Below are 107,690 nucleotides of genomic sequence, written 5' to 3'. Positions count from 1 at the left end.
CTGCCATATTCTTCTATCCTCGTATCTAACCGACCATACAAACCATTATTATAAGTCACCCCCCCCCACTCCCTTCCCTCTGTAACCCCTTGGCACCCAACCCCTCTGGTCGCTTCTGGGCCGTTAATTTACATTATACACGTGCAGTAAGTTTACCCACATAGTGTATCTACAAATGTTCCTCTGCTAACTCTGCTTACAGAACACATTTTATTGTTCTCCATATTTACATAAACATGGATTTTTCAATGCAAAGTAGTCAATTTTCAGGTTATGTTCCTTAGAGATGCGACCCCCCTCTTCGCTTGTCGTAATTTCTAATGACTCGCCATGCACAATGGTACCTTTAAAGGCTTTGTCTGACCATGAGGATGGTTTCCATGTTTATCATCAAAAATCAATTTTTTTCAATTTGGGTTTTCCTATAATAGTGACTTGCGCATTTCATCCTAGCTTCAGACGTTATCAGGATTAAACATTTTTCAAGCTAGAAAAACGAGAATAATCAAAATATTTCATTAAATAATGACTTAAATGATCAAATGGAGGGCCACTTGAAATTACGAATACAGTGCCTTTCAACTTAAATTATTGTCAAATCAACGTTTCTGACCTGTGTTCACTCTATATCTTTGAAATATGTTTGGACGAATTGTTTGGGCAAAAAATTGCCGTACTGTAAACAAGAACTTGTAAAGAAAATAACTTATGTAGTTTGTTTACATTTACCTAATAACAAATATATAAAAGAAAAGAATATTTTTTTGGAACAGGATCGTGTTAAAAAAAACTGTATATTTGGTGGAAACCCAGAAAAAAATGTTAAATATGCAGGCAGTTGATCTCCAATACTTTTATCTACAGGGTTTATTTGTAAATCTAGAGTGAACAACTTGTAATGGAAATCTACTTTAAATACAAACCCTGAAATTTAACTCTAATATCTAATTATAGAATTAACCTTCCNACTCCCCTCCGTCACCCAACTGTCTCCCCACCCCCTTCTTTATTATGGTAGCAGGTGCTGTATTGAAGATAAGTCCGTCTCCTAATTTTGGTTGAAACCTTTTGAATTTACAGGATCCTAAACCACCTCAACTAATTCTAATTCAAGAAGCTTGAGTTTTTGAACTTTTTGCCTATCTTTATAGGGTCCAATAAAATAAACATATTTATGGGTAGGAGGTCTTGGATCGTTAATCTTGAATCTTGAATTTTAGATCTGCAATCCTGGATTCTTGGGTTGGGATCCAGGATATGTTGATTTTGCAATGGATTCTGTTTCTGGATTATTAATCTTATATCCGGCCTCGCCTTAATCTTCATTCCTTGACTTTGTTTCTTAGAATCACGATGTTTTTACTTATATTAAGGGAATACATTTCAATATTTAGTTCAGCGCCCATGCAGAACGTATACTGGATAACTCAATCCTAAGTTACGATCTAACTTAACTCTTTAAAACTGAACTAGCTGTTGTGAATTATTTATGACCTGTTTTGATCAAAATCAATTTATGATTATTGCAAGATAAGTTAAGTAAGTCTAAACCTTCAGCAAATAATTTTTAATAAAGAAAAATGTCAAAAATAAGTTCGGTTTCACTTTTGTGCAACCAGTGCTTTGTTATATCTATAGATTGAATACGTATACGTGAACAAGAAATGTTTAAAAGGCAGATTGATAGATAGTTGAACAGATAGATAGATAGATCTTGTTTGATACAGGGTTGAAAGATATTACTGCAAACAAAGATGTGTGCACGCTCTCACACAAAAAACAAATAATATTTTGCCAATTACTCCCTTTTAAGCTTAAGCCGAAACAAGCCTGCTGGATTTTATAGATGTATAAAATTAGGCCTACAAAAAAGTCTAAGTGCAGGTTTGTAATGTAAAACCAAAGTCCAAGTCATTGTGACACTTTAAAGTGGATCGGCTGTCTAAAAATTTGATGACTAACTTTCAGAGTTGTCTAAATATCAGTAGGATAGATAGATAGATAGATAGATAGATAGATAGATAGATAGATAGATAGATAGATAGATAGATAGATAGATAGATAGATAGATAGATAGNTCATTTTACTCCCTTCCGGTTTTCTTTACTCTCATCCATCCTTTCCATCCCACACTCCTCGGGTCCTCCTCTGCTTATCCTATCATTTTAATCTTTATTCTTCTAGCTTTCTCTTCTCTTCACAGTCCCTTCCCTTCCCTTTCTCTTCAAACCCCATTAACCTTCTCTTACACCTTATTTCGCCTTTTCTCCTCTATTTCCAACATTCTCCCCCTTACCATTACCAACTTCTTCTTCACACATTTTCCTTATTTTCTTCCCTTTTCCAATAATCTATTTCTTCTTTTTATCTTCATTTCGCAATATCATTCTCGATCTCACTCTTTTCTCCCTTGTTCTCATCCTTCTCATCCTCTTTTCCTTCTTCTTACCCGCTTTTCCTCCTTCAAAGTCCACTTTCTCCTTCCCAGCCTCTTCTCGTACTTCAAAATCGCATATCATCCTTCCCATCCTCTTTTCCTCAATACAAATACCTTCTTCTCTTTACCGACCCGTTTTCCTCCTTTTCCGCCTACACAATCATTTTTCCTTCATTATGCCCCGTGTCACCCCTTTCCAACCTCTTCCCCCCTTCCCAATCCCTTTCCCTCCTTCCAACCCTCTTTCTCACTCTGATCCTTCCATTTCTTCCTGATGAAGTAATGATTTAGCCTTTGCTTTACATGTATCTCAATAGGAATCAATTCATATTAATAAAATTAACCCTGTCTAGTTTTTGTATAAAATATAGAGTTATGCCACCTCAGTGTCCATCTACTGTCAGTGTCCAATGTCCGACCAGACTACAGCGTCACGTCTGGTGTCTGTTCAGAACTACAAATATTACATTAAACAATGGCGGATGTTATAGAATAACTTAAGATTCATAAATAGTGTAGCTCCCAGGATCTTGGAGTAGCTCCCAGGGTGTTGGAGTAGCTCCCAGGATATTGGAGAAGCTCCCAAGATGTTGGAGTAGCTCCCCGGATGTTAGGGTAGCTCCCAGGATGTTGAAGTAGCTCCCAGGATGTTGAAATAGCTCCCAGGGTGTTGGAATAGCTCCCAGGATATTAGAGAAGCTCCCATGATGTTAGGGTAGCTCTCAGGATGTTGGAGTAGCGCCCTGGGTGTTGGAGTAGCTCCCAAGCACTCATCGAGAAAGGGGTGGATTGAAATAAGTTCCAGGGTGTTGGAGTAGCTCCTAGGATGTTAGGGTAGCTTCCAGGATGTTGGAGTAGCTCCCTGGATGTTGAAATAGGTCCCAGGGTGTTGGATTAGCTCCCAGGATGTTGGATTAGCTCCCCGGGTGTTGGATTAGCTCCCAGGATGTTGAATTAGCTCCAGGGTGTTGGAGTAGCTCCCAGGGTGTTGGAGTATCTCCAAGGATATTGGAGGAGCTCCCAGGATGTTGGAGTAGCTCTCAAGATGTTAGGGTAGCTCCCAGGGTGTTGAAGTAGCTCGCAGGATGTTGGAGAGCTCCCAGGTTGTATTGGTGTATATGATGTCACAAGTAAAATTACGCTTAAGTTCTCTGCCTATTTGAGCAACCTGAGCTGAGAACTTTTTGCTCCTAGAAGCTCTCTCTATATTTTTAAGTGACTATTTATAATCATTAGATGGTGTGTGCAGTGCAACTTTCAAGAAAATATTGCAAATAGAGCCCGCGCCATTTTTTACTTTCTTCTCACTTCCGGTCTGATAATGAATTATTTGCACAATTTAAAATTTGCAACTGAATCTGCAAAACATTAAATAAAAGTTATACAGTATATCCGTTCATCGCGCGGAGTTAGCTTAAAAAGAGCAAGAGAAAATATCCATTGTTAATCTGAAAATATAATTTTTAATCAGAAATTGTAATATTCATATTCATTCATTCATATATTTATTCAACTACAAAGCATGAGATATTACAAATAAGCAATCACAATTTACTATGCAGTTTGGACCCGCCTAACCAGGGTTGGTTGTTTTGAGTTGTTGGCCCGAAGTTAATTAACGATACTGAATATGATTGGTTACACATATCAAGATATGTTTTTAGATAGGTGAGGAGTTGATTGGAACTAAACAGGGTAACCCACATCACAAAGGACGATATTTCAATCACGACTTGAAGCTCTTCCGATAATGCGATCTAAAAGCCAAATTCTGATTTGGAAGTAGATTTGTTGTTTACTTGAGAGCTTCTTCTCAAATTGTTATGCAAAAATCTTTAATATTACAGTAAATATCGACAAAAATGTAAAGTTTTTTTTTTTTTAAAATGTAATACGAGAGATATATGATTAGAAATATGGTCAGTCCGCCAGNAGTAGTAAAGGAAAAAAGGCTATAAAATTATGTATGAGGGGTCAAATTGTGATCGAAAGTCACAGCTTTCTAAAAAATATTGACAGAGCCGCTAAATCCACGTGCCATCTGTCCATTAATAAAGGAATGTTCCTTTAAGTATTACTATTTTGTCTTCTACTTTAAATGAAGTTTATAATATAATGGTATTCAGCAAATATTTATCAAATGTTTAAATACTTTTGGTGATAATAAAACACAATTTATAAACAAGAAAATATGTTTTATGTATCTACATTGAATTAATTTTTCAAAGTTTAATACATTGTACAATGTACATACAATTGCAATGAAAATGTACGCAAACTACAAAAAAAGTCACACACTTACGATCATCAGGAATGATAAAAAGTTATTGAATATTGATAGCCCCCCGTCCCTCCTTTTCCTCGATATTTGTACCTTTAATGATGATACAGGGTCTCCCAGAAAAATATTAATTTTCTGATCACGACTCTTGAATTTTAATATTTTACATTTTTAAAAACAATTTTATCATGTAGAAATATTTAGAAAGTCTTTTTAAGATTTTATTTTGGACACCCTGTAGGTTAAAGGTTAGAGTTTCCTGTAGTTAGGGTAATGTATTGACGAAGATATATCCAGTGAAAACATATAAGAAAACCAGAGTGGGAAACCACAGTGGGAAGCCACAGTGGGAAACCACAGTGGGAAACCACAATGGAAAACCACATGGGAAACCACAGTGGGAAACCACAGTGTGAAACCACAGTGGGAAACCACAGTGGGAAACCACAGTGAGAAACCACAGTGGGAAACCACAGTGGGAAACCACAGTGGGAAACCACTGTGGAAAACCACAGTGGGAAACCACTGTGGAAAACCAGAGTGGGAAACTCTTAAAAAAACCTTAAAACCTGGTTTTGTTACCTTCTGAAGGTTAGTTTGATATATATATATATACATAAATTGTTAGTTGTCAAACCTATGTATTTGTCCAAAAAAATTTAACTATTGAATTTGTTAAAAGTGCTACGTCTTCTCAAATGAAACCCCGATGAAACACCATGGACTATCTTGGAAACTATGAACCATCTTAGAACATTATGATTTGCCTTAGCATATTATGGATTGTCAAGGATGTATATAACTATGACTTGGAAAATTGTGGACTGTCAAAAAACATCATAAACGATCTTGAAACATGATAAACTGTCTTGGAACATTATGGACTGTTATGGCACATTATGGACTGTTATATCACATTATGGACTATCTGGGAACATTTTGGACTGTCCTCTGGAACATTATCGCCAGCCTTTAAACATCATGGACTTCGACTGCCTTGGAACAGCATGGACTGTATGATGGGAACACAATAAATTACCTTGGAACATTATGGACTTTCAACATTATTATTATTATTATTATTATTATGGAACATTCCATGTCCAACATGATGGAACATAATAAAATAATCATGGAACATTATGGAACATCATGAAACGACAAAACTTAAAATTGGAAAATTGACAAAATAACGAGTTATTTTTCACTGTCAAGGAACATTATTAAATGCATGAATGTGCATTTTGCAATGTGCATGCATGAATGTGTATTTCAGCTGTATAGTTGTACATATTACGGTTTAGCATAAATCATCTTCAACACCATAAAGTGTATTGGAACATCACGACTCACACACAAGACATTTTTAAACGTTGTAGAACATGATGAAATTTCATGGAACACAAAAAGATATAAAAGAGCCTTCTAAAACATTATGACATTTTCTTGAGCATGAAATAACATAGAATAAGATATATAAGAAACATCATAATACATTGGATGATACTATGCATACAATTATAAACCCTCATGAAATATCATAAAATATTGTTGAAAATGAAAACAAAAAATAAATAGATAAAGTCAATAGTATTTAAATGGTCAAAGTAAAATCACGATGAATCCCTAACATCATGGGGTTGGATGTAAATACTTATTTCACAACAATTATAAACCTAAACACGAAACAGAAATGGTTTAAAATGTTTAAGAGTTGTTGAAATACCACATATTTAGGACTTTATCATGTTTAGTATTCAAATTTTAAGGCAGGGCGAACCAACATGTGCAGAATTCGTTGCTATACATTGGCTTAAATGTGGGGGGGGGAGGGGTCATAGGAACAGGGTTAAAGTGAAAAGCCCCACCTGTATCAGTCTGAGTAGATCTCGATGTGACAGGACAGGTTGGATTGTATCCAGGTTCAGGGATTTACTGATTCTAAAGGTAGACGGAGTAAAACCGTCCTAAACTATCAACCTTGGGTTTAAATCTGTATTTTAACTTAGAAGAAACATCGATCCTACTTATAGAATTATAAATTCTAAATTCTGAATTCTAAATTCTGAATTCTAAATTCTGAATTCTAAATTCTGAATTCTAAATTCTGAATTCTAAATTCTGAATTCTAAATTCTGAATTCGAATACTAATTACAATTATATGTTTAAAATTATCCTGTTTTAACAAAGAGATACAAGTGAACATGACTAAAGTCGTATATATGTACAATTATTTTAACATACAAGAAAAATAAAGAAATATGATAATAATTCCTAAACCTCTGTATAAAATGAAACCAGTGCAAAAAAAATAAAATCTATCGATTCTATCAAAATTATAGTATGTTCAATTTAACACAGAGCAGTCCTTTCAATTTGGAATCTGGCCATTCAGAGATAAAAAATATTTCATATCAATTCAATTATTTAAAATCTGTAAACAAAAAGTTTTTTCAATAAATCGGCAAAAATAGTTATTTAAATCTTCAATTTAAAAATGAGCATTATTTTCTTTCAAGCTATACATATATTATTTCATATGTACATAAGTATGTCATATATGTATATATCTGCATACATATTTCAAGCTATACATATATTACTTCATATGTACATAAGTATGTCATATATGTATATATCTACATACATATTTGTTTTATGGTCTATACAGGGTGTCCCAGGAAACATGACAGTTAGTGATTAATTTTAGATGTCTTCTTCCATGATTTGTTAAGCTCTTTGATGCCAAAGAAAATTATAATAAATATCACATTGTCGTCATATTGCAGTGAAATTGATAAGAAAATGAAATATATTTGAGCAAAAGTTTTGTTTAACGAAATAAACTGCAAGAAGTCTTTAATATCTTATACTGTATATGGAAGAAGACATTTAAAACTATTCACCAATTGTCATGTTTCGTGGGACACCCTGTATCTAAATCTATCTAACTATGTATCTAACTATCTAGCTTCCTATCTTGTTATACATAGCACCATGTTAAATAATAATTATTGATTATGTGGGGGGGGGGGATATCGATTTTTCCTATGAAACCTATATCTAGGGATTCATGAATCACGAATCCTGACTTGTGTTAATATAGGGAGTAGGGACGTCCTTTCTATCAAATATCCTTTGGCACAAGCTTTTATTTTCTAATCTTATTTCTTTGCAACCCGATGTCACAGACCTTATATATTTCACACTATGAATTCTTTCAGATCAAACATTCTTAGTTTGAAATATCAAAGGTTTACACCATCAGGGTGCAAGGAAAGTTTGAGCTTAAATTTCTTTGTTGATTCTAAATTTGCAGAATTTTCATCTATTTTGTCATAACTTTCATCCTAATTTTATTATGCTTTATTTTATACATTCATCTTTCATCCATCCTTCATTTATCATCAATTTTAATCCAACTTTTCACTTTTCATCCTTTCTTTATGTTCCTTTCTCCCTTTTCTTTGTTTATGTTCTCCTTTCTACCACCACCTCTCCCTCTCCATCCTTCCTTCATCTCTGATTAAACCCTTCTTTGGGTCCGAGTACTTTTAAGGGTCCAGGACACTGTGTGTTGAGTTCTTTCTCCACCTGCTTTCAATCTCGTCTCCAATTGGTGGAAAATATATTTTCCTCGTCTCTTATTGGTCGAACAGAACAGATGGAGGCAGCTGTTGCTTATTTTAAGAAATGATTACCCCTCGACGGCAGATGGTATTGTGAGGGTGAGTGGGAGGGGGGGGGGTCAACCAAATGACACCTAAAAACAACTCACCTGACCCCAGTTGACCACTGACTGTAGCAGAGAGCAGACGTGTCTAGAATATTTTCTAAGTTTTTGATTATTAAAATCAGAATATTGATTACTCTTTTCTACCAAGGGAATGTTCTAGTGTGACGTAAGCGTGTATAGAAGCCCCGTGATGCCGCCCCGCCGTGTATGCTCCGCATCTGCCGGTTTACGCGTCTCACTCTCCGACTCCAACAACAGTTTTGGCAAACGTGTGGACTGGAATACAGTGGAACCTCCTACCCGGAGTAATATTCGTTCTAACCTCGTGAAATCAGTTCGGTTCGTAGAACCTACAGATAATGATAACAGTGTAAATGAAAGGCTAGAATCTGATGTGGATAACATGGAAGCGTTGTACGCAACTGTTTGTAAACGGAATAGTCCGTCAAAAGAGCGCGGAGTAATTCCACAAGTTCCGTTAAATATTCAACCCGGAAAATACGGAAACATGGAAGGAGACAAAGGTTTCCGTCCATACAGACATCTCAGACAAAATACAGAATTGTCTCTAAGTTCATATAAGGTAATTCAAAATATATTTTCTATGTTTATCTTTCTGACATGGATACACATGAACATATGTCTGCCCTGTCAAAATTTGATAAATAATTATGAATTATTAGTTTTACACATGCTCCATATCAATCCTTAGGACGCAGTGTTATACATCCTTCCATTTATAAATATAAATTTTTTTTCTTCTTGATATATCGTATACATTGGTTCATAGAATAATTTAAAAATACATTAGAGCATTGGTATATCCATACTTCAATTTGTTGTAATTAAAAATGGATTTAAAACTTCTAATTCAAGGACTTACTTTTACTTGATATTAGTATTATATAAATTAGAATTTAGTAATCATGATATTATCAGAATTTTTTTTTTTTTAATAAAATTTTGGATTTTTTTCTGATAATTATGAACAGTCCCTTTGAAGCCGTGGGGGTTTAATCTTGACAGAACGTTTTTATTTTTTTAAATCATCGTGGGATAGTTAATTTCCGACCAATCAATCAATCAATCAGTTGATTAGCCTGCTCCGTCAGAGTGTAGGTGGGTGGGCCCTAGTTTAGTAGTTTACTCATTTATTGTGAAATCTACGAACAAAGTTTTGACACGCGGCCATATTAGATTTTGAACCGCCATGAATCTAATGTCCTAAATTGTCTGAACTTTATCGATAGGGTGGAAACTATTTAAACGATAGTCTTGGCTGAGGGCTCCAGGGGCTCTGAAAAGGACACCTATAATATTTCAAGGCCAAATACTGACATTTTCTATCAGAAAGTTTTCCTTCTGAAAAGGATCTGGTTCAATCTTTTTAACTTTTGAAACTATTTTGCTTTACATCTTAATGAGTATTGAGGAATTTATCTCAAAATTAGATTTAATTTCTCTGACAAATAAATGAATTGTCCTGAAGCTCCATGACTATGATATTTTAAGCTCTAAGGCTTCCTGATAAAGAAATGATTTGCTCTTGATCTGTTTTAAAAGGAATGCAGACTTGACATGTACTATTCTGAAAAGTCAAAGGAACCCTTAAAAGCTTTGTAGTTTCAAGTATGAAAGATGTATTCAGAATTTCTCTTTCAAAATTGATTATATTTAATTGTGGCTTAGAGGAAAGGAACTGGGTTTTGCCAAAAACTCAATTCTTCTAATCCCTTTATCTTGTCAACCTAATGGTTTACACCTTAGATATTTCAAGCTCAGGAATTTAATCTAGCAGAATAAATATTTTGAAATATCAAAGGTCTACGACATTGGATTGCAAAGATAAAGGGAAGAAAACATCAGAGTTTGTTGCTAAAACTGGAAAATTTAAGCTTATTTACCTTAATATTTATTAGATAAAGGTATGTAAAAAAGGTATTATTGTGAATTGAACATGTTCCCCTTTAAATTTAAATTACGTGGACAGTCCCTTTAAGTCAATCAAAGTTCTAATTGACGTTTAATCTATACATTGATCTTTAAATGGTCTCTAAATAAATTGGACAGGACTGGATTGACAGGTTTTAATGGAAAATCATTGATCTCATTCTAAGATATCTCAAGTTTCTAAAATAGAAATGTTTAATTTGAACCGCTTTGAAACCGCAGTATTTGAATAGAGTCCATTTTAAGGGTCAAATATCCTAAACGTTTAAATATAAAGCCCCAAAGATGGCGCTTTAAGGGAAACTGAAGATTAGTTCTGCTTGTCTAATAATTTCAATTTTTCAGGGTGAATACTGTCCCGAGATCCTTCAACGGCAGATGCAAGTGTTGGAGAACAGATACGGCGGAAGATATACGGCGCATAGAGCCGCCACGGTTATACAGTCCTACTGGAGAGATTATATCCTTAGGAGTAAATTTTCACGGGTTCTTAATCTTGCGAAGACGATCGAAAATCCTTCTTTCAGACGGAGAAGTATATTTGCTGAGACGGATGATCTTCATATCTCCGAGGTTGAGATTAATGTAGATTCTGGAGATGTCGTTCAGGTTCAGAATGATTTAGGACTAAGCCCTGCAGCTCGGCATATTAACAATAGAAGAAGAGGAACTGTAAACAGATCCTCTTCTCTCCGGGACCATAGAAGATCTGGCTCCTGGAGCGGATTTGAGCCTATTGAGAGACCCGGAGAAAAACCATGTTACTGTGGGAGAGAGGAGCAAGATGGCAAGGTTGAGCATGCTAGATCTAGCTCAGGGCAAGATCTTGGTTCCAGTTCCAGGCCCAGGACTGCTGCAGATCTTCAGAACAAGATGAATCAGAATAGAGATGAGACCAGGCAGTTTTATCGTCCTCCAGCCTCACCTACAGGTTCTCCTGTACCCCCCTGTCCTCCCCTGAGAGGAGAGGATTTCTATCCTGATCCTGAACCTGTCTATCTCGCTAGAGACTCTCTTTATTGTTCAGTTAGACGTCCTCGACGCCTCCCTCCCCGTCCACCACAGAGGACGGTTTCATTCCTGGGTTCGGAGCAGCAAACCTCTCCGGAGTCTCGTCTAATCTCCTTGTCAGATTCCATCCTACCCAGAGCAAACCCAGTCAATCCGTCTTGTGAAAACCGGGTTAAAGAGCAAAATTTACATCTCCGATCTATCTCTAGTCCCAACCAGGGGGTGTGTAAAGCTCCAATGAGAAATGAAAGCAGTGCCAAGTGTTCTCCGCTCCCCCCTCCGCCTTATATACCTCCACCTCATATCAAAAACAGTTCTGAGCCTCTTCCGCCTCCGCCAACAGATATGCTTCTACCCCGTCTTCCTTGTGACAGTGTTTCTTCCATAGACAGCGGATTCAGATCATCTTGCTCCGAGAGTACCTCAAGTACAGAGACGGAATCCGTCCCATCTACTCCTCATCAGGTTTTTACTGAGATTCCTGAGGATCCCTATAGCTATTGGGTGAGCTCTCCAACCTTCCTGACTAGTCCGGAGTCAGCCCATTTCTACAGGTCTACAGTTATACCCAGAGACGTCTCAGATTTATCCCCCTGCAATGCTCCAAACTGTTGTTGTGATAAATCTAAATCTAAAATTTACGAAACCTATCAGGATATTTATGGTTCGATCAATAATTCATCACATGAACATTTAACCAGAGGATCCAGGTTCCCCTCGGACCAATTTTATGGTTCCAGGGCCCCTGTGGAGCAGAACAAATTAAAGAAAACTGTTCGTATCCAGCTGCCAGCTTCAGACCAGGAGAATGAGACAGAGGATGATGAAACTGTAAGAAGAAGATATTACAGGGTAGGTCTCAACCTGTTCAACACCAACCCGGACCGAGGAATCAATTATCTCTCTAAGAGGGATTTTATAGAGTTAACCCCTCCTGCAGTTGCCAAGTTTCTGATAGGACGGAAAGGATTGTCCAAGAAAATGGTCGGAGAGTATATTTGCAATTTGCAGAAACCATTCAACTTGGCAGTATTGCATTGTATGATTTACGACATGGATTTCTCCGGTCTGCATCTAGATATTGCACTTCGACAGCTTCTCTCAGAGGTTCATATACCCGGAGAAGCACAGAAGATTGAAAAACTGGTCGAGGTGTTCTCCAGGAGGTATATTGAGTGCAACCAGATGTTTGTATCTGGGTTTAACTCTCCTGATACTATCTTCATCCTGAGCTACGCTATGGTGCTCCTCAACACCGACCTACACAACAACTCCATCAAACCGGAGCGGAAAATGCGCCAGGATGGATTTCTCCGAAATCTGCGAGGGATCGACAACGGAGCAGATGTGGATCCGGATATGCTCAGAGGGATCTACGACCGGATCAAGACTACAGAGTTTAAGGAAGGCCCGGATCATGTATCCCAGGTGAGCCGGGTTCAAGAGACTATAACTGGATCAAAGAGACCTAAACTGAACACAACCTGGAGAAGGTTGGTTTGCTTCTGCAGGGTTGCTGAGGTCGGAGATATGCACAGGAAGGAGAAGAAGGATGCTCACCAGCGTGGTATATTTCTCTTCAACGATCTTCTTGTAGTTACCAAGACGGAGAAGAGTCGGAAAAAGCAGATTCATCAGTTTAGGAGCAGTGTAAACCTGGCAGGACTCAGAGTAAACATGTTCAGAACTACTCATCATCAGTTCGGAGTTCAGCTGCAGGAGAAGTTAAACGGCAGGATGGCTGCAACCTTCTCTTGCCGGTCATACAACGATCAGCAGAGGTTTGTTGGAGATCTACAGGAGAGTATTGCAGAGGTGGAGGAGATGGAGAGAGCAAGATTGTTTCTTTAATAACTCCGGGTACCCTTGATACCACTTTAAACCCTGTATCTCCAGGTTCCCTTGATACCAATACAACCCCTTTTATCTCCAGGCTCCCAGGAAACTACTTTAAACCCTGTATCTCCAGGTTCCCTTTACACCACTAAAAAGTCTGTATATCCAGGTTCCCATGATACCACTATAAACCCTGTATCTCCAGGTTCCTTTGAAACCACTATAAACCCTGTGATAGCCAGAAAAAAGAACAAATTGAAATTATTAGTGACGCAAAGATGAAAGTTATTGCCCCAGATTTTTATGTATTTTTCAAAGTTAATAAATTTGTATATCATTATATTTTAATTTTTCTATATAGCTGCAATCAATTAGTTTCTATTTTAAAGTGAGGTTTAAAATGAAACATGAACGGAAACATTTAAAAGATGCTTCATTAGTTCAAATTAATTAAGTATGAGACATGGTTACCATAAAGAAATAATACTGTTAAGACGAAATAAAACACTTAAAAATATGACGTTTTTAAGGGTAAATTTGGTTGCTTTGGTCCTTCATTAACTATTATAATCATTTGGCAAAGAAAGAAACATCTTAATAGTTGTGGGAAATCAAAAATATAAGGAAACAAATAGAGTATTAATTCCGTACAGTCCTCTCTGAAGTCTTATCTTTTGTGGGTAACCCTGAACGAAAAAGTTTGATCTATGAAAATACTTTTAAGATGAAACCAAAAGTCAAGAAGTAAACGTAGAAAGTCATAATTCAAATTTTTTGTCTTGTTTTTTAATTTTCTAAATGGCATGAAAACATAATTTCAATTGTGACGCTCCAATTATTGAGTGGAATTTCCGATTCACAACGGTACCCTTAAAAGCTTTGTCTTATCAAGTATGAATTAGATCTCCATGATAGCAATTTTGAAAACTGATTATTTTCAATTGGGGCATCTCTATAGCAAAAGTGACTTGTACATTTCTACTTCAGAAAATCACAATAGGAAATATCAGAATTAACACTCTTCAAGGTAGAAAGACGACGTTATTTTACCCTTTTTCTGTTTCATAATTATTTTGATTTATTTTCGTCCATTTCTTTTTAAAAAATTTAATTTTAAAATTGTCAGTTTTCTATTCTGTGTGCATATTCAAAAATCAAAAAGTAATACGATTTTTTATTTCAGGGAAAAAATATTGGCAAAAAACTTTTGAATTATGCATTTAAAAAAGTGTCTTGCGCATTTTAACTGCAGGAAAGCGATATAGAAATTATCATAATTAAACTACTTTTTTGATCAGATAAAAGTTTTGCTCCATAATTTTACTCAGATAAAAGGTTTGTTGTTAATTTACATGAAATTACGCTAACAGTCCCTTTATTTCAGAGCCGGGGAGTGGTAAGTTTGTTGACATATTGCTATTTTCTTCTTCATAAATGATGTATTTATTTTTAATGAAAATTAACTTTTTAAATTTTCTTTGAACACTTTTTTATTTTATTTTGTCTGGTCTTTTTTTGTGTCCACACTCACCCCGGATTAACCAGAGTGCGCAGCATTCGGTTTCTTCTATTTGAAATCAAACGTATTTTGGTCTATAATTCAACAATCTTTTTCAGATTTGTTTATTCTAAACTTTTTCATTCAAAATGCATAGGCTGACAAAAAGTATCCAAGACAGAAGGCTAAACAATTATGTTTAATGGGTCAAATTGTGATCGAAAGTCACAGCTTTCTGGAATAACAGAACCGTTAAATCCACGTGCATTGTATAAAAGGTTCAGGCGCCCAACTAGACATTTTGTTAGGAGGGGGTTGTTAAATGTACAATTGCAGTTATACCGCCCCTGTGTCCCCTATATGTAGGTATAGACTGATATAAAGTGCATCTAGAGGTTTAATAAATAATGTAGAATTGTTGAGATCTACTAATACGGGTTTACTGGGGGTTTAACAGGATTTAGATTTAATCATTTAAAAAAATTACAGTAATATCTCCCCCCCCCATAAATGTAATATATTCATTATTCCAGTATATTATACAAATATATTTGGCCGGAATTGAAATGTTGATCGGCCTATGTTGGCCGGAATTGAAATGTTAATCGGCCTATGTTGGCCGGAATTGAAATGTTGATCTGCCTATGTTGGCCGGAATTGAAATGTTGATCGGCCTATGTTTGCCGGAATTGAAATGTTGATCGGCCTATATTGGCCGGAATTTAAATGTTGATAGGCCTATGTTGGCCGGATTTGAAATGTTGATCGGCCTATGTTGGCCGGAATTGAAATGTTGATCGGCCTATGTTGGCCGGAATTGAAATGTTGATCGGCCTATGTTGGCCGGAATTGAAATGTTGATGTGGCGTTACGTGCATGCTCTCTCTCTGCCTTGTAATTCAACGCTGCCTACGCGGAACTTCATTGGGCTACTGCCTCATGGTTATTGTGAACGAAAAACCCTTAAATCTTGCAAAGACGACATCTAGTCTTCTATCTGTATTGTTATTAATCTATGGCCAACCCAAACATTCTCTATCGTGACCATAGAGAATTATTATTATTATTAGAGTATTAATGTACTCTACTGCATATAATTTGTGAACATTTACATGATTTGTACACTTTGAACTCCCTTTCAGGCTGAAAGGGACTGACAAAATTCATACCGAGAGATTCTTTTAATTCCTCTCTATATATTCTATTCTCTATGATTAAATGTTGTTACGCGACGTTTTTGTCTTATGACACCCCTGAAGATCCTTGTGTATAGATGAGCCTCTTGCGAGATTGCAGTACGATCTTTACACTGCAGTACGGACAGTAAATGAAGAGACCAGTTATATAGAATATAAGTTTTGTAAACAAAGAGAATAGAATATATATTAGAGTGGAATTTACTAGAAAAAAGTGTAAAAAGACCTGCTGTTTCCATACTGCAGGTGTACTTCACATATTTGTGCTATATAACCTTTTGGGCCCTGGAACATCATTTTATAGTGAATCTAAAATTGATATTAAAAGAAAACCAAATCATGAAATAGGCCGGTTTCATAATTGACCAATGATCATTTCACATAGACTTTATGCTTTTCACTTTACAAACGATGATTTTCCGTTATAACTATAAATCAAATGGTGTTTTTTATTCACCTAATTCATTTTATTAAGTTTATTTAACAGCTTTTAAAAAATTCGAAATTGAAATGGATAGTCTAGGAAACATACTGTATTAATGTACTCTACTGCATATAATTTGTGAACATTTACATGATTTGTTCACATTGAACTCCCTTTCATGCTGAAAGGGACTGACAAAATTCATACCGAGAGATTATCTAAATTCCACTCTAATATATATTCTATTCTCTTTGTTTGTAAACCATGCCTCACTGATTTACAACGTATTGCTTAATTTTATCGGGAAGGAGCTTATTGCAAGGACTTTGTGAGGTTTTTTAGTCCTTTAAAATGACGGGATTTAATTGATTGTTGTATTTACCCCTTTTAAAAGTTTGTGCACATTTTCCTTGCTTATTTATTGTTATTAATGTACTCGTTTATTGATATTTATTCAATTTTGCGACATATATTCGTTTAATCATATTTATTCAATTAATAACTGGTCAATCAATTGAACCGTGCACCTCTAGCTTAAGCCTTTTATTCAAGAAAAGAAGTCCTGAATTTATGAAGCCAAAGAGACGTTCCGATCAACTCACGTAGACTATGACTAGGAAGAATGCTAGGATTTATTATTCTGATATTTTGATATTAGCGGCCAAATTTGGTCGCGAAACAAATGTTAAGAAAAATGAAATGAAAATCCAATAAGCCCTGGAATTCTTCTGTGTGTATGATATATTTTGCTTGTCTGATTGTTTGATTGTATCCTAATAAACATCAACTAGGCTGAGCCTATACGGGCACAAATTTCTTGTGGAAAAGCAGTAAATATTTGTTTTTAGTCGAAATTTTGCCCAGAAAAAAGTGAACTTTTACGATTCTTGAAAATCCATAAATTAAAAAAATCCACGAAAGATTTTGTTTTCAGAGGATGATGAAAATCTATATCATCTGTATCTTCTCTTCTTCTTGTCTTTCGTGCAGTTTACTTTAGATTGACATGAATCGCTTTCTTTTTCGTTTTTTCTTTCTTTTTTCTTTCTTTTTTTCTTTCTTTCTTTCTTTCTTTCTTTCTTTCTTTTTTCCTTCCTTTTTTTCTTTATTTCTTTATCTCTTCTCATTGCAACGCCTATACCTCAACACTGCACTAATTAGACAAGCAAATGTTTTTGTTGATAACCAAGGTGTAGCTCTAGTATACCTTGAATACCTTGGATACTATGGATACCACCACACCTGTGAAATGTGCAGGGTTTCCAAAAAAAAGTTTGAAACAAAAAAACAGTTTTTAGACATTTTGAAGTCATTTTGTGTCTGGTCTTCACAAAGATACGTTAAATAGATTAATCTCTTTAAATTGTAGGGGTTTTTTTTACTTCGTAAGATCGACACCCTGTAACATTCAACCATTTCTTCTCCTAATCATATTCAAACCATTATGCCAAACATCCCTGTACAGTCTACATTTTTACTTTACGATTCTACTTTCTACATTTTCCTTTACGATTTTACTTTCTACATTTTTTCTTTACTTATATACTTTCTACATTTTTTCTTTTCTATTATACTTTCCACATTTTTACTTTACGATTCTACTTTCTACATTTTACTTAACGATTCTACTTTCTAAATTTTTACTTTACGATTGATTCTACTTTCTATGATTTTCCTTAACGATTTTACTTTCTATTTTGTTTTCTTTACGATTCTACTTTCTACATTTTTCCGTTACTATTATACTTCCTACACTTTTACTTTACGATTTTGCTTTCTACATTTTTCTTTACGATTCTACTTTCTACATTTTTACTTTACTATTGTACTTTCTACATTTTTTCTTTACTATTATACTTTCCACATTTTTTCTTTACTACTATACTTTCCACATTTTTACTTTACGATTATACTTTCCACATTTTTACTTTACGATTCTACTTTCTACATTTTACTTAACGATTCTACTTCTAAATTTTTACTTTACGATTGATTACTTTCTATGATTTTCCTTCACGATTTTACTTTCTATTTTGTTTTCTTTACGATTCTACTTTCTACATTTTTCCGTTACTATTATACTTCCTACATTTTTACTTTACGATTCTACTTTCTACACTTTTACTTTACGATTCTACTTTCTACATTTTTACTTTACGATTCTACTTTCTACATTTTTACTTTACGATTCTACTTTCTACATTTTTATTTTTCGATTCTACTTTCTACATTTTTAGGTCATAACATGTTCATGTAGTTCACATACTTGATTATCAAACCAGTTCATCCATTGTCATTCATTCTCATCCATTCTCATCCATTCTCGTTGATTCTCATCCTTTCTCATCCATTCTCATTCATTCTCATCCCTTCTCATCCATCCTCATCCATTTTCATTCATTCTCATCCATCCTGATCCATCCTAAACCATTCTCATCCATTGTCATCTTTCTTCATCCATAATACCCAACCATGACTACATGAATTCTATGACCTGCTTTTGTCAGCTGTTGACAACTCAGTATGTCATGACTATCTTTTTTGCAATTGCAATGATATGACTTTTTGCACCCCTTTCTTACCATATCTAAAATATGTTTAAGTTTACAGGGATTGTTTGAACGGTACCTATAAACATGTATCAATTATGTGGAAGATATCGTCGTTTTAAAAGTGCCTACTTGCAATAAGTGCCCAGTTGTAAATCAGACATGCCTGTACAGTGTACTCTATGGAGGGTTACTTGAAAATACGTCTACAGTTTCTTTAAAGAAGGTTGTATTTGATTGATATTCTCTCGTGCATGGGCTACCATGAATTCTTGTAAAAGTAGAACTAATCCAGGGCCGAATACGGGGGCGGGTTAAGTGGGCAAAGCCTCCACCCCTGAAAAAGAGTTTACTGTGATTTCCAAGGGTGATCAAGCGTTCTTTGGGGCTAAATCCCTCTGGAAAGCTTTGGTTGAACCACCCCCCCCTGGACAAATTCCTGTATACGCCATTGAACTCATACATGGGTGGGTTTGTTTAAAAAGACAGAGGTTCAGTGTTCCAAGTAGATTACAGAACACTGATTCAGCATTTTTTTTACAGGGTGGACAGAAACATTTTTATAAGAAATCTTGAATATATTAAATTATTGAATTTCTAGATGTTAATATTTCTTTCAGGAGGTTTTTGTTTGGGTTTCTTTCAAAAAAATAACATTTTCTATTTTGAGCACTTTTACTTTCCTTCGTTATTTTACTGGAATACCCTAGACATGAGAGTCAAATAGGATTTCACATCACTGAACACCCAAGCAGAAGAACAGACAGACAAACAGACAAACAGACAAGTAGACGAGTAGACAAACAGGCTAATAGACAATCAAAAACAGATAAGTAATTAAAAAGATAAACAAATAAGCAGAAAAACGCCAAAACAGACGAACAGACAATAAAAGAAACAGACATAAAAGCAATCAGACATGAAGACAAACAGAATTAAAGACAAACAGACATAAAGACGAAGAAACGAACAAACAGGCATAAAACAAACAGACATAAAGACAAACGGACATAAAGACAAATAGACATAAAGACAGACAGACATAAATACAAAAAGACATAAAGACAAACAGAACATAAATACAAGAGACATAAAGGCAAACAGACATAAAGACAAACAGACATAAAGACAAACAGACATAAAGACAAACAGACATAAAGACAAGTATACAAACGGACAAACAGACGAACACCCAAACAGACCAGCAGACCAGCAGACACGAAAACAAATAGACAATTAGACAAAAAGACATGTAGACAAAGAGACAAATAATTTATAGATTTTAATGCTTTCCGTTAATTTCTTCACATTTCATTTATTCAAGTTGGCCGCACCAATATTTGCAGACACACCAAACCAAACATATTTGCAGACACACCAAACCAAACATATTTGTAGACACACCAAACCAAACATATTTGCAGAAACGCCAGTTAGACATCCAATTAGGTGGCCAAATAAGAAAAAAAGATTATCTGGACTCGGAAGTAGAGAAACAAGCAGGAACATTAACAGACAAACAGATTCGACGAAACCAAATCGGAAAGAACAACTAAGAACAAGAGAAATATAATTATATATGTTACAAAAACAATAAGAAATATAAATAAATCTTACTATCATATATCTCAAATATCCAATATACAAAAACTCCATCCCTCTAGCCTTCTTCCCACTTTTCTCCCCCACTCCTCCATAGAGCTACTTCCATATATGTGCGTTTGGAAATGCGCAGGGGACGCAAGTTCAAAACCTTGATTATATTTAAATTCTGACACTCAGTGTCAGGTTTTGACACAAATGTTTTAGAAACTCGATCTTCCGGTGTCCAGCGCAAATAAAAATTGTTTCCAACATATCAATAAGAAAAAAGACCTACAATAATGTTTTTTTACATCCCTTTAAAATTGTTAAAATTGCGAGAAGTAGCTTTCTTTAAAATTTCAAACCATTTTCAGAGAAAGGCAAATTTTTAAATTTTCGAACATATCACAGAATAAAATCTTGAACGCTTTTTTGGACTCTTGCCAGGTCTTGGTCAAACCACGGTTTGGAACATTCTTCCCCTGAAGTGTCGGGGTACGGGCTTGGGTTGGGACCAAATATCAGTTTTATTTAAATATTTAAGGCGGGAAATATTCATCTAGCCATGTTGAATCTACTAGCACTCCTTAACATACAGAAAATAATTGGCTGGGGAGGGGAGGGAGGGAACCCCCAGACACAATGAGCCTCAGCCATGCAGACACGAGCCTCCCAGATTTGCTAGGCAGACCGAGCCTCCTCCATGCAGTAAGGGCCTCCGCTATGCAGTATTTGAGCCTCTGCTATACAGCAAAGCTTACTTATAACTCTTGATTTTTAAATGTAATATAGAATTTTTTCATTTTTTATCAAGAAAGTGGCACAAGAATTTTACTTAAGATTAGTGTTGTTTATTGATTGTCACTTTTTGTAAAACCTATATTGACTCATAAAGTGGTTTATAAGATTTATGTTTTTCAAAAAAACATTTCTTACGCAGTAAGGAGGCTATTTGGAAATTCATTTCTGAATTAAACTTAACTTATTTTGTTTTAATCTTTGATTTAAGCATTATTACATTTTATGGGAAATTTTTTTAAATTAAGATTATTTGTCAATGTCAAATTTTTGATTATCTTAATTTGATAAAAATTTCAAAAAAGGTATTGTTTAAATCAAAGATTATTAAATATCAAATAAAATTACTTTAAGAATTTTTTCTCTAAATGTTGTCCTTTTTGCGTAAAAAATGTTTTAAGTTTTATAAACAACTTTACTATTCATAATTAGTCCCTATTTATAACAATTTATTAATACTTCTGATCTTTGATAAACATTTTTTTGTCACTATGTCGAAAAAATACAACAAAATTCTTTACTACATGTTAAAACTTCTGTACAGCGGAGGCTCGATTACTGTATAGTGGAGGCTCTTACTGCACGGTGGAGGCTTGGTATGCCTAGCAAATCTGGCAGGCTTGTGTCTACATAGCGGAGACTCATGGTGTCCGGGAGTTCCCTCCTTCGGGAGAGGAGGAAGCCGTGCAACAACCTTTCCTGTGTTTAACCGAGTCCCATTTTCTTCATTTTCTCATCTGAGATACCTTCTAAAGTTCAAATGTTCAGCGTTACGATGTTCCTTGGCTAGCACTGAATTCTCCAGTTTTAATCCTATCGCGGCTGGGCTATTTTTGCCTAATATTAGGGGGGGGGGGTTTCCGCCCCCCCCCCCTATTATGTCCTTAGTCAAACTTTTCAAGGCCTGTTTATTAAAAAAAAATTAGAGCTCTAACTTTAACAGTAAGGGTGCAAGGGAGGATGTGACAAGTTGTAAGTGTGACAAAAAAACTTCAAAAATAAATACTTCTATTTTTGACCAACAACATTAACATGTAACACATATTGATACATCCATTTTTTAAGGGCTTTTTAAATGTATAAATTTTAGCCCTATAGCTTAATTAATAAAAAAAAATGATTCAGCATTTCTATTTTTTTAAACTGCACCGACCAGCCGTTTGACTGTCCTCCACCCTACCCTTTGCATCAAACAAAAACAAGAACGTAGCAAAATTTCATAGAAAAATAAATAAAATATAGCTCAATTTTTCATTTTTCCGCGGTATTCCGCCTATCATGAAATAATTGGCAAAGAGAAGTGGTTCTGAAAATGTCGCGTGCTCGTATGAGAGAAGTGAGAACTTATCCCCGTGCCCTCCACCCCAAAGACTTTGCTAATTAGCAAAGTCTTTGCTCCACCCCATACTTGAATATGGAGGGGGGGGGGTTGATAAAATATGTCTGGGTGCAATGGGCTTACAGCAAAAGTAAAAAATACAAGGTTTATGAAAAATGTTACTTGACAAAATCTATTTTTTCCATTTACAAATGTAAAATTGTCTATTGCCAATTGGTTTCTGAACTTTTAAAAAAAAATTTCAAGAATTTTGCATAATTGCTAGAAAGATATCGAAATCTTTACAATCTTTTGCAGTGTGTCCTACAATGATTAGATCCAAGAATTCTGACCTTTTTAATACTTTGCAGTTACATGGGGGAAAAAAATCTGTCTGACGGTTAAATATAAAACATTTTTCTTTTTCCATCCTGTGAAGGAGTGAAAAATCATATTTAATATCAGTTAAAATCAGAAATTTATTTCCTAAAGATCAAATACGCAATTATTTGATTGAAGCAGATTAATTATCCCAACTGACCAGACACCATTGTGCAAGAATATATTTAAGAAAAGCACACCAAAATGATTAATGATTATTGTTGCTATTTTTTTCGCCAATCAGCCAATTTGGTCCCGCCGTTTTGGCCAGCTAAAGCTAATGTATATATAAATATATGAGCGAAGAGCTTTATTTTACAGATTAGATACATGTTTATTGTTTGTATTATGTTTGTGATTAATGTTTGATGTACAATGTATATATATATACAGTGTATACAGTATACATGAAGCTCTACTGCAAATATTAACATAGGATCAAGGATTACCAATTTAATCATTAAACTAGTACATAAACACATGTTACAGGGTGTCCCTTATACTTGTAAATAAACACACTTTACAAGGTGTCCCTTATACTTGTACATAATCACATGTTACAGGGTGTCCCTTAAACTTGTACATAAACACACGTTACAGGGTATCGCATATACTAGTATATAAACACAATTTACAGAGTGTCCTTAAAAAGTCGTTCTTGCCAATCTTACCATTTTAATAGAACTTTTCACGATACAACATTTTTTCCAGATATAAAAACCTTATAATCAAAACACGTTTTTTCAAAGACACTCTGATTCTGAAGAAACCCCAGAGGGTTTAAGGGTCGTGAGGGGGTAAATGCCTGGGGTTTATATTTGAGTTTAACCTTGAACCAATAATAAGATTAATGGGACCATGTAAGCATAATTTTAAGTGACCCTAAATGTAAAGATGGCAATGCTTGAAAAGTCTTTAATTCCGAAAACACCTATAAATATATATATGTTTTCTTGCAGTCAATTTTGTAGGAAAACCACAATTGAAAATATTCAGTTTTCAAAATTTCAAACATTGATATCTAATTCATATATGTCCAGACAAAGCTTTTAAGGGTACCGTTGTTAATCGGACATTGCCATCATTACATGGAGGTTAAAATAAATCAAAAGATAAAAGCGTTATTTCACATCAAAGTCGATCCGAGGTCTAAAAAATTGATTCATAGTTTAAATAGCTGTCTGAATCTCCTGTCACCTGTCACCTGCTGATACCGGTTTCCCTATTATTAAACTCTTATTTAAACTGACCCCCCCCCATACCAACAGTTCCACACTTCCTTAATACATTACATACAACCCAAGTTTGAAGTGTAGCGAAATAATTAGCGGAGCAAAAAAGACAAAACGTTGTCTGATCTTTTTACACAACTTTTAAATATATTGTGAAGGTATTAGAAGTAAGTTATAGTTAAGACAGATCTGACATTTAATAGCAATATATTTGAAGGTAATAAACTACTATGCAGGATCGAGAACATGTTGATCCGATGCAGGTTGGAGAACTCCTGGATTTCCACCAGAATTTATCTTTTCCCGTATTTTCTCCTTTTCCTTCCAGGATTCCTAGTTCGGATTTCAGGAGAAAATTGATCCGCTACAGGAGTTCCCCCTGAGTCTCGAGATTCATTGGAGGTTGAGACTGATGTGAATTCTGTTTATTTGACATAGGATATACAGATGTCCCCAGGACAAGGTTGATTTGAGTTGCTTATGAGTTATTGATCTTCCCCCACCTCACGTCACGTCATGATCAACCTTAAGTAAGGCTGGCCAGTGGCCATTTGAAGAGATCATTTGTAGTGATGGCTAGGCGAGATTAGTTTAACCTGATGAGAACTATAAGTCCATAATATCTTCGAGTAGGTTAAAGTTTTTGAAGTGCTGAGTTTTAGCTTAATAGTTTCAGGAGTAGCTAAGTAGCTTATTAGCTCCAGAGTAGCTAATTACAGCTTGTTAGCTCCTGGAGTAGCTAAAGTTTAGCTTACTAGCCTTAGAGGGTGCTTCGCGCCCATCTTCTAAATTAATTGTGAACATGTTCTCTTTGTGTACATCGTAAAACAAAACAAAAATAATTCGCGGATTTTCACAAAAAATTTCGTGGATTTTCAAAATTTTAAAAAATTTAATGAAGATCGAATTTTGATGGAGACAAATATTTAAAATTTCGATCATTCATAAACCTTCCCTGGGGTCCCTAGATGTCCCACAAGAAATTTGGGCCCGATCGGTTCAGCCGTTTTGACGTTTATTGGATACAAACAGACAGACAGACAGACAAACAGACAGACAAGCCAAATTTATATATAGATTAGATCCAGGAGTAGCTGAGCTTTACCTTAAGGAAAGACCAAACAAGGTCGGCTTGATTAGCAAGAGCAGGGGGGTCCTCAGTGAAGAAATTCATTAATGAACAAGGGAGACATTTGTTGACCTGGAGGGCAAACAGCTAGTAAGGCATCCATGAGGTCAGATGGTTTTCTGTCACCAAGACTAGGCATTGAACGAACTATTTCTGCCTTTTCTAAATCTGTATAACTAAACTTCTAACGGAGGCGGTTTTTCAGAACTGTATACTGATTCTCCTCGGGTACATTTTCAAAGAAATCTTGTAGGTTGACTGCTATCTCATTAGGAAGAGCTGCTACGACATGATGATATTTGTCTTGTTCTGCAGTGATATTACGGATGGCAAATTGAGATTCTGCTTGCTGAAACCATATTTAGCACCATCAGCCCAGAACTGGGACAGTTTCAGAGAAACTGATTGAATATCGGTCATTGTGCTTCTTTCTCGGGGTCACCACTTTAGAAGTAAGTTAGTTAAGACAGATCTAACATTTATTCGCATTATATTTGTAGGCAATAAACTACAGTTGGGGAACTCTAACACTTTCTCGCCCTTAAAAACGAGCAAAGGCCTTTTGTTCATTTTCTGCCTTATAAAAAGCGAGAAAAAGGCCTTTTGCTCGTTTTCTGCCTTATAAAAAGCGAGCAAAAGGCATTTTTGTCTTTTTCTGCCTTATAAAAAGCGAGAAAAAGGCCTTCTGCTCGTTTTCTGCCTTATAGAAAACGATCGTTTTATGCCTTTTAAAACCTGATCTAGTCCTTGAAACCATCAACTTGAGATTCCTTGTTATATAAATCGCTCAATAATGCTTGTTTTAAGACTTTTCACATTTTTTCTTTTTTTTCTTAGTTATTTCATATTTTTTTATAACTTTTTCATAACAAATAGAGGGGGGGGGGGATTTTAACAGTTTGCAAATATAACTTAGTATCGTCGTAGGTAGGGATTGGGCAATAACCAGATTTTTTAACACAAAATTTTAATATTTTTAGACTTTTAAAAGGTTTTACTACAATATGAGAAGGTTCCAACCTTTTAAAACTTTATTCTATAGAAATTTTCTTTTATCAAATAATCAAATTTGTTACCCTATATAAGAAATTATACGGCAAAAACGATAATGGGGTTTTTAAACGAAAGATTTTTTTGTTTTTACCTTTTATTTTTACCTAGGATTACGAATTTGCATGTTTGATAAAGCAAACATCTACATCTTTATGAAAACGGCGACAAAAAACGAATAACGAAAAGATCGTTTTCAAAAACGATCGTTTTTTTTTTTTTAAACATTCGTTTTCAAAAAGTTAGTCGTTTCTTTAACAAAGAGACGATGAGAGAGGAACCGACCTGAAGGGCATCGGTACTTATCATTGAGTAATTTTAAAGAAAATATCAAGAAGTTTTAGCTCCTCCACAACTTTTTCCTGCATGAAAGACAACGACAACCCTTCTTTAACGATCGTTAGCGACGAATCTTCTTTAACGATAGTTAAAGACGACCCTTCGTTAACAATCGTTTTGTAAAAATCAATCGTGTAAAAAACAGTCGCTTATCGTCTATAAAAAAAACGATCGTTTCTAGATTAGTTTAACAAAATCTTTTAATAATTTTAAACTTACGATAATCAAAGATTATGATTTAAAATTGTATTCTGTAGATGTTTGCTTTTTTNTTTGATGTCCAAATATGACAAATGATACATCATTGGAAAGCTCTTGTGCTCTACTTTTAGAATCTGCAAAAAAAATTGCAAATTTGCAAAACTTGATTATTTTGTCCAAATTTAAGTTATATAGTAAAAATGTTTGCAAAAATAAATTATCAAAAAAATAATAAACTAATAAACTATACATTTTTAAAAAGCCCTTCACCATGCTATTTCAAATATGCAAATATTTTTGCAAAATTTTAAATTACCTGATGTATAATTAAGAAAAACGAAAAATGTGCAAATTTCCTTTGACGGGTGGTTTGCAAATAAATTGCGAACATTTCTTCGCAAAACTTGTGCAATCCGTTTCCTTATGTCATTGGCTTTCCAAAAAGCTAAAGGCCTAAAGGGAGGGCTTCGGGTATTTAGGAAAAGTCAGAAAATTCCAACAGCCTCAGACCAGTTTTTGGGTCATGTAAAAACTATAGGGGAGGGGGTGTCAAATTGAGGTGGAAACGAGCAAAGGCCTTTTGCTCGCTTTTTATAAGGCAGAAAACGAGCAAAAGGCTTTTTGCTCGTTTTTAAGGGCGAGAACGTATTTCAGGAGAAAATTGATCCTCTACAAGGTGCGATTAAAGTTACGTTGACTTTTGTATTGAAGGAAACTATAAACTATATAATTTCAAGTGTCTTTCACTGCAAACTAAACAGAAAGAGAAGGTCAAAATTAAACCGACTTTGTTGCACAGTAGTAGCTCCTACAGCTTTGATTTTAAGCACAATTATAAGAAAGGAAAATTCATTCGGTAACATTGTAAAAATTCAAAACATTTATGTTTTTCTCAATGACAATAGTTATGCTTGAAAACAAGTTTCCAATCTTATGTTCATTTTACTTTTGTTCGATCCTTGTCAGAGTGGTAATCACAACGTTAACCTTTAAACCTTTGTCGCATCAGGAGTGAATTAGATATCCATGTTTTTGTGTTTGAAAACTGTTTATGTTTAATTGTGGTTTCTTTGCAAAATTGATTTGCTCATTTATTGCTTCAGAGACAATGTAGAAATTAACAGAATAAAATACTTTTCAAGCAAGAAACATGCCATTATCTTTCACATTATTAATGCAGATTAAATGTCAAGGGTACCGTTGTAAATAGGGCATTTTAATGGAGGGCCATCTAAAATCACGACAGTCATTAAAGGGTATTTTGTCATTGGTGAACGTGATTCCAAATCTCCCTTTTTATATGTTTAAACAAAAGACATTGTTTTGTGACATTGAAACAAAATCTTTATTTATATCAAATGCTTAAATGATAACATTACTAATAAATCTGAAGGATCAAGGTTAGATATCAAATAGCTGCTGGCTCTTTATCATAGATAGATGATAGACATATATAGATAGATTGATAGATAGATTTATGCAATGTATGTTTCAGAAGGTTAATATTCATATCTCCTACTAAGACTACATCCTGCGCATTTCTTAAAGTAGGACCAGACCTAATTTTTGAAAAAATTTCTCTTATTGTTTGATTAAAATATTTCACGTCTGCATACGGAGCAGTGTTAGGCCTGTAAATGTTACCTACAACTGTTTATTTATTCTTCCCATTTTAAATCTTGATAAAGAAAAAATGCTCTTTTAGAATGAAACTGATCAATTTTTTAAAAAATTATTGACACTTTCACTTTTTTTAATGTTAATATGACAAAATTTTGATTTTCTTAAATGAGAATTTAATTAAAAAAATTTCTTTTGGATTTTTCAAAATTAAAGTTTAATTACGCTAAAAAGATTTTTATAATTTGTAAGAATGATTATAGAAAGGAAGTCCTTCTTAAATATAATTAATCCACTTTTTTAGAAATTTACCTATAAAATGCAAAAATGACAATTCACGAAAATTTTAGTTTTCTTCAAAGTAATGATTTTTGTGTTATTAATTTATATTAGTGGAAAATATTTTTAAAAGAAATTGAGTCTTTGATTTTATAATCGCTATATCTTTAGAACCAAATGTTGCAGACCTTAGATATTTTAAACTATAAATTCTGTTAGATCAAATAATCTGAGTTTGAAATATCAAAGGTTTACAACATCCAGTTCTAAAGATATTGAGGTTTAAATATTGGATTTTGTCTACAAAAAAGTGATCATTTAAAAATCTAAATAAAATATTGATATTAAGGAAGAATGTTCTCTTTATAGATTTTTTTATTGATTTTTATTGATTTTTTTATTGATTTTTATTGATTTTTTTATTGATTTTTATTGATTTTTTTATTGATTGCTATTCAATGTTAAAATAACAATTATCAGCAACTTTTTTCTTTATCGAAATTATGATTTTTTTTGGTGAATGCAATGTTATTTCAATTATTTTTACTTTTAAGTTTTTATCTTTTTATCTTTTTATCTTCATAATTATGATTTTCTTGACATTAAGTTAAGAAAATTAAATTCTTATAAAATGTTGATATTTAAAAAAAATGTAATCAGTTTCAGAATCCGACATTCCACGTTAAGTTGATTAGTTTTATTCTAAGAGGTTTCATTCTTACTAAAGATGAATTCCCAAAAATTTACTTCTTCAAAATTATGATTTTCTTGTTATTAATTTAGTAAAAAATCGAATTTGATTAACTTTATTTTTCCTACAAAAAAGTGATAATTTTAAAATCAATACAAAATATTGATATCAAAAAAGAATGTCCTCTTTGAAAAAAAATCATCAATTTTTTTTAATAATCAACTTTTCTAATTGACGACATTTTTACACACATAATGTTAAAATAACGATTCCAACTAACTTCTTTTCTTTTTCAAATTAATGATTTTTTAGTTGTGAATGCAATTAATGAAGTTAAGATTGATTTACCGTCCAGAAAGTCGTATTTTTTTACAAGAAGCTTGCGCGCGCATTATTATCCAACTAGCCTTTTTTCCTTTTTAAATTAATGATTTTTTAGTTGTGAATGTAATTTAGAAGCTAATTTTTTGCTTTTAAGTTCAGTCATAAAAACTTTTTATTTAGAAACTAAAGTTAGTTTTAAGCTTAAAAAATAAGTAAATTTCCAACAAAAATCTAAATAAAAAGGTGATATCAAGAAAGAATGTAAATGGTTAGTTTAATATTACTAGGCAGAGTATTTTTTACACTTGACAAAGCAAAAACTGCACTGTTAGATAATTGATTAAAAAAATTCTATAAAAATGCATTCACATTAAAGAAAATCACAATTCTAAAGTAGAAAAAAATTAGCAGGAATTGCCATTTTAACATTAGATGTGTGAAGATGTCATCAATTCAAAAAAATTTGATCAGTTTTATTTTTAAAAGACATAGTTTCTTTATATCAATATTTCATGTAAAATTTTAAAATGATCACTTTCTTGTTGGAAATTTACGTATTTCTTAGAAATATCGTATCTAATTTTTATATATGATTTCCTGCAAGACAAATTTTTTCCAACAGAATTATATTTTTTTTTTTGTAAAAGCGGTGCTAATTATTTATGAAATCAAAAGGACACTTTTTGTGCTACCACGAATTTTTAACTTTTTTTTAAAAGCGTGCATGCATTAAAACTACTTTGTAAACATTAGAGTACTTATTATTTATGATATCGAAGATAGAACATCTTTAAGACTGTTGCTAACAACTTGCATTCATTGAAAATGCTGTAAAACGGTATTAACTTTTTAAATGTCTAAAGTCCAGAGGGCTTCCGTTTTTCATTGAATAAACTATAGCAAGTTTTTACGATATCAAGATAAAATTTTGGTACCTTGTAACACTATGGTAACTTGTAAAAATACAAATTCAGTGGAGCATAACTGTTAGGCTAAATAAGAAAGGAATTATGCAAAAGATAGTCCAGGGTCCATTGTCTGCTAGAACTCCAATGTAATGCATAACACCCCACCCAGCAAATTACATCGAAACGCGTCTATGAACCTTCCATTTTAATATATATCCATGATCTTTACCCATAGATAAAGATTGATTGCGCATAAGACGACATTTTTCATATTGAAAGATATAAATGTACGGAGATGTTTTAAAGATATTCCTATTATATAGATTAACCAGGTCGGTTGTGAACATTGGCTGTTCTTATGTCATTGATACTTGTGGTGTACATGAGTTCTGTAGAGAGAAATTAAGGTTAGTTTAGTCCTTCTCATGTTCTTCTTCAGTTGCAGTTCTCGTCAATATGATATATTGCTCAGTGAAATATTGTTGTTCAAATAGTTCCATTCCCGGAGTCATTTTACACTCTATTAAAATACCAAACCACCCCGCTTATCATTGAAGTACACTTTGACCCCTAGAAGTATGTGTTCGCGGACTGTACCATTCTTGGTGATTTTGCGTACATAAGCTATCTATGTTTATTTATTTATCTTTGTCTTTACCTATAACACAGATTCCTTTTTGTTCCTGATCTCTGTCCTTATTGCAAAGACGACGGATTACATCCCTGGGTTTTAAGTGGTCTTTACAGTCTCATCTTTTGTGGGTATATAAAATAGACCAGTTGTTCACAATCAATTAAACATACAATTTACAAAATTCTAAAACTGTATTGCATAGAAAAAATTAGGTGCATAATTATTAAAAAAAAATTATACAGTGGTAGGTGATTATATCAATACAATAAAAACGACTGTATTATTTAAGTTTTCATTGTTTACAAGCTTTTTTCGAATTTCAAGTTTACTAGTAATCAAAGTGAAGCTTTCTTAGTCGACAGCTTCTCTTTGTTTCCGTGTTTATGTGTATCCATGCTTGGTATAAATCGAAATTTAAATCAAAAGTCGTCTACCACTGTATATTCACAAGTTGGAAACTTGGTCTCGATTGTGAAAAGAATAAGTAACAATTTGCTCTCTAGCCAATTGATAACTCTATTGCACTCCAGAAAAGGTTTATAAGAGAGATCCTTGAATAAAAAATTCATAGTTTAAAAAGTTTTAAAACAAAAATTTTAATACAAAAATGTGTAGGTTTTAAAAGGGATTTAAAATGGTAATGGTAATTGGTGTATGGAAACATCTGATTAAATTTAATAATAATCCCCTCTTTCTTGACTCCTGATCACTTTTTTCTAGTAAATTCCCCTCTAATATTATATTCTATTCTCTTTGGTTCTATGTGTGTAAGGGAGTCTGATTGTCATCATTATCACTCACATGTCGGTAGCTAGCAGAAACTAATCCTTTTAAATCGACTTTCAACTAATCTGTCTGCAAATATTTGCAAACAAACCCCCAAATATTTGTACAGAGTACAAAGCTACTTGCCGCAACTTTTTAAATCCAATGTACTGTATGTCAGTAGCTAGTGCAGGGTGTCCCAATATTAGATCGTCAAAGGGTCTGAATTACGTTTTTCGGGACTAATCAGAAAATTTAAGAACAATGAATCATTTTGCAAAATTGAATAGGGCTAATACAAAAATTGTCTTGCGAAATAGGTTTTTCGAGTATTATGTGTTTAATTTGGAGCTAAAGCTTTAAGAGATAATTTAATATGATATGGGACGCTCTGTACTATAGCTAAATTGCCATTTTCAAATTGAGCTAAACCCTTCGGTATGGTGAAGACTACATGAGCTATCTTTTCTATATTATATAACGTGAAATCCTTAATAAAGAATGCATCGGAAGAATTTATCAAATGTCGTCTTGACAATTATTCAATGAGTTTTATACTATACTAGAAATTCAAGGCGCTTCGCGCCCTTCTTTCTAACCTTAGAGGGCGCTTCGCACCCATCTTCTAAATTAATTGTGAACAATGTTCTCTTTGTGTACATCGTAAAACAAAACAAAAATAATTCGCGGATTTTCACAAAAAATTTCGTGGTATTTAATTAAAAAACTAAATATCTGCAACATTCCATTATGGATATTATTAAGTGCGAACATTCCCATCCAATCCAGAACCTATAGCTAAGAAATTATTCTACAATTTAAACATTGAGAATTTCGAGACAACATTAATATCATTTTTGAATTTGTACCGTTAATAAATGTCAAAACATTTTACTTGTTCTACAGAGCTTTCCAAAATTGGCTTTTTTACATATTGTTGCAATTTACATAGCATCAGCATGGTATGTACCATTATTGTACTGTGTAGGTCATGTTATGTATCACTATTGTGCTGTGCATGCCATGTTATGCATCAGTATTGTGCTGGAGCCTGTGTGTGCCATGTTAGGTATAAGTATTGTGCTGTGTATACCATGTTATTTATTATTATTGTGCTGTGTATACCATGTTATTTATCAGTATTGTGCTGTGTATACCATGTTATGTATCAGTATTGTGCTGTGTATACCATGTTATGTATNATTAGCATTTTTCCTACCATGTTATGCATAATTATTGTGCTGTGTATGCCATATTATGTATCAGTATTGTGCTGTGCAGTTTGCAATGGCATGTATCAGTATTTTGCTGTGTATGCCATATTATGTATCAGTATTGTGCTGTGTATACCATGTTATGTATCATTATTGTGCTGTGTATACCATGTTGTGTATCAGTATTGTGCTGTTGATACCATGTTATATATCAGTATTGTGCTGTGTATACCATGTTATGTATCAGTATTGTGCTGTGTATACCATGTTATGTATGAGTATTGTGCTGTGTATACCATGTTATTGTGCTGTGTATACCATGTTATGTATCAGTATTGTGCTGTGTATACCATGTTATGTATGAGTATTGTGCTGTGTATGTCAGGTTATGTATCAGTATTGTGCTGTGTATACCATGTTATGTATGAGTATTGTGCTGTGTATACCATGTTATTTATCAGTATTGTGCTGTGTATACCATGTTATGTATCATTATTGTGCTGTGTATGTCAGGTTCTGTATCATTATTGATGTGCTATGTTTGCCATGTTTTGTATCATTTTGCTTCGTAGTACATTGATGTGGTTTAATAATATTCTGCGTACAACTACAGAGTGTCCCAATATACATACAACAGATTGCAACCAATATTTATTGGAACACCTTGTATCTTGTCACTTATTCTACGGTCTGTTTATTGTAGTAGATGAGATGCTTCACTCTAAACTGATGTACGCTCTGCTGATCTTCTTGGTTAAAATTTAAGGAAGAACTGGAAATATTTTTAACAGCTTCATTTGTCCAGAACACAAACTGTGGCAATTCTTTTTTTTTATTATGTCCAGACTAAAACTTCCTGTCCGGAAAATGGTTTTCTCCTTTATCTTAGCATTGTTTTCTGTCTTGGAAGGTGTGAAATTCGCATAATTTCCTTCATTTAATCAAAATTAACTCTTAAATGGAACCCACAATTGAGAATAATCAATTTTCAGCTCGAAAAATTATATCCAGTCTTAAGCATACAATGGGTTGAAAGGTACCGTATAGAAATTACGTCTTCTATCAATGTAAATACAGAAATTTTTTCATCTATAAACTTTATAATATTACTTTTATTAAATGTAAATGATGTAGGGTCTCAACATGATAATTTTAGAATTTTTTTTTGGGCTGATTTTTAAATCAATAAATTGTGAATTGGGTTAACATTTATGCAAACATAAAATGTATTAGAAAAGTGATACTTTTTAAATTTTGTTCTGTGAGGATGTTCTGATTTTAGTTATTTCATATGGTTCTTTTTTAAAAGAAAAAAAGGATAAAAAGCTAATTTCAAAATCACAATGAAAATTAAAGCTACAACTTCTCTACGTGTAGTAAAAATTACATCTTATTGCAGAGAAAATTTGTTGTTTTTTAGATATTTCTGTGAAATGAACAACTTTTGCTGAAGTTAAATAATAATGTTGAGGTTGAATAGACATTGAACGGTCTGTAAGAGAAATTTCAAGTGACCCTTCATGCAAAGATTGCAACGCTCGAATCACATCACTACCCTTGAGACCTATGTCTGATAAAAAATGATAGAAATTGTAGTTTTTCTAGGTTTATAAGTGTCCAGTTCCGATAATTCCTATTTGTTTTCTTTCAGCAGAAATGCGCAAGTCGCTTTGTAGAGCCCGTCAGGACATTTGGAGGAAAATGTACGCTAGATTCTAACCTGTGTATTTTGCTTAATCAACTACACTGATCATTGTTATTAGGTGCAGTACGTGGAAGAGGGATATGAAAATAAACCAACATTTCGTGGGGGTTGGGTGGGGATGGTTTTATTCATGGTCTAAATTTGGGTTATAAAAAGAATTGTAACTTTTTATTCACCTTAATTGTACATGATAAAATGAAAAATGAAGACAACTTCTCATAATTATACAGTGCTCCCCAAAATAAAATGGTAAGTATTGACTACTTTTTAAAATATACACTACAGTACTTCCCAAAATAAAATATTAATCATTGAAAACTTCTCAAAAATATACAGTGCTCCCCAAAATAAAATAATAAGCGTTGAAAACTTCTCTTAAATATTCAGGGCTCCCCAAAGAAATATGGTAAATGATGACTACTTTTCATAAATATACAGTGCTCACCAAAATAATATGGTAAACATAGACGACTGCTCAAAAATATACAGTGCTTTCCAAAATAAATCTTCTATTCTCACTTTCTCTTTCTTCTATTCTTTCTCTTCTTATTTCTTCCTTCCATTTACAGTAATACACATAATAAAATGGTGAAATGAAGACGAATTTTCTTTAATATGCAATCTTTCAAGAAGCACTTATATGTATGCATAATCATCATTTACCATATTGTTTTGGGGAGCACTGTATATTTATGAGCAGTCGTCTGTGCTTACCATATTATTTTGGGGAGCACTGTATATTTATGAAAAATAAATTGTCTTTATTTACCATTTTATTATTTATGATTAAGGTGAAGAAAAAGTTACAATTCTTTTTATAACCCAAATAGATCATGAATAATCCAACCCCCCTCACGAAATGTTAGTTTATTTTTATATCCCTTTTCCACTTACTGCAACTAATAACAATGATCAGTGTAGTTGATTAAGCAAAATACACAGGTCCCACAATTTTAAAATCTTAAACATTTATATTAATTACATACTATAATCAGACAAAGGGTACCGTTGTGAATTGGACATTGTCATCTTTTGAATGACGGGTCACTTGAAATTACGCTTACAGTCCCTTTAAGGATTCAATAAATCAATATAGATCAATAAAATCTGATTTTGTCCATACAATTTTAAATTTCTAAATTATATTTCATCCTTGCTATTGCAAAGAATTGAAACGCATGACTTGGAAGCGTTCACATCAAAAAGAAAATGGAAAACGTACGTTTACAAAACTTATGTAATATTGAATCACATATACTCCTGAGCCGGAAAAAAAAGGTTTCGTGAATGAGTTTAGTCAATTTTGTAGATATCAAATTTTTTGTTCGAAATATTATTTTAAATGATTAGTCTTAACATTTTTTTCTTCTTACATTATTATCTACACAAATGTAAAGAACTAAATCTAGTAAATCTACCAAATCTACCAAATCTACTAAATCTACTAAATCTACTAAATCTACTAAATCTACTAAATCTACTAAATCTACTAAATCTACTAAATCTACTAAATCTACTAAATCTACTCTAAATCTACTAAATCTACTAAATCTACCAAATCTACTAAATCTACTAAATTTACTAAATCTACCAAATCTACTAAATCTACCAAATCTACCAAATCTACTAAATCTACTAAATATACTAAATATACTAAAAATACTAAATCTACTAAATTTACCAAATTTACTAAATTTACAAAATCTGCAAAATTTACAAAATCTACAAAATTTACAAAATCTACAAAATCTACCATTCAAAAGGCTTCTTAAAGAAAGATTATTCACGAGAAAAAAAATCCGAAAATTAAAAAACATCTAAATTTTTCTTGTTCTTATTTGATAAACTTGACTTTGCTTCGTCGAAATGTGATGCTAAATTTAAATTTCGATCTAAGCATAGTGGCGACTTGTCAAAATAATCTGCGGAGAGAAGCTGACGAAATGAATAATCAGTGAGACAAGTAATCCAGAGGAGTAAAATTTCCTCAACCCAACCCAACCTTTAGATTACGTTTTAATACAAGGGTTCGGAAAATAATTGGTTTTCACCCAGATTTGTCAAATCATGAAGTATATCAATGTCAGGCACGTTTCAGACAAATTTCAACCTTCAGATCGCTATTCTCGTGATTTTAAGGTCGTCCTTAAAGTCTCATCCAAATGTTCTAAATTTAGGAATTTCTTCAATGGATGGGAAAACTTCCTATGACCTAAAACCTAGATCGAACCTAGAGGAAACGAGCCTTTTGAAATTCAAATGTCTTTCTGACATTAGCATTTTTCCGACCTAAAAATCTGAAGGATTGATAAGCGAAATGTCTAAAACTGACCTAAAGATTGGAAATATATTAAGGTCTGTTATGAATATATTTTAGGTAGGTTATGAATATATTTTAGGTCGGTAAAGTAACAATTTAGGTTAGACAAGCATCAATTTTAGGTACAGAGCGTCCCATATCATATTAGATTATCTTCAATCTTTAACGCCAAAATACGCACACAATACTCAAAAAATCTAGCATTTTCTGCAAAATAAAATTTCTATTAGCCTTATTAAATTTTTTAAAATGATTCATTCTTCTTAAATTTACTGATTTATCCCCCAAATTGTAATTTAGACACATTGACGCGGTCTAATTTGATGTGGGACACCCTGTAGGTTAAGTAATATTTTAAGGTCGTGCCATAAGTCACAAGCTGTTTGCTACAGTACAGGGATCGCAAGAAAATGGTAGGGAAGACTACATTATAACAATACATAATTGTATTTAATGTTGTTACTTATGAAATCCGAAAGTTCAAAGAAACCGTAATATTTATTCGCAATACCAAATTTAACGAAATCATTTTGAATTTAGGAATATTTTTTTAGAAATTACGAACAGAATTTAGAAATGTAAAGTGTAAGAAAAATATAAATAAATAAATTGTTAGTATTTTGAAATTCTCGATTAAAATTCGAATTCGATGTTACGGACGAATTGTTAAAAGCTTTTTTTCTAGCAGAAAAGGACACACTAAAAATCCTTTATTTTTTGAATATGGAGTGTTGAACACATGCTAACAAAAATGCCAGCTACCGTTATCGATAAAATTTTAATTTAGTTTTGACATTTATCTCTTATTGTTCGTTGGCAAGTCTAAATTAGTAAATAGAGTAAGTATGATATGCCGGGATGGGAACTGCACAATAACTACACGAGCAACAACTTTTAGTAGACAATGAGAGTTCATTTTTATTTAGCCTAAATAACAAAGAAAGGTTCTAAAATAGAATTTAATTTCCATATATCTTAATGTCCTTTTTAGCCCTAGAGAAAAGGACAAAAAATTACAAAACTGTATCTATCATTAGATAGGTTCTAACCAAAACTACCTCTGTTAAAGGTTATAATAGTTATATCAAATAAAAGATCTATTTAAAAGAAAATTGGACAATAATAATTATGATAGCTATATAAAAGTATAAAAGGTTCTATAATTTCGGGACCAAAATATGTAAGATATATGATAACTTTATCTACCTCAATTGTTACCCTCTTGTATTTCTCCCCCCCCCCCCCTCCTAAGTAAAGGAACTCTTAATTATGATAATTTTATGATTTAATATACTCTAAACCCTCACGCCATGAACTCAACAAGAGGAAGAAAAGAATTATTTAGTAAATCACGTTTTCCTACTCCAGTAAATGAAATTAGTAAAATTCTTATCTAACAAAACTTAAAGATTAAGGGTGAAAATGAGGAATATTCAGAGGAGATGTATATTGTTTCCCCCAAGGTTGGAGAGTTGCTGATTTGATCTATCCATAAAAGGGAACGGGTTAGAGAAACCCCTATGCTCCTCCCCGCTTTTACCGGAAGGGTTTAAATCAGATAATCATCTCAACCATTACCCAAGAGGGGATTTTGCCACCATGAAAAATGTTTGGGTATCCTCATAGTGCTCGGAGGTATTAGGGTATTTTATAATACTTTTAAATGCCTAATGTTAATCCTAACATTATGAAATGCCTAACCAATATGGCGAAATATCTTCGAGTATATAAGGAGACCAAATTTTGTATTATCGAAACCACTTGTAATTCCAAATTGTAATGTTGTAATATAAGATTGACATATTTTAACTTAGAAATAAATCGGTAGATATAATTCCAATTTTTTCTTAAGTATTCGGAACGTAAAGAATTTTTAATAAGTTTATATGGATAACATAAATATAAGGTCTCAACCTTGGAATTAAGATATCTTTTAAGTTTATTTAACCTGATAATCCAGAGTATTGATCTGCTCTAAGCATAAGTACATAAATGCGTTTTCAATAATAAATCAATAAGTCTAGATTCACCTTCATAACTCTAAGTTTATCTAACATTATCTTGATAATCCACAATAAAAGGTTAACATAATTATATGTCTTGCATTTTACTTCATTTAAATTTATTATTAGCTGAAGCAAGGTCTCCAATTAAATATTCAATTCAATTTAACGAACATCAAGTCCCGCGTGGCGTATAAGAACTAGGGCGACATTGAATGATCAAAAGTATTTTCATAAAACTCATAATTATAAACTCTGGAATAATTAAGCTCTTTATTTTCGATTTAGAGAAAACCTATATAATAAGATCTGTGGCCGAATTTAAAGAATTTGAGCGGCGGTTTAAATTTAAGTCGCGGTTTAAATATGGTTGGTTCCACTTTAAATTGTATCAAATGTTTCAAGATTTAAGCCGGCACTGAATTTGAACCGGGTTTTGGCGGATTTAAACCGCGGCTCAAATTCTTTAAATTCCATCTCTGGTGTGATTATTAATTTTTTAGAATTAAATCCCCTCTCTTATCTCGATATCCATCCTAAACAGAATAGTTACAGAATAGTTTTTTGGTTTTTTAGTCATAAGTTAGTTAAGAAGTTGCAACTCAACAAAACAAGTCACAAGAAATGTGCAACATTAACGGTTGTTATGACTATAGTGTTAGTTTTGTTAACAGGATCAATACAGAAACTGCTTATCAAGTTTAAAAACCAGTTTGTTCTCTACCAAGTTACCTGAATTAAATAATTGCTATCTTGTACTTTGTAATTTTTATCTCTAAAATTTTTTAAAAAAATTTAGGAAAGTAAAACTAACAATATAAACTAATATTTCTTTTTGAATGTATTAATATCTACAAAATTGCCTTAGCCTATTAAGTAAAACCTGGTTTCTATTACCTAGTTTTAAGTTTTGAACCCTCTGCGGTACAGTACATGCAAGGCGGTTTTGAACCCTCTGCGGTACAGTACATGCAAGGCGGTTTTGTTCGAATGAGAGAGCGGTGTCAGCTACTGTGGGGGTTCGCGTTGCTATCTCCGGTCCCCAGTCTATTAGGATCCATACAGCTAAACAATGCTCCAGTAAGCAGTGTTTTATACATAACAGTCTTTATCAATTCATCAATATTCGATTAATCATTTTCTGTATTCTGAGAACCCAAGATAAAGCATTTTGATTTAAGTGAATGAAATTCCTCAAAGATTGACAAAAAAATCTTTTTTGCCAAGTCAAACTACAAAAGAAGATATTTTTAACTGATATTTATTTCTACAGTAAAATGGTGTGAAAAGTTTGGTAAACTAATCTAATAAGTTATTGATGTTCATATTATTTGAAAGTATCATGTGTTTGTGTGTGTACCTCAAGAGTTTGCGTAAGTAGGTACTGTAGGCGTGTACTGTAGGTATATATACAGTACATAAGAATTTCGGCATTGGTGCTTTACAGTCTAGAAGTGTACATTTGTGTATTGTTAATTGTTTAATAAAAATAAGTGTAGTATTGTATTTTATATATATTTTATATCATATATATCCATAGAGAATAGAATATATAGAGAGGAATTTACTAGAAAAAAGTGTAAATTTTAAAAAATTCGAAATTGAAATGGATAGTCTAAGGAACATACTGTATTAATGTACTCTACTGCATATAATTTGTAAACATTTACATGATTTGTACACTTTGAACTCCCTTTCAGGCTGAAAGGGACTGAAAAAATGCATACCGAGAGATTCTTTTAATGCCTCTCTATATATTCTATTCTCTATGTATATAAATAGTCAACATTTTAAATGAAAGAATAAAATTTGATTAAAATTCATAATAAACTATTTGTGGTTCGAGCTTAATTTTAAATGACGAAAACAAATTAATTTTGTTTATACTCTTGGGGTGGAAGATCTGTCTTTTTAAGCTCAGTAAATTAAATTTGTTGCTGTAACTCTAGCTTTGTATATTGCGTTACAAAGTTTTTTAATAATTGAAGAAAAATGATATACTCTTTACTTGAAGTGAGTGGGAGTGGAGGGGAAGGGGTTTACCCCCTCGGAATCTAATGTATGAAATTTGGAAAGAACAACACTTTTTGATTTATTTAAAATAAAACACTGGGGGAGGGGGGGTAATTAATTAACCCCCAAAATTCAGGCAGTGAGCTTGAGTTGGTGTTTAAGTCCGCGGTTTTAGGCCTAAAAGGAGAACTATGATTATTTAGGAAAAAACCGAAAATTTTAACAGTCTAAGATCAATATTTTTTAAGTTATGTAAGAAAAACTACAAGGGGCGGGGTGTCAAATTTCCCCCCCCCCATAGGACCTTTTAATGAGAAGGAAAATTAGAAGATCACACAAGTCTTGTATAGTAAGAATTCAATAAAATTTTTGGTGATTATTAAGAATTTATTGAGAAGTATAAAGAAGATACAAAAAGAATATTTAAAAGGTATAAAGAAAAAAAGACTAAGCAGATTTCATCAAAGCTTTGTGTGTTGTTCGGGATTTAACAAATAATATAGTAGAACAGCGAAGACGGCATTGTTCTGCAATTTCCTTGACTGTAGTCATGCTGTGTGTCTGTACCAAAAGAGTGTGCGTGTGTGATACCGAACTCGTCTGCAAAGCAGTGCGACTGGCTTTGTTATGCCAGACCAGCGCCATTTCCCTTCCCTTTATTCCTATTCCCTGGAAAGTATTCTTCAAAGATTTACTGGAAAAGTTTATTTTTGTGTAGAAATTTAACAAGTGAGGTCTATCTCAATATTCTGTACACAAAACATTAAATTAGTTTGTAGACTTTGAGATATGTGTACATATAAAAAGTACATTTAAAAAAGATTACCAACGTTTATTTCTGTCATTTAAATATGAATGAAAGTGTCAAAAGTGAAATAGAAATTTGCTAAATTATTGGACTGCAGCCAAAAAAAGAGAAATGAATTATGTATACGTTTACAATTCAGTAATTTCAAAAACTTGTTGTCATCACAATTTTTCTAGCGATGAAAGGTGGAGGAGGGAGAGGGGATAAGGGAGGGAAGAAAAGAAACCATTTCAAATAATATGAACAAGGAAAACAATTTTATTAAGACTATAAAGGTCTGTTACAGTGGATTTGATTCTGGCTGAAATTACGTAAAGGAATTGAGTCTTTGCCACAAACACTGATTTTCCTATCCCTATATCCTTTTAACCTGATGGCGAGAAGCTTTGATATTTCTAACTAAGGTTATTTTATCTAACAGAATTCATAGTTTGAAATATTTTAAGTCTACGACATTGGGTTGCAAAGATATAGAGATTTAAAAATCAGAGTTTGTGGCAAAGACTCAATTCCTTTATTTCTTAATATTCTTGCAGTACTGTCCAGTTAGATAGCCTCTTAATATTTTGTTTGAAATTGTGAAGACAATGTTATGTATATTTCACACATTTTTACATCCCCAATTATATCTCTCGAACAAAATTTGAAAGGGAGAAAATGTTAGTTTTCCAACCCAACTTCAAATGGACCATGTACACAAAGTTTTTTGAAAAAAGTGCAAAAATGCGAGATGAGATTCCCCCTTACCCCCTTTCCCTAATTTTGGCTTTTGATTAAATAAGCTCTTAGACAGTTTAAAATATAAAGTATTTAAGTCATGGAATGTGAAAAATGCGGTTTAGAAAATCTTGTTCGCGGATTCATACAATAATCATTCGTGAATAATTCACGGTTAATTCCGGGATTATCAATCAATTCAAGTTTAAAAGAAATGTCTTGTAAATATGATTAAAACAACATTTGTCATGTTTTTTTTTTCTTTGATTGTCCAGAAATTCTTTACGAAGAGATTTAGACAGATTGTCCGTTCTTAAAAGTACCTAAAAATCAAAGGTTCGATAACTACAGGGTACAGGGTAATCAAGAAAAAATATTCACAATGCGCTTTCCGGGTTTGTGCATAGGAAAAGACAAAGACGACAATCAAAAGCAGGAATAATACAAATTAGTAAATTTTGTACTTGCCAAGACAATCTGAGGTTTGAATTTATCATCTCTCGACTCTGCCTTCCTCAAAGTGGGGAGGGGGGGCACTTGATATTTGATATTTTATAATCTTTATTTAAGCGATACCTTTGTTTGAAATTTTTATCAGATTAAGATAAGCAAAAATTAAGCTGAATTCATAAAAAGAATTCTTAAAAAAAGGTTTTGCTTAAATCAACGATTAAAACAAAATAAACTAAGTTCAATTTAGAAATGAATTTCCAAATAGCCTCCTTTCTTCTTTATAAAAGTTAAATCTTATAAACCACTTTATGAGTCAATATAAGTTACAAATCATGACAATCAATAAATAACATTAATCTTTAGTAAAATGCTTGTCCTACTATGCTGAAACAATTTTTAAAAAATTCTTCATTACATGTAAAACCCAAGATTTATAAAGAAACTGTGCTGTATAGCGGAGGCTCGTTTACTGCATAGGCAGATCGAGTACCGATACAAATATTTTAGTGAACATTATCAATCATGCATGGATTACAACAAAGTCCAGAAATTATAAATCTTATTTTTGTAAACACATCTTTACAGCCATTTACTGTTTTTATAAAATAAACTCTAGCAGACATAATAATATTATGTCTTTTGAAATCAGGTATTGCAATGCTAATTCATAACAAAGACAATATCGAACTCGTCACTGCATTCCCTGGTTTATTGGGACACCCTGGAAATTCAACGGTTGAATGTTATTGGTAAGCACTAATAAACAGCTGTAATTACTGTATTCTACCATCCCTCTCCTCTCTGTCTTCTACTCTTCAAAATCCTTTGTGTGGTTTACGCTACCTTCACATGCATCGTTCAAACCATTCTATTTTGATCTTAAGTCTTAATCAATACTATAAAGTTATGATACTTCTCGTCAATTCTGCCAAAAAAAAATCCATTAAAAATGAAGATTTAAAAAGAAGAAAGAGCAACCTTATAAAGTTTTGTGATAGTCTCCGAGTTTAATATTCTAAATCTCATTGTTTGTGACTAACCATGTTCTCCGTAGTATCCAGCAATGTAATTAGATAGCCAGGTTTATAATTACACAATTGAAATTACAATTTGACTAATTTTAGAACTTTATAATTTCTACGAAATTTTACAAAAATTTTGACAAGTTTTATTAGTTTTAACTAATTTATTGCAAACGAATTTTGCTGGCTAAATTTGTAAGCATAGTGACATACACAGTTGTGTAAATTATGCATCATCCATTAAAATCGGTCAGACTTTCGTCCTTGGTTGGCTTTTGTTTTGATCAGACATACTTTTGCACTTGGCTTAACCTGCCATTTTTTTGTAGCCATGGATATCAAGATTTTATTGCTGTCATAGATTATTGTGTGAGAGTGTTTAAAGTATGAAATATAAAGAGAATTCATCATCAGATTGCACTGTTATATGCATTAGAAAATTTACGTTTGTGGCAAGTAATCAGTTTCTAATAAAATTGTTCTTAGAAAATATTTTTTTGTAAATTCATAGTTTTGTAACCTCTACGGATTATAAGATTTAATATTTTTTATCTTAGTTCTCGAGTTCTCAGATCACACTCTACAGATCATAGGATGCTCCGGGATAAGGTTGGAGTAGGAAGACGGGGGCGGAGCGGAGAGAATGAGAGAACCATCTCTAAAGGACCGGACGGAACTCAGTTCCGGAGAAACCGTGGAACGGAAACGTTCAGCTCACACCAGGTGATGATGTTAGCCTTGAGAAATATGAAAATATTTTTGCACAATCATCAAACATATCATCTAACACTTTCAAACATTTTCCGTGATATAAACAATTTACAGTGGATCTTCATGAAGCGCATAAAAACACTTGAATATAAATTGAATATCCTGTAAAATACGGTCGGAATGTTTAATAAGTTTTGCGAATTTTTTTTAAGGTACTTCTAGAATCTAGACGTCTTAGCCCATTAAGTTTTTTTTAAGTTCCCTATATTTATACCGCGGTTCAGTTTTCTGACAAGCTAATGTCGATCAGACGCGATTGCAAGCAATTAGCTTTCTCCAGGATCCCGTTAACGATGCTTGTTACAGCCTAAATACCTTATCTACAGACTTAAACTTCGGGTAACCTTAAAAAGTCAGAGGAGGGTAAGCCTTTATTGTAGAAAGGGTCCTTGAGGGTTTTTATAGTAGTAATCTACATTTCAGCAAACAAATTAGTATTTTTTTTCAAAGTACCTCTTTGGAGCAAATATTGTTCAAATCTTGCTTTAAAAATATTTTTGTAGATGTCAAGCTCATCAAAACTTGCGAATTTGGTTGTCGACTATTTGTGGGGTTTTTTTGGCCTTTTTCTGCTCAGACATTTCCTCGTTCTGCTAACACTTTCAATTACACTTTTTGACTTTTAGTTCACTTGTAGAGTATTGGCTTGTCAATTTTATTACTCTCTTATGCATTTTGGATCGTGTCAAAGGTGCCTGCTTTATATCTGGAGAGTAAACACTAATTTTTTATGTATCGAGCATCCCATACTTCCCAAGTGTCCTCTTTCCCTGGTTGTTTTTAAAAACTTTCCCATGCTGTGACAACGGAGAACCTCAAGGAAAAGGCGGATTACAAAGAAATAAAAAGTTTTATGAGTAAAGTCTGCCGAAAGAAGAACACCGGGAGGGATACAGTGAGCTTTGAAAAAGAAAATTACAGGGCTGAGACGTCTAGAAGTACCTTTAGATTTGTTTTCGTAAAACTTATTGAACATACCTCGTATCTTTATACAGTGATACCCATTAAACTGTAAAATAGCAATACGGTATGTTGTGATGAAGCAAATAGTTTTACCATAGCTTGATACTCAACTTATAATTAAATTATAGCTTGTGTAAGCTTAAGAATCGTCTTCCTATTTCACAGTTTTATGGGTCCCACTGTACCTTGAAAAAAATATCAAAATATTTCTGTGCAATCATCGGAAATATCATCTTACATTTTCCGTGATTTAAACAATTTAAAAATTAGGTGCATAAAGCCAATTTAAAAAATTTCCTGTAAAATATCTTCATACTGTGAGACATATTAAAATGTAAAACAGGAAAACAACATTTAAGCAGTTTTCTTGTGATTTCTATGCTTAAAGGGACTGTAAGCGTTGATTAAAGTGACCCTCTATGTAAGATGACAATGCTCGATTTACAACGGCATCCTTAAAAGCTTTGTCTGATCAAGTATAAATTTTTGTTTCTTTAAACTTTTTATTTATTTGTGGTTTCTCTGCCAAAATTACTTACTTAATCCTCTTCGGCCCTGGTGGGACATAAGGCCGCTTGAAAATCCCTTTCCATTCTTCTCTCTTCTTAGCAATCTTCTCAGCTTCTCCCCAGGTTAGATTAATCTCCTTCAGCTTTGTGTCCACACTGCGTCTCCAAGTAGTCTTGGGTCTGCAGAGGGAGGGAGTTCAGAGTTCCTTAAATAGTAATCACCGCCACCCAAATCTGTTTTGCGGCAAGCGCGCTCCTCAATTGGTAATCTCCACCACCTCAAATAGTAATCAGCCCAAAAAAGCATAAAATTAAATCGTTTATTTCTTAGAAATAAGACCATATTGACCTCTTTTAATGGCCCTATGGTGTACAATATTGTTAAAGCTTTCTTTATTGCTCCTTAGTTTCGAAAATAAATCAATAAATCTGCCACACTATGTGCTAGAAATATATTACGTTTTTTAGTTTCAAGTTTCGCTTTAAGAATGTTTGCGGCATTTTCCTCTGAATGTTGTTTTACACTCCTTATATAGAGAGGAAACTTTAACCCATTATTAGTGGACTAAATACTTCATTTTCAGTAGTTGGTGTGATGAGACTAATTTTTTAAAATTTTATGTTCTTTCTATGCATATAATTAGTTTTGTTGTAGATGTTGAACTCGAGTTGGCCAATACAAAAATCTAAACACTGTAAAGGTTTTTTGAAAATATCTTTTAAATGGAGATTGATATTACTTTGGGCGCGATGAGATAATTTTTAGTAAACAGGCAGCCCGACCTTTTTTGTATCTTGACGCCAATCATGAAATGCAGTCATTAAAGTGGCGAATTGGATCGAAGATTCGGCTAAAATGAACTGTGCCTTGATTCTCAGTTTTTGTTGACCAAACAAATCTGAAAATAATTTGAAAATTTAGTTTAAGTCAATACAGATGCCATAAAACCCCGATAGATGTCAAAAATTGTGTTAAAAGTGCATCAAATTAAAATCACAGAAAACAAAATTTTACGGTGATTACTAATTGAGGTGGTTGAGATTACCAATTGAGGAGCGCGCTTGCCGCAAAACAGATTTGGGTGGCGGTGATTACTATTTGAGGAACTCTGGACTCCCTCCCTCGTCTGCCTCTGCTCCTTCTCTGTGGTGGAGTCAATCGTAGTGCTGTCTTAGGTGTCCTAGTATTTTCCATTCTCAGTACATGTCCCAACCATCTTAACCTTCTTCCTTTGATCTCTTCTTGCATATCTATACTATTGGTCCTGGAGTCCAGTTCTGCATTGGAAATCTGGTTGGGCCAGAATATCCTGCATATCCTTCTCATCTAGACAGGTGTTATGGATGGAAGACACTTTGCTCCCTTCACCACCCTCCAGCACTCTGAACCGTAGAGAAGCACAGATTTTACATTGCTGTTTTACAGTTTCAATTTTTTGTTTCATGCTGTGCTTGTTTGATATCCAGATATTGGTCAGCAGGATAATTGCGTGTCTTGCTTTAGACAGTCTTGACGTAATATCTATCTTTGCTCCATTATCCTTGCTTATTACACTCCCAAGATAGGTGAACTTTTCAACAAACTGCATTTTTTCCTTCCATAACTAAGGTTTGATTTGGCTAATTACTGATATTCATAGCCTCTGTTTTGTCGGTGTTTACATAGAGTTATACCTGTTTTGCATATTTTACCAATCTGACAGACTTTTCTTGCATGTTTCTGTGATTTGAGCGTAGTAGAGTTAAATCATCAGCGAAGTCCAGGTCTTCTAATTGATTGAACAAGCCCCACTGAATCCCTCTTTTTCTGTCCCAGGTGGTCTTCCTTATCACCCAGTCAATTGCCAGCTCCATAGCTCCTAGCTATCTTCCACAGACTAGTTCTGTGAAGTGTGAATACTATCAAAATGCTTTCCTGAAATCCACAAAGTTTATATTTAATGGCTGGTTCCATTCAGAGCACTGTTCAATGATGTTGCAGAGAGAAAAAAATTGATCAATGCAGCCTCTACCGGTTATTGTTTGCTCCTCCCGTAGTTAACTGTCAATGGCTTTATCCGTCCTTTTCAAAATAATTCTGCAGAGTATTTTACTGGGGATGGACAGAAGGGTTATTCCTCTCCAGTTGTCACACTTTCCTTTATCTCCGTTCTTTGGTAGTTTTTCAACTATTCCTTTAGACCAGTCCTCTGGGATCACCTCTCCTTCCCAGATTTTTCTGAAAAATTCAGTTAGAACCTTGCTGGATAGCTGGGGGTCAGCTATCAACATCTCAGCCTGTATCATTTCAATACCAGGAGCTTACTTACTTTTCATGGCAAGAATAGCAACCTTGACTTCTCCTGTAGTAGGGGGTCCAGTATCAATGTCCAGGGTTATTTCTGAGGGTTTAGGTTCTGCTGGTTCTTCAGGTTCAGGACGGTTCAATACTTCCTGGAAACGTTGTCTCCATGATTGGATGAAACGATTAAGAAGATCAGGATCAGGGGATTTTTTTCCGGAGGGGGGTAGGGGGGGCTTATCCTTAACCATACTAAATGATTTCTCATATAGTTAAGAATTTCTTAAACTTACCCCCCACCATTCCTATATACTGTGAAATTGCGTGTTCCCCCTTCCCTTCTCTTACCCTTTCCCATTCCTTTTTCTTCTCCATTTCCTTTTCCTGCTCTTCCCCTTCCGCTGTGCCTCCTATTTCCCATCCTCATTCCCCCTTGTTCTTTCTCCTTTCCCACTTTCCCTTCCCCCTTTTAGTTCCTCATTCCTGTCCCCTTTAATCCTTTCTTTTTCTTCCTTTTCCCTTTTTCCTTCTCATTTCCTTTTCCCCTTCACTTTCCAGTTTCCTGTTTCCCGTTTTTCTTTCTCTTTCCCTTCCTCATACCTCTTTTATATTCCCATCCCATCTCCTTTGTCTTTTCCTCCCCCTTTCCATTTTATCTACTCCCTTTCCTCTTTCATATCCCGTTCATTTCCCCATTCCTCTTTCCTCCCTTTTTTTCTTTCCCTTCCCCTTTCTCTTTTTTCACTTTCCTTCCTGTTTTTTTGCTCTGTACCCATTACCTTCAGTTTTCTCTGTCCCCTTTCTCATCTCTTTTCTCGATCTTTCCCCTCCCTTTTTCTTAATCTTCCTCTTTCTCTTTTCCTATTCCCGTCTCATTCCCTTCCCCCCTTTTCCCCGGCTCTTTCCACTTTTCCCTTTTGCACCCCTTTCCCCTTTTCCTTCCCCAATAAATTTCCCCTTTCTCTTTCCCATTCATTAACCCTTCCATTAGCTCAATATTTATCCCCTTTCCCTTCCATCATTTCCTGACCCATCCCTTTTCCAATCCTCTTTTCTTTCACTTTCACCATTTCCTTTTCTTCCCCTTTCCTCTTTTTGTCCCTTCCCCTTCCCCCTTCTTGTACCAAAATAATGTCTTTATTTCACATGAAAACCATAGACTTCACTGACCCAGGAGGGGGCACAGAGCCCCCTTTAGCCTCTACCCCCTGTACATGATTCTGAAAATTATGTTTTTAAAAAAAAGGTATTTTTAGGTGAATTTAAGCGATTATTTATAAAAAAATAAGCGTTTTGTTTAAATAACCGATTTTTATTAACAATTTTTTTGTTGAAAATAAGTAAGTTTTTTGTTGAATATAAGAGATTTTTTGTATTTAAAATAGGCGATTTTTTTACTGAAAATAAGCGATTTTGGGTCGTTTATTTGTCAGTCACCATCGTCTTCTGCAAAATAAGCGGATTTTTGTTAAAAGCGATGTTTTGTTTTGTAAAATAAACGATTTATGATTTAATTTAGAGTGCATTCTATTAGTGGTTTCTCATGCTATCATAATAGCCACTCCCTCTCAGGGCCAGAGTAGAGGATGGTCTCTCCACTCTCTAACTTTCCATTTATTGCATTAATTTATTATTATTTTTTTTGGAGTCAGAAAAACGAGGTTATCTTCTATATATTATTGATTAGATAAAGGTTATGCTTACAGTCCATTTTAGTAAAATGGGTTAATTTAAAAAACAAAACAATAATCCACTAGATTTACCTGACAAAATTTGCATTTTGAAACTTGTTAATTTATTTCAGAGTTTGGTCGAGCTGAGAAGGTTAAGAGGAGAGGGTTTAAACCAATATACTTGGCATAAAAGTGAACCAAGACTTATCAAAGACGAAACTAGAGAATTCCGTTCTCTCTGGGGTTGGAGCAGACCCGGAGACCGGAGCAGGACGGGTTCAGGACAAATGAGCGATTCAAGTGAAGGAACCAGAGCAAAGATTATTTTGGCTCTCTCAGGATTCAGGGATTTAAGTCTTTTTGTTTTTTTGGTAGATTTTCTGGCCTTCAGAACTTACTTAAACCGTCCCTTCAACCTTCTCCCGTTCTTTATACCATGCTCTTCCCATCCTTCAAACCTTACTCCTTCCATCCTTCAAACCTTACTCCTTCCATCCTTAAAATCGTAATATTTTTATCTTTCACGCCTCTGGAATTTCTCTGTTTCAATACCTTATCCCTTTATCCTCATTACTCTATGATTAATCTCTTTTTCTCTCTTGTTATCTCCTTTCAATAAGACTGGATGATGTATGCAGGAGAAAGGTTCGGAAAAGAATAGATCTAGATTCAGGATTGTTCACGCCTGGTTCCGGTCCCGACAGGAGCAATAAAAATGGACGGGATCAATACTTATCAGGTAAACAGGGTTACCCACAAGAATGAGACTTTCATAAAACTCTCTAGATTTAATAAGATTTTGTATCATTGATAAAGTCTATTGAATTATTTGACAAAAGACAAAAAAGTCTCATTTTTTGTGTGTAACCCTGTGGGTTAGATAACAATAATCTATATGTATATATAGATTGTTGTATATATAGATTGTATTGATATATGTATATTGCTATAGGCGCAATAAACATAAACGGTATTCAATATATATCAGGTATACAGGGTTACCCATAAAAAGATGAGACTTTCAAAAGATTTTTTTCCTATATAGTTATATGTTAAATGATTTGGCTAAAAAGTAAGTTTACAGTTTCACGGATACAATTGATAAAAAACTAAATTAATTCCGTACAGTCGTCTCTAAAACCTTTATTTAATATGTATTTAAAAATCTCTTTTTTTGATTGAATAATAAATTATTGATTATATTTGAACCCATCATTTCTTTTATTTTTAATTCCCACGTTTCCTTATAACTAATTTATTTATCATTTATGTATTTTAATAAGCACTTAATCCCCACACCGGAGAAATGTTTAGTGAGGGGGGCATGGCGGACGGGAAGGGGGGCGGAGAATTTCGACCTCGTTGCTTAAGGTTGATATTTGATTAAGGGTATCTTATACATGGGTGTACATTTTGATTTTAAGACTATTCTTAAACTTGATCTAGATTTTATTCCCTTTTTAAAAGCATGCGGATTCCGGACATGTTGGAGATTAAGAAATGTTGATCTATTTAGTAAAATTCCGAACAGAAATCTAAATGTCATTGCTAATTTTCAAGGGACAAAATAAACGTAACACATTTTAGAAATCCTGTAGCAAGGATTATACAAGGACAAGGATTATATTCATGATTCTCTGCAACTGTTAACTAGTTCCTTTCGTTGTCATAAATAGGGCATGGAAAGACAATATTCAAGGCAGAAAATATTTAAAATGTTTCAAGTCGTCTTTACAGTCTCATCCTTTGTTGGTAACCCTGTACATGACCTTCATACTACTATTAGTTTTCCTCCATGTTGAGACGAACGATGAAACGTTATTTTGAATAACGCCTAGTAAATTTTATAATATTAGAAAAGAACAGCTGCAACAGACCTTTAGCTTAAAAAATAAGTTGGAAAACTGTTCACTGTGTACTGTGCAGTCTAGTCCTTTGTGTACAATCCTGTATAAGATTTAGAAATAGATTTTAAAGTGTTTTACTCTCATATTCGCATCTAGGATAAATGTTTGCAATCAACTTTATTAGCTGTGTTTTGTTTGTCAACAAAGCTAGAAATGACGACATTAACTTAATTAATGAAATATTAATAATTCATTATTTTTAGGATCGATGGAGCGTGGTCTTGTTTTCCCTCAGTATAGGAAAGAAGGGAAGGAAGATGGAGATTTTCAATACAAGGTTAAAATCATATTTTTTACGTCAAATTGATAAGACTCAAAAATACTCTTTTTAAAGACTATTGAGAAATACAAAATCTAACATGCAACCAAATAAGATCAATTTTTTAAAACTTGGCGTAAAATAATAACATGAGGAGCTTCGAGGTTGCAAAGTCTTACTAGTAATTCAACATTTTGACCTTGGAGTAATTTACAGAAGTAACAAACAAAAAATCGGCAGAATTCTTTTCGTTTAAAAAACTGATATTACTATAATAGAAGAATTATCCCAATGGATTTTGCATTTTCTTATTTTTATATCTTTCTGTGTCTAGAATGTTTAAGCCATATTTTTAGAAATATATCTGTAACAAATAAGAAAAGAAAACGACAATCAGATTAGTGTTTTTTGTTGCCAGTGACTTTTAAAATTATCATAGCTACATAAAACATTTTGCTCATTATATTGAAGAGGAACAATGGTTAAGTGTTGAAGTTTACTCCTCCCAAGGTTTTATTTTTTGTATTTTTTTCTGATTTTAGCTCTAATTTATTGGTCTGACTCTGAACTTGCTCTGGTTGCAAATGCGTTAATTTGTTATATTTTTATATATGAGGTTTTTGTTCAAAACCATGAAAGATTACAAATTATACTTCAAACATAATTTTTCAAACAAAATAAACACACAGACGTTTAGATCGAATTCTCTTTATTAAACGACACATTTTTAACGACTGAGATGCTTCAGAATTTTTGCGTTGTGTATCTGATTCTTGGGATCAAGCAAATAAATATTTGTGTAGGACGGATACAATATATATTTGTGTAGTACGGATACAATATATATTTGGGTAGTACGGATACAATAAATATTTGTGTAGGACGGATACAATATATATTTGGGTAGGACGGATACAATATATATTTGGGTAGGACGGATAAATATATATTTGTGAAGGACGGATACAATATATATTAGGGTAGGACGGATACAATATATATTTGTGAAGGACGGATACAATATATATTTGGGTAGTACGGATACAATATATATTTGTGTAGGACGGATACAATATATATATTTGTGTAGTACGGATACAATATATATTGGGTAGGACGGATAAATATATATTTGTGTAGTACGGATACAATATATATTTGGGTAGGACGGATAAATATATATTTGTGAAGGACGGATACAATATATATTTGGGTAGGACGGATACAATATATATTTGGGTAGGACGGATACAACATAAATTTTTGTAGGACGGATACAATATATATTTTTGTAGGATAACTGGAAATCCTCTCTAATGGCTTCTCTACCACCAAGGACTCTCATTTTTCTTCTTACCTTGATCAAACCAAGGGAGAGATACCATACCCCCCCGGGGGGGTGAATTGGTCATGATTTCAAATTGATTATCTTTCTGATATCCAGGAATCATTAAATTGCATTTTCTTTGTAATTTTAGGCATAACTTTAACCAAGAGAAACAACTTCTCAGTTTAACTCTGGGGAAAAATTAACTTTTTAATGTTTTTTTCAATATAAAGTTTTAAGAATTGAGATTTTTCAGGTATAGCAGGGATCATGCGATGTATCATTGGGAGGATAAGAAGGGATGGGAGTCTAATTCGGGTATAGATAAGAACAGGATAGACCAGGAGACCAGGGATAGGATGGAAGAGAACATGCGATCAATGGAGGGGGATGAACTTGAAATTTTATTTCTTGGAAAACAAAAAAATGACGTAAACCCGGGGAAAGAAGAGAATATTAACTGGAGTTTAAGGAAACCTGGAGACCCAGAGCCTAATGTTAGACAGGACCCGGAGACAGATAAACAGGAAAGCCCTGAACACCTAGAGCAAACAGAACCAAGAAGCAGAGAAAACATTTCTGATAGAGACTTAAGATCATTGTTGGACGGAGAAGGGTTCAGTTCTTCTCTAAGGTTGAGACCAGAACAATGGAAAACATCTTTAACTAGTTCTAGAAGTATGGATAATCACAGGAATGAATATTAAAACATTTTTCACAAAAATATTCTTTTGGAAATCTTGTTTTAAAAATAGACTAAACCTTATGATAATTACCTTATGATATTAGTCGAGACTGGATGCAGGGTTACCCACAAAGGATGAGACTTCAAAGTTTGTCTGTTTCCTTATATTCATGAATCCCTGCAAGTATAAACTTCTTTCGTTCATTGCCAAATTATAAAATAAGCCATTTTAAGACCATATTCAAGGCGCCACAGAAGATTTAATTCAAAATTTGAATTGTCTTATTTGAAGAGTTTTTTTTTCATTTGTGGGTAACCTGAATTATTTGAAAAAATTTCACGTACAAGGTTGGAATCATTAAGAGAAATAAATCAATAACAAAATCTTATTGCCGTATATTTTAGTTCCTACCAAATCGGAGCAATTCCAGAATTTAAAAAAGGTTCCTAAATTATTTATTTTTATGGTTAAACATGCATTGCCACCCTTTGATCAGTTCTTAATGTTCAAAATGTTGAAGTGAGATCAAAACACAATCTACCAAGAGGAGACCCCAGAGAACATTTGCCGCATTGTCTACACTAGAGAGACAGATTACAGAGCGGAGCAGGAAAAAGCGATTGAGTATCCAGGACGAAGAGGATAGGTTCAGTTTCTCCGGAGTAGATGAGAATAGAGAAGAGGATGAAGATACAATTGTACATGGAGTTAACATGAGGAGGGGTTCAAGGGATCATATTTCTAGTCGGAGAAGAAATAAATCGTGTGTAGAAATCAGGGATTTGAGTTCGTCTAGGTCTGAGAGGTTTAGCTCTCTAGATACTAGAACTAGCAGGGTTAGTTCTCTAGATACAAGAACTAGTAGATCTAGCTCTCAAGGTACCCGGAGTAAAATAGTTAGCTCTCAAGGTCTGAGGACAAGCCGGGATGATTATCAAGATGTAAGAACGAGTAGGAGTGGTTCTAATGATGCTAGGATGGATACAGAAAGAGTTAGAGAAAAAACAGGAGAAGAAAAGTGCACCTGTATTGGCAAGCAAAATAATTACAGGAAATTCGTTTTGGCGTCAACTTTACTTTGTGATAATCTACGATTATTAAAGAAGAAGTTGATTACTCGCCTCAAACTTGAAATCTCTAATCTAAAAAGATCTTCGCAACCTGATGGTGTAATTTTTTTATATTTCAAATACTATTTGATTCAACATAATTCAGAATTCGAAATAAACGATATGATTATGATAATTATGTTAGATACAGAAATTAAATTGCAAATTGGGTTTTAATATGTTTTATAAAACGTTTTTTTAATCGTAGAATTTTTAAAAATCATGATTCCAAAACAAATGATTATTAAAGGAGAAAACAATTAGGACAGAAGAACATATCAACTCCAAATCAGTGCGGGACAGGACGAGGGGAGGGCCAGGACGAACAGGGGGAGTATTTATTTGATGAGAGGACATCTCGTCCGCATAGCGAAGGACGAGTTTCAACTCAGAGATTGAACAGAATAGCAACATCTCACCATCTTCCCAGGTATATTTAGTTCTGGAATGCTCCAATTAAAAGAAAAAATAAATAAAATATTTGTCTGCATTAAGCATATATTAATTAACAATAAAAGATAGAACACTTTATGTCGTCTTTTCTAGATTTTGGGGTTTTTTGTTCACAATAACCCTTAGGCAGAAGCCCAAAGGGTTACGCGCATGGGACGTAGAACAGGCTCTGTCTCTGGAGCCATGTGCTTCTGCTTCTGCCTCAGGGTTATTGTGAACGAAAAACCCCTAACTCTTGAAAAGACGATATCTAGTGTTCTATCTGTTATTGTTAATTAATCTATTGTATTAAAGGGAGTGTTCGCGAAAAATGAAAGGGGGTATAGGCTTAATGCGATAAAAAAGCGCTTTTTATCGCTTTTAATCTTACTTCTATCTGTTGCGTCTATAAGGAGAAAATTGTTAAAGACTTCTCATACCAAATAACATGGCGTCCATACAAATTGAGAAAATTGCAACATACGACTTTACACTCCCTTTAAGTCAAATCTTTCAGAAGCAGGGTTGATATTGAAGTTCTGATAAACCTAAGTCTTGAGTTTGGACTTTAGCTGAAAAAAAGATTCGGGCATTCCATATTTTCAAATATTTTAAATATTATAAACAAAATCTGAAAAAATACTATAAGAATTTTTTTTAAGAACCTATTCTATTATTATTATTATGTTATCATTAATATTATTCAAATCAGTTCTATAACAAACAGAAACCGGATCTGATACCTAAGTATACAAAATAAGTGTATTGCAGTTTTTTGGAGAAATATAAAAAAACTATGAGCTTAGTCAGCGCTGTGTGGATATAATTAATCTTGAACGCTTAATCTCAATTTATCCAATTTGGACACTTTTTAATTTGAGGATAAATGCTGATCACACAATCTAAGTAATCCGTGCAGGGTGTGACTATCACGGGATATCAAAGAGGAATTAAATTAATTCGTAGGTCTGCATAATATTGACATCAATACTTAATCCTGAGATGCACAACACAAAAATTGACGACAGATCGTTTTTTTCTATTCCCCCCCTGATATTGCCGCACACTTTCCTAAACAAAGATATGAGAATCCCTGGTTTATCTTCCCGGACTAATATGTCTTTTTAAGGTATGTTCATAATAGAGGATCTCCTCTCCGAGCAATTCTTCTCAGTCATGAGTCCTCTCACCAGTTGCAGAACAAATCTGGAGAATCTCAACAGTTCCAGAGAAAAAATGAAAAACTCAAATCCCGACGTACAACAATAACAGGAGACTGGACGGAGCTACAGAAGATTGCTCAGAAGACGTATAGTTCCGGGTTTACAAATCAGTACAGAAAACATAACGATAACCAGGGACGGGAGAGAGGTTCCGTTGAAAACTTTCTTCCACTTCTTCTCCAAACTGTCTCTCCTCTCAAATCCATGTCACACTCCCCCAGCGATCCAGGAATCTGTATGGATTCAGGGGGAGAGGATCTGGGCTCAGACCCTCAAGAGCTGAACCGTTGCAGTGATTCGGCTCATTCGTCTCCCTTCTCCTCATCATCATCCTCATCCTCATCTTTCTCCTCATGCTCTTCTCCAAACTCTTCCTCCGAACCTGGAAAAGAAGAAGCTGTGTCCATGGCGTATATTGACGAGAGTAAAACCATGCATAGTTATATAGCCTCAAGAGGACAGAGAGAGTGTGAACTTGATATTTACGAGGTCCGACCTCCATGCCTCAGGGTCACAAAGAAGATTGTTGAGGTTGTCAGGGTTTAAGAAACTAAATCGGGTAAACCCTCGTCGTCCATGATGACATTTAATAATAAAAAAACAAGATGAAGGTCGCTGTGGATACTAAACTATTTACGATATCAAAAACTGAAAGTTAAAACCCGCGAAGGCGAAAAATTAGAAAAGATGGGGTTTAAAAACCGATATTACGGATATTTTTGATATTACGGATAAGATATTGAATATAAAGATGCAACAAGATGGAGGATTAGAAACCAAGATGTAGAATGAGAAGTCAAGATGAAGAATAAGAAACAAGATGGAGGATAAAAAATCAAGATAAAGGATGACAAATCATGATGGAGAATACAAAATTAGGATAAAGAACTGATGAAAAATAAAGATGGAGGATGACAATCTAAGATGAAATATAGGAAATCAAGATGGAGGGTGTGAAATCAAGATGGAGGATGAGAAATCAAGATGGAGGATAAGAAATCAAGATGGAGGATGAGATATCAAGATGGAGGATAAGAAATCAAGATGGAAGATAAGAAATCAAGATGAAGGATAAAAAATCAAGATGGAGGAGAGAAATCAAGATGGAGGATAAGAAATCAAGATGGAGGATGAGATATCAAGATGGAGGATAAGAAATCAAGATGGAAGATAAGAAATCAAGATGAAGGATAAAAAATCAAGATGGAGGATGAGAAATCAAGATTGAGGATACAAAATCAAGATGGAGGATGAGATATCAAGATGGAGGAAAAGAAATCAAGATGGAGGATAAGAAATTAAGATGGAGGATATAAAATCAAGATGGAGGATGTGACAAGAAGATTAAGATGAAGATCGAACCAAGACGGAGGTGATACTTTTCATAAATCCAACAAATCTAAAAATGTTAGAATAACGGTTCAAATTGCATTTATTGCTCTATATTATAATAACATCTGAAAGATGACAGTAAAACATTTATTTAAACTGTAATGCATAGTAATAATTTGATAATTGGTGTTTAATTCGTCACATGTGATTATTCTAGTCTAACCATTTATAAGAGTACAATTATTAAATATTTATGCATTCATCATATTAAATGGAAATCTAAACTCTAGTTCAAAATATATAATCATTAACACGAGCCATAATTATTAAAAAGACTACGATTTATCATTTTTTGCGTCATTACTAAGTATTGTGTATTTACGCTTTCCTGAACATTGATTCTGCTATTGACATGTTTTAATGTGTGTTCGTTCGTGTAAAGTGTGTCCGTCAGGGTTGCGTGAAAGGATATAATAAGATATACACTAGAATTAGAACTAGAAGTACAACTAAAACTTGAGATAGAACTAGAACTAGGACTAGAGCTATAACTAGAACTAGGACTAGAGCTAGAACTAGAACTAGAACTAGAACTAGAACTTGAACTAGAGCTAGAACTGGAACTAGAACTAGAACTAGAACGAGAACGAGAACGAGAACGAGAACTAGAACTAGAACTAGAACTAGAACTAGAACTAGAACTAGAACTAGAACTAGAACTAGAACTAGAACTAGAACTAGAACTAGAACCAGAACTAGATATAGAACTAGAACTAGAACTAGAACTATAAACTTACGAAACACAAACAGTGTAGGAGAAACTCTTCCCATGGGTGTTATGTATGGAATAGAAATAGAATTTGACGTTCCTTAGATTTAAAAGAAAAAGGAGTAAAATGAAAGTAATAACGATTTATACGAAAAGTAATTTTATTCTATCATTTTTTCCATGAATAAAACTTTGACTGTAGATATCATCTGTAATTGTAGATTTTTGCTAAATAATATTTGATGCGAGGAATATTTTTAAGAATGTAGTTTAAATTTTTCAAATTTTAAACTCCTGGTTTGATATTTTCAATGATAAAATAAGCGTAGCAAATTTTATACTTGAATATCAACTAAATAATATTTAATTGCCCCATTACAGGGTGGCCCTTTAAAAAAATATTTTTTTAACGTTTTTTGTTTTGTTTTTACGTTTAATCCATAGTTTTCAGCTTAGAATGATGTTTTATATCATTTTGGAAATCCCAACTTTTCAGAAAGACAAAATTATCAAAAATTACATTTTTGAAAATTCGTCAATTTATTAGCAAATTTTCCTAACTATATATGTATGTTAGTAAATTACGCACATACCACATTGGCAACTAAAAAATACTAATTTTATTTTTTCTCTGTTTTATGTTTGGTGCAATGTTTTTAAAAAGTTCCCCCCCCCCCAGTATACATATCCGTGTTTATACTCTGATTTATTAACATCTTGCAAATGTCTGGCCAAAATTCATAAATCAAAATATTCATAAACAATCTACAAGGCGATAATTAACCATTTTTATACACCCCGGAACAAGAAATATTCACATAAAGGTGGGGGATAATAAATTCAAGATAATCATATGCAAATATTAATATTTCCGTAATCTGGACAACAAATCCGTAACAAGTATTATCGGTAAATTATAATGAAAACAAAAATATGAAAATAATGGAAACACAAGAATCGGCATCTTGATAATTTTATGGATTAAAAAAGGGTTAAAATTAGATTAAAGAGCTAACATTATTACAAGGGGAACGAGGGGAGTGAAGCACCCTTTAAGTCAATAGGTACTAAAAATTACAAGCAAGATATCAGTTTTGACAAAAAAAAAATACAAGAATAAAAGTCTGAGTTTGAAACTTCAATTCCTAAAAACTTTATTTTATAGACTATGGAATCTTAAAAACAGTAAATCAAGTACATTAACATTAAAAAGGCTAGTTTGTCTATATAATAAAGCTCTTACTCATATATATTTGTCAGCTACTGCTGCCCAAACGGCTGGACCGACTGGCCTAACAAATTTTAAGGGAACCCATGAGTACCCTGGGGTTAACATAGGCTAAAAAAATTCCACTTTTTTTCATTTTATTTTTTTTCAAAAGTTAAACATTTTTTTCAAAATTCGATTAAAAAAATTCCACGGGCAACGCCGGAGCTTTATAAACTTTGAAAGAAAATTGCATTACTCAGCTTTACAATCATATAATTATCAATGTACTTTCCTGTTTCTAAAATCCACTAAACTCATAATACATGAAGTGAAGGTTCTCAAACTGAAACAATTAAGTCAATTTTTTTTGTATAAAGTAAATCAAATTTGAAAAAGGCTAAATCAAGTAAAATTTACCTTATCAAGGATTGTTTTAATATCGATGTTCGGTTTTATTTCTTTTGCGCTAATTTTTTTTGTTCTAGGTAGTGAATCAAATTTATGTTTATCCAAGAACTAGTAGTATTGAACTAAGCTTTTAAAGGCAAAATCAAGGTTGAAAAAGGTTATATCAAGGAAAATTTACTTTATCAAGAATAGCTTTAATAATAACATTAAAACGGAGATATTTTCAAATTGAATAAATGACTTTATAGAGAATTTAGAATTTTTTATATTCTCTGGTTTCAGGTTTATACGCCTAATTAAATATATAAGCCCTACAACCAAAACCACAGTTAAATCAGATAGGCCAAAAGAAGGATAGTGTTTTTATGAATAACCTTTGTTTATGATAACCTCTTACAGTACAAGCACTTTTTGTTTAGGTTTAAAAGTGTCAATTTCTATTGTGTATGTTGTCTTGTAGTTAAAATACCTTGTCTCTTTCGTAGAGAAAATAATCAGCTTTCAAAATATAAACATAGATATATAATGCATACTTGATCAGGCAAAGTTTTTAACGGTATCGTTGTGAATAGGCCATTGCTATATTTGCATGGAGGGTCACTTGAAATGACACTTACAGTTCTAGGGCTCAGTTTCATTTGCCATGATACTTTTGCCATAAATACTTTTGCCAACATTAAATTTGCCATAAGTAACACTTGCCATAATGGTTACACTTGCCATAATTACACTTTCCATAATTAAAATTATAATTAACAAACCTACATATATATATTTATTTTTTAATTACAAATTAAATACAAATTACGAATCTAATTCAGAGACAGTTCGAAAATTCGGGTTCGAATTCTATTTAAACCGAACATACAGTACCCATATTTCATTCTGTACATTGGATTTATATCTTTTTAGAAATAGAAAATTATGACAAAGTAAAGTAAAAATTAGAAAATTATGACAAAGCAAGTGTAACCATTATGGCAAGTGTAACTTATGGAAAGTGTTACTTATGGCAAGTTTTACTTATGGCAAAGGTATTATGGCAAGTGTAATTATGGCAAAAGTATTATGGCAAATGAAACAGTTCTAGTTGTGCCTATAGGTCGGCATGCTGATCACAGACTAGACTGCTCTCTGCACTTTGTATTGTGGGCGTTGTGAAAGGGAAGGGAAATGGCGCTAGTCTTGCATGAGAAAGCCAGTCGAACTGCTTTGCAGACGAGTTCGTTATTACACACGCACACTCTTTTGGTACAGACACACAAAATTACTACAGTCAAGGAAATTGGAGAATAATGTCGTCAATGATAATTAAGCTTGAATAACGGGTAGTTTATTGTAAACTTTAATCAAATTATATTCTTTGCATGAAATTTGACTTATAGCGCTGACTTAAATGTATAAATTATATATTACATATATATTAAACTTATTTTAAGTAAACAATAAACAAATGTACTCTCCTAGACTGTACAGATAACGAGATTTTTATGTACTGTATATATCCTACAATACACGCCTTCGGTTCGTTATTACTTACACAAACTTTTTTGGTACAGACACACATACATGACGTTTCCGCCCGCCTCCTGGGCTTCACACATTGGAGGGAGAGAAGGTTGGGGGCATGTACCCCATGCTTGATTAGAATAGTTAACCTCCTATCTTACTAATACAGTATCTACGGCCAGGGTACAAAGTCAAGAAATTGGAATCTACAAGAATAAAGAAGAAAAGTAAAAAAGAAGGAAATCTAACAAAGAGCCAATATGTCTAATGCTAATCCAGCTTTACGCCCGCTCTACTTAGAGACCGGAGCCCTTTCTGCTAAAATCTCACCTTGTCTTACTTGACGAGCAGATATAGTGGAACTCAGAAACTTTTTTACTGTGGAATCTTCATCAAAACTTTCTGAGAGAGATCATCATTGGTATCATGGGTGTTCCTTTCCTATGGGGTACATCTAAATCACCTTGAGCCTGCCCAAATGCAGTTAAGGCTAGGAGGTCTTTTAAATTTCTTTCTAAATTACTGGATACACTGAAAGCAGCAAAACAGGACAGTCAGAAAACATGAAGATTGGAAAATGATTGACTGCATTCTGCATCAAATACATTTATCAATAAATTTGTTTATAAAAATCTAGAAAAAAAGTTCTTAAAAATTGTCCCCTCAATAAGAGCAAATCCGAACAATATTATGATTATATACAAAAGTTACCAAAAACGACGACTAGATTGTTTGAAAAAAAAACGTTACATTTTGTTCCTCATATTAAACTGCCAAAATCATTTTGCATTCAGGAAAATTTGTTCAAAATTAGCGACAAAATGTTAGGAATATCTCACAAATGTAATTTTGAAGAAAATGTTTGAAATTTCGAAATACTTGTCATAAATTTTGATGTTACGACACAAATTTAAAGGTTTCTTCTATCAGTGTTTAGTTTTAAAAGTGAGAGTAAAAGTGAGGAAAGTGGAATGATTTACTGTGAAGTATTAAGACACGCAACTGGTATTTTTGTAAACCATTAATAAGTGTCAAATTATTGTCTAAAAGCTAGCTCTACCGCACTTCCTGGGAACATTTCAACCCCTGTTTACATTATTTGCAATTGTTTTGATGAAACCAGTTCCTGACCTGATCTAATACTCCTCGCTCTCGGTTCATTTGAAGTACCAAGCCGATTTATAGGCCGAAAAAGCAAGTTGTAGAAAAAGAATATAATAACTTACACTGCAACCTCATCTTACAAGTTCACTTCACCTAGCAGAACAAAATCTCTCAAAGAAACTATGAATTAAAGTCATAAATAATCATTATAATTCCTTAGCAGAATACACAAGCATATATAAACATATACAAACGTAGGCATAAGATAAGTCTTGCATAAACGGAAATGTTAAGCATATTAAAAAAGGCATAATATAAGTCTTGAATATATAAAGAATACAGCACTAGGGAAAAAGTATAAGAAGTAAATATGTAGGCATTAAATAATAAGTCTTGCATATAAAGAATACAGCGTTAGCCAAAATACATAAGAAGTATAAATGTAGGCATTAGATAAGCCTTGCATATAAAGAATACAGTGCCAGGCAAAATACATAAAAAGCATAAATTTAGGCATTAAATAAGTCTTGCTTAAAAAAAATACAGCGCTAGACAAAATACAAGAGAAGTAAAAATATAGGCATTAAATAAGTCTTGCATATAAAGAATACAGTGCTAGGCAAAATACATAAGAAGCATAAATTTAGGCATTAAATAATTCTTGCTTAAAAAATACAGCGATAGCAAAATACTTGAGAAGTAAAAATGTAGGCATTAAATAAATCTTGCATATAAAGAATGCAGCGCTAGGCAAAATACATAAGAAGTATAAATGTAGGCATTAGATAAGTCTTGCATATAAAAAATACAGTTCTATGCAAAATGCTAAGAAGTATAAATGTAGGCATTAAAAAAGTTTTGCATATGAAGAATACAGTGCTTGGTAAAATTCATGAATCCTGAATATACAGAATACAGCACCAGGCAAAATGCATAAGAAGTACAAACTTAAATCCTGTCATTAGCACTAGATATGTACTTCATATAGACAAATCACATAGATTCAGCCCGCTTTAATTTTACCGCTCTAACTCACTTATGCTTTTCTGTAGCCCTTTACTTGTACATTTTGGCACTTTAAATCACCAGTTATTAGCCTTGGTTTTCAGAAGTAATTGGCAAAAATTCTCAACGACTTTTGCTTGAGAGCTTGGAACCTTTAAATCATAGTGAATTACAGCACAAGAAAAAAAACTTAGCACACAATAAGACTAAACACCGTAATAGATGGTCTCATTTAACAATTTTAAACACCTGAACAAGCTTCATTACATTGAACTTAGAAAGCACGCCACTCTTCATTTACCTACAAATGAATAATTATTCGTAGTGGATTACCTAGATAAATTAAAATCAAAGGGGAATGTCCACATTTCCATACAAAGGGGGAGGGCCTTCTGACTTCGTTTTTAGAGATTTCTCTCTGATTTTTTGCATGCAGGCCTGAATTGTGATCTAGTTTTTTAATCAAAAACCAATGTGGGGGAAAAATAGTTTTTCCCGCATTTTTCAGACATTTTTTTAAAACTTTGTTATAGGATAACAAAGATATTTAAGATAATATTGTAGATTATTATTGTGTTTTAAAAAGTTTATAGAAATTGAATATCTACGCATTCCATATGTTCAAAACTTATAATTTCAACTCTTAAAATTTAGGTTTTATAGGAAGAGTAGATTAAATAATTTGTTTTTATACATTTTTACATATTTATTTTTAAATTTAAAATTTTTAACAATATTCTTTAAATAGTTATATAATAGCAGATGCAAATATTTTTGACATTTCTATAATTCTTATTCTTCATTTTCTTCTTGTTCGTTTCGTACATCTTTCAATCATGTTTCAGCTAACCTAAAAATTAAAATTGGGACGTCCTAACAGTTTTGCCAAGCTGCCAGTTTTAGAATTAGGTTAAGGTGCAGCCTGCTTTTCTATTTTTCTAAGTACACACATTAGATGTGTCAGCAACTAAATTCGAACTGATTCAGCTACAAACAGACACATTATTTCTGGTGCTTTTTCCATTAGGGTGAACTGACTTCTCCCAGCCTCATCTCAAATGTTGTCTCCATTCACTAACGGAATAAATTTATCATCGGAGAGTTCCCTTCCATTTTTCCTGTTCAATTTTCTTTTTTCTTCTTGTTTCTACATTTCGAGTTATTGTGACATTGAGTTGTGGAGTAGGTAAGAAAGAGCTAAGGAAGTTTGGAGGAGGAAGGGTATGAGGGATTTCAGTATAAGATCCCTGTTTTCCTTTGTGTTAAAGTCGTTATGCCATAAGCAAAATGGGTAGTTGAAAGCCTTAGAGCCCCATCAGGTCGAATCTTCCACAGTAGTCCAGTCCTTACAGCCGGCCAAGTAAACAAGCGGTATTATTGTGCATTGCTTGTATACCTATCAGGGGTTATACTTCTGTGTTCCTTCTTTCAGCTGACATGTTGATAAGCTGTTAAGCTAAAGACGGAGTTATTGTTTACTGTTTAATTCCCATGTTCGCTACTCCCCTGAAGGATAAGTCATAAGCAACTCTACGCAGCGCTCTTCCGAGCTATGGAGCCGGTGTGGCGTTATTTCTGGGTAAACGTTAAATAATGGTAGTAGTCTCTAGGCAGCAAATTTTCCGCGGCATTCGCACACAATCTATATATAAATTTGGCTTGTCTGTTTGTTTGTCTGTTTGTATCCAATAAACGTCAAAACGGCTGAACCGATCGGGCCCAAATTTTTTGTGGGACATCTAGGGACTCCAGGGAAGGTTTATGAATCATCAAAATTTCAAATATTTGTCTCCATCAAAATTCGATCGTCATTAAATTTTTTAAAATTTTGAAAATCCGCGAAATTTTTTGTGAAAATCCTCGAATTATTTTTGTTTTGTTTTACGATGTACACAAAGAGAACATGTTCACAATTAATTTAGGAGATGGGCGCGAAGCGCCCTCTAAGGCTAGAAAGAAGGGCGCGAAGCGCCTTGAATTTCTAGTTCTGTAAATATGAAAAGTAAATTAAGTGAAAATATTTCTCATATTTGAGAATCAATCAAGTTTTGTTGAGCGACAGACAGTAAAAATCAATTGTTTTAGCATTAGGGACCGATATTACAGCTTAGTTTACTTAAGTTAATTGTTAAGATTCTGATACTTGCAACTAATGAGAGTTTAATGTATATTTAATTACTTCTGTACTCAACTTATATATCAGCATATAGTATATATTTTAAGTGTATAAATATAATTTCTAATTTTGAAATTTCAGATAAAATACCAGATTTCTGTTGTGCGCATTGCCGTAAACTGCAAAAATATGCGCGGATAATTTGCTGAGTAAAATCTACTACCATTATTTAACGTTTACTCAGAAATAACGCCACACCGGGAGCTACAATTGGCATTTGCAGAGGTCCGTACCCCTCAAGAGCAGAAATGCAACTGTGATATAATATTTTTTTTAAACTGCTCGTTATAGCTATAATTTTATCATATATTGTATTGTACATTTTTTTCTTGTTAACCTTAGACATTTTAGCTTGAATTTTATAATATCTTTTGCTTACATAGAATATTGTTTATATTTTTTTATCAAATCTAGCTACTTTTATTTTTGTTTGCTAGCTCATTACAAAATACACTCAAGAATTAACCTATTTTACCTAATGATCACTTTATTATCTTTAAAAATTTTGTAAATTGATCAATTACCATAAAAAAAACAAGTAAGGATAACCACCTCATCAATGACCCCTCGCCCCTCATTTATGGCCTAGTCTCTTTATTTACTTTTCTTGTTTGTTTGTAATCAATAACGTAAAAACGACTAAACCTGATTATGACCACACAAAAAAAAAACTTTAAATTGATTATAAAAAAACGTTACTATACAGTTAATCTATGAAGAATATATAATTTGTTTAATTATGAATTGTAATTAATAATTAAGCTGTCGTCTCATGCATTAAAATATATGATATAACTCAATTAAATTAGATACTGGGGTATATCTGGATAAGTCTTCATGCTTTGTTATTAATTTTAGTTCAAATATTTTTTTAACTTTGTATTGAAGGAGCATATATTCATTCAAAAAGTGTTTAGCCGATTTTTGAAATTATACTTTCTCATTCTTATTATCTTATATTTAAGAAATTAAGGGATGTAGACGCAATCTAACCTATTGTCACAATAAAATGATAAAGAATTTCTTTTTTCTAAAAAAATAGAAAATTTTAAATTGCAGGTTCTTTTTAAATGCAACCTGCGGATTTATGCAGAAGAGACAAGTAAGGAAATTAACAGCACTTATCGTATGTATATCGTTGTAAATAAGACTGCATGTAACTCTGTAATGCCTTGGCATTTTCCTCACTATCTCATAAATATTTTTTGTATCACTATAAACCATGACAATTTAGATCTTTTCAGCACTTGTTTTTAGCTTCACTTTTAAGGAAGTAATTGGCAAAAATCTCATTGATTTTTGCATGACAGTGAGCAACATTTGGATTTCTGTGTGGAGTATCAATATTTACGGCGAAAGTCATTGTGTAGGTAGGCTGTAAGGACCAAAAACGGTTGAATTAAGTTAGTAGAAAGCAACAAGAATGGGTTCACACCCTTTGCCAATGGTAGATGTCAAAGTCTACTACAGTCAACAAGAATGGGTCTACACCCTTTGCTAATCGTAGATGTCAAAATCTACTACAGTCAACAAGAATGGGTTTACACCCTTTGCAAATGGTAGATGTCAAAGTCGGCTACAGTCAACAAGAATGGGTTCACACCCTTTGCAAATGGTAGATGTCAAAGTCTGCTACAGTCAACAATAATGGGTTCACACCCTTTGCTAATGGTAGATGTCAAAGTCAACTACAGTCAACGAGTGTGGGTTCACACCCTTTGCTAATGATGAATGTCAAAGTCTACTAAAGTCAACGAGTATGGGTTCACACCCTTTGCTAATGGTAGATGTCAAGTCTACTACTGCAGTCAACGAGAATAATATCTACTTTTGCTGAATCAATATGTATTTATAAGTTCAATGAATGCATTCCTGAAAATGTTTTGATTATTTGAGTGCTGACTAGTTATCTACTTGTAAATGCACAATGAACGTATATTCAGTTGAGATTTCAATATGTATACTTTGTTTCAACAAAAACTATCAAACAAAATTATCAAACATTATATTTTGAATTAGCTCATAATAAAGTTTCTTATGTGTTTTATTTTAAGCTGAACCATCATGCATTATTATTTTGTATTTTGCGTTTGAAAATAAATACTATAACTATAAAACAAATAAATATGGAAAAGCACTATTTTTTAAAATTAATTATCCACATTTTAAATATCTATTATGTTTTTAGTGGGCACTGTTAAGTGTAAAGCTAGTTACTGGCTATAATCAATATATATTTAAACATGTTTTAGAGGACACTGTAAAGTGTAAAGTGTACAAGTAGTAGAAAGCTATGATCAATATACATAATTTAGAGGAAACTGTAAAGTGTACAGCTCGTAGTAAGCTATAACTGATATGCATATTTTAGAGGACCCAGTAAAGAGAACAGCATGTGACAACTTGTTTATAAATTTTAGAGGACACTTTAAAGTGTATTAAAATAAACATCCTTTGTTATATGACCGATGTCATACTTTGCTTTTCTGGGTGTCTGTCCATTTGTATCCAAAAAGCGTCAAAACAGCTAAACCGATCAGAGCCAAATTTTGTGTGGGACCTCACAAGATCCCACCAAGGAAGGTTTAGGGATGCATAGAATTACAAAAATTTGTCTCCGAGAATTTTTGAGTTTCGTAAAATTTAAAAAATCGACTAAAACTAAATCCACAACATTTTTAGTCTTGTTTCAGCAAGGAGAAGTGTTGAAAGATTGAGCAACAATTAAAAGTCGAAATAGAAGCAGGGTCTAGAAGCGCCCTGATAGCCTAGTGTTATAAATTTTGACAGAATTGGATGAAAAGGCATAATCTTGAAGCAGAACCAGATGAACGCGGTTGCAGGGTTAAATACTTCTACCCCCCTCAAGAGCAGAAATGCAACTGTGATATAATATTTTTTTTAAACTGCTCGTTATAGCTATCATTTTATCATATATTGTATTGTACATTTTTTTCAACCAAACAATTACGCAAATCATCAATTACTGGCTAGAATATAAAAAAGCGAACTTGTCAAAAACTATGAAAGGACTTGTTGATATATGAAATAAAAAAACCTGTATTTAATCATCTGTAAAAATATTGAAATATGTTGTAATATAATTATTAAAAACCGTGGTTTAGCTTTGTTTCTTGTTTCTCATTGTCTAATTAAATTATATCTTCTACAATAATAGATTTGAAAGGGAAGCTTTATTTGCAGCAGACACTTTTTTACCAATAGTTTAAAAATATTAAATCAAAGATGTTTAAATTTATTATCAGGAATACAATTTACAACTTTTTAAAATAAAAGAACTAATTTAAAATTTACAGAAAATAATTGTAAATATGTAAAGAACTCAAATTCTAGGTTTATGCTTAGTTAAAGTCCTGACTGATTTGTATGAAAAGACTCTCCCAGGTTGATCCAGCTCCATAGAAAACAGGTGGATATCCAAGTGATGCAGGAATATCAATCACTACTCCCTCCGAGTACTCTTCCAGGCTCCAGAGATGAATCCAGGAGTTCCCCAAGGGGAGATATACGGTCCATACTTCTACTCCTGGATCCAGGACAGGACTTACAAGCAGATCATCTCCGTACATATACTCATACTCCTGCAATATTGCATCTGTAAAACATAATCCTATCATTTAAACCAGAGCTAGGCAGGTTCATTGCCAAATGTCCAATTGTCGTTATCAATCACATTTTGATCTGTCTCCTAAAATAAATTTAAAAATCATTACTTCTTTAAGACAAATAAAAGAATATATCTCCCTTTCTTTCCAATTTGCTTTAATCATATTGTCAATCTAATGTTTGTGTTAGAATACAAATGTTTATGTCCCTTGGAAAAGTGCCTTGTGTTGTTAAGTATGCCGAAAGTACCAAATTCAAAGGGACTGTAGCTGTAATTTCAAGTGACTCTGACATGCTCATTGCTCGATTCACAACGGTACCTTTTAAACCTTTCTCACATCAATTATGTAGAAGATATCTTCGTCTTAAAAATTATTTTATTCATTTTTGATGAAATAAAGTTTTTAATGGAACCTTTGTGAATCAAACATTGCCAGGGATTTCGGAAAATGTGATTAAAGGGAGGTATTTTCTATATTCACGAAACCTCTCACTGCCATTTCGTGAGGTTTTCTAAATCAGTGATACCTGTAAATATGTCTCTGGGTCGTCTGGGAACTGAAGAAAAAGAGGACGCATGACTGGAATAGATTCCTCAGAGTTTTGTCTAACAGCTTCCCTTTATTATAATAATGTTATTTTAAAACTATTTGTAGTGTATTTTTTTGTGAGTAATCAATCCGATGTTTATGCAGTTGACATTTTTTGGATAATTTCGTTTTTACATAGTTACAAATCTTTTTATGAAAAGGATTTAAACACTATAAATTTCTAATCTCTATAACCTTTTACCTGATGATGCAAACCTTTGGTATTTCAAAATTTAAAATATGCTAGATCAAATAGTCCAGGTTTGAACTATCAAAGGTTTACACCATTAGGTTGCAAAGATATAGGGATTTTAAGAGTTTGTGGCGAGTGTGTAGCTCATTACTAAAACAAAAGAGGCCATTTTTCTATCTGTAGTATCTTTGTCAACTTGAGTTACATTTTCAAACAATTTATTAATTTTTATGATGATATAGCTACACAATACCTGGTGTAGTTAGCTAGAGCTACGTATATCTTGGTTAGACGGGCAAACTGTTGCATTGTATTCTCATCACTGTAAATCTTTATAAACAGGTCAAAATAGTTTTTAAATCTTAAAAAAATACGATAAAATTTTTGGTAGAATTGTTATTTTTTAATGCTATTTTGCTTGTATTCCTGGTGGTTAGCTTCCGGTACATTTCCCTCATGTGTGCGCATAACTGGAGTAAATGCCGCGTATTCTGCCCATCGGAGGAGTAGTTCTTTAGATCTAGTTAAATTTAGTTGGGGAATTGTGGTATAGCCTCCAATATCACTGTGTGAAAGACCCATACCAGACATAGATAAGGAGAGTGCTGCTATAATAGAAGATCCCAGTCCGTCCGATTGTGTCCAGTCCACAGTTTGATCTCCAGCCCAACTCATAACCTACAATTAAACATAAACAATTTTACCTTGTGTTTAGAATCAAAGAAATAGTGCTTGACTCAGTTTTACCTGACTTGACTTTGACCCGATCCCTCCAGATCTCATCCAATACATGATATCTCCAAGTTTGCCTGACTCCTCCACAACCTCCCGGTTTAATGCCGCCCACTCCTCAGAGAAGATTTGATGAAGAACTTCTCCATGTTGATCTCCCCACCACCGATCCGCAAATGATGATCTGGCCGAGGTTGGGGTATATTCACCGAAATCCGCCATCCAGCCTGCAAAGCCAAAATTTACCAAGTTCTTCTTCATCAAGTCTTTATACCAACCCCTCCCAACATTGATGCAATTACAGTCTGGACTAGGTCTGATGATATCTACTGTACCAATAGTAAACTGTCCAAAGTCTTGAAGTAATCTCTCTCCATTTTCTTCTGTCAGCCAGTAATTGTTTTGACTACAATTCTGATAAACCTCACCATCTATGTTCAAATGAGCAGTTATGTAAGCAGTCACCTTGTGTCAATAATAAAATAATTTATGGTTAAATGAGTTTGGTATACAGTTTTTTTTAAGAATGGGTTAAAATTTTCTATTTATGACATGCCTTAATGTTTCTTTTATCTAAATCCTTGATAAGTTCATCAAGAACTGGATACCAGGTTGAGTTCCATTCCCAGTTCCAGAAAACTCGTGTTCCAAACTCCGTTGTGATCTTCCCAGACCAGTCCTGGATCCATAGTCCAGCTACCTCAACACCTTGAGACTGAGCTTCATCAAGATAATTGAGCATTTTATCTGTTCCCCCTAAAACCAACAAAGCAAAGACAATCAGTGGTTAGCTTTCAGTCTTCAAATTATGTCCATAAAAAGGGACCAACCCTTTATTTATCCTGTGGATTCTTTAATAATCCAGAACTTTTAAAAATTAATGAAATTTCCATTAACTAAACAAAGAAATATTAGTAAATAAAGACGTAAAATTAAAAAGAATGAACAGATACCTCCTGAAAAAGGTTCGTATTGTTTTTTTTCATGCATGGCCTAAAAAGCTAATTTTGGAACCTATATGAAATGAAAAATGGGTCTGCAGCTAGCAACATTCTGAGAGTAAAAAGGGATTCGATTGTCATCTGTCCTTGAACTCCCAGGATAGCTCCATTATAAACCCAGTCTGGTAGAGGGGGCTGTCCAGGATTTAAGGCTTGAACTATCTCCATTAAACTTGGCTTCACCAGGAATGTCAGATGGCAGCTTTGGCACGCGGACCCTTCTTCCTCTGTAGGTATGTTTATATGCCAGTAAACAACATGACGGTCGGATTGAGTAAAGTCAAGTTCATGGTAGGTTGAGTAGGAGGACTCAAAGTAAAATTTCCTTGGACAGAATTGAATGAATTGCGTTAAGTTGTTGAACTACACAAAGACGGATTAACCACGAATATCTTAAGACTGGTTGAACTTTAAGTTTTTAAATTTTGAACTGTTATAGCATGAGTTCAGCCAATAGATTGTCGAACCTGATATTTGTGGCAGTTTGATTGGCCTGCAAAGTTTTCTACATCTACAGCTGACATCTAGGTAATTCATTAAATTCGGTCCCTGGATGAAATAAATGATGGTTGGGGCCAGTAGGTTGTGTGGTAATCTCCTCCGGCATTACTGTTGGCATCCATTATCTGGGTTAAAGAGGAAGATTTATTACGTCCAACTCCTTGTTCTCTCACCCAGATAGGATACACTCGTCCTCTGCAGACCATCAAGAACAGCTAATGCTAAATTTGTTTAACCCTGTCTCTGTTGTACTACTTTTGTCATATAAAGGTTGAGGGGTTAGGGTGTGTGATGGTTGACCCCCCCCCCATGTTAAACTAACTACTACGAAGTGCATCCTGCCTGTATCAGAATATTTTTTGTCATTAATTGAGACTCTTTTTACCAGGACCTCTAGTTTACTGTGCCCCTCTGATTTTCCCATTTAATACAAGTTGGGGAGTGTAATGCATGTCAATTATCCAACTTGTCAAGTTCTAATCATTTTTAACAGTTTTGAAAACCATAATAGGTAAGGTGCTGGGAAGGTTTTAAAATCCTTAAAAAAGTATGTCGAAAAATAACAAAAATTAAAACTTTTATGTTCGACAAATATTTCATACTATGAAAAGCTCTAAGCGTATGACTAATGGAGCTGATATAAAAAAGCTGAAAACTGAAATTGGAAATATTTGAATATTGTTCTGCATTCCTGAGATTAAGATAAGAAAACTGTTCCCCTCCCCCATAGATGAACTCGAATGGATCTGCCACCAACTCCAACCAGATCCTGTTAAACCCCTCCAACTCAACCCTGCACCACACCCAGAGCAAACTTATTACAAAGGATGAGACGTTAATTAACATCTTAAAATCAACCATAAATTTAACAATTTGTAAACAAATTGTGTAGCTTCATGTAGCTTCATAAAATAAATCTCAGTGAACTAGATTGGTTTGATCGACAAAAAAGAAACAATTTTACAAAATGTGAGAAAAAATACTTAAAACTCGTCGTCTCTGAAGTTTCATCCTTTTAGATTCTATTACGAACGTTGAAATCTGGAGATTTCTGACAAGAATGATTATTTTGCCTTAAATCTATATATATACTTTGCTTTTCTGTTTGTCTGTTTGTATCAAAAAAAAATTCAAAAACGACTAAACCGATCTGGCCAACAGTTTTTGTGGGACCTCGCGAGACCCCAGGGAAGGTTTATGAATGATCGAATTTACAAAAATTTGCCTCTAACAAAATTCGATTTTTGAAAATTTTGAAAATCCACGAAAATGTTTTAATATTTTTTTGTTTTTGTTTTACAATGTATTCAAAGAGAATATGTTCACAATTGAAATAGAAGATGGGCGCGAGGCGCTCTAAAAGCCTAGTCTTTATATATACTTTGCTTGTCTGTCTGTTTGTTTGTCTGTCCGTTTGTATCCAATAAACGTCAAAACGGCTGAACCGATCGGGCCCAAATTTCGTGTGGGACGTCACGTGACCTCAGGGAGGGGAGGAAGGCAAGCCGCAACAATTTCTAGTCTGAGCCACATTTGACATTCTCCTCATTTTCTCGTTCGAGCCACCTCTAAATCCTCGTCCTTCCAATATTATTTTTTAAAAGTGTCTTATAGTCCTCGAAAATAAACAATTTTTGAAGAATCGGGCCACATTAGGGCATAAATGAAATATTGAATTTTAGTAAATCGAAAAAAAAGTTTCAATTGAATTAAAGTTCTATGTGCTTAAAAATGTTCACCTTTTCAGATATTCTTCGTGGAGAATGCCGCAAATAATTCCGAGATTATAGAACTTTAATTTGTTTTTCTCAATTATAGTATAAACAATAGATTTTTTCCGGGTGGTTCCATGGGGAAAATTATGGGCATAGGTATGCCAAATATTTTGCTATTTATTTCATATCACGAAGGTAGGCCATTACGGAGGCAGAAGAGTTTTAAGTTTTACCTAAATAAAATTTGACATCGTTCTCATGTCTCTAAAGATTCAAACATAATTTAATCATTGCAATACTTTAGTCTATCCATATTTTATGCCCTAACGTGGCCAGATTTGTCAAAAATAGTTTCATCTTCAAGAATTAGAAAATTTTCAATACATAATAAACGAAGGACAAGGATTTCGAGGTGGTTCGGACGAGAAAATTAGGAGAATGGGGCTCGGATGAGAAGTTGTTGTGGCTGGCCTTCCTCCCCTTCCTCAGGTAAAGTTTATAAATGATTAAAATTTCACAAATTTGCGTTTTTATTTTTGTAAAATTTTGAAAAAAATAATATGAAATCCGCAAACTTTTTTGTTTTTGATTTGTTTTATACTGTACAAAGAGAAGATGCTCACAGATAAAGCCACAATTAAAAGTTGAAATAGAAGATGGGCGCGAAGCGTCCTAGAGGCCTTGTAATATTAATTTCCTTGAACCTTTTCATGAAAGGGTTTAAAAAAGAAAGTCATTCATGATATGAATTCATTATTTATACACAAAGTGAAAGTGGATGTTAGCATATTTGAGAGGAAAATACCCAATTTTACAGTTGGATCCATAAAATTGTGGAATATAATAGGAAGACGACATTTAAATAATGTTCTGTGTTTTTTATGTGATAACAAATCAAAGCTTGAGGATCAATTTATAAAGTGAAATAGATCTTTTGTACACTGCACACTGCACATTCCATGTTCATTGGACAATTCAAAATTATAACATGAGTCTTCCTATTCAACAGTTGTATGGGTCCCACTGTTGTAGAGTGGCATGAAGCCTCCTGCCACTGGAGTCTGGTTTTCAAAATTTACTCTCCTATACTCCGGGGGGAACTCAAGCTTAACCTCGTACAATCCCTTCTCCTCATCCTCAAACACCACCAGGTTCACACCGATGTTCACCTCGCTGTTGAAGAAGGCGAATGTGTTACCTAACTCCCCTAACCATTGGAACTTTTAGCATGAACTTTAAACGCAGATTTAATCAGAAAAAAATAGTGGTAGAGTAAAAGATGTTTAAGAATGGAATCGCTACGTAAGCACTTGTTCTTAAAAACCCTAAACATGAAAACTGCATTTTTTCCCTGCAGGGTTACCCACAAAGGATGACCTTTAATGCGACCTAAAACTCATTGAATATGATAATATTAAAATAAAGCTTTTTTGTTTCTCGTTACGTTAATCGTTTTTATGGAAAAAAACAATCGTTTTTGAAAACGAACTACTAGTTTTGAACTTTCAAAAAACTATCGTTATTTTATATCGTTATACGATTGATTTTTTCAAACAAAAACGGTAGATTTTGTAAAAGATTGTTTTAAAAAAAATTAGCCAATGAATCTGAGTTTTATGACAATTTATTATCATTTTTTGTCAGAATGATAATGTTGTCTTATTTTTATTTAAAACAAAAAACTATCGTTTTCCAGCAATAACGTTTTTTTAAAAAAACGATATTTTTAAAAAGACTATTGTTATTAAAAACTATCGTTTCGTTTTTCGTTTTTTCTTTGTCGTTTTAAAAATAAAACGATTGTTTTTTTTTAAAAAGTGAAAACGGACCCCAACTTACATGTAGTCTTTTTTATGGTATACTGAAGAAAGAGGCAAGTTTACGGCCCCAGGGAAAATAAATGTGGGTTAATTTGATAATTTCTTTACAGTCGTCTCTGTAGTCTCATACTGTTTGTGTAACCCTGTATTTTAAAACAAATTTAACAATACCCCAATTTTTTAAATCAGAAAATAACTAAGCCTTACTTAGCTACCAATCAAAGATGTTCTTTTCGCCAGAATTATCGATTTTTTTTTCTTCAAAAAAGCAGCTGTCATCAGTAGAAATTATTTGATTTTATGTAATATGGTTTTTTTCTTGTACAATAATGTACATCAAACCAAGGAGATATTGAATAGAAGGAGGGGGCATTAGGGTTTCCGTACACTTTGCTGTGACGTTTTTGGATTGCTGAAGAACTAGTTTTTGCGTAACAACAATAACAAAGGCAGCCGATCTAATGTAAACAAACATGCGTTAGTAAACTGTAAAAGTAATATTATTTTGTTAAAAAAGATTAGGAAAAAGTTAAGGATTTTAGTATTATACGAAAATGACCTTATTTAAGCGACATTTTCAATCAAATCCAAGGTTATCCTGCCCCCACCTTTTATAAATACGCCAGAGATGCCGGATGTCTGTTTATCATTGTGATATTGTTTACAATCTTTATGATTTTTTTTAACGCAAAAACTAGTTATTCAGCAGTCCAAAAAAGTCACAGCAAAGTGTACGGAAACCCTATATCGCCCCCTCCTTCTCTTCAATATCTCCTTGCATAAAACAGTGTATACTTTGACTGAGTTTGAGTACAATGGTTTCCTGAAATAATATTGTACTCTGTAAGATCAACAACTTGCAGAACAGTATCATTGATCTCAAAGTTTCCAAGATGATCTTTAGCTACAAACTCTCCTTTTCCAAGCCTAAAATGATAATGATATGATATTAATAAAAACAATAATTATCAATAATAAAACAAGACATTCATATATGTTTCAAATGTTTTCAGTTAGTTGTCTGTATTATAAAACAAGACATTCATATATATTTTGTCTAAAGCCGGCCAAACGGTTGGACCAATTGGGCTGAATTTAGTTGTGGACACTCACGGGTGGCCGGTGGGTGTAATAACCTAAATAAATAATTTAAAATTTGTTTGCCACGGGCAACACCGGGCCCGTCAGCTACTTATTATTAATAGCATTAATGATAAAAATATATATAATATATAAGAGAAGCTTTGTAACAAGGCTATCAGGGCACTTCGTTCCCATATTCTATTTCAATTTTTTATTGTCGCTCAATCTGAATTTCAGCCTTTCTCTTCGATAAAAAAATTATAAAAAATTTTACGGATTGTCATTTTTTTATAGATATAAAATTTTTTAAGAAGATCAAAAATTTTTGGAGACAATTTTTTGTTTATTTGAGCATCCATAAACCTTTCCCCATCATACGAGGTCCCACACAAATCGGTTCAGACGTTTTGACGTTTTTAAGTTACAAACAAACAAACAGACAAGCTAAGTGTATATGAACAGATCAGTGTATTCCTAACAGCTGTATAACGGTTGAATATATTCCTGACAGCTGTATAACAGATGAATATATTTTTTAAAGCTGTATAACAGATAAATATATTCCAGACAGCTGTATAACTGATAAATATATCCCTGACAGCTGTTTAACAGATAAATATATTCCTGACAGCTGTAGAACAGATGATAATATTATTGACAGCTGTATAACTTATGAATAAATTCTTGACAGCTGTATAACTAACGATTGTTCCTCACCTCTGAGTTTTCATAACGGCTGTATAACAGATCAGTAAGCCTAACCGTTGATCTGACAGATGAGCATATTCCTGAGAGATAAGAATACCTGATAGCTGACCTTCCAGATAAGTATACCTGACAGCTGGTCTATCTGCTGTATGACAGATGAGGATGGTATCCAAGTATGAAAGTTGAAAATCACATTCTTCTGAGCTTAAAAACTCCCCCCTCACCTCATTTAATCCTCCTGTAGCAAGAACACAAGATAAATAAAAAGTTTTAAATTCAAATGCCTTGGCTAAGACAGGCTTGGAGGCTGAGCGCTGCCGCTATAGGGAGTTGTCTTCATCTATAGTCCCAACACGATTGTCCCATCCATGTTTTTTTTCGTTTGTTCTGTCTTTCCTTTTGATATGTCCTACGTGTGTTCTGTATTGAGTTTGTTCTGTCCTACGGAAGCCCTGCCTTAAGTTTGTTCTGTCTTACGCTTGTCAGTCCTACGTTTGTCCTAGTAATAAGAGTTCTTATTCTGCGCGCGCATTGGTTAAAGTTGATCTTTAGAGATAGTTGAACTATAAGCAGAGCTAGTTCGACGTTTTTATATGCCTAATAAAACCCTCGCTTTTAAAATGGGCTTTATGTATAGATGCTCAGGGAAATACCCACTTTAATGACGACCTTAAACTACAAAAGTGTTATGATCTTTTGTGTGTTCCCTAAGAGAAGAAGGACAAAGAAGAACATGTTTACTCCGACTCTTGCTCTTCTACTGATACAGCTCTAGAGTAGACCCTGATAAGACGAGGATTAATCCCAGATCAAACTTAGGAAAAATGCAAGAATTATCTTTTTTTAAGAGACTGTAAGCGCAACTTTAAGTGACCCTCCATTCAAAGACATAAATGCCCGATTTAAATGGTACCCTTGAAACCTTACTCCGATCAAAAATGTGGAAGCATACGCAGTTCTTTTTAGTGAATTTCTCGATTGTTTCTTAAAAGCCAGAAATCCGCAATTCACTATTCCAAAGAAACTACAAATGAAAATAAACAGTTTTAATAAACAAAAAACGTACATATCTAATTCATACTTGATAAGCCAAAGCTTTTAAAAATACCATTGTAAATCTGGCATTCTCATCTTTGCATAAAAGACACTTGAAATTAAGCTTACAATGCCAATTCCGTAACCTAGGTCAATTTCCTTGCAAACACTTAATCGAGGGGGAGAAGGCAGAGAGACCATAAAATTGTTTAAAGGTATAATCACAATGCCCGATTCACAACAGTACCCTTGAAACCCTTATCTGATCAATTATGTGTCATTGTCGTCTTCTAGGTTAAAAGTGCTTCATTTTGATAATACCGATATGTCTTTCTTTAGTATAATTTAATTTAAGTAAAAAACCTCAGCAGAAAATAATCGTTTTCAAAATCATAAATTCTTACTTAATCCGAAAAAGGTTTAAAGTGTCCCTTTGTGAATAGGGCATTTGCCATATTTGCATAGACGGTCACAAAATGAAATTAGTAGAATATCAGTGTTTAAAATTCGAAAACTAACTATTTTCATTTGTTTTTTTTCTACATAATTGGGACTTGCGCATTTGTACTGCAGGAAAACATACTGGAATTATCAGAATTCAACACTTTTAAACCTAAAGTAAAGCTCAGATAGGGTTCCAGGATACCGTTGGGGTCTGTCCTAGTTACGCTTACAATCCCTTTAACAAAATAATATAGAAATTTCCATTATTTTCGTTTTAAATATTTATTATTCCAAATATAGAGTTTTTATTAAAAACATCACGATAAAACATTATTTTTACTTTTCATAGATTTACAGGTAACACAGGGACTCAGCAATACAACATGTACACATGTACTTGGTAAATTCAAATACATGTTCTTTGTACACTCAAATATGAAATACATAAAAATACTGATATTCCTTCCATTCACGGTTAGGGGTACATTTAGTCTTAGCTTTCTTTTTAACATCATGGCAAGGTTTAATTCTAAATAATTATCTTTGAAAGATAAGCTTAGTCCAATTACAGGAAAAACAGGCAAAAGTTTAATAAAAAATGGATTCTTAAATATTATTTTCAAGTATGAACACGTATTTCGATGTAACTTCTACAGAATGATCCTTAAAACTGTGGAAGAGAAAAAAGACATTTACGCAATCTTTTATGTAGTTAATGTTCTCACCACGCTAGTAGTTTTACTTGTAGCTTAAAAATCAATTTTTTAAGTAAAATGGGTCTGAGTACAATGTACATTGCAACTTAAGTCTAACTATCGCCTTTCTGTTCCAGTTTTGTGTAGCCCATATTGTTTAAGAGGAATAGGATAACGTTCCAGGGGTGTGAATATTTTCAGAAAAATTACTTTCCTCCCCAAAAGTTATGTTTTCACGGAGCGTCACATTTTTTTAGGGAAAATTAAATTTTCTTTAAGGGAAAATAAATTAATTTTTGTGTCAGAAGTATCAAAAAGAATGAAACAAAACTAGCCTTAAATCTCCAATTATTCATCCCCCCCCCCTAAAAATCAAAAATCATTTCCCTCTCTTCAAGGGGGGGGGGGGTAATTCTGAAAAATATACACCCCTGCAACGGTAACCACTACATTAAATGTTTTCAAAGTTTAAAATAATTCCGTGAAAACATGAAACGAGTTGGAAACTTTTTATCATCAATAATTTCATGATATATATAGAAATAAGGATGAGAAAAAAAACATAACAAATTTGGAGAAAACTTTTAAATATTTCTTTCTTTAACAAATCATTTGTGATTAATTAAAAAATTAATATCAGCTTTATTTTCATCCCTTTTAAAGAAGAAAATAAAGCTTAAAAACATCTAATTTGCGGAAGGTTTGGCAAGTTTTGACACATAGTTAAAAAAGAATGTCATTTTGTTGACGCTCAATTAATGTTACATTTGTGCTCGCATATTGATATAATTGTGAACTTTATAACTTATTAATCACATATTTAGACTTTTTGGACACTATTGTCATATTTTGATTCGTTGAGCTCCATGAATGAGACCACTAATGTAAAAAATTAGGATAAATGCTTTTATCCCTTCTAAAAATAATACACTGAAGATGATCTTTACGAAAATAAGATTGTTTAGGAACAATTTAATTGTAGATTTTTAGTTGGAAGTATTTTCAAGAAAGAAAATTTAGTTAAGTAAGTTTTAAACGAAAAGGCCAAAATCTTACGATAAAAATTTACGGACAATCAAATTTAATGGTCGTATTACGATAATCTTGATGTCAGTTTATAAAATTTGTCATCAATGAACTATAACATAGCATATTATTTTTTTTTTTAAAGACCTTGTGATAATTGCCACAAATACCACCCAAGAATACAACACCAGTCATTTTTACCAAAAAAAATATATATACATGCAGTAAGTACCCATCCTTATGTACAATTAACCCAAGCACTTATTAAAATTTGTACATATTTGTACAACAAGCTGAAAGCAAAGAAGCATATTTGCTTCATCGTTTAAAAACTAAGACTCCACAATGTTAATTAAAAATTAGAAGTTTTGAACGCTTGAATTTGAGACACCGGACTTTTAAAATATCGGGAAAACGACGAATTTATAAAATAAAAAGAAAAGCGATATTAAACCATTTCTTCAAGCGCAAAATTGTGTAATAAAGAATGCGATTTGTCCATTAAAAAAAGGGCCAGTTTGCGTGGTCATAAGTGACAATTGCGATTTTTAATTCATGTTTAGTAGAAGTAATAAATTGTTTACTTTTTAAAATATCGATTTAAAACTTACTTCGTTTAAAGTTCTGAATATTGTTTGTATTTTTTTTTCGAAGAATAATGACTAAAAACATTTACAGTCACTATAAAACAAGTTTTATTTCAGTTACACTTGGTTATTTTTAACACTATTAATTTAAATTTTATAATTAATAGTTTATATTTGAACACTTGCTAAAACGTATTTAGCATAGCTTCAATTTATTCTGTGAACCGTATTTAATCCTCTTTAATCAAGACTGTTAATCGAGATATTAATATTGAGACTGATAGATAGATTGATATGCATTCTAGTTCACATTAGTTCGAAGTTATATATCACTTGAACGTTGATGACCGTTAGGTCGACGGTCAGGCCAGGCTCCCCCACCGGGCAAACTAGCGCGCTGGTCATCTATTCTACCGCCCTGAAATAAAACCCTGGTTTAAATTAATTTTCTTACATGAGTTTTAAAACCAACCGTAATGAATGAAAAATCAACAACAAAAAATTATTTTGAACAAAAATCCTTTACGAAACTTTAAATGCATGAAAAAATGTTTTAACAAGTTTATGTCTCACTCTTGGGACAATAAACGTCGTAATAAAACTATATTTATATCATTTATCTAATAATAAAGAAACTACGGATAAAGATATCAGATATAAATAGAATTAATTGTAAAACAGCAAACAAGAACCTACAAATGGATTTCTGAAAAATGAAAATACATCGTGCATTGTTTTTTTCTAACATTTTGACTTTAAGAGGCTCAAACTTAGAAAGATATTGTATGCAATAAAGTCTTGCCCATTCATAAAACATTAAGACCAAAATATAAAATGAAAACGATTGACTAAATCGTTACCATTAATAACATATTTTGTTAAGAGTAAAAATTTATCACAATGCAATAAAAATTTTTTTTTTTAAATATGATTAACAGTAAACACTTAAGGTCCTTGTAAAGTAAAGCATTAAACACTTCAGGTCCTTGTAAAGTAAAACAGTAAACACTTCAGGTCCTTGTAAAGCCCCTTAAAAGTAAAAAAACTTGAATGTTCTGTAGTGACATTCATCCAAATCGAAACATGAATAAATTTAGGCTTAGTTCGTTTACATTCCACCCAAACACTGCAGTACACTTTTGATGCAATCAAAGCGTTCTCTAAAAATACAGTGAAGCCCATAAAACTTTGGAATATGAAGATGACATTCAAGCAATCTTAAATTGTATAATTATAAAGCAAAAGAAGCGGTAGTTTAAAAATCAACTTATTAAGTGAAATGGGTCTGTGTACGCTGCACAATTGATTTGTTCTGTATAAATTGAACTATAACTGAAGTCTAACAGTAGTCTTCCTAATTAACATTCTTTTGGGTCTCACTATAAGATATAAAATTGCTATTACCGCCAATAAAAGTTCTTAAAATTCTAATGACCGATATTTCAAGAAGATCAGGAAGTAAAAAGATGAGCTTTCAACTAACCTGGATTTTGCAGATAAGAGAGAAGAAATCCTCATCAGGGATTGTTGGAGCAGAAACTGTTTCTTCTCCTGGTAGACTCGATCTCTGATCCTCGATCCTAGTTCCTTGCATCTTCATCAGCTGCTCGAAGAATGAATCGTCCGGCAAACTATCCTTGTCCGTGGCAGCGACCGACAAGCGCTGTAGTATCTCCGGCTGCTTGGCGCGCGTAATACCTGGAAGAACGGCCCAAGGTGCTCTCTGCTCATTGAGTCTGTTAGACTGTGCTCCAGCGATCAATTCTAGAGAAAAAGGGACTTAAATCGTAGTTTCAACTGACAATAAGTTGCAAGCCTGATTCACTAGGTTGTATCTAAAAATTATGAGAAAGATATCATATATGATTATGAAGTATTTAAAAATAAAGGTAAATAAAAATTAGATGTGAATTGTATCTGTTTTGAACTCACCAACGGTTTCCTCTTTCTGTTTTGGTTTAACTCCGTTCTGTTTAGCCTGACCAGGAGCAGATTCAGGATCACAGGGTTCAGCTAGAGAACATCGTTGGTCGTCCATACGTTTACTCTGGAACCTAGGAAGACAATATTTATGTATAATAACCAAGGAACTGATTGTCGTCTTTGTTCATTCCGTAAGTTTTAAAATTCTGACTAAAAGAAAATAATGAAGACGACTAGTATTCCACCATTTTCTGCAATTACAGAAAAATCTAAAACTTTGAATTAGTGATAACCAATTTTTGTAATGAAAAATGTTAAATTTTGAACTCAAAAAAGCGAAGACCTTTCTTCGACCCCTACCTCGTGATAAAATCAAAGAGGTCTTCTTCGTCATCCAGGAGGTCAGAGACGTTCCCGGACTGGTTTCCGAGGTCACCGCCCTCTGGGTCTCGAGATTTCGAGTCCGGGGTCATTTTTATCATCTCCATCCTCTCCATTGACTTACGTCTAGCTGTCTTCGGGGATAGTTCCACATCCTGGAGAATCAGTTCAATCAATAAATCAAACAATCAATCAACAAATCAATTAATGTACCAATCAGTCAATCAATTCAATCAATCCATAAAGTACTTTTTGTAATTCTTTTTTTAAACCTACCGAGAACCCCTCAACTAAGAAAGTTATGAAGATATATTTTTCAAAAATTAATAGGCCATGAAAAGCGGAAATTGTGATATGAACTTTTAAGGCCCATTAACAGGAGAGTGGAGCACACAAAAATAGTCCAACCGGGATAGGGTAAAATCATATTTCTAAAACTATATTCATTTTTAAAATTAAGGAAATTCAAGTTAATCAAAATAATACGAGTGACTGCTTCATATTCATTTTAAAAAACTATGAGGCTTTCTTTTAAGATAAATTTTTCGCATGATGCTAATAAAGCTCACTGCCAAATTTTACTCTCTCCTCGTACATTATTTACACGGAGAAAGTGAATTGTTGCTAAAATATTCATAAAATATCGAAATATATTTTCGTTATCTTTGAAGTTTAAGATGTTTCAAGAGATAGAACTTATTGCAGTTAAAAGCAAATAATTAAACCGACTATAGAGTAAATTCATTTCAAAGGACTGTTCAGCAAATTGATGAAAGAAGACAAGTACCATCAGCAATTCTTGACGGAAAAAATTGTTGCGATACTGAAAAAAAGATAAAATTTGATACATTTTAATTTAGTTTTTATTTTCATTTGAGCACTGAAAAGCTTCGCAGAATACAATTTATAAAATTTTGAGCCAAATAATTGGGAATTAACCAAACTAATCTTTCATGGCTGCGACGCTTGGCTCTCTTGGACTCTTTTAACCTGCATGTCCTAATTTGAGATATAGGGTTCACTATTTAAACTATATACAACAAAACAAAGTACAAATAAATTATCTTTATTAAGTTAGTTTAACAAAAGTTTAACGTATCTAAGTAAAACTTGTTTGAACTAAATTGAAAACGACGTTTAAAAAGATTGCAATTTACATTGCCAAAGTTCGAGCACGTATAATTAAATAATTATTCTACATATTTACTGGAAACTGAAAAAAAAACTGAACAACACTTTAAATCTGCTGTACAATGTGGAAGTGAAATACGTATCAGAAAGAGTCAAATTCTGACGATTTCCTCCTTTCACTGCAGCAGAAACGCGCTAGTCACTTGTAAAGAGAATCTACAGTTTCCAATCGGTAAATGGAGAATCTACGACTGCAGTCCCTTTAAACTGCACAGAAGTGCAGGGTATTTTAGAACTCTAAGAACGACAAAATTTTCCAGAAGAATAAAAATGTAATCTGAATATTTATGTTTAGATATTTAGCAAATAAAACTAGATCCACACAAAGAATTCTTTTTTTACAGTCGCAATTTTATTAAGCTCGCGAATAAATAAATCAATACTCATTTTAAGTACTATCTCTATTCTTCCAAAAATGTCATGTTTTTATAAAAAATTTCATTTCAACCATGGTTAAACCTTTTAAAGCTGATTAACTCGATATTTACTGACCAATTTTAACAATTTCTAACAATTTATCTTATTATTTCCAGCCCTCCAAACAAAAATAGAAAAATTGTATAGGTCAGAATTAAGACTTTAAAAATAATTTTTTTGTTAACTATTTTCCAACACATTTAAAATTTCCTAATAGTTTTCTATTTCTTTTAGTCTTTAAACTTGTTATTAACCAACATATTCAGAGTTTGGAACTTCAGTATAGAGTATCGTTTATCTTGAATTCTTGATCTCGATATCCAATGTGAGTAATTTTAAATTTGAGGAGAAATGCATGACGATCACTGGATCAAAGAGGAATTAAATAAATCCTGAAGTCTTAAGTTAATACTGAATCACAACACAAAAGTTCTGACTTCTGAGTAATGTCCTAATTTTTTTGTTCACGTTTTTTACCTTTCTTAACTGGGAACCTTCTGGGATGCCAAGAGTCTTTCCAAGTTCTCCAAGATTCACCTAAACAGTATATTCGTAATCGTAGAAAATTAACTCAATTCTAACTAATTCGTATTGACGTATACTATCAGCTGTGTACAGTATACGGTACATAAGAGATTGAGTTTTTATATCAGATGCGTATAGCACAGTAGATTTATCAATTGCAACAATTGCGATTTATTTTATTGATAGAACTGGAGACAATATTTCAAATAACCTTCCATTAATAGTGGCATGTCCGATTCACAACGGTGCCCATTTCTGATTAAAAATAAACAAAATATCACTCTTTAACTCTCGAAATTTCAGTGAAATTTAATTTAACAGAGACAATGCAGAAAATTGTCGGAATTTAATACGTTTTATAATAGAAAATCGACAATAACTTCCTCATTTTACTCAAATAGTGGTTTAAAGGCTACAATAGTGAATCGGACGAAAGGTCACTTAAAATTAAGTTCACAGGCCATTAAAAATTAATAACAAAGACGACAATAATTTAAAGTTTAATGGTTCTCAATATATACCTGTGCTGTAGCTTGACCAACCCTGTCCCCAGTTTCCTTGGCAATCTCAAGATGCCGCGTAGCGTATTCGTACGCTTTCTCAGAGTTCCCTATAGCACTGTGGGCGTTCCCCAGAGACCAGCAGGCTCGCCCTTCTCCAACCTGCACAAAACACACAGGGGTTAGTAACAATAAAAAATGGGTAAAATCTCAAGAAATACCGCCTGGACACCCCCCCTTTAACTAAACAAGAACTTCTGCAGCTACTATCCATCTATCTTTATCTAAATGGGAGACTTGACGTGATTAGCTGACAACATGTATTCCCATTCTGTGTTTCAAAAACTGACTATATTTAATAGGAAACAATAAAATTAGAACGCATACTTGAGGCACTTATGGGAAAGCACAGATATGCGACATACTTCTATCTTAGCAAGAAACGATGGAGAACTGATAATAAATAATTACATTATTTAATCTATATAGAGTAGTAATCTCTGTTTGTCTGTTAGTTTCAAATCAAATCAAATAATATATTTTCTAAGGTAATAATTATAACAGATCTTTAAAAAAGTTTGATTTTTTGTTTCTTCAATCATAACACTCAGGAACCCCTCTACCGATTTGTCTCGAACTTTGATTGGGGTCTATGGGACACTCTGTAGAACCGTGGTAATGTTTTTTAGCTTGGTTTTATAGTTCCAAGTTGAGTTGGTGGACTTTTTTACTAAACTTAGTTTCCAGGCAAAGCTGGGTTCCTAAACTAATAGGACATAACATTTTACAAAACGTTTTAAAATTAACTATGCCTTCCTTTCAACCCATTAGAAAATATAATAAGTTTCATCTTCAAACTGCCGAGATAATAAATGACAAGAACAAAAAATGGAGCCTAAACTTATAATTCAGGTTTTAGAAATTTTTAATGATTATTCATTCAAAAATTTATTTCAATTTGGATTTTATTTCAGCAAAATTCAATACAAGTATTTGAAGACTAGGGTAATATTTTCCTTTACAATTCTTAGAAATGTTGTTGACAAGCATGATGTTAAGCAAGATATCAATCCAATATCCATTCACAGTTAAAAATTAAAAAGTGACAATACTTAAAGAAAATTAATAAAAATTCCAAAGTAGAACTATTTGCAGAACTTGAAATAAATTTGAAACATTACACATAAGAAAACTTTCGGCTCGGGACAAAATTAAATACAAAATAATCAAATAATTCTTCCATCTTTTAAATGTTATGCTAGAAAAAAACTAATCCGGAAATTATATGCAGTTTTAAATAACAACAGTAAATATAAATTTCCAGAAAAGGGAAATAACACGAATTTAAATTTATATTTTTTGTTAATTTTAAGAAATTTTTCGAAGAAATTTCAAAAATTATTAAAACCTTCGTCTCATTGAACTTTGTTTTCAAGAAAATGTACAACCTAAACTTTGTTTTTCTCTTAACCAAACCCCATCTAACAAATTTAATTTAAAGTTTGCAACATCTGCAACACCAGCTAACACAACTAATTCACTGAATCCAATAAAGGAATTCTAGAAAACATCCAGATATAATTAAATTTATAAATCAGCTAGTTGTCTTCAAACTTTTAAAGGGAAAGACCGGCTATATAACATATTTGAGCTGAGTGCAATATTAGTTTGTAATATTTAACCAGTTGTTTCAGTCAGCAGAAGAAACGTTTTTTACAATCATTTAATAACCCGGACAAAACACGTGAAGAAATTAAGTTAATAACTAATTGGCTGTTTAGGAACATGTTTCTTAAAATAAATTATCATAAACACCATAGTTGAACCGTAGAATCAATTATTTCATTGTCATCAATACCATTGCTGTTTCTATATTTTTTCCGCAGATTTCTTCAAAATGTCGATTTCATAATTAAAATAAAGAAAACCTCCAACAAGCGACCCTAGCTGAAAGAATTTGTACAAACCTGCTAGATTTCAAAATAAATTTTATTAAATCATTTTCAATGATAGAAGTTTTTTATTTTTCTTAACCTGTTAACCTGTTTGTATACATGCAACTGTAGAATAGTATTTTTTTGTCCATGTCTTTTAGGATTTTTAAATAAAACGTTTCTGCTGCTGGCTGAAACAACTGGTAAAATATTACAAACGACTTTACGCTCTTAATTTGTGTAAAAATGTCTCTTTGGTATCAAATGAATCCTAAATTTTTTTTCTACAATCCTGCATTCTCAGTTCAAATATATTACATAGCCGGACGATAATAAAATCCTAAATTAGCTGAAATTAATACTTATAAATTCACTGAAATTATATCATCAATCGGCTAAAACTTAAATTTTATATCAGCTTAGATTGTACACATTTAATCAGTTGAAATTAAAGTTAACGATCAGCTGAAATTAGATCTATAAATCCGCTGAAATTAAACTTTTCAGTCAGCTAAAATTAAAGTCATGAATAAGCTGAACTGAAATGATCTTATTTTGTATAATCAATGTGTGGGTTTATATGATAAAATTAGTTAGTTTAATTTCAGTTGGTTTAATTATTTAGTTAAAACTTAACCTCCAAATCGGTTAAAATAAAATTTTTACTATGATAAATATTGATTTCTTCATGAATCCACTAATACGTATCTATTCCACAAATTCGAAATTATTGTTAGTCGACTGTTAATCAACTAAAATTATAAATCAAGCGAAAATAAAATAATTTCACACGCCTACTGAAATAGTACTAAAATCCTTTATAATATGCAGGGTGGCTAAAACTTTTTTTTTAAATCCGCACATTTCCGTACATTTTTTTTTGAAAAAAAATCCGTACAATCCGTACAATTTTTTTCGAAAAAATCCGTACAATCCGTTCATTAGAAAAAAATCGTACAATCCGTACAATTTTTGAAAAAAAAATCCGTACAAACCGTATATCTAAGAAAAATGTAACAATTTTTAAAGAAACAAGCATCAAAATTCAATTGTTCATGTGTGAGGGTTTAAACTTCTTGCTTTTTGATCTATCTGTAAAAAAGTACCTTAATACATATTTATACAAGTAAATTAGGATGATAATAAGAGGAGAAACAAGTAAATTAGGATGATAATGAGAGGAGAAACAAGTAAATTAGGATGATAATGAGAGGAGAAACAAGTAAATTAGGATGAGAATGATAGGGAAAAAAAGTAAATTAGGATGAGAATGAAAGAAGAAACAGGATAAATACACATTTGAAATCTTAAAATCTATAAGTATGGCATTTAGTCTTTTACTTCTTTACTTCTCTTCATTGGGATGGGTTTCCTTGTTTGTTTTAGCTTTTTAAAAAACACTCATTATTTAGCAAAAATCAATATTCTCCAAAAATTATGAATGAATTCTGCTCTAATTCTATTTAAAATGCAGAAAATAAGTTAAACCAACTTCATTTTGAAGAGATTTTTTTTTAAAGTTTTCATGAAAATTTTTCTGAAATTAGTCTTAAAAAAGGTGTATTTCCAGATAGAAAATCACCTAAAAAGGAAGGCTAAAAATCCGTACAATCTGTACAATTTGAAAAAAGGTACAATCTGTACAATTTGAAAAAAAGGTACAATCCTTACAATCCATACAATTTTAGGGTTATAAAAAATCTGTACAATCCGTGCAATTCGTACATTTTGGCCACCCTGCAGTTTCAACATAAATATAAAAAGCTGTACATAAAATAAAAATAAATTTACAATGTACATAAGACCATATCGGCATAAATCGCCACCAAATACAGTGTTTTCCCAATAATATAGTAAAAAAAGACGACTTTAGGTCGTCATCATATAATCAAGTTTTACCTGCTTAATGGTCCAGTCCCAATTGCTTGAAGAAAAAGGTCAAAGTCCTTGCTACCTGTCAGAGTGTACACTCCCTCCACCAGGTCGGGGCCTGTACAGTAAATTACACAGTGTACAGGGGCACAGTAGACAGTTCATAATGTACAGTGCGCTGTGCAGTGCAGTGCATTCAGGTTAAGAGTAATTTACAGTGTAATCTTATTACATTTTAAATGTTTTATCTATGGCTCAATTTAAGTAAGCAGGGTTACCCAGTACCCACTTCAGAGACGACTGCACGGCATTGACACTGTCCGTTTCCTTGTATCTATGATTCCCTGCAACTGTAAACGACTATGTTCATGAAAGAATACGTAATTAAACTTGAAAACATCATAGTTTCAGGTCCTTTTTAACCCTGGGTAACCCTGTACATTTACCAGGGGGTCTCAGTATTTTGGCAAGACTTAATCTTCTTTTTTCTTTATCGTAACCTTCTTCTCCTTCTCCTCTTTTCTTTTCAACCTAAAACACATTCCTTTTAACCACAATCTTCTCTTTTAGATTTCTTGTTTACTTGGATAATGTCAGTTTTGAATTTATTTAAACGCAATTTTGTATTATTGCGCTCTATTCACATACGACCCTCCCCCCCCCGCAAAACTAAAGGCGTTCTTTAGAATTCAACAGCCATCAATTTCTTTCTGTGTTTATTTAGAATCGGAAAAGTGTTTTCGAATTTTAAGTTGACATCGCCATGTGTCTTGATAGGGCTGCTTCAGGGGCGTAAATCGGAATTTGTCCAGGGGAGGGGGCTCTAAAAAACGTTCTATCCAAGAGGGGCTCAGCAATCGTTGAGGACTGAAACCCCCCATGAAACCATAGTTTTCACTGATCCAGGGGGGGTAGCTGATCTACCTGTTTATCAATGGTTTGAATTAGGCTGGAAATCTTATCCAAGTTCAATAAGTCAGCAAGCTCAGATGTACTCCCTAGATAGATAGATAGATAGATAGATAGATAGATAGATAGATAGATAGATAGATAGATAGATAGATAGATAGATAGATAGATAGATAGATAGATAGATAAATAGATAGATAAATAGATAGATAAATAGATAGATAGATAGGTAGATAGATAGATAGATACCTAAATCAAGGCTAAGTTTTCGTCCCTTATTTGTATCAACCACTGAGCATTTTCTCCTAAAATAATAATAATTGACTAAAAATATGGAAAAGTGCTGAATTTCAACAATTTCCTCAATTCTGCTGCAAAACTAACTAACCACGTTTAAATTACATCTACATGTCCCTGAAGTTTACTATTATTTATGATCGTCGTACTATTCTATATTGATGATATGAAGACAACTTTGATTTCCAGTCAAGGGTATATAAAACACAATAAAACAGGCAGAAACAAACAAAAATGTAAACACACAGAAGCTGTTAATTCAATAGAAAGATATTCTTTGTTATTAAAATATTTGGGATCAATAAATTAAAATAAAATAATGTAAAATGGATTAAAATATTCAGGCTTATTTAATGTTATTTATCTTACGGGGTATATAACCCTGAAAATATACTTAAGTTGGGATGTTTTTTTTACACTTTAGTGTATTAGACATTATTACCCTAGCTAATGTCTTAAAACAATAATAGCTGAAAAACAATGATCATACACCCCTTAACTATAAAAGCTTGTTAAAGAGCTTACAATATCTATGATTCTAAAAGAGCTTAAAGGGAGTGACCGACAATGGATGGTAGTTGAACTGAAAATGTAGTAATGTGGAGACATTTTTTTATGATTCATTTGAGACTTATGAAACGTTTTAAGTATGTATAATTACTGAGCTTGAGCAAAAGTCGACGTTCAAAATCATCCATTTGGCTAGTTACGATACAGTTCAACTACCATACATTGCCGGTCACTCCCTTTAAGAAAAATGTTGTAAGGCCCAAAAAGGATTCCTGTCCTTACCTTCGCCTACAAAAGATATTTTTTTTATTTCTGGAGAAAATGAGCCTTTTTGTAGATCTATCGTGATGTAAGTTGATGTAAGTTACCTGCCCTTCCACCCCCATTGTGTTTCTGCCCCCCCCCTAAACTGTTTTCTGCCCTCCCCCCCTAATTCCCTGGGGATTACTAGAGTTTCTGATATTTTAGCCTCATAAAGGATCTTTTTGTGGGGGAAAGAGGCGTCAGGGGGAGGATGAGTGGGAGGGGGAGATGGAGGGGGATGGGGTGTTATGGAATGTTTTAGGAATGTGATATTTAACTCAAATTATCTTTTAGTTCTATTAGTTCTTTAACATGTCGTGGGGGGGGGGATATGAACATGTTTTGTACAGGATTGTAAAAATGTCTAAATGTAGTGATAATTATTCTTATTACATATTATAGAAGATCCATTTTTCTGTTTCTATTAATTAATTTTAACTATTAATTTTTAATTTTAAATGATATATTTGATATATAGAAAATATATTTTGTATGACAAATGTTAACCTGTAAAACCTAACGGAAAATAAAAATATTTAGGTTTAAAAGATAAAATTTGTGATTAATATCCTGTTTCATGATATTAAAGGTGTATAGTAATTTCAAGTTAAAAAGTTACATGCACTTTCACAGGCGCAACAATTTGGATATAAGAAATAAACTATTGTTTTCTGCAGTGTGTTTTCGGTATACATCTACATGTTCCTTAGATACTGAAACTTAATTTAAAATTATCAATTTTTAAAAGACCCTGTTGTAATTTGGGCATGCAACTTTTTTTAAATGGAGAATTCAAGGTTTTTTACTCTGTAACCTGTATCCTGTACTTTACTTTGTATCCTGTATCATGTACTCTGTATCATGTGGCAATGAGCCTGTTTCGTATATAGTCTGTATCAATGGTATCTGTATCCTGTACATTATATCCTGTATCATGAACTCTGTATCCTCAGTCCAAATGTCCAAAAGCCTGTATCCTGTATCATGTACTCTGGAAGGTGTATCGTTTACCCTGTTTTCTCTTATCGTCCATTAAACCCAGCTAGAGGTGATGTAAGAAATATTAAGTAGGTGAAGGATTAAAGCAATGTTCAAAAGAACTATTTTTCTGATTAATCAATTAATTAATCATTTACCTGAAATCTTCCAATTCTCTGTACGGACTGAGCGAGCAGCTTTTCCTTGCTGCTGCTCTTCTTTGCTGCTCCTTTGTTCTTGGTTCCATTTCGCAGCTTCCTTCCTTCTCCTCCTCTTCTCTCATATTTTCATCTTCCTCCCTAACCTCTAGATCCTCCTGAAGAATATTTTTATTAAATTAAACTTAAAGCATTAAAAATAATTTAACCAAAGCTGGGATCTTTTGTAATGAATACCCATAATACCGATCGCTTGATCTCGATATCCAAGTGCACACTTTTGAATTAAAATGAGCATCTGCTTGTCCACTTTATTTTTGATATCCCTACTATCTACTTTTTGCACTTCATGGAATATCGAATAAAGATTAAATTAATCTATTATAGCAAAGAAAAGCTTTAGATAATCAAGCATTGATCTCGATATTCACAATACAAGAGTTCACACCTAAAATAGTGTAAACTCTCATGATGGAGTACAAGGAATATAGGTTTTGACTTAGGTATCTCTTTTATCATGTTATCATGTTATCAACAATATAAACAAAATAAACAATGTTAACTCCTCAGGTCGGCAAATATGAACCAAAGCGAAGCAGTTGAACTAATCATAGATGTTTTAACTACTAACCGTGTGCCACCAACTTTAACCATTGAAATGTTGTTGAATTTGATCTCGGTGACACAAAAATATTTGAACCAATTACGATTAGTTCTAAACTAATTACTTGTTGCCAATAAATTTCTATTTCAGTTTTTTCTATTTCTAATTTTTGTTTGAGTTTAAGATATGAGGGGTAGACTGGTAGAGGCCCCCCCCCCGGTACACACTCTAAACATACACACAGGGTTACCCACAAAGGATGAGACTTCAGAGACGATTGTACGGAATTTGTTAAGTTCATTTTCTTGTATTCAGAGTTCCTTGTAGGCCAAAGCTTGCCTAATGCCTAATTAATCATTTAGTAAACCTTTAGAATATTCAATTGAATGCAGAAACCAAAAATCAAGCTTCAAATCTCACATTTTTAGAGTTTTGGGTCGTCTTTACAATCTCATCCTTTGTGGGTAACTCTGTATGTAATTAACATTTAGAAAATCCTGTGTACACCCTGCCAAATATCTCACCAGGTTTTCATTAATTCTGTTTAGCTGCACTAGAACCCTGGACAACCTTTTCTCTCGCATTGCTCTGCAAACAAGGAAATTTAATCTGAGAGGGACTGGTCGCGTTTTATAAGTGGCTCTCTAATTTAATCTGAGAGGGACTGGTCGCGTTTTATAAGTGGTTCTCTAATTTCATGAGTAATGTACTCACGATTATTTTTTAAGCCTTTTTCTGATAAAAAGTATTGAAGGCATCTTTGTTTCCTATCAGAAAATTGAAAAAAATTCATTGTGGTTTATTCAAGAGTAAATACAAAATATGTTGTTGTTCAGATAACGCTTTAAAAAATACAATTTTGAGTTGAAAATGAAAATCGGAAAATAAACTTTAATATTTCTCAAAATTCGATTTCAGTTTTTAAATCAGTATTTCAATTAAGTCAATATTTCAAGCCAGTGTTTCAAGTTAGTATTCCAAGTCAGTATTCCAAGTCAGCATTTTAAGTAAGTATTTTAAGTCATTATTTCAAGTCAATTTTTTAAGTTAGTATTCCAAGTCGTCAGTATTACAAGTCAGTATTCCAAGTCAATATTTAAAGTTAGTATTCCAAGTCAGTTTTACGAGTCAGTATAGTATTCCAAGTTAGTATTCCAAGTCAGTATTCCAAGTCAGTATTCCAAGTCAGTATTTCAAGTCAGTATTTCGAGTCAGTATTTCAAGTTAGAATTCCAATTCAGTATTTTTAAGTCATTAATTCAAGTCAGTATTTCAAGTTAGTATTCCAAGTCGTCAGTATTACAAGTCAGTTACCAAGTTAGTATTCCAAGTCAGTATTCCAAGTCAATATTCCATGTCAGTATTCCAAGCCAGTATTCAAAGTCAGTATTCCAAGTCATTATCTCAAGTTAGTATTCCAAGTCAGTATTCCAAGTCAGTATTCTAAGTCAGTATTTCAAGTCAGTAGTTCGAGTCAGTATTTCAAGTCAGTATTCCAAGTTAGTATTTCAGTCAGTATTCCAAATCAGTTTTCCAAGTTGATATTCAAAGTCAGTACTCCAAGTCATTACTCACCTTTTGAAAGTGCCAGCACAGCCTGTAAGACAATTGTGACCAGGTGCACCGTGTGCTAAAAGATAAGAATTATCAAATATGTTCTCTTTGGGGGACAACCCAGCCCTCAACCCCCCCCCCTTCCCCCTTTTTAGAATGGTAAGTTAACTTCGCAAAAACAATATGAAATTTTGAGATACGTCTCTTGCCTTTGTTCGCTGCTTATATAGCATAACAAAATTGTACACAGGCGGTTAACCACCCCAGTCAATTCTTCAATTTTGTTACTCATCCCTTAGTCTTATTCCCTTTTCTTTATGCAATTTATTGTTAAATCATTTTTCTTTCACTGAAAACTCCGGTTAATTTGAAGTACCGTTCCGACTTATAGGCATTTGAAGTAAGTCGTACAGTATACATACAACGGAAAGTACGTATAATGGGACAATATACACCTAATGAACCATGAATATTCAGCACAAATGCAATAAATATATGGGCTTTGTGAATTTCATGAAAAATGTTTAACTCTAAGTTTTATATTTAATCCTATTTTTATGGATTAATATTTAGCTACACATGCAGAACGCAGGACGTGGTGAATTTGATTATTCTTTGCAATACGTGAGGAGTAAGAGGGGGGAGCATGAGGGGTATAGTAAAATAGATTATCAAGTACAATAGGTGGCAACAGAGAAATGGACGAATTATATGCAACGTCACAAGTGTCAAATATAACAAGGAAAACGAAATGTTCTCACATTAGTTGACATGTTTTCTAAGATTAAATAAAAAAGTATAAAAACAGAAAATAAAGAACACATAAAATTGTACAAATTTTTTGGAAGATAATCACTTTTTATCTAAAATTACCACTATTATTAATAATTATGTCAGACACAAAAACTGTATTGACACTTGTGACGTCAGAATACAGATGTACTGAGAGTGTACAAATTTTACGTTGCCATCTATTGAGAATCTATTTGATCTGCACCATTTTTTAGCATTACAGGGTGTAAAGAAAATTTAGTTCGGTTCAAGAAATTTCTTTTTTTAAATTATAAAGTGTGCTTTTTACCTGGTGGTGCACCACCAGGGTCTCTAGATTCAACCATCATATTTTTCTAAGAAATATCTAGCAAATACACAAATATGAGAGATATCTATCTATCTGCTTTATCATAATAAGCATCAAAAGATTGAATTATTAATAAACATTGAGTAAAAAAAACTTTATGAAAATTGAAAGTAGATTTATCTAACACTTCTCTTGAAGCGTGGCAAAATATTTTTTTCGTCTCAGAAAGTATAAATGAGAAAGATAAAAATTTCAACAATTCGAATTTGCAACGGACTGAATTCCTTTGGATAAATTTTTTAACACAGCAGAGAATTTAAAGAAAAAATTATAAAAATGAACAGTTACGACTCATGATGATAGTTTTATTAAACCAACACTTTTAACAGTTTCAGGTAAACTAAAAGTGTTTCTGAATCTGCGCTTATTGCTTCCAACATCTCGGCACCTGTTCCCTTTCCGCTCTGATCGGCGCGCTACCCGGGCGCCGAGAAATAATGCGGGAAATTCCTTTCCGTCTGATTCAGAAAACTAGAAATATTTGATTGAATCGCATATTTGCAGGCTAACTCACAAAGGAAGAGACTTTAAAGGAACAGTGGGTGTAGTTTCATGTCTCCCTCAATTTAAAGGAACAGTGGGTGTAGTTTCATGTCTCCCTCTATTTAAAGGAACAGTGGGTGTAGTTTCATGTCTCCCTCTATTTAAAGGAACTGTGGGTGTAGTTTCATGTCTCCCTCTACTTAAAGGGACTTTGGGCGTAGTTTTATGTCTCCCTCTATTTAAAGGAACTGTGGGTGTAGTTTCATGTCTCCCTCTATTTAAAGGAACTGTGGGTGTAATTTCATGTCTCCTTCTATTTAAAATAGAGTGACATGTGCTACTTACCACAGTACTCTTTAAACCCTTTAAATCTCTATTTAAGTAACTTTAAGGAAGATATTGGGTTTTTTACCTAAAAAGTGTAGAATTATGTTTTAAACATATTGAATGAATATTTTCTAAGAACTGGAGCATATCTAAGGTCACAACTGTGAATTGAAAATTAAAAGTGTTTAAATTTTCGTGAATGTTTTTATCAAATATTTGTAGAGAACGGACTTAATTTCAAGATATTTCACATGATTAATCCGGGAATTAATTGGATCAAAACTCCACGAAAATTAAAAAGTTTCGAACATTTAATATAGTTCCATTTCCTGTCGAGATTTGGGAGAGAAAAAAAACGTAAAAATTATTTAGCCCTGAAATCTTTGGGTTAAAATACTCGTAATTTGATGGGATGAGATATTAATGGCCGTTTAAACGCATTTTATAACATTACTTTTCCTAATAAATTTAAAGAAAGGTGTGGGGGGGGGGGGGAGTATTTCCTGATTTCTAAATGTTTACAAACAAACTGAAAAGAATTCGGCATTGACCCCCATTCAGAAAATTAATTAGAAATTTCTACAAATCCGAATGCATTTAATTTGATGAAATCTGGGGTCATTGCAGATTTTTATGCACAATCTTGGACACAACTTGATTTTTTTTGGAAAACTCATTTCGGCTTCGCCCATTTCATGTTTCATATTTATGGAGAGAGGTGTCAAAATTAAAAATATGATGCCCCCCCCCCCCCATCAAAAATGATGGATATCAAAAGTTTACATCATCAGCATAAAAGATTTTATTTGCAGAGATAAATTAAATATTTTGTTTTAAATCTGAATCCTTAAAAGAGGTCTTTTTGCATCAAATAAATTTGTGGGACTTTTAAACTTAAACTTAAAGGTTATGAATTTGGGGAATACACTTTTTGAAAGTACATATATGGGCAATCTTGTTTATTTTCATAATTTTGATCATCTTTTACTTTTTGTTCATCTTTTTTACCTTGTTCATCCTGAGATGGAATTTAAAGAATTTAAGCCGCGGTTTAAATCCGCCAAAACCCGGTTTAAATTAAGCGCCGGTTTAAATCTTGAAACATTTGATACAATTTTAAGTGGAACCAACCATATTTAAACCGCGGCTTAAATTTAAACCGCCGCTCAAATTCTAAAATTCGGCCGCTGTTCATCTTGATAATTTTTTCAGCTTTTTCATCAATTGTTCAACTTGTTCATAATGTTCATACATCAATTTGGGGGAACAGTTTGTTAAAAATAAACAAAGGCTATCTTTTTAATTTTCATAATTTTGTTCATCTTATTCATCCTGTTCATCTTCTTCATCTTATTCATCTTATTCTTCTTATTTATCTTATTCATCTTGTTCATCTTATTCATCTTATTCATCTTATTCATCTTATTTATCTTATTTATCTTATTCATCTTGTTCATCTTATTTATCTTATTCATCTTATTCATCTTATTCATCTTATTTATCTTATTCATCTTGTTTATCTTGTTCATCTTATTTATCTTGCTCATCTTATTCATCTTGGTCATCTTATTAATCTTATTCATCTTGATCTTCTTATTCATCTTGATCTTCTTATTCATCTTATTCATCTTGATCTTCTTATTCATCTTATTTATCTTGCTCATCTTAATTATCTTGTTAATCTTATTCATTTTATTCATCATATTAATCTTATTCATCTTGTTAATCTAGCTCATAAATAACTATGTCAAACCTGTATTGAGATTAACCTAACCTAACTTGTAAATAACTACGTAAAACTAGTAATTATGCATTTTAACTTATCCTGTACCATATAACTCAAAATATACGTTAGTTGGAATAATACTTCACTTGATTACGGTGTAGGAGTAATCCATCCTTGTGTAGAGAACAAGACGGATCTGAGTTGTTTCTTAGTTAATAGACATAGACTAGTAAAATACAGAGAGTATAGTATCCAGATTGATACATCCCAGGGTATTATTGTGGGCCAAGCAGTTCTACGACAGTTTGTACCTAATACCTATGCAATACATTCTGAAGTCGTATCCAGATTGATACTGACTGAGTATATTGATAGAATGAGAGAGTTCTAGATCAATCTGCACCTAGGTGATATTGCTTTATACTACAGAGTCTACAGAGGTTGTGTCTGGATTGATATAAACCAAGTATATTGAGGGAACGGATAGTTCTAGATCATTCTGTACCTAGGTGATATTGCTGCAGACCACAGATTCTACAGAGGTTGTAACTAGATTGATACCATCCAAGTATATTGAGGCAACGGATAGTTCTAGAGCAGTCTGTACCTTGGCAATACAGACTATGTTGTTCTAGTAGGAGTTCTACGGAGGTTGTATCTGGATTGATAGGTACTGACGGATATGGAGCTAGTATCCAGATTGATACTGACGGATATGGAGCTAGTATCCAGATTGATACTGACGGATATGGAGCTAGTATCCAGAATGGAGCTAGTATCCAGATTGATACTGACGGATATGGAGCTAGTATCCAGATTGATACTGACGGATATGGAGCTAGTATCCAGATTGATACTGACAAAGGAACATTGTTTTGAGAAGGCATTTACTACATTCATTTTATTCATCATATGTTTTGTGAATTTTATACATTTGTTTATCTTATACATTTTTCACATCATACTAATCTTACTAATCATGTAAATAATGTTCATCTTATTCATTTTGATCATTAAGTTCATCTGTTCGTCTGGTTTATCTGTTCTTCTCATGTTCATCTGTTCGTCTCTTGTTCATCTGTTCGTCTGGTTTATCTGTTCGTCTCTTGTTCATCTGTTCGCTAACATGCATTATTAGCGTGTTTCTGAATGTATTTCCTAAACGAAGGAGACCTATATTCCTGTTCACACTTCTAGCAAACTAAGAGTAATTACATATATAAATTATGAAGTAGAGATAAAATCAAAATTTCAGCTCTTTCTTTTGTAAAACTTATTTTAAGGCTGTTTTCTGTAAAAAGTTTAATAAAATAATAAATGCGTCAGCCTTGTATTTTTTTATTTAAAGAAATATGTTCTTAATCAGGGCATAATACAACCCAGACAGAACTGTGATGTCATTTGCCAACTATGAGCGTTAAACATAAATCAAAACTGCGCAGATTGATTCTTTGCGCAGATGATACAGAGTGAGCGATTCAAGTTAGATCAATAAAGAAAGAATAAACTTTAATGGCACCATTTTTAACCAGGCCAAATAAACAAAATTTAACATTATTTAACAACAATTATGCAGAGTCTATATAGTAAAAGAAGACGCACATTCTGGCCGTACTATTATTATTAGTATTAAGATTTATTTTCACAAATATAACTGATACAATATTGTGTAGAATTGTAAAAAAACAAGTCAAATAAAATAATTCTAAAAATTAAGTTCTAATTTCACAAACGTTCTATTTCAAAGTAATCTATAGTCAGCTTTTTAAAAAATCAAATCATTTTCATGAGTATATTCAACATGTTGATTCAGTAAAATGTAAAAACGTTCGAAATTATGTATAACAAATCAGCATATAATAAACTATTCAAACATATAGACTTTTCCAGCCATGATAAAGGATGTATATTGTATACCCATTCTCGAGGTTTCTGGTAAATGAAGAACACTTTAAAGTGTTTTATACATACATCGCATCACTATGGTTTCAGAAGTAGTAAATATTTCCATTTAGTATATAGCGCTGATATATATTCTAATTGGATGATGAGATAGATAGAAAGATAGATGTTACCGCTATGCAATTTCTATTGGTTCAGAATAAAAACCAAACACATGACTGAAGACCTGATTGGATCAAGCGCTAATGGACTCGGCATACAAGAGTGCAGCTTTATTTATAAAGTACTTTCATATGTTTCATACTCCAAGGACCGCCTATCCATCTTAATTTTGAATCTCAGGTCAATTAAAAATAATTTCACAAATTCCTAGAATTCTGATCCACGCCCATTCATTCATCATTGTGAAAAGACACAATTTTAGAAAGCGAATTTATTTTGCAATTTAGTTTAATTTAAACAAAACTATAGCTGATTATTCGTCATTGCCCGTGGAATTATGAAAATCAACCGATACAGAAAACGACCTTCTTTAAGTTTAAACGGTTAATCTTAGAGATAAGCTACATATATTCATTCGTTACCCAGAGAGAGGGAAATGTAACATTTCTTATTTTAGTTATGTCTCTTTTGGTGTCATGCAAGGTAGTTTTATGTATGGGATTGAACAACATCGTTTCTTTCTTATTTTAAGTGCAAATTACTGAAATTGGAAAAATATGCAAGAAAGAATTCGGTCGCCATGAGCCTTTATTTATACCTCAGATCCGCAGTATTTGCCAAATAACATCTGAACCGCGCAAAACAAGATCCGAATCTTGTTTTTCTTTCCCAAAAGCCCCGCAAAACAATCTCCAAATCTCATATTTCTACCTCCTGTAGTTCTTGGTTCTGGAGGTGACAAGTGGGGTTCATGGCAGCCACCCCCCCACCCCTCCCCTGCAAGCATATCCCTGCATTAAAGTCAATTTGCGAATATGTCACCTTATCGGCATTGAAGCAAGGCGTATCTGGTATTTTTGCGGCTTTCTTTGACATTGCACTTCTTGAATTGCATTTATTGCCTTTAATGAGGTAAAAAAAAAACTAGCAAAGGGATTTTAATTTTAATTATTTCAAGTTTAACAAGACACAAGAATTTAAGTTCTCTAAAGGGGAAGGTTAAAAGTCAAAGGGAGGGTTTACAAAAATAAAAGGGGGTATAAAGGTTGATAACTTATCCTAGTTGTAAAGAGTCCCGCCCCCTCTTACAAATCAGATGCCTTTAGTGGGGCGCTGCCCCCTGCCTACCCCTAAATAAGCTCTATATTAGGTAATGTTTATTTAGTTAAAGGAAAAGAAGATTTACGCAAAATAAAAAGTAAAAGCTGTAAATTGCATTTTTGATTTTGTGCACTAAACATATGTATTACTGAGAGTTTCTTAGCAAATTAAAAAGGGCAGAAAGTTGCTCATTGGTTGGAGGCCGAGGATCTGATTGGATTGGAGGATCAGGTGCGGTTAAAGGATCTGGATCAATTGCAGGATCAGGTTTAAACCTAAATCTTCGGTTCCATATATAAAATACTATTTATTGCAGAATATAAATGTAGAACTAGATCACTGTACTAAAGAGTTTCCTTAAACTTTTAACCATATTTACTCTAAAGGAAAAGTCCAACGGCAAATTTATTTCTACGTCTAATATTATAATAGAACGCTCTAGAATACTTGTGATTTAAATTAATCCATTTTAATTTTTTTGCAACCCCTCTTTGAGATGGAGAATAAACTGGGAAAGACAAAGATAAACCAATGGCCAATTTACCTTATTCAATGTTACCATATAGGTACAACTATAAGTCGTATCTATCTATTCTATCTACACTGCTCTGGTAAAGCGTAACCATAGTGTGACTATGGTTCTACCTATGGCAGTACGTCTAAGAAATCGGCCACAAGTTTATCCCACATTGTAAAGTGTTGATTCAAGGGAGAAGAGTTGAGTACTAGAGGAGCGGGGAAAGGCAGGCGGCCATGAACCACCACTATTTTTTCTCCTGGGCCACATATTTGCTTTTTTTCTCTTCCGGCAGCCATGAGCCACCACTACTTCCTCTTCCATACCACCAAATTTGACTCTTCCGGGCAAAACTACTTTTTTAGATGATTTATATTAATGGCCTTTAAAGTGTGATTTTCAAAGGCCGTACCTTGGGTTTCTAATATTCCGGGGGGAAAATTCAATTTAGGAACTGGAATGATCCGAAACATTTTTCCGTAAACTGGAATTCCAGGATAAATCCGGATGAAATGACAACCAGAATTTTTTTTTCATTTTTCGGAATTGAAACTGAAAAAATTCTGTTTTCAATTCAATAAACAAGAAAAATTTCTGGATTTCATTCCATAAATCAGAAAAAATGCAGATTCCATCCCAAAAACGAACAAATTTCCGGGTTCCAATTCGCAAACCGGACATTTTTCATCCAACATGACAACTAAATGGTTGAGGTTCGTTTCTACCAGTCTACATAATGTGACCCAACCCGTGTTTCCTAAAAACCATATAATATAATATAATTTATGAATTTGTGTAAAAATCCTAAAAAATTCTTGTTTCAATAATATGTAAACTACAGATTATCCATGCATTTTAGTATTTACTTTAAAATGGCCCATTGGCTTAGAAACCCTAAGCAGTACCTTTAATGAAGAAAAATTATTATTGAGTTTACATTACATTTAGCTCAATCAATAAGACCATGAAAGTCCAATTTGTCAAATATTTTGCAATATTTTAATAGTGCAAAGAGAGATATGTTGCAAATATGCTGCAAAATGTTTTTCTATAAATATATCAAGTTCAAGAGAAATTTAATAAAATCAAATTAAATTTAATTTGTGCAGATACAGGGTGTCTCAGGAAACTTAACAGTCGCAAGACGACTCGTGAAGGTCATCTTTGATCTTTCAAATAATTTGCGGTATTTATTTATAAACCAAAGTTTTAAAGTATATGTTTAATGTTTATAAAGTTTACAACCACAAAATAAGCAAAATTTCCAAAATGTTGTCTGCAATTTTTGTGCTTTTAATAATATCAGAGTTATGAAGAGTTTTGTTCAGATTTCGACAAACAATGACAATAAGACATGAAAAACAATTATATTTTTATTTTTTTAAATTGTTTTATATCACATTTTATTCACGTTAGTTCAGTCTATTTTTCTATGTCTATAACTGAAGGAATTTTAATTGATGGTATGTTATGCTCCCCTTGACAAATGATGGTTCAAGTCACTTATTTCATAACTTATGACACAAAATCACAGATTTTATCATAACTTAAGACACAAAATCACAGATTTGATCTGTGACACTGAATCCATTATCCACATTAGATCTGTGATGATAAGTCTATATCTTATGTCAGATCAGAGATGATAAGTGGGAATATCATGTTAGAACTGTGATAATAAGTCCAAATCTCATGTCAGATCTGTGATGACAAGTCCAAATCTTATATCAGAACCGTGATAATAAGTCCATATCTTATGTCAGATCTGTGATGATAAGTCCAAATCTTATGTCAGAACCACGATAATAAGTCCATATCTTATGTCAGATCTGTGATGATAAGTCCAAATCTTATGTCAGAACCGCGATAATAAGTCCATATCTTATGATAGATCTGCCATGATAAGTCCATATCTCATGGTAGATCTATGATGATAAGTCCATATCTCATGATAGATCTGTGATGATAAGTCCATATCTCATGGTAGATCTATGATGATAAGTCCATATCACATGATAGATCTGTGATGATAAGTCCATATCTCATGGTAGATCTGTGATGATTAATTCAAATCTTATGATAAATCTGTGATGATATGTCCAAATCTTATGATAGATCTGTGATAATAAGTCCATATCTCATGTAGATCTGTAATGATAAGTTCATATCTCATGTGAGATCTTATGTCCTCTTATTATATATCAATATTTCTATTTCCTCCTTCTATCCCAGCAGCAAGAAACTTGATTGGCTGATCTCGAAACTTTACATAAACTTTAGGATTCGACCTCTCCACCCTCTCTGATTGATCCAGCTGTTCCGGCCTCGAGTAAACCGAGGATATCCGGATCCCCCCGGGAGCCGGAGGTTGAGGCGGAGGACCTACTGGAGGTCTGGGAGGGGCAAATACTATCTTCTGTCCATGGTATCCTAGTCCTCGTTTGTTCCAGGTCCCTTGGCCGTCCTCTTCTCCATCTATAAGAAGGAGAACAGAATTAGACTAGTCTGGCCTCTTAAAGAGACTGTAAGCGGGAGTTCAAGTGACCCTTTATGCAAAGCTGGCAATGCCCGATTCACATTCAAATCAAAACCTTTATCTAATCGATATTGTACTTTTGTTTCTAGAATTTAAAATTTTCAAATCTTATAACTCCTATTTGTTATACTGCAGTGGAAAAATGCAAGTCATTTTTGTAGAGAAACCACAATCGAAAACATTGATATTAAATTCATACTTGATCAGACAAACCTTGGTAGGGTACCATTGTACCATCTTTGCATGGAAGGTCAATTGAAATAATACTTACAGTCTTATCAAACTATAAGGGTCTTAACAAGGATCAGAGCAAAATAAGGATTAGAATATAAAAGGGATTATAAGAGTGGATTCCATATTCTCCCCCCCCCCCTCCTCAAATCTAGATAAAACAAAAAAGATCTTGAGTGTTGCAAATAAAGACAATTTGTCGTTGTAAAATGTTTTCAGATTAAAACTTACCAATAGCAGTCGGTATTCCGGAGTTTTTGGCTCCTAGTCCCATTCCCTCCTTCCATCCAGCCTCCTTCATCGTCCTCCTACTCCTATAGTGTACACCTGCATAATAAATATATATACTATTACCACAGTCCCATTCCCTCCTTCATGATCCGTCCTCCTACTCCTCTAGTGAACACCTGCATAATAAATATATATACTATTACTCCAGTCGCATTTCCTCCTTTCATCCAGCCTCCTTCATGATCCGTCCTCCTACTCCTATAGTGTACACCTGCATAATAAATATATATACTATTACTTAAGTCCCATTCCCTCCTTCCATGCAGCCTCCTTCATGATCCGTCAACCTACTCCTCTAGTGAACACCTGCATAATAAATATATATACTATTACTCCAGTCCCATTCCCTCCTTCCATCCAGCCTCCTTCATGATCCGTCA

The 107,690-nt window shown here is 33.2% G+C and overlaps 6 protein-coding genes across 12 annotated transcripts in view; 2 read left to right on the top strand and 4 right to left on the bottom strand.

The window, feature by feature from the left end:
- Window positions 1-8,463: 8,463 nt before the first annotated feature.
- Window positions 8,464-13,594, top strand: LOC111702004 (uncharacterized). The gene is made up of 2 exons (XM_023473522.1): window positions 8,464-9,038; window positions 10,751-13,594. The coding sequence occupies exons 1-2, from the start codon at window positions 8,646-8,648 to the stop codon at window positions 13,265-13,267; spliced, it is 2,910 nt and encodes a 969-aa protein (XP_023329290.1). The 5' UTR covers window positions 8,464-8,645; the 3' UTR covers window positions 13,268-13,594.
- Window positions 13,595-40,398: 26,804 nt separating this feature from the next.
- Window positions 40,399-58,486, top strand: LOC111702002 (serine/arginine repetitive matrix protein 5). 2 transcript variants are annotated; one of them, XM_023473521.1, is made up of 10 exons: window positions 40,399-40,494; window positions 44,985-45,150; window positions 50,756-50,970; window positions 51,263-51,363; window positions 52,735-52,808; window positions 54,086-54,126; window positions 54,374-54,811; window positions 55,324-55,854; window positions 56,163-56,342; window positions 57,474-58,486. In XM_023473521.1, exons 1-10 carry the CDS (start codon window positions 40,487-40,489, stop codon window positions 58,111-58,113), a joined length of 2,394 nt encoding a protein of 797 aa, XP_023329289.1. In that variant the 5' UTR covers window positions 40,399-40,486; the 3' UTR covers window positions 58,114-58,486. The 2 variants fall into 2 exon arrangements, with proteins under 2 accessions (XP_023329289.1, XP_023329288.1); XM_023473520.1 differs by lacking the exon at window positions 40,399-40,494 and adding an exon at window positions 44,050-44,154.
- An 11,846-nt stretch (window positions 58,487-70,332) lies between these two features.
- Window positions 70,333-79,841, bottom strand: LOC111702005 (sulfoquinovosidase). Of its 2 annotated transcripts, none has more exons than XM_023473523.1 (13): window positions 79,758-79,841; window positions 79,177-79,288; window positions 78,083-78,186; window positions 76,523-76,646; window positions 74,416-74,517; window positions 73,773-73,919; window positions 73,310-73,548; window positions 72,779-72,978; window positions 72,238-72,687; window positions 71,917-72,168; window positions 71,744-71,820; window positions 71,236-71,326; window positions 70,333-70,682 (listed from the first exon to the last, which is right to left on the bottom strand). In XM_023473523.1, the coding sequence occupies exons 1-13, from the start codon at window positions 79,783-79,785 to the stop codon at window positions 70,443-70,445; spliced, it is 2,166 nt and encodes a 721-aa protein (XP_023329291.1). In that variant the 5' UTR covers window positions 79,786-79,841; the 3' UTR covers window positions 70,333-70,442. The 2 variants fall into 2 exon arrangements, with proteins under 2 accessions (XP_023329291.1, XP_023329293.1); XM_023473525.1 differs by having other exon boundaries at window positions 72,779-72,976; window positions 73,308-73,548; window positions 76,523-76,637.
- Window positions 79,842-81,894: 2,053 nt separating this feature from the next.
- LOC111701991 (G-protein-signaling modulator 2) lies at window positions 81,895-88,557 on the bottom strand. Its single transcript, XM_023473504.1, has 7 exons — window positions 88,506-88,557; window positions 87,796-87,983; window positions 87,227-87,286; window positions 85,121-85,296; window positions 84,770-84,891; window positions 84,321-84,601; window positions 81,895-83,255 (listed from the first exon to the last, which is right to left on the bottom strand). Exons 1-7 carry the CDS (start codon window positions 88,555-88,557, stop codon window positions 83,160-83,162), a joined length of 975 nt encoding a protein of 324 aa, XP_023329272.1. The 3' UTR covers window positions 81,895-83,159.
- Window positions 88,558-91,587: 3,030 nt separating this feature from the next.
- Window positions 91,588-98,077, bottom strand: LOC111702001 (uncharacterized). Its single transcript, XM_023473519.1, has 8 exons — window positions 97,975-98,077; window positions 96,915-96,969; window positions 95,864-95,927; window positions 94,736-94,893; window positions 92,739-92,794; window positions 92,505-92,578; window positions 92,027-92,111; window positions 91,588-91,698 (listed from the first exon to the last, which is right to left on the bottom strand). Exons 1-8 carry the CDS (start codon window positions 98,012-98,014, stop codon window positions 91,604-91,606), a joined length of 627 nt encoding a protein of 208 aa, XP_023329287.1. The 5' UTR covers window positions 98,015-98,077; the 3' UTR covers window positions 91,588-91,603.
- A 7,525-nt stretch (window positions 98,078-105,602) lies between these two features.
- LOC111701997 (G patch domain-containing protein 3) overlaps window positions 105,603-107,690 on the bottom strand; it is a 10,480-nt gene continuing 8,392 nt past the window's right edge. The window contains exons 10-13 of one of the 5 annotated variants that reach the window (XR_002765325.1): window positions 107,398-107,426; window positions 107,251-107,321; window positions 106,390-106,727; window positions 105,603-105,767 (exon numbers count right to left, since the gene is read on the bottom strand). Coding sequence is in view for 4 of the 5 variants with exons in the window: in XM_023473513.1 (XP_023329281.1) it covers window positions 106,447-106,727; window positions 107,251-107,311; window positions 107,483-107,521 (381 nt within the window). In the remaining variant the exon portion in view is untranslated. The other 4 variants (XM_023473513.1, XM_023473511.1, XM_023473510.1 and 1 more) reach the window with 4 other exon arrangements.

This window comes from Eurytemora carolleeae, unplaced genomic scaffold, assembly GCF_000591075.1.
Source record: "Eurytemora carolleeae unplaced genomic scaffold, Eaff_2.0 scaffold433, whole genome shotgun sequence".
In the NCBI taxonomy this organism is placed as follows: Eukaryota; Metazoa; Arthropoda; class Copepoda; order Calanoida; family Temoridae; genus Eurytemora; species Eurytemora carolleeae.
This window is presented reverse-complemented; position numbering and strand designations above follow the sequence as displayed.

Coding starts and splice junctions, on each gene's coding strand:
- LOC111702005 (XM_023473523.1), bottom strand. CDS start 79,785: ATGTTCTTCTTTGTCCTTCTTCTCTTAG. Junction 78,187..79,176: donor GCAGATAGACCAGCTGTCAG/GTATACTTATCT, acceptor TTATCATTTTAG/GCTTGGAAAAGGAGAGTTTG. Junction 76,647..78,082: donor AGAGTACAATATTATTTCAG/GAAACCATTGTA, acceptor TCCAATGGTTAG/GGGAGTTAGGTAACACATTC.
- LOC111702004 (XM_023473522.1), top strand. CDS start 8,646: ATGCCGCCCCGCCGTGTATGCTCCGCATCTGCCGGTTTACGCGTCTCA. Junction 9,039..10,750: donor TGTCTCTAAGTTCATATAAG/GTAATTCAAAAT, acceptor TCAATTTTTCAG/GGTGAATACTGTCCCGAGAT.
- LOC111701991 (XM_023473504.1), bottom strand. CDS start 88,557: ATGTTATGTCCTATTAGTTTAGGAACCCAGCTTTGCCTGGAAACTAAG. Junction 87,984..88,505: donor TTGCCTGGAAACTAAGTTTA/GTAAAAAAGTCC, acceptor GTATTTCTTGAG/ATTTTACCCATTTTTTATTG. Junction 85,297..87,226: donor AAGGTTCCCAGTTAAGAAAG/GTAAAAAACGTG, acceptor CTGATTCTCCAG/GATGTGGAACTATCCCCGAA.
- LOC111702002 (XM_023473520.1), top strand. CDS start 44,063: ATGCTAATTCATAACAAAGACAATATCGAACTCGTCACTGCATTCCCT. Junction 50,971..51,262: donor TTGGCTCTCTCAGGATTCAG/GGATTTAAGTCT, acceptor TGATGTATGCAG/GAGAAAGGTTCGGAAAAGAA. Junction 54,812..55,323: donor AGAAGTATGGATAATCACAG/GAATGAATATTA, acceptor AAAATGTTGAAG/TGAGATCAAAACACAATCTA.
- LOC111702001 (XM_023473519.1), bottom strand. CDS start 98,014: ATGATGGTTGAATCTAGAGACCCTGGTGGTGCACCACCAG. Junction 92,795..94,735: donor AGAGAATTGGAAGATTTCAG/GTAAATGATTAA, acceptor TTATTATTTTAG/GAGAAAATGCTCAGTGGTTG. Junction 92,112..92,504: donor TTCAAACCATTGATAAACAG/GTAGATCAGCTA, acceptor AATGTGTTTTAG/GTTGAAAAGAAAAGAGGAGA.